This window comes from Sarcophilus harrisii, chromosome 3 (assembly GCF_902635505.1).
Source record: "Sarcophilus harrisii chromosome 3, mSarHar1.11, whole genome shotgun sequence".
NCBI lineage: Eukaryota > Metazoa > Chordata > Mammalia > Dasyuromorphia > Dasyuridae > Sarcophilus > Sarcophilus harrisii.
Window position 1 is genome coordinate 324,667,307 of NC_045428.1, and position 144,179 is coordinate 324,811,485.

Sequence of the window (144,179 nt, forward strand, 5' to 3'; positions counted from 1 at the left end):
TAATGTCACATCAGTTTTCAATAGACTCCAATCCCTATCTCCTTCAAAAACCTATGAAAATTTTTCTTGGGTATTTAAAATTTCTCATATCAAGCCTCCCCCTACTTTCCTATTTTTTATTTGTACACTTTGCATTTATCCTCAATAATCTGGCTGTCTGTCCTCAGTGTTCCTCACACATGATATGACATCTCATTGCCTTTATGAGAACAGGCTATTCAAGATATTTGAAATGTCCTTTCTTCCAATCTTCAAATTTTAGAATCCATGGTTCACTTTAAGACTAAGTTCAGGTGCCATCACCCACAGAAAGCATTTCTTGGTTGCCTTATTATCATCACTGCCAGTAACGGTTAATGCCATATCACAAAAGTTCTTTCCATCTGATGAAGACACATTATTTTTTCATAAGAATATGAGAACCTTAAAAACAAAAGATTTTTTTTGGGGGGGTGTTGTTGCTTTTGCTTTGTACATCCAGATCTTGGAACCATGTCTGTGGTACATTCAAATTTGCTAAATGTCTATGGAATAATTGAGTGAGTATATTGATTTTTTTTTCCATAATAGAAGTGCCAATTTTTACTTTGTGTCTGAATGGATTTGGAAGAGTGTAGGCTAAAGATATTTTGAGCTAAAGAGTCACAGTCTGGTATTGTGTGAGGCAAGTTTTTAGTGCTAAAACTAATTAAAAGTATTTGAGATTATAAACAAGACTAGGGTAGCTTTCTCATTTGTCAATTGTTCTTACTGAGAAAACAATTGTAAGAAAAATTAACCTTGATGATGAGATATATGAGCTTGTGTTAGTTCCTGAAAGTAATAATGTAAGATTGTGAAAAGTAGGTAACACACTAAAATTGGAAGCTACCTTTTGTGAAGTAAAGTAGTATGACAGAGGAAATTACTGTAATGAATTTTTCTTTCTTGGGGGTGGAGTGGGGAAGGTAGGGTTGGTAGTAGGAGATGAGATGAGGAGTAAAGAAGGTCAGCAGGTCTGCATTTAGCACAATCTAAAGCACAATCATTTATAAGGAATAAACCCAAATGGAATAGAAATATATCATGGTGTTGAGTCAGGACTAAGAATCATCCTAAATTCTAATCTTTTAAGATTTGGTGCCATCTGGAAATATGACCTATATTAATCATTTACTTGGTACTTCAGGTTGCTCACTGATAAGACTATGATTTTTACAATGATGATTTAACCTACTCCCTCACATTGTTACTGTGAGACTGAAATCAAAGAAGAGATGTAAAATAATTTTATTATTATAGAAATCACAATGGAAATACAAAGCATGATTATTACTATGATTTATAATTATATCATTTTGATGAGTTTGAGAAAATAGGAAGGGAAAGTATGTGATCTCTTAGAAAGAAAAGTGGGAAGCTGGTACCTTTATTCCAACATAGTAATCTACATATAAAAATTTTATTTAAAATAAAATCTCATTTTGCAAGTTTTTTATTCTAAACCTTTTAAAGACATTGCTTCCCTCCTTTGGGTTACACAATAACAGAATATCATAAAGAGAGGGTTCATTGCCTAGAGTCCATAAACTTACATTGTGGCAGTGCTGGTGGTTGTGAATCATAATATTGTGAAGTGTGCATTTTACTTTAATTTCCGTTCTTTGTAATCCGCTGTCTTTTATTTCATGAGTTTAATTCTGAGAAAGGATCCCTAGGATTCTTTTTTTTTTTTTAGTAGCCTTTTATTTACAGCTTATATGTATGGGTAACTTTACAGCATTGACATTTGCCAAACCTCTTGTTCCAATTTTTCCCCTCCTTCCCCTCACCCCCTCCCCCAGATGGCAGGATAACCAATAGATGTTAAATATATTAAAATATAAATTAGATACACAATAAGTATACATGACCAAACTGTTATTTTGCTGTACAAAAAGAATCAGACTCTGAAATATTGTACAATTAGCCTGTGAAGGAAATCAAAAATGCAGGTGGGCAAAAATATAGGGATTGGGAATTCAATGTAATGGTTTTTAGTCATCTCCCAGAGTTCTAGGATCCCTAGGATTCACTGGGCTGTCAAAGGAGTCAGCGAGAGAGGGGGAGACAGACAGACAGATAGAAACAGAGAGAGAAGAAGGAGGAGGAAGGAGGATGAGGAAGAGGAAGAAGAGGAAGAGGAGGAGGAGATGGGAGGAGGAGAGAAGAATTTAAAATCCTTTGAAACTTGAAATTCTGATAGATCATGTCTTTTTATGAAACAGCTAAAGGACACAGTATTGAGCATTGGGCCAACAGAAAAATCTGAAATCAAATCTTTCCTTAGACATTTATTAACTTGTTGACAATGCAAGTCATTTCACCACACTGCCAGTTTCCTCAGCTGTAAAATCTAAAAATAATAGCACCTAACTCTAGAGCTATTTTGAGAATTAATTGAGATAATATTTGTAAATCATTTTGCACAATGCCTGACATACAGTATTATTATTCAGTCATTTTTCAGTTATCTAACTTCATAATCTCTTTTAAGATTTTCTTGCCAAAGATATTGGAGAAAATCATTTTCTTCTACAACTCATTTTATGAAGAAATTGAGGCAAACACAGTTAGGTGACTTGTCCAGTGTCACACAGGTAGTAAGTGTCTAAGATCATGTTTGAACTCAGGTCTTCCTTACTCCAGACCTGGTGCCCTTCCACCATACACACTAGATCCCCATGTGGTACACAATAGATACTATATGAATGATTGTTCCTTTTTTCCTTAGAAGACATACTTTAAAGATTTAAATCTTTCTACTTACTTGGTTTTAAAATTCCTCTAAAAAATGTAATTTGGAGTTGATGATGTGTTAGGTCCTAGAGAAATTCTCTGATTTGAGAGTATTACTAGATAATTGTATTTCTGTAGATTCCTTTGTTATTAAGATTTATGAATTATATATATAGACAAAATAGTCTCATTACATCTTTCTGCTACTCCCATAGTAATAATGATAAAATAGGAAGAAGAACAGAATACTAAAAATTATACTTTTTAGACCATGTATAAATATTAACTTAGCTTCTGATAGAGTAAATCTAACATCTGATACACAAACCATATGTAATGATATGTTACTGAAGGAACTATGTCACACCAATATTCATATATATCAATATTCACACATCACCTACTTAGAAGGACAAATAAAGGAGTTGACAAAGGTGTTTTCAATTATTTCAAGGGATAGGTAAAGGCACTGACTTCGATGATCCTCATTTCTTGTCAAAGTTTAGAACTATAAGATATCTACAATTCAGAGTCCAAAAGATCTTTTAAACTTCAGAGGCACCAAATTTTTGATCATTTCAAAGAAGAAAATGTGGAATACAAGAGCAATACTAGTTTACACTGTAATGTCATTTGAAAAATACTAAGATGGTGATTGAATGAAAATTCTACTACTAAATTATAGAATCCTAATATTATTTAAAGATGAATTCAACAAACAAGATAGATGCAAAGTAGCATAAGTTTACTATTGTTTCTATAATTATACATTCTTATAACTTATGACAATAGCATTACTGGATTTAGTTCTAAGACCATAGTAACTGATATGTATTTTTGATTCAATCCATCAAGCATTTGTTGAGTATCTCTTTTGTGACAAATAGCAGGAATATGAAAACAAAATTAAAATTGTTCTTTCCCAAGAAATTTGCATTATACTGAAATGTAAATTGAAATACCACCTAAAAAGATGGAATTCAGAAGAATAGTTGAATATGAAAAAGCAAATAGAATCAAATCATATTAGAAGCAGAACAATTATAAAGATCCTCAGGCAATAATTTTCCAGATATCTCAAAAAAACTGAAAATGCCATAAAAAAGAATAATTGTTGGCTTTATTTTTCATTCATTGAGAAAACCTCAGCAACTATGTAAGCTTACTTTCTAATTATAAAATGTCTATAAGAATGACCTCTTAAAATAGTATGTATCTTTGGTTAAAATGTGAGATGCACACAGTAAATATTTTATAGTTGGTAGAGAAAAGTAGATATGCATGTTGTGCTTATCTATTTTTTGCACAATATAAAAAGAATTGTTAAAACAAAATATTCTTTTGAAGTTTTTTCTATTCAGTATCTCCTATGCATATGTTAAAATTACATAGGAGCCCTTAGTAGTCATTTCTCCAATTAGTCAATTATTATGATTATTAAGTAATATATTTTAAATAGAAATACCTATTCATCAGAACGGTTAACTACTATCATGGCAGATATGCCCTGAAGATTCCAAATAGAAAAAAAAATTCTATAAATGTGGAAGTTTTCTATGTGTTCCTCTTTGTAAATAACAGAATGTCTTACATTTTCCAAAAATTTTATAATTATTCAAGGAGATCCATGGTCATTCAAAGGAGATTTGCTAAACAAAATACAATGGAAATAATGCATATTTTATAAATCATGGCATGCAGTTTCTATGAACAACCCTTTGAGTATGTCCATGAGTCCACATTTCTTGAAAAGGAAATGCAAATAAGCAATCATCTGAATCCAGAATTCAACTGGAGAAAAATAACCAACTAGATTCCAATTGGAAAATTATATAGCATTTTCAACAACCCTAAAGTGCTAGATTTTCGTGACATCTACATAAATTTATTTCTTACTTTGCTACATTGTCTCTCAGAAACTCAAAATGGTATTAAATAAGATGAAACATATTTTACTAATGATTGTTTTAGGCAAGAATTAGAATAAATGGCATTTTTTACTTTCTTTTATTATTATTATTATTATAGTTTTTTTTATTTACAAGGTATATTCATAGGTAATTTTTTAGTATTGACAGTTGCAAATCCTTTTGTTCCAACTTTTTCCCTCTTTCCCCCCACCCCTTCCCCCAGATGGCAGGTTGACCAATAAATGTTAAATATTTTAAAGTATAAGTTAAATGCATTATATGTACACATGTCCAAACAGTTACTTTGCTGTATAAAAAGAGTCAGACTTTGAAATAGTGTACAATTAGCCTGTGAAGGAAATAAAAAATGCAGGGGGACAAAAATAGAGGGATTGGGAATTCTATGTAGTGGCTCATAGACATCTCTCAGAGTTATTTCCCTGGGTGTAATTGGTTCAGTTCATTACACTCTATTGAAACTGATTTGGTTCATCTCATTGTTGAAGAGGGTCATGTCCATCAGAACTGATCATCATATAGAATTTTTGTTGATGTATATAATGATCTTCTGGTATTGCTCATTTCACTCAGCATCAGTTCATATAAGTCTCTCCAGGCCTTTCTGAAATCATTCTGCTGGTGATTTTTTACTGAACAATAATATTCTATAATATTCATATACCACAATTTATTCAGCCATTCTCCAATTGATGGACATCCACTCAGTTTCCAATTTCTGGCCACTGCAAAGAGGGCTGCCACAAATATTCTTGCACATGCAGGTCCCTTTCCCTTCTTTAAAATCTCTTGGGATATAAATCCAGTAGTAATACTGCTGGGCCTTAATTGTGCTTTTGCCCAGTTTGATAGCTTTTTGAGCATAGTTCCAAATTGCTTTCCAGAAGGGCTGACGTATTCACAATTCCATCAACAATCTATCGGTATCCCAGTTTACTCACATTCTCTTCAGTATTCTGCATTATCTTTCCCTGTCATTCTAGCCAATCTGACAGGTATGTATTGGTATTTCAGAGTTGTCTTAATTTGCATTTCTCTGATTAATAATTGTAGAGGGCTGAAACTCTTGAGTTCATGCACTGAGGTCCGGACAACTGAGCACTTAAGGCTAATTACCGATTGGACCAGAAGGGGGTAGAGTAAGACTAGCCAGGGTCACTTTGGTGGTATATGAGGAAGAAGGAAAGTTGCAGAGATTCTGCTTCCATCCAATTCAATCCTATCTCTAAAGACTAAGAATAAAGACCAAGGACTTTTGCTTGCCTGACTCCAGCTGATTCTAACGTATCCAAGGTATTAATGCGGTCATCACAAATAATGATTTGGAACACTTTTTCATATGGCTAGAAATAGTTTCAATTTCTTCATCTGAGAATTGTCTGTTCATATCCTTTGACCATTTATCAACTGGAGAATGGCTTGTTTTCTTATAAATTAGAGTCAGTTCTCTATATATTTTGGAAATGAGGCCTTTATTAGAACCTTTAACTGTAAAAATGTTTTCCCAGTTTATTGCTTCCCTGCTAATCTTGTCTGTATTAATTTTGTTCATACAAAAATTTTTCAATTTGATATAATCAATTTTTTCCATTTTGTGATCAATAATGATCTCTACTTCTTCTTTGATCATAAATTCCTTCCTCTGCCACAGGTCTGAGAGGTAAACTATCCTACACTCTTCCAATTTATTTATAATCTTATTCTTTATGCCTAGGTCATGAACCTATTTTGACCTTATCTTGGTGTATGGTGTTAAGTGTGGGTCAGTGCCTAGTTTCTGCCATACTAGTTTCTAATTTTTCCAGAAATTTTTGTCAAACAGTGAGTTCTTATCCCAAAAGCTGGGGTCATTGTGTTTGTCAAACACTAGATTATTAAAGTTATTGGTTGTTTTGTCCTTTGAACCTAACCTATTCCACATATAAACTAGTCTATTTCTTAGCCAATACCAAATGGTTTTGTTGACTGCTGTTTTATAATATAATTTTAGATCTGGTACAGCTAGACCACCTTCATTTTTTTAATTCCCTTGAAATTCTTGACCTTTTGTTTTTCCATATGAATTAAGTTGCTATTTTTTCTACATCATTACAATAGTTTTTTTGGGAGTCTGATTAATATAGTGCTAAATAAATAGATTAGTTTAGGTAGTATTATCATCTTTATTATATTTGCTCACCTAATCCAAGAGCATTTAATATTTTTCCATTTGGTTAGATCTGACTTTAGTTGTGTGGAAAGTGTTTTGTAGTTTTGCTCATATTATTTCTGATTTTATACTGTCAGTAGTTACTTTAAATGGAATTTCTCTTTGTAACTCTAATTGTTGGATTTTCTTAGTGATATATAAGAATGCTGGTGGCTTATATGGGTTTATTTTGTATCCTGCAACTTGGTTAAAGGTGTGGATTATTTCTAATAACTTTTTAGTAGAATCTCTGGGGTTCTCTAAGTCATGCCATTAGCAAAGAGTGATAATTTGGTGTCCTCATTACCTACTCTAATTCCTTTAATCTCTTTCTCAAGTTTTATTGCCAAAGCTAGCATTTCTAATACAATATTAAATAGTAATGGTAATAGAGGGCAACCTTGTTTCATTCCTGACCTTATTGGGAATGGTTCCAGTTTATCCCCATTACATATGATGCTTACTGATTGTTTTAAATAGATGCTACTGATTATTTTAATGAAAAGTCCATTTATTCCTATACTCTCAGATGTTTTTATTAGGAATGGATGTTGGATTTTATCAAATGCTTTTTCTGCATCTATTGAGATGATCATTTTTTTTGGTTAATTTAGTTATTAATATGGCAAATTATTCTAATAATTTTCCTAATATTGAACCAGCCCTGCATTCCTGGTATAAATCCTACTTGATCATGGTGTATTATCCTGGGGATGATTTTCTGTAGTCTTTTTGCTAATATCTTGTTTAAGATTTTAGCATCAATATTCATTAGGGATGAATATATATATATATATATAATTTTCTATAATTATATTTTATATATTAAATTATATAATTATGTATATATAATTATTAAATTATATTATATATATTTTTAATTATAATTATATCTATAATTTTCTTTCTCTGCTTTCAACCAACCTGGTTTAAGTATCAGTACTATGTCTGTGTCATTAAAAATAATTTGGTAGGACTCCTTCATTCCCTATTTTTTCAAATAGTTTATATAGCATTGGGACTAATTGTTCTTTAAATATTTGGTAGAGTTCACATGTAAATCCGTCTGGTCCTGGGGATTTTTTTCTTAGGGAGTTTATTAATAGCTTGTTCTATTTCCTTTTCTGAGATGGGACTATTTAAGCCAATTTTCTTCCTCTTTTGTTAAACTGGGAAGTCTATGTTTTTGGAGGTAGTCATCCATTTCACTTAGCTGTCAAATTTATTGGCATAAAGTTGGGCAAAATAATTACTTATTATTCCTCTAATTTCCTCTTCATTGGTGGAAAGTTCCCCCTTTTCATTTTTAAGGCTAATAATTTGATTTTCCTCTTTCCTTTTTCTAATCAGATTTACCAAAGGTTTATCTACTTTATTGTGTTTTTAATAAAACCAACTCTTAGTTTTATTTATTAATTCAATTTTTTTTACTTTCAATATTATGAATTTCTTCTTTTAATTTTAGAATTTCAAGTTTAGTATTTGATTGGGGGGTTTTAATTTGGTCTTTTTGTAGCTTTTTAAGTTGCAAACCTAATTCATTTATTTTCTCTTTCTCTATTTTATTCACATAAGCCTCTAGAGATATAAAATTTCTCCTTATTACTGCTTTGGCTGCATCCCATAAATAATAAATGACATTTTTAAGGTAAGGTATGACTGAAAAAAATATATGAGCATATTATTTAATATGAACGAAGCATATTATATGAAGAAAGGGCAGATCTTGGCATTGGAACTGAAGGAATGTTAAAATATACATATAGTGAAAGGCTTTATAAGGAAAAAATGGAAATTCTTTGGAAGGCATATATATATATTATTATCTGTACAGATGAAGTAAGGGCATATATAAAATAAAAGAGAACAGGGAGCCAATGTAGTATGGATGAATAAAACAAGTTTCAGGAATCAATGCTGGAGACTTTTTTGACTATTGATGTATTAGGATTTAGATAAAGAATGAAATAATGATCATAACACTCTGAACAGAAAGAATGAATCCTGATTTCTCCCTTCCTTAGTCTTATCCTTGGGACTATTTTGTCACTATCCCTCCACATTTGCAAAATAAAAGGCAGAAAAATCTAGTGAGTTTCAGCATAACTCTTGCAAAAGTAAAAGGAATAGTTTATATGACTCATGAAGGTCTGTACGTCTTTGAATTTTGTGATCTCCTTTACTTTTTATTCTCTCTTAATTTGAGATTCAGTATTAATATAATGGAACACCATTCCTTTTGTTCATTTTAATAATTTTTGAAAAGTTCCAGATCTTTTATAATGATGATGATGGAGGTATCTCTAAATTAATTCACAATGAGAAAATGTGTATGTATGTATACAATACACATATCTATATGCTTATATATATGTATAATATACATGCATATATATGTGTGTGTATGTGTTTATATATATATATATGAATATATTTGTTATATGTATTTTAGGCATATATATATATAATTATACATACATTTATAATATATAAATATATATTTGATACACACAATCTATCATATATAATGTATATATATGTATGTTTGTGTATGTGTGTGTGTGTGTGTGTATGTATATTGGGTAGGTATATCTTAGTAATACCTAATTCTCTCTATATTTTTTCCAACAGTAGCATGTGAAGTCCATGAGGACAGAGAACAAGGTTTTTGCCTTTCTTTTTATCCTCAGTACCCAGCAAAATTTGTGGCATAAAGAAGGTGCTTAATATATATACATATATATATATATATATATATATATATATATATATATATATATATTAAATACTGCTTTTGGCCTAAAGATTATATAATAAAATTGATTTTAATTATTTATTTCTTTTTAAATTTTTCAAAGAACTTTTATATGTCTTATGAATCTGTGAATTGAGCAGGGCATTATCTCCATTTTGTAAATAAGGAAAAGAAGGCATAGATCAAATCATTGATGCCTCCATTGCTATAAAGAGGGTTAAAAGCAAGATCAAGACTCAGGATATGAAAAGCTTTCAATTCCTGAAGATTTTGTGATTTATTCTGTAGGACATACAGAAGCAGTAGAGATCATTGAACATTGATGAAACATGATGGTCAGACCCACATTTTAGAAAAAAATTACCTCTATAGTAGAGTAAGGAGAGATTGAAATGGAGAGAAACATGAAGAATGGAGACTTGTTAAAATGTTATTCTAAGAGTTCAGGTTAGAGAGGAAGAAGCCCCAAGCCCCAAGACAATATCTAATTATTACTTTATTTGTCTTCCATTCAGAATACACTCATTCATTCATAATTATTTCATTTCATTTACTTGGAGAAAATAAATTTTTTTCATGGATTTTCTTGACTGTTTTTGAATGTTTATGACATATTAACAAGTAAAAGAAAATATTCCAAAGTGTTAGATAATTTGGCATGCAAGAAGGTTATTCAGGCATTAAATTCTAGATGTGTACCTGGCAGTAATGTGTATCTCCCAAGAGAGTTTAGAGTATAGCTTGAAAGAAAGTGTATTTTTATATAAAATAATATGGCAGCTAAAATTAACCAAATTGCTTCCATTCTTGCTTATGCAATTGGAAAAAGAAAAACTTTTGTTTTTTTTGATCAATTTAACATATTCTTGTTATCAGAAAGAAATTTAGAAATCTTCAATATTTAACTCCAAATGGTATTTCTCAAGGAGTAAGACAGAAATTTTTTAAACTGTAACTTGAATGAATAATGGTAATTTTTACTGTGATTATATGTGCCTCTTCCTACCCATCCAAGGAAGTAAAGATGATATTGACATAACAAGATTTATGTCATTCTTAATTCTGTAATTATAGGAAACTTATTCACTATGATATTGCATTTGTCTACAGATAATTATCTACCTGCCTAAAAAATAAGCTATAATAATTTAACTAAATATGAATAATTTTGGATTACTTGTGCTCTTTGGTCAAAATTAATATAGTTACATTAGAAGATTCATTTTATGAAATTTCTGTGATAATGAAAAGACTGTGAGAGTAAGAACTGAATGATGCACAGTTAATTTCAGTCTATAATCTTTACCAAGTTTTTTTAACCTCTGTGGGGTTTGTTCCTTTTTGGTAAGATGAGGATACAGGGGTAGTTTAGCTTTAATGTTAAAACTGAGTTTCAATACTTAACTCTGAAACTTATTTGCTTTAAAGAAAGTTTTGAGTCAAGTAATGAGGTTGTTAGAGATTTTGGTGGAAGGAAATATTTTACAAAGCTTTAAATAATTTGTTTCATTCCTTATTGAATCATTCTCTTCCTCTCAATAGTTAAAGTCAATGAACAGCTTTCCCCAACTGGTCTCTTAAATAGATGTTCCCAGGCAAGGGACTTGAACAGACATGAATGAGTCACTATTGCTTTAAGGAATCAGGAGATTTAATGAAATCACAATGAGTATTTAGCCCTGGTACAATTCACAGTAGGTGAAGTCAGAATTAGCAGTGTTTACAGATCCAAAGATATCCAAAGTACAAGGCAAAAGCTAAACCAAAGAGGTCAAATCCAAGCAGGATGTGACAAAATTCAGGGCAATTCAGGGGGCTATTTTTTATTCTTTCAATAGTTGTCTGCCCAGTTAGCAGGTCCCTGTCTTAAAGACATAGATGCGGCATAAAAATCATTTTTCATCTAAGAAACCTTGTGCAAATGATCAAAAAGTAGTTGAAAAGAATCACAACTAGTTGAGGCTAGGCACATGCTAATAAAGAGGAAAGAACCATTGAGATGATTCAGTTTTGGTTGCAAATAGAAATAAAAACTTGAAATTTTTCTTTGGGGGGACAGTCCTCCTATACATTGGATTGAATTAATTATATTGCATGATATAGAAGAATTTGTAGCATGTATTTAAAATCTGAAAAAGATTTTATCCTAATTTTGAATATAGTGGTCAATATGTAAAATTTGCAGGGCAAGAGGGAAAAAAAAAATAACAACAAGCAACTAGAAAGAAATAATTCAAATACTGTGGAACCATAGTGAGTATTACACAAAAAAATTAGAAGCTATCAAAGCAAAGAAATAAGAAATTCTGGAAGATAAAGGAGCTAGAATTGCAACCAAGAATAAGCTACCTAGCAAAACATTTTTTAAATACTATGTACATGTTGCCTTCTTTATTAGAATGTAACTTTTTTTATAAGAATTGTTTCATTCTTTGTTCACATATTCTCAGCACTTAATACCATACTTGGCACTCAATAGGTGCTTTCTAAATGTTTGCTTTATTGATTGATTAAATGGGAAAGGGTTTCTGCATATGATAGGGTTTGACTTGAATTTTGAAGGAAGCCAAGCAAATGAAGTAGAAGAGATCATAGAAGTACATGCACTGGAGACAGGTATGGAGATAAGATATCAGTGTTCAGGGTTCAAAAAATTGCAGGTAAACCAGTATTGATTAGAGAGTAAGTACATTGGAGTGAAATATAAGAAAAAGAAAGTATAAAGAGCTCAGGATATGAAAAGCTTTCAATTCCTGAAGATTTTGTGATTTATTCTGTAGGACATACAGAAGCAGTAGAGATCATTGAACATTGATGAAACATGATGGTCAGACCCACATTTTAGAAAAAAATTACCTCTATAGTAGAGTAAGGAGAGATTGAAATGGAGAGAAACATGAAGAATGGAGACTTGTTAAAATGTTATTCTAAGAGTTCAGGTTAGAGAGGAAGAAGCCCCAAATCCACAATCATCCTTCTCCTTTAGTATTTTTACAAGTTAGTTTATATTCTAAGCTGATTTGGCCTTGGTTTTCATATCACTCCATTTGGCAAGTCAAGTGTTTGCTGACTGACATGCTTTATAGGCTTTATAATCTCTTTGTTATATTATTTGTTTTATACCAGTCAAACATTTAAATGAAATTATTATAGTCTGTCAATGACTTTGTGGGTCTATTCCAATTTTCATCAATTACTTGTTTAACTAAGTCAAAATGAATTTGTTTAATTATATTTCATATCTTTTTTTTTTTCTATTTTTGATCTCTAGCATGTTGATGGTGTAATTATTCACAGAAAATGTATTTAGGAATTATTCCTTAAATATAAAGAAGCCATTCCTAGCCATTTAAAGATAATTTATTTGACGTTTTATTATGTTATTCAGTGCTTACAAAGTCCAGAGCCATTTTTTTCTTAACAGAAATATATATATTTGAGTTTTATACACACACACACACACACACACACACACACAGAGGAGGTTTCTATATAGCATAATTACATTTGGCCTCTTTATTTCTCATCCTTCATCTTTTTATTTTCCCAAGTGAGTAAATTTTATCATCCTTATAGGATATATGTAATGGGCTGAGGCTTGAGTTGATGCACTGAGGTCCCAAGCACATGAGGCTAAATAGTAACTGGACAGCAGTGTTACTACTGGGATTATATCCCAAAGAGATTATAAAGAAGGGAAAGGGACCTGTATGTGCACGAATGTTTGTGGCAGCCCTTTTTGTAGTGGCTAGAAACTGGAAACTGAATGGATGTCCATCAGTTGGAGAATGGCTGAATAAATTGTGGTATATGAAAAATATGGAATATTACTGTTCTGTAAGAAATGACCAACAGGATGATTTCAGAAAGGCCTGGAGAGACTTACACGAACTGATGCTGAGTGAAATGAGCAGGACCAGGAGATCATTATATACTTCAACAACAATACTAGATGATGACCAGTTCTGATGGATCAGGCCATCCTCAGCAACGAGATCAACCAAATCATTTCTAATGGAGCAGTAATGAACTGAACTAGCTATGCCCAGAAAAAGAACTCTGGGAGATGACTAAAAACCATTACATTGAATTCCCAATCCCTATATTTATGCACACCTGCATTTTTGATTTCCTTCACAAGCTAATTGTACAATAATTCAGAGTCTGATTCTTTTTGTACAGCAAAATAATGTTTTGGTCATGTATACTTATTGTGTATCTAAGTTATATTTTAATATATTTAACATCTACTGGTCATCCTGCCATCTAGGGGAGGGGGTGGGGGGGGGTAAGAGGTGAAAAATTGGAACAAGAGGTTTGGCAATTGTTAATGCTGTAAAGTTACCCATGTATATATCCTGTAAATTAAAGGCTATTAAATAAAAAAAAATAAAATAAAAAAAAAAATAAATAGTAACTGGACTATACCCTATTAATATACATGATTGGATAAAGAATGGCCCCCACCCACTCTCTGTGCAAGTTCTGATATGTTGTATAGGAAATGACGATTTTGGTGGGTGGAGGCAGAGAGAGACAGGAAGAGAGGCGGGGAGAGATTGAGCCTGGGTTCCATACTCCTAGCTGCTGGTCATGTGACTGCTGGTCTAGCTAGCTTGACTCAGCTACACACATTGCTATTGCCCATTCTCTTCCACCTCCGATCTTTCTTCACTGAGAATAAAGACTGATGATTTTCCCCTAACCTGAATTCCTGACTCTGGCTGATTTTAAAATACGTGGTCTTCAGAATCCAATGATTCCTGAGGGATATATTTTTGCCTTTAAGTTATTTGAGTACTGAAATATGTGTTAGCTTACTTTGGACAGATTTTCTTTTTTAATTAAGTTCTTTCTCTTTTTTTAACCATTTAATCATCTGATATAAATAAATGTGGTTTCACAACTTCTCAGAAACTCCCCTTTTTAAAGAGGTCACCAAAGTTCAGTCAACTATACATTAGCTGAACTGCTTGATTTAAACTTGTGTTCTAATAATAACTTCCCTTTCCATCTTTCTTTTCTCCTCTCCCCTATTTTTCAGCTTCCTCTTGTATATTATATCCCCCTATTAAATAGTAAGCTCCTTAAGAGCAAGAACTATTTTTCTTTAGCTTCTTTTACTTATCTCTAGTACTGATTATAGTGATTGACACATAGGAGGTATTTAATAAATGTTCATTGTAATGTATAACTCTATTGTATGATTGGGTTTTTTTGTAAAATTTTATTATAAACATTGCAATATGTGATGAAAATATGTCCCAGGAAATCATGTCTCTAGTTACTTTTGTGCTCCTAGAAAACTTAATTGTCTTATTTAACTTCCCCCAAAAGCATCAGAGATCTATTCAGCTAAATCTTTTGTCTAATTTCATTTACAGCAGGTCTTTTAAGGTGGGGTCTTTGAATATATTTTAGGGAGATTCTGAGATTACTACAAGTTTCCACTATCTGCCAAAATGTTCACAATTCAAAAAAAGTCAAAAACACCTGAGTTTTAGTGAGAAAGCCAAGGTCTACCTCTTCCAGTGGTTTGTTTACTTAGACATTCAACAAAGATCTCACTCTTTTAGCACCAAGATTTTAATAAATATTTATAAATCACCTGAAAATTGATTAACTCTTTGTGGCTGCACTAATTTTTCATTATAGAATGGGATTATATAAGAGTTTTTCTTCATTTTCTATTTAATAGTTTAACAGTCAAATGGACACAATTATATTAAATACAAATCACTTAATGATGATATCTACTTAAAATGGAGTTCCCCATACTTTGCTGGCTTGGTCTTAAAAAAAGCAGACTTGTTTTCAGGACAATACTCACAGTCTACCCTGAATGGTGGAGTCTACAAAAGATTGTGCTTAACGAGTTTAACCTTAGAGGCACAATGAAGCAAATAAGCAGTTGTTATTGTGTTGTTTGTTTGTTTGTTTTTTTTGTGGTACCATTCTTGCACACATGCACACGCACACACACATAATGTGTATGTGTTTATAGGTGGAAACCAGCTATTTCTACAAAATAGGAGATTACAGAAAGAATAAATATAGCATTAAGTACTTGAAATAACAATTGACTAATCAGTTCCTAACCATTCATGTAAGTTTGGCCTAAGTTCATGTTTCTAACTCCCCTAAACAACCTCGGAATTTTAAGGAATATTATCCACATCACCACAAAAGATCACTGTTTTGTTTTGTTTTCTCCTAGATTGTTGAAATGCTTTTCAATTATCAAGTATTTATGTTTTTCTTTCTCTGAACTCTCTAGCACCCTTCAATAAGCCAACAAAACAACAATAACAAAAAATTTTAGCATAATATCATTAAGCAAAATAAGTTCCCATGTTCTTGTCCATCATGAGTCCTCTGGAAACATGAAAAGTTGTGATATTGATTGGTTCTTAAGTTTTCAAAATCGCTTGCTTTGAGAATTTTTGGCATTACAAATTATTCTTTTCTCACTAAACCTGCTAATTAATCTATATAAGTCCTCTGAAATTTCTCTGAAGACTTCTTTTTTAAAATTTCTTATAGCACAATAATATTCCCTTATTAATATGTCATGATTTGTTTAGCTGCATCCTAATTGATGGGTTCCTTATTTTCTGTTTATTTCTCAACACAAAATGAGGTGATAATGTACAAATACATACACATACACATAGGCACATATAAACATCATTATAAATATACTTTGCATATACTTGTCTCTCTGAGTGCACACGTATAAGGTGTTTTCCTCTTTGATTACCTTGGCATACAATCCTAGTTAGTAATTTTTGGTACTAGTTTCAAATTGCTTTACAGAATGGTTATTCTAAAGATATCTTTACTAATAATGCATTAATGGATCTATATTCATATAGGCCTTCCAACATGTCATTTTGTCAACTTTAATATATCTGAAAGATATGAGATGGAACTTCAGAGATGCTTTAATTTCCACTTTTCTAATTATTAGTGATTTGGAATATATTTTTCCTCCTTGAGAACTGCTTTCTTATATCTTTTGAAAATTTGTCAACTGGGGAATAATCTTTACTGAAAGCAATTTGAATCAATTCCTTATATCTCTTGAAAATGAGTCCTGTATCAGAGAAAATTACTACAAAAATTTTTGTCCCCAGTTACTTAATGCCATTATAATTTTAGCTGCATTGGATTTATTTATTTTAAAATGTTTTAAATTTTATGTAATTCAAATTATCCAGTTTATCTTCTGTGATCTTCTCTATTCCTTTTTTGGCCATGAGATAGATAGAAACACATATACACATAAATATTTATGTAACTGAATAAACATACATATATATGCATATATATGTACACATTATACAATCAATATCAGATATTTTCTATTTTTTCCATTAAATGACTTTTTATATCTGCTCATATATTTGTTATGAAATTATCTTGATATTTGATGTAAGGTGTGGTTCTAAACCTAACCACTTCCAGATTGTTTTTCAGTTTTCCAAAAAGATTGTATATCTTATCCATTCCATTAATTGATCTTCCTATCTTGTTTTTAGTGGAAACAAATTATGATTAGTCATTTATATTATAATCTGAGATCTAATACTGATAGACTCTTCTTCTGAGTCTTTAATTCCTCCAGATATATTTCAATTTTTTTTCTATCTATAGAAATGGACTTTGATGGTTTAATTTATATGGCATTGAATCAATACATTAATTTAGGCAACATTTTCATTGTATTGGTTGCCTATTCATGCTATATTAACATTTCATCATTAATTTCAGTTTCTCATTATATCTTTAAAATATATTATGTAGTTGAATTAAAATAGTTCCAGTCTGTCTTGGTAGGTAGACTCTCAACTATTTTATACATTCTCCAATTATTTTCAATGGAATTTCTCTTTCAGTCTATCCCTATTGAGTTGTGTTTTTTGTCTGTTTGTTTGTTTGTTTTGGTAATATAAAAAGTAGATTCTTTGGAATTATTTTATATCCTGTAAATTCACTGAAGTTATGAATTTTGCACGTTAATTTTAGTTGAAATTTTTGGATTTTCTAAATGTGCTATCATGTCAACTGAAAAAAGAAAATGGGATGATTATAATTGCCTCTATTTCCTAAATTTCTTTTTGTATCCCCAGCATTTAGCACAGTGCTTGACACATGGTAAATACTTAATGTTATTCCATTACACCTTATCTCATTTCAAGGATAAAGCATTTATAAACAGTAAGGCACTATGTAAATGGGAACTGCTCTGATTATCATCAGCACTAAAGAAACACTCAAAGAAAATAACATTTCGAACCTAAGTACAATCAGTGAAATAATGTCATATAAATCTTTGGCAAACTGGAAAGTGGTGTATGAAACATAAGGACACTTCTATTAGGAGCAACATTAATAGCCTGAACTAAGCTAGCCAGACCAAGCCTTCAGAGCTAAAGGGAGAAAGGAATTAAAAAAGAACTGATCTAAGGCTAAGTGAACTTGGCACTGGCTTATTCATTTATCTGTCTAGAAAGCTCCAATGCTCTTGACACCACAAATATTTTGAGTTCCAGGTGAACACATCATAGGGACTCCAGATAATAAGGTACTCCAGGACACAGACCACATTATCAGAGATGGCACAAAAATGTGCTCTTCTTTTCTATGGCATGACATGATATTTATTTCTTCCTTCCTTCCTTCCTTCCTTCCTTCCTTCCTTCCTTCCTTCCTTCCTTCCTTCCTTCCTTCCTTCCTTTCTTTCTTTCTTCCTTCCTTCCTTCCTTCCTTCCTTCCTTTCTTCCTTCCTTTCTTTTTGACAATTCGTAACTTGATCACGTGTCTGTAGTTTAAAATTAATACCTTTTGCTGGAAAAACGATGTGATAGTATTTTCCTAGTACATATTTTTTCCTTTTTTAAAAAGAGATCATTGCTGAAGGAATTTTAGAGATATCTGGTATGTCCTATTTCTTTCTATTCTGGCATCTTTTCAGCTGTTCTCATTGGATTTGGCACCAGAAGACCTGCACATATATGTAGTATTTGGTAACATGCTATCATGTTGACCTAGAACAAATCATTTCAATTCTCAGGGCCTACGTTTCCTCTTCTATAAAATGATATGGGTGGGGACTTCCAGCCAAGATGGTGGAGAGGAGGCACACATTTACTTAAGCTCCGCATTTTCTCTCAGAATTTATTTCATGACAATCCTGGGAATTAGTGCATGACTGAACAAAAACCCACAAATAATTGCCAAGAGAAGACATCCTTGAAATTCACCAGAAAAGGTCTGGTTTTGCTTGAGGGTAGGGAAGGTTTTAGATCAGGTACAGGCTGAGGGCAGGCAGAGGCAGCAAGAACACAGCAGGCAGTTCACAGCTGAGCAGACCAGAGTGGGGTGGGGTGTGAGCTCAGCCGTCTCCATGGGGAGAGCTTTACTAAGGTATTGGATACTTTGCCCTGGCAACAAGACAATAGACAAGCAGAGAAGCTAAAAACACAGGGGGTGAAGACTATAATCCTGAAAAGCTAGCCTCTCTTGGGACCTGGCCACCCACCCACAGTGTCTCAGCACACTCTTGGAGTCTCAGAGCACACAGATGCAGAGCAGCCATTGCTGTCCTGCTAGTGCCTCACTGCTTCCCCCTGCAGTCTGTAGAGGAAGATCAGTAAGACCATTCAGCTCCCTTCCTTCTCCCCCCCCCCCCAAAAAAAAAGATCAGATTACATTTGGGTTTTTATTTGCTTGTTTCTCTTCTTTGATTCTTCTCTGACAAAATGAGCAAAAAAATTAAATGGATCTTGACCATTGATAGCTTCTACAAGGATAGAGAGTAGACTTTAAACCCTGAGGAGACTAAAAAAACAGACTGTCTCCAGATGATTCCCCAAAGGAGGATATGATCTGGTCCTCAACACAAAAAACTCTCATAGAAGAAATTAAAAAGGCTCTCACAAGAGAGCTAGAAGAAAATGAGAAAAGGAAAGGGAAGCTTGGCAAGGGAGTCTGGATAAATCATCCCACTCATTTAAAGATAGAATGGATAAAGAAATCAAATCCTTGAAAAACAGAATTAGTGAACTGGCTCTCTAAAAATCAAAATTGGCAAAATGGGAAAAAATTTCAATAGAACAAAACAACTCAATTAAAAATTCAATTGGACAATTAGAAAAAGATATAAAAAAAGTGAGTGAAGAAAATACTTCATTGAAAATCAGAATCGAACAAATGGAATTGAATGACTCAAGGAGACAACAAGAATTAGTCAAGCAAAATCAAAAAAAAAAAAAATTAAACTGGAAAAAATTGTCAAATACCTTCTTGGGAAAACAACAGACCTGGAAAATAGATCTAGGAGAGACAATCTGAGAATTATTGGACTATCTGAAGAATATGATGAAAAAGATCCTCCACACTATTTTCCAGGAAATTATCTTTTTTTTTTTTTTTTAATAGCCTTTAATTTACAGGATATATATACATGGGTAACTTTACAGCATTAACAATTGCCAAACCTCTTGTTCCAATTTTTCACCTCTTACCGCCCCCCAACCCCTCCCCTAAATGGCAGGATGACCAGTAGATGTTAAATATATTAAAATATAACTTAGATACACAATAAGTATACATGACCACAACATTATTTTGCTGTACAAAAAGAATCAGACTCTGAATTATTGTACAATTAGCTTGTGAAGGAAATCAAAGATGCAGGTGTGCATAAATATAGGGACTGGGAATTCAATGTAATGGTTTTAGTCATCTCCCAGAGTTCTTTTTCTGGGTATAGCTAGTTCAGTTCATTACTGCTCCATTAGAAATGATTTGCTTGATCTCGTTGCTGAGGATGGCCTGATCCATCAGGACTGGTCATCATCTAGTATTGTTGTTGAAGTATATAATGATCTCCTGGTCCTGCCTCATTTCACTTAGCATCAGTTCGTGTAAGTCTCTCCAGGCCTTTCTGAAATCATCCTGTTGGTCATTTCTTACAGAACAGTAATATTCCATAATTTTCATATACCACAATTTATTCAGCCATTCTCCAACTGATGGACATCCATTCAGTTTCCAGTTTCTAGCCACTACAAAAGGGCTGCCACAAACATTCGTGCACATACAGGTCCCTTTCCTTCTTTATAATCTCTTTGGGATATAATCCAGTAGTAACACTGCTGGATCAAAGGGTATGCACAGTTTGATAACTTTTGAGCATAGTTCCAAACTACTTCTCCAAAATGGTTGGATTCGTTCACAACTCCACCAACAATGAATGAATGTCCCAGTTTTCCACATCCCTCCAACAATCATCATTATTTTTCCTGTCATCTTAGCCAATCTGACAGGTGTGTAGTGGTATCTTAGAGTTGTCTTAATTTGCATTTCTCTGATTAATAATGACTTGGAGCATCTTTTCATATGACTAGAAATAGTTTCAATTTCTTCATCTGAGAATTGTCTGTTCATATCCTTTGACCATTTTTCAATTGGAGAATGGCTTGATTTTTATAAATTAGAGTTAATTCTCTATATATTTTGGAAATGAGGCCTTTATCAGAACCTTTGACTGTAAAAATATTTTCCCAGTTTATTGCTTCCCTTCTAATCTTGTCTGCATTAGTTTTGTCTGTACAAAAACTTTTCAGTTTGGTATAATCGAAATTTTCTATTTTGTGATCAGTAATGATCTCTAGTTCTGCTTTGGTCATAAAACCTTCCCTTCCACAGGTCTGGAGGTAAACTATCCTATGTTCCTCTAATTTATTAATAATTTCATTCTTTATGCCTAGGTCATGAACCCATTTTGACTCTTATCTTGGTGTACGAGCGTTATGTATGGATCAATGCCTAGTTTCTGCCATATTAGTTTCCAATTTTCCCAGCAATTTTTATCAAACAGTAAGTTCTTATCCCAAAAGCTGGGATCTTTGGGTTTGTCAAAGGCTAGGTTGCTATATTTGTTGACTGTTTTATCCCTTGAACCTAATCTATTCCACTGATCAACTAATCTATTCCTTAGCTAATACCAAATAGTTTTGGTAATCTGCTGCTCTATAGTATAGTTTTAGATCTGGTACAGCTAAGCCACCATCATTTGATTTTTTTTCATTAATTCTTGAAATTCTTGACCTTTTGTTTTTCCATATGAACTTTGTTGTTATTTTTTCTAGGTCATTAAAATAGTTTTTTGGGAGTCTGATTGGTATAGCGCTAAATAAATAGATTAGTTTAGGTAATATTGTCATCTTTATTATATTTGCTCGCCTATCCAAGAGCATTTAATATTTTTCCAATTGGTTAGATCAGACTTAATTTGTGTTAAAAGTGGTCTGTAATTTTGCTCATAAAGTTTCTGATTTTCCTTGGCAGATAGATTCCTAAATATTTTATATTATCAGTAGTTACTTTAAATGGAATTTCTCTTTGTAACTCTGACTGTTGGATTTTGTTAGTGATATATAAGAATGCTGATGACTTATGTGGGTTTATTTTATAACCAGCAACTTTAGCAAAGTTGTGGATTATTTCTAATAACTTTTTAGCAGAATCTCTGGGGTTCTCTAAGTATACCATCATGTCATCGGCAAAGAGTGATAATTTGGCTTCCTCATTGCCTATTCTTATTCCTTTAATCTCTTTCTCAGCTCTTATTGCTATAGCTAGTGTTTCTAATACAATATTAAATAGTAACGGTGATAGTGGGCAACCTTGTTTCACTCCAGATCTTATTGGGAATGGTTGCAGTTTGTCTCCATTACATATGATGCTTACTGACGGTTTTAAATAGATGCTGCTGATTATTTTAAGGAAAAGTCCATTTATTCCTATAGTCTTAAGTGTTTTTAATAGGAATGGATGTTGGATTTTATCAAATGCTTTTTCTGCATCTATTGAGATGATCATATGGTTTTTGTTAATTTGGTTATTGACATGGCCAATTATATTGATAGTTTTCCTAATATTGAACCAGCCCTGCATTCCTGGTATAAATCCTACTTGATCATAATGTATTATCCTGGGGATGATTTTCTATAGTCTTTTTGCTAATATCTTATTTAAGATTTTAGCATCAATATTCATTAGGGAGATTGGTCTATAATTTTCTTTCTCTGTTTTCAGCCTACCTGGTTTAGGTATCAGTACCATGTCTGTGTCATAGAAGGAATTTGGTAGGACTCCTTCGTTCCCTATTTTATCAAATAATTTATATAGCATTGGGGCCAATGTTCTTTAAATGTTTGGTAAAATTCACATGTAAATCCATCTGGTCCTGGGGATTTTTTCTTAGGGAGTTGTTTAATTGCCTGTTCTATTTCTTTTTCTCAAATGGGACTATTCAAGCAATTTACTTCTTCCTCTGTTAGTCTGGGAAGTCTGTATTTTTGGAGGTAGTCATCCATTTCACTTAGGTTATCAAATTTATTGGCATAAAGTTGAGCAAAATAACTCCTTATTATTTCTCTAATTTCCTCTTCATTGGTGGAAAGTTCTCCCTTTTCATTTTTAAGACTACTAATTTCATTTTCCTCCCTCCTTTTTCTAATCAGATTTACCAAAGGCTTATCTATTTTATTGGCTTTTTCATAGAACTAACTCTTAGTTTTATTAATTAGTTCAATAGTTTTTTTACTTTCAATATTTTTAATTTCTCCTTTTAATTTTAGAATTTCCAATTTAGTATTTGATTGGGGGTTTTTAATTTGGTCTTTTTTTAGTTTTTTTAGTTGCAAGCCCAATTCATTAATCTTTTCTTTCTCTGTTTTATTCAAGTAAGCCTCTAAGGATATAAAATTCCCAGTTATTACCGCTTTGGCTGCATCCCACAAATTTTGTTATGATGTCTCATCATTGTCATTATCTTGAGTGAAATTATTAATTGTATCTATAATTTGCTGCTTCACCCAATCATTCTTTAAGATGAGATTGTTTAGTTTCCAATTACTTTTTGGTCTATTTCCCCCTAACTTTTTGTTGAATGTAGTTTTTATTGCATCATGATCTGAATTTCCAGGAAATTATCAAAGAGAACTGCCCAGAAGTTATAGAAACAGAGGGTAAAATAGAAATTGAAAGAATTCATTGATCACCTACTGAAAGGGACCCTAGAATCAAAACACTAAGAAATATAGTGACCAAAGTCCAGAACTATCAGATGAAGGAAAAAATACTGCAAGCTGCTAGAAAAAAATCAATTCAAATATAGAGGAGCCACCATAAGGATTACTCAAGACCTAGCAGCATCCACATTAAAGGATCGAAAGGCCTGGAATATGATATTCTGAAAGGCTAAGGAACTTGGTATGCAAGTTGAGAGGATAGGAATAAATGGACTTTTCCTTAAAATAGTCAGGAGCATATATTTAAAACCGTCAGGAAGCATCATATGAAATGTAGAAAAACTGGAACCTTTCTCAGTAATACCAGAAGTGAAACAAGGTTGCCCAATATTACCATTATTATTCAATATTATATTAGAAACACTACCCTTGGCAATAAAAATTGAGAAAGAGATTAAAGGAATTAAAGTAGGTAATGAGGAAACCAAACTATCATTGTTTGCAGATGATATGATGGTATACATAGAGAAACCCAGAGATTCTACTAAAAAGCTATTAGAAATAATTCATAATTTTAGCAAAGTTGCAGGATACAAAATAAATCTACATAAATCTCATCGTTTTTATACATCATCAACAAAATCCAACAGCAAGAGATACAACAAGAAATTCCATTCAAAATAACTGTCGACAGCATGAAATATTTGGGAATCTATCTACCAAAGGAAAGTCAGGAATTATATGAGCAAAATTACAAAACACTTTGCACAAAAATAAAGTCAGATTTAAATAATTGGAAAAATATTAAATGCTCTTGGATAGGCTGAGCAAATATAATAAAGATGACAATACTCCCTAAAGTAATTTATTTATTTAGTGCTATACTAATCAGACTCTCAAGAAACTATTTTAATGATCTATAAAAAAACAAAAACAAAATTCATATGGAAGAACAAAAGGGTGAGAATCTCAAGAGAATTAATGAAAAAAAAATCAAATGAAGGTGGCCTAGCTGTACCTGATCTAAAACTATATTATAAAGCAGCAGTCACCAAAACCATTTGGTATTGACTAAGAAATAGATTAGTTGATCGATGGAACAGGTTAGGTTCACAAGACAGAATAGTCAACTTTAGCAATCTAATGTTTGACAAACCTGAAGATCCCAACTTTTGGGATAAGAATTCATTATTTGACAAAAACTGCTGGGAAAACTGGAAATTAGTATGACAGAAATTAGGCATGGACCCGCACTTAACACTGTACACCAAGATAAGATCAAAATGGGTCCATGATTTAGGCATAAAGAACGAGATTATAAATAAATTAGAGGAACAAAGGATAGTTTACCTCTCAGACTTCTGGAGGAGAATGGAATTTGTGACTAAAGACAAACTAGAGATCATTATTGATCAGAAAATAGAAAATTTTGATTATATCAAATTAAAAAACCTTTGTACAAACAAAACTAATGCAAACAGGATTAGAAGGGAAGCAACAAAACTGGGAAAACATTTTCACAGTTAAAGGTTCTGATAAAAGCCTCATTTCCAAAATATATAGAGAATTGACTCTAATTTATAAGAAATCAAACCATTCTCCAGTTGATAAATGGTCAAAGGATATGAACAGCCAATTTTCAGATGATGAAACTGAAACTATTTCCACTCATATGAAAGAGTGTTCCAAATCACTATTGATCAGAGAAATGAAAATTAAGAAAATGCTGAGATAACACTACACACCTGTCAGATTGGCTAAGATGACAGGAAAAAATAATGATGAATATTGGAGGGCATGTGGGAAAACTGGGACACTGATGCATTATTGGTGGAGTTGTGAACAAATCCAACCATTCTGAAGAGCAATCAGGAATTATGCTCAAAAAGTTATCAAACTGTGCATATCCTTTGATCCAGCAGTGCTACTACTAGGCTTATATCCCAAAGAAATACTAAGGAAGGAAAAGGGACCTGTATGTGCCAAAATATTTGTAGCAGCCCTGTTTGTAGTGACTAAAAACTGGAAAATGAATGGATGCCCATCAATTGGAGAATGGTTAGGTAAATTGTGGTATGTGAATGTTATGGAAGATTATTGTTCTATAAGAAATGACCAGCAGCATGAATACAGAGAGGCTTGGAGACACTTACATGAACTGATGCTATGTGAAATGAGCAGAACCAGGAGATCTTTATATACTTCAACAATGATACTGTATGAGGATGTATTCTGATGGAAGTGGATTTCTTCGACAAAGAGAAGATCTAACTCAGTTTCAATTTTTCAATGATGGACAGAAGCAGCTACACCCAAAGAAAGAACACTGGGAAATGAATGTAAACTGTTTGCATTTTTGTTTTTCTTCCCAAGTTATTTTTACCTTCTGAATCCACTTCTTCCTGTGCAACAAGAGAACTGTTCAGTTCTGCACACATATATTGTAGCCAGGATATACTGTGACATATTTAACATGTATAGGATTGCTTGCCATTTGGGGGAGGGGGTGGAGGGAGGGAGAAAAAAAGTTGGAATAGAAGTGAGTGCAAGGGATAATGTTGTAAAAAATTACCCAGGAATGGGTTCTGTCAATAAAAAGTTATATCTATTAAAAAAAGAGTGAATATTGAAAATTATCCATGTATATATTTTGAAAATAAAAAAGAGTTAATTAAAAATAAATAAAAAATGATATAGGTGGCCTTGATTATATTCAATGCTGTTTCCTCTAATATTTAGCAAGCTGAACTTAAGCACATTTTGATATAGATGACATGAAACATTACATATTTATCCAAGTGTGGCTGTTTGATAGTATTATAAATTAAATGTTAAGATGAAAAAAAATTTATAAAATTATAATTTTTAAATAGTCCCATTTTTATATATTGTAAGATATATAATACTCAGACTGTGATTTGCTTTTTAATGACAACTAAAATAAATAGTTTCTTCAGCAGGTTGTTAAGTACAGGGTTTTTTCCCCTAATTATAGGTTCCTTTAAGATAACAACTGCACATGTTTAGAGCTGTCAATGAGTGATGGAAGGGAAGTGAGGAAAATATAATAGAGAGAGAAATTGAGAGAAAGGGAGATAGACACACACAACACATACACACACAGAAAGAGAAAAGGGGATGGGGAGGGAGAGAAAGAGAGAGAGAGAGAGAGAGAGAGGATTTATATAAATCAAATTAGAGACCATTTTTACCAAGAATAGTTGCTATGATTTTAAATGTTTAACATTTAGGTATCTGCCCAGGACCAGATGGATTTACATGTGAATTTTACCAAACATTTAAAGAACAATTGGCCCCAATGCTATATAAATTATTTGATAAAATAGGAAAAGGTCCACCAAATTCCTTCATGACACAGCATGGTACTGATACCCTAAACCAGGTAGGTTGAAAACAAAAAGAAAAGTAAACCAATCTCCTAATGAATATTGATGCTAAAACTTAAATAAGATATTGAAAAAAGACTGAAAATCATCTCCAGGATAATATACTATGATCAAGTAATTTATACCAGGGGAAAGAGGGTTCAATATTAGGAAAACTATCAATATAATTGGCATATTAACAACCAAATTAAAAAATCATAGTCATCTCAATGATGCAGAAAAGATTTGACAAAATCCAAATCCATTCTATTAAAAACACTTGAGGTATAGGAATAATGGACTTTTCCTTAAAATAATCAGCAATCTATTTAAAACCATCAGTGAATAATTAATGAGACAAACGCAACCATTCCCAATAAGATCTGAAGTGAAACAAGGTTGCCCACTATCACCGTTACTATTTAATATTTATTAGAAACACTAGCTTTGGCAAAGATGAGAAAGATTAAAGGAAAAGAATAGGCAATGAGGAAACCAAATTATCACCGCCGATGAATATGGTATAAGAGAACCCCAAATTCTACTAAAAAGTTATTAGAAATAATCCACAACTTTAGCAAAGTTGCTGGTTATAAAATAAACCCAATAAGTCATAATTTTATATATCATAAAAAAATCCAACAGTCAAGTTACAAAGAAATTCATTTAAAGTAACTACTGATAATATAAAAATATTTAGGAATCTATATAAGGAAAACGAAACTTTTGAGCAAAATTAAGACCATTTCACACAAATTAAGTCTGATCTAACCAACTGAAAATATTAAATGCCTTGGATAGGGTGAGCAAATATAATAAAGATGAAATTTATTTAAACTAATCTTTTATTTAGCCATACCAATCAGACCCCAAAAATAGACCTAGAAAAAAAACGAAATTATATGGAAAACAAAAGGTCAAAATTTCAAGGAATTAATGAAAAAAATCAAATGAAGGTTTAAAGCTGTACCAGATCTAAAAATTATATTATGGAGGAGTTACCAAAACCATTTGGTATTGGTAAGGAACAGATTAGTTGATCAGTGGAATAGGTTTTCAGGGATAAAATAGTCAACAAAATAGTAAACTGTCTTGACAAACCCAAAAATCCCCACGGGATAAGAACTTACTTTTGATTGTGGAAAATTGAAACTAATATGGGAAACTAGGATTGATCCAACTTAACCCGACACCAAGATAAACAAAATGGGTTCAGACCTAGGCATAAAGAATGAAATTATTAATAAAATTAGAGGAACACAGGATGTTTATTTCAGACCTGTGGAAGGGGAAAGACTTTATGACCAAAAGCAGAACTAGAGATCATTATACCAAAAATAGAAAATTTTGATTATACAAACTGAAAAGTTTTGTAAAAACAAAACTAAGAGACAAGATTAGAAGGGAAGAAAAATGGGAAAATATTTTTTACAGTCAAAGGTTCTGATAAAGGCCCATTAAAATATAGAGAATTAACTCTAATTTATAAAAAATCAAGCCTTCTCTAATTGAAAAATGGTCAAAGATATGAACAGAAATTTCGATGAAGATTAAACTATTTCTAGTCATATGAAAAGATGCTCCAAGTCATTATTAATCAGAGAAATGCAAATTAAACAACTTAAGATACCATACACACCGTCGATTGGTAAGATGACAGGAAAAATAATGTGATTTTGAGGGAAAACTGGGACATTGATGATTGTTGGTGGAGTTTGAACGAATCCAAATTGGGAGAGGTTTGAATTATGTCAAAAGTTTAAACGTATACCCTTTGATCCAAATGTTTCTACTGGCTTCTATCCCAAAAGAGATTATAAAGAGGAAAGGGACCTGTATGTGCACGAATTTTGTGGCAGCCCTTTTTGTAGTGGTAAACTGAAACGAATGGATGTCCACAGTTGAGAATGGCTGAATAAATTGTGGTATATGAATTTATGGAAATTTGTTCTGTAAGAAATGACCAACAGGATGATTTCAGAAAGGCCAAGAGACTTACACGAACTGATGCTGAGGAAATGGCAGGACCAGGAATCTTATATTCTTCAAAAATTTATATGATGACGTTCTGATGGACCTGGCCATCCTCAGCAATGAGATCAACAAATTATTTCCAATGGCGCAAATGAATGAACCAGCTACCCCAGAGAAAAGAACTCTGGGAGATGATTAAAAACCATTACATTGAATTCCCAACCCTTATTTTGCCCACCTGATTTTTGATTTTTCACAACTAATTGTACAACATTTCAAGTCGATTCTTTTATACAGCAAAATAATGTTTTGGTCATGTATACTTATTGGTTATCTAATTTATATTTTAATGTATTTAACATCTTCTGGTCATCCTGCTATCTAGGGAAGGGGGTGGGGGATAAGAGGTGAAAAATTGGAACAAGAGGTTTGGCAATTGTTAACACTGTAAAGTTACCCATGCATATAACCTGTAAATAAAAGTCTATTAAATAAAAAAAAAAACATTTAGGTATCTGAGCATGTCATAAATATCATATCCTTTGGAGTGAGATAAAATAGATGTGAAATGAGACCTTCAAATCAGATAACTTATTATAGGGAATAAAAGACTAGGAAAGACCTGCAAACTTAGGAGGAGGCTTGCCTCTCCCTCTCTTCCCCTCACAGATGAGGTTCTTTGAGATTGTAAAACTACATGTTCAAGTGGCTTTGCTTCTAGGGTATGTTATTGCAGAGGCAAATGAAGAAATTGAAGTTTTAGCCTTTAACTTACCCAACCCATATGATATAAATAAATTCTGTATTTGGGGTACAATTTATTTTTATATTCATTTCTATAACTTCAAATGTGCTATCAACTAAACCCTAGAAAATGTAGCATGGATAGTTCTGCTTAAAGGACACAGTCAGTGAAAGCTCTTTGGTCATCAATCCTACATGTTACCTTACAGCAATATTTACATTGCATTTAATTTAATTTAATTCAGTATTTGTTTTGTGTGTACATTGCTTTGCTACAAAATGAGATATATCTAAATCTTACCCTCATGAAACTTAGTCATTAAATAGTAGGTTAAGTGTGTTCTAGATAATACAAAAGCAAGTGCTACAATAAGTTCAAGTTGGGAAAAATAAGTTGCTACTAATAGGGGATTACTTTTTGTCCACGTGGCCTGTGTCTTCATGTGGCCTCTGGCTCTTTCTACCACTACAGAGACTCAGACTAAACTACTTGAGAGTGGACCATTACTTTTCTGGGCACAACAACTGTTTCTAACTCTGACCATGCCAATCTATCTCCAACTTTGAGCCATTTATTTTTCCCATGGGAGACATTGGGTATTCAATGGTGATGGCACTGCACACTGGCTGAAATAATATTGCAAAATTCTTCCCTGACCCAAATAAACTCCTTCTTCCCCCAGATCTCCCTTTCTTCACCCCCGCCATGGAATATGTCTCAGAACAAAAACCATAGTTATAGCTCTAAAAAAAGATTTCATGGAAGATGAAACTTTTTTGATTTAAATTGTGTATAAGAAGAACATTCTAGCCATAAGTCATTATCTTTTTTTAAAAAGGCATAAGGTCATAAATTCAGAATGTGCTCTGATAGAAAATAGCAAATCTAGTACAAAGGGGAATATACTGTAATGTAATACCAGGGAGGTAGGTGAGAACAGATTATGCCATTCTTAGAGTTTTAGACAAAGGAATTTAAAATTTATGAATTTTTATAAAACAAGATCTTAACCTAGCATCCATGAACTTTTTTCCATAGATTTTTATAGCTGTATTTTAATATAATTGTTTTCCTTTGAAATCATATGTATTTTGTTTTATGCATTTTAAAGCATTATTCTGAGAAGAGATCGATAGACCACAACAGATTACCAAAGGGGTCCAGGACACAAAACAGGTTAAGAACCTTTGATCTCCAGGCAATTAATAAACACTAAATATTTCTGAGCAGTTGCTTTAAATCACTATTGATTAAAGAAATGCAAATTAAGACAACTCTGAAGTACCATTTCATACTTCTCAGATTGCTTAAGATGACAGGAAAAGATAATAAATTTTGGAGGGGATGAGGGAAAACTGGAATATTAATTCATAGTTGGTGGATTTGTGAATTGATGCAACCATTCAGGTAAATAATTTGGAATAGCTCAAAAGGTACTGTGCATACCTTTTGATCTAGCAGTGTCTCTACTGGGCCTATATTCCAAAGAGATAATAAAAAAAGGGAAAAGGAACTACATGTGCAAAACTGTTTGTATAAATGGCAAGGAACTGGAAATTGAGTGGATGCCCTCAATGGGAGAATAGCTGAATAAGTAATGGTATATGAATGCAAATTATCATTCTATAAGAAATGAAACAGGATGATTTCAGAAAGGCCTGAAGAAACTTACATGAACTGATGCTAAGTGAAGTGAGTAGGACCAAGAGAACATTCTATACAGGAACAATAGATGATCAGTGTTGGACTTGACCTCTGTAACAATGAGATGATTCAAGGCAATTTCAATAGAGTTGTGACGGAAAGAGCTGTTGGCATCCACAGAGAGAACTATGGAGAATGAATGTGGATCAAAGAATAGTATTTTCACTTTGTTCTTGTTGGTTTTTTTGTTTTTTTTTCTTTCACCTTTTAATGTGATTTTTCTTGTGTGGCATGATAAATATGGAAATGTATTTAAAAGAACTGCACATGTTTAATCTATATTGGATTGCTTCCTGTCTATGGGGAGGGGGTGGGGTAAAGAAAGGAGGGAGGAGATTTTGGAGCACAAGGTTTGTAGAGGTGAATGATGAAAACTATCTTTGCATGTATTTGGAAATCAAAAACATATTTAAAAAGATTTCTGAGAAATTGAGCAACATGATCAGATCAAACTGTTTTTAATTATCTTGTAGTGCCAGGAATCCTCAAACTATGGCCTGCAGGCCAGATGCAGCAGCTGAGGACGTTTACCCCCTCACCCAGAGCTATGAAGTTTCTTTATTTAAAGGCCCATAAAACAAAGTTTTTGATTTTACTATAGTCCGGCCCTCCAACAGTCTGAGGGACAGTGAACTGGCTCCCTATTTAAAAAGTTTGAGGACCGCTGTAAGTCTCTTAGATGAAACTAATGAAACTCAACAGAAGTGTGGTATACAAGATCAATGAAACACTTTGAAAAGGAAAGAAAGAAACACCTTGAAAGAGTTACCCATAAAAAATGTTGAATTAATATTTTCTGGATGAATCAAATTAAATTTCAGGGTCCTTTGGTTAGGCTAAAGCAACATAGAGAATCAGGAGCATTTATCTTATGGTCACTCTAACTTTTGTGGCAGAGCTAGGACTAAATTCCGGGTTTCAACTATTCAATCATTAAAGATTTCTGAAATATAGCAAGTACTTATTATGTAACTACTCAATTGGATGCTGGGGAATATAAAGATAAAATGAATCTGTTCTTACTCTTAAGGAGTATGTATATTCTTTTGGGGATACAATACACACAAATATGAATATATACTTTTTGTCTCTCAGTTTCTTTCTGTCTTGCCTGCCTCCTCTGTGCTTGTCTGTTTCTCATTCTGTCCCCTTACAGACATATATAAGGTATAGATTAAATCTCTGCTAAAGCTTTGGGACACTTTCTATGAGTGAGTGTGTGTGTGTGTGTGTGTGAGTGTGCACAAATTGATATACAGAGAATGATACGTAGGTAGTTAATAGTATTAAATATTAACTTAGTAGTTAATAAAAATACACATGTGTGTATGTGTTGTGTTATATATATATACAGATACGATAATGTTTATAGTATATAGAAACTGCCCTGAAGAGATCAAATAGTCCATGTTGGAAAAAACCATTGGAAAGCTCCATTGGAAAGAGAGTTTATTATGAAGAGATTTGAATGTCAAGCTTATTTTAACCTTTGCATTTCCCATATGTAAGAGGGAGTTACTGAAGTTAATGGGATCATAAGGTCAGAAACTTACACCTTGTAGGATGGAAATCCTTTATTTTTTAAAATGAAAAATGTGAGGTTAATAGAATAAGTGATTTGTCCATTATTACATTCCTACTATGTGTCTGAGGCAGGATCTGGTTTCACATCTTTCTGATTCTATATCCAATAATTTATCCACTACAATAAGGCTTCTTAAAATATAGATAAAGATATAAAATATGGATACAAAATAGTTAACCAAATCAAACATTTACTTAAAATAAATTATAATTTTATGACCCTTCTCCCACATTCAGTTAAATGAGTTGCCTACATAAGCTTCCTAAACTTCCTCAAGATTCTCAATGGGAAAAACTAAAGACCTCTCAGCAAGTAGTTCCAGCTTAATACTATTAGGTATTCTTTAATACCATTAAGAAAGTCTATTCAACAATGAATGGAAGAGTGAAAAAGCCAAGACATAATGATAATTCACACTAATGTAGTGTTTTAAAGTTTTAAAAATGTTTTACTTACATTATTTCACCAACCTAATAACAACTCTGTGAAGTATGTATGCTGAAGTTATTGCTATGCTCATTTTGCAAATGAGAAAATGAAGACTTTGAGGAATTGGGTGATTTAGTAGAATCTAAATCCAAGCCAATCCAATTTCTCTGGAACATCGATGGGAGTCGGAGACAAGACACTCTGGAAGAAAGCCTACAAGCCCTATTTTCAAGGCAAGGGACATTCATTGCATCTTCTACCTTGGTGCTGGCTGGAGGCTGAAGAAAGCAGAGGCAGAAGCTAAGGACAAAGATGCAAGATCTCTTGGAGCCAGACAGAGAGATAGGCCTCAAGTACACGGGCTAATTTGGAAGGAGAAATAAACGTTTGCATTTTTACCAGCTGGCTGTGATTTTGGAGTAATTATTTCAACAGAGATTAAGGCTGCCTCCAGAAAGCCTTCACATTTTCCTAATTGGAATTTGACATTTGACCCTTATATTATAAAAGTAGACAGAGATAGCAAAAACAAACAAACCTTTAGAAATTACTTAATATGCAAATGACAAATATCTCCACAAAGCAACCTCTCAAATTTGAATTCCAATAGTTGGTGTTTTAATAGAAGACAAAATCTTTGCCATAAAAATGTTGACACTTTAGTACAAAGCACCTATTCACAGCCATATGTGTTGGATTTCCACAAGGTTCTCTTTATTTCTTTTGTTTATATTTAAATACTGCTCTTGTACCTTTAAGATTATTTACTATCAGCAACAAGTAATATGGTAGGAATACTTCCTATTTGTTGCTGTTATTGTCTGTCCTTCATTCTGGAAGATGACTATGACATCAGGTCAGTGATTCCATGACATCCACATGATTTGGATTTAAGGGAAAGGGGGCTGTGCAAGGTCACCTTTCACTTCTCCTTCCAGTGCCATCTGGGTCCAGTGGCAAGATGTAGATTAAGATGACTAGAGATGGCCCTGGATGAAATGGGAGACCTTGGGCTTTTGAAGTTAAGGTCTTCACTAGATTTCCAGGAAGACTACCTCGGATCTGGCTCCTCATTCCTGGTTTGAGCCAAATGTTCTTCTTTAACTTCATCTGTAGACCTAGACCTGACTCTCCATGCTTTGGAATCAGGATTAATCTTTTACAGTAAATATATATGGAATTCCTGACTCACAATACCTTTGGTGCCATAAGAAGAATATTTCATATTTTTCATATTAATTAGCTCACCTTGCTATATACCTTTTAAAGAGGTAACAAAGTTGTTGAGTTAATTTCTTTTTCTTTTCCTTTTTTCTTCTATCCCCCACCCATCATAGAGTTGGCCACACACTAGACATATTAAACACACACACACACACACACACACACACACATACATAATGATATATACATATATCACAATAGTCTATACATATGCCTATTTATCAGTTCTTTCTCTAGATGTAAATAGAATATTTATATGTGCTTTTTAATTAATTTGGGTATTTTTAGCAGTCAAAATAACTTACTTGCTCAAAATCGTCTTAAAACAATGTTGCTGTTACTATATACAGTGTTCTCTTGGTGCTGCTCATTTTGCTTTTCAATATTTCATGCAGAAGGCACTTAGACCTAAGACACCAGTTGCATGGTATAATAGATAAGTCATTTAACCTTTTTGCTTCAGTTTTCTCATCCTAAAATGAACTAGAGAAGAAAATGGCAAACCAGGATTTTTACCAAGAAAACCTCAAATTGGATCATGAAGAATTAGATACAACTAAAATGACTGAACAACACAAGAGATATTCTACAATCAGCATGAATAAACTAAAGGCATAAACAGCATGTGACTAGACCTAGAAACTTCAGTTGAATCAATCAAAAGCATAAATCAGTTCCTTAATCAATTCGTGAGGATGTTGTGAGCCATGAGATGAAATCAGATAAATAACACACAGGAAAAGCAGTGTGATTAGTTGGAAAATGAATGAATATAAAGAAAATTATAATGTTATATATATATATATATACAGATATACATATACCTCTGAGCTTGTGTATGTCAGAGAAAGAATTTAAGGAAGAAAAGAATAGAATAACAATTTTAGAAGATAATAATTTAGGGGGAAAAAAGTATGTTCTTTTGAGGAAACAAGCATTACCAGAAATCAATAAATGGAAAGCAAATAAGCCCAAAGGTAAAGCTGAACTCCCACACATATATATCCCAACCTTCTTATTTGATCTTGTCCTTGGAGAGACTGGACCAGTGGTATGTTGTGGGAACTAACAGCAGACTAATTACACATACTAGAGAATGTAGTTTCAAAGAACATAATGTCTTCAGAGAGAAGTATAACTAGAGATTTTATAAGGGCATTGATACTCAAAGCCTAATTACATTTCAGTGAAGATGACTCCATGAAGTAAATAAAAGATTTCCAATGATTCAAAGCTATGGCTTTATGCTTGTTCACATAAGTATTCTTACCTTGCAACATCTTCTTTATGTACTTGTGGGAGACTAGGCTACCCAAATATGTGTTGGAATAGGGGGATTTTTCATAACCATTCTCTTACTCCCCCAAAATAATAAAAATATTAATAATTATAGGAATATTGGTTAGTACTTAACCACTCTAAGGTTTTATTGATTTATTGGTTTATTGATTTATTGATTACCAGAAATCAATAAACTCTAAGGTTTGAAAAGCACTTAATATATGTTACCTCATTTGATCCTAATGACTGAATTAGGAGCTATTATTTTTCTTACTAGAGTAGTAGACTGAGGCTGTCGGTGATTAAATGACTTGCCAGGGTCACACAACTAGAAAATCCTTTACACAAGATTTGAACTTGTTCAAACAGAATGGGAAGTCCAGCTAGCTAAGCAACAGCATTTAAAAATTCCTCAACAACTCAAATTTACCTCGATAACCTTGAGAAGAATAGCATATGATTCTCTGGCCAACTCAATATACCAGTGCAAATTGGAACTGGTTGCTTTCATGTTTTTTTTCTTTTCATGTTTTTTCATGTTTTTTTTTTTCTTTTAATACACTAAAATGCATTACCTTATTTCTTTGTCTTACACCTGAAACTTGCTTGCTGTATTAAATTTATTATCGTTTGTATTTGTATGACTCCTGGCTAAGAATCCTTTTTTTAAAACATCTTTAAATAAAGTTTTATTGTATTTTAAAATGTAAAAAACATTATAATACAAAACGAGTTACTGGCCAGATTTGACTGTAGGTTGTAGACCCTTGCCAAAATGGAGTATTGGTCATAACCTAATAAAACTTGGGTTCAAGTCCTGGACATAACTTTTAAAAGTTATGTAATCCCAACAATTTAACTTCTCAGATTTCAATATTATCAATGAAGATAAAAGTGCTTGAACTACCAACTTCAAAGATATATTATGAAGGAAGTGGTAACCTGTCTTCTGCTTCTACCAATATACTTCTCTTTTAAGATAATGGTCAAATCTTGTTACTAAAAAGTGTTCAGTGAATACTCTGGAGATAGACTTTTACTCTATTTTCTCAAGTTCAAAGTCTGACTGAAGAAAGGAAAGATGGAAAGGAGAGAGAAAGAGAGGGAAAGAGGGAGGAAGAAAGAGGAAGGATGGGAGGGAGGGAAGAAGGGAAGAAGAAAGGAAAGAAGAAAGGGAGAGAAGGAGGGAAGAAAGGGAAAAGAAGGAAGATGCAGGAAAGGGAAGGGAAAAAAAGGAAAGAGGATGGGAGGGAAGGGGATGGAAGAAAGAAGGGAAGTTTTATTATGTACTTAATGTTCTAAGTACTATGCATGGCATTTTATAAATATTAAATCATTTGATCATGTAAGAACCTTGGATTAGCTAATGATCAACTGTGATGGACTTGACTCTTTTCAACAATGTGATGATTCAAGGCAATTCCAGTAGATGTGGGATGGAAACTGCTACACACATTCAGAGAGAGAATTATGGAGACTGAATGTAGATTGAAGCATAATGTTTTCAGCTTGTTGTGTGTTATTGTTTGATTGCATTTTTTCCCCTCACTTGATATGATTTTTCTTCCACAGCATGACAAATATGAAAATGTCTAAAAGAATTATATATATTTAACCTATATCAGATTACTTGCTGTGTTGGGAAGGGGGAAAGTAAGAAAAGAAGGGGAAAATTTTTTGAACACAAAATTTTATAAAAATGAATGTTGAAAACTATATATGTATTTGAAAAAATAAAATACTATTGTGGAAAAAAATAAATAATAAAACCTTGGGAGATAGGAACTGTGTGGAAAGATGACACACAATTTATATAACCTTAAATGACTTGTATAAATGTTAGTTATTACTTGAGAGATCTATTTGTCTCTGGTCTGACAAACTTAAGTAACTACCAGTTCCTTTCTAAACAGTCTCAGTATCTACTCCTGACTACTTCTGGCCTGTCCTGGCCTGTTACCACAAACAATTGTATCCTGACAAGATTCCTCATTAAACCAAAGCATGCTTGCTGCTTACTTTCTTGGTGAAAAGTGTTTGAGTGGAAAGAGTTTCTTTAAAAAAAAAAATCCAAACTTCTGTCTTAGGCATATGGTATGCACGGAAATGATGCTGGGTCTTAGCAGGGACACCTCAACTCAATTTCCCTGCATTTGAAACGCTTAAGGCTCTGGTTAGGCCTCACTGACATTTCAGTTTTCCTAGTGGGAAGCTCAGATGGCCTGAGTAGCAGAAGCTCTTACTTTTAATAAGCAAAATGTTTTTCCTTCCATGATGTGATGTGGTACTGGGGCATTTTTATAAAGGCAACAAGCTCATGAGCCCCCAAATAAATTAAGGGAAACTAAATAGAAGGCTAGTAATAATCTATGCAGATGGTGGAAATGCAAATAGAAACATCCCAAAAATTCTTACCACAAGTCCCTTTGTTGAGTAAATAAGGGAGGAAATCAATGTGTCGCTTTCAATAGCCTTGAAAGGGTAATATTTGTCTATGACTGATTTTGTCATTAGAGACTTTAGCAGTTCTAACATTACATACTTTTTTTCATCCTATACGTTTATCATTGGGAACCACTGAAAGGGAGGAGACAGTCGTTATGCATAAACTCAACCAAATTGGTAGGAAAAATCCACATTAAACATTTAAAACATACACATACACAACACTCAAGTTTCTGTACTTTGCAATGACTTGATTTCCATCAGTCAGTGCAGCTGTGTGATTCCCACTGAGCAAAGCCTCATGAAGGGTATATTAATTAAGTCATTATGCCCTGAGAGATAGGTATAATTATGAATCTTCTCACCATACTATTTTGAGTTTCTAAAATTCAGTAAGTTAGAGACTGAGCGTTTCTTTTTCTCTAAGATGATATCACAGAAGGAGAGACAAAGAAAGAAAAATGAGAAAATGGAAGGGAGAGGATTGTATTAAGTACTATATGTAAGCAGACTTTTCTAAGCAGTAATTCTGGAGGGAAGGGACAGTGATGTGACCTCTATAGGATAATTTAAGAGGTAGTCACATTTATAACCTTTACTATATTTTTTCTGTCAGCTTTTGTTTTTTGTTCTCCTATCATTTCCCATTTTCTCCTCCTTTTTGGTCCTCTTCTCTTCCTCTCTTTTTACTCTCCCTTTTCTACTATCCCTCTTCACTCTAAATTGCAAAAAATATAATATAATATAATATGATAAAGTTATTAAGAATTTATAAAGAAAGTCCCAAGTGAACTCTGGGGGGACAGCAGGAAAGTTCTGTTTAAAGTGTTGTATAAATATCCAATAGTGAAAGAGGGAAAGGAATAGTATTTCATGCACAGGAACCACTATGACTAATGATATGAATGTGGGAAATCTTAGTGTGGAAAAAAATATATGAAATTAGTCTCAAAAAGCAAGTGCCTGTTTTCTCGGTACTTACTATTCTCACCATTTCCTATAATAATATTATCATTAACTTTAAAAATAACACTATATGACTCGATATAAAGATAATTTTTATCATCTGATATCTTTTCCTATATATTTTCCCTAATTAATCTTGTATATTTTTATTAACTCTGTTCTAAATCCCTTTAAAGTTTGGCCTTTGTTAACAAAAGGTTGCATATTGAAGGGTTACATATTAAATGGCCTGACTATCAAGCAAAATGTTTTGAAGTTTATTAGGTAAAAAGAAACTTTTAGAAAAAGAAATTTTAGAAACTCTTTTTACTTAAAAAGAAACCAATGAAAGTTTTAAAGCAAGGGAGATTAATTATCAGATTCATATAAAAGGAGGATTCATTCAGTCTTAGAGAACTGGAATAAGGTCAGAGAGTAGGAATGAGAAGAAACACTCAAAGGCTATTGCAATAGTTGAGATGAGCTATGTTGAAACGTGCACAAATGATAACAATAGGAATATAGAAAAGGAGATGGGAGAGATATGAAGTGATTACTATATTACAAAGCTGTAATCATATGAAGACATAGTCTTAACTTCTAAGGAATTTGTAATTTTAAATGAAAGAAAATATGCATTAAAACAACTACAACATAAACTCTATCTATATGTCACAAAATGATGAATGAGCTAATAGGAGAAATAAAGCACTATGGGTAGTGGCAATAATTGAAGGTTTCATGTGATAGGTGGCATTTGAACAAGGTTTTGAAAAATGGATATGGATTCAATAGATAAAAGAAAAGGGGTGAGCATGTCAAGTGTTTTTGATTAGGTCTAACTTTCATCATATCTATATTCATGCAACTTATTGAACATGCATTCATTCTCTCATACATTCAGTAAATATTTATTGAGAAGTGTCTAATATATTTGGTACTCACCATTTTGTCCAGTTATATTATCTGTTGGTTGGCTAAATGATAAACTATTATAAAATATAAGGAGATTTTCATTGTCAAGTATTTTTCCTGTGTCCTTCTCCAGTGAACATTCTGCAGCTTTATGAATTCATTTCAAAACTGCTTCAGACTTTGCAGTTTCACTGAACAAATCAAAGAAACATACACTTTTATATACATAGTTATTATATGTGTGTGTGTATAAATGTATATCAAGTGCCTACTTTCTTCACCTCAGCTATCCTTCCCAACCATGTGATGTATTTTAACTTTTGCCGTTAAGTTTGCTTTGGACTGACTGAGCAGTCACAAAGCATTTGGACAAATGAGGCTCCATAGAGGATAAATTGTATTGCCTCCTCACATTCTTTTAAAGGCTAACATTTCCCAGGGCTAGTAAGCCAACTCATCAGCTGGATGAGACAGCTGGGCCATGGAGGAGGCCAAAGCAGAGATGTTTATAGAGAGGATTTATAAGCCCAGCTTGGCTTCAGCACCAGCAAGACAGGGCTGACTTAGGTTTCTGACACAAGCATTTTATCATTATTTGTTCTTGTTGCCCAGGGACCAAAAGAAAAAGATGGGCAACCAATCAGGGGATTTTTCTGACAACTAAGAAGACAGATGATAGTGAGAAGAGACTAGTAGGGATATTCTTCTCAAGATACTTAATATACTGTATATCCCCAGATAAGGATAGATGTAGAGTTTCTAATATGGGTTTGACTCTCCAAATAAGTCCTGTGAACAAATAATCTACTCCTTGGCCTGGTCTTTACCTTGTCTAACCTAAGCTCATATATAGGTGTTATGACTATAAAGTGTGCATGGAAGATCACTGACTGGACTCATTAATCAATTTTATTATAGCCAAATTATTCAAGGCTGTAAAATATAATGAAAGAACTGTCTTGTTAATACCAAAATGTCCAAGAGAGTACTTAGGGAAATTAAATAGACTGGAAAACATATGCTGAATGTCTCACAAATTAGAATTTGTAAATAAATGATTCTGGTTTAATCACATGGCAATTTACGGGGACATTTTGGTGAAAATGATCACATCGCCATCACTGACAAAAGCTTGATACAGATTGGGCTGTTTGCTTTGTTGCATGACTGGTTTTAGAGTTTTTATTTGTCATTAATCTTTTTAAACACTGGCTTTATTATTTTACTCAAGGATTCTGATTTTAAGTCAATTACATTGTACATTTCAGAAGTAAGGCTTAGCATCTAAAATGCAGCAATCCCTTTGTGGCCTCAAAGCACGTAGGCCTCCATTGTTCTGACGGTTTTATATCTATCCCTTGTTCTTCAGCAGCAAAGAAAACTCTTAATTTATGAGGAGTGATCACTTTGTGTGCTATAAAGCCTCATTCTATATCTGTACTTTTATGGAACTATTTATAGATGTTTTGTCTTTGGGGAATAATGTAGCATGGACTAGCTCTAGATTAGACATCACAAAAATAGAAAGAGAAACTTCCAAAGTGCAATTATAAATCAATCAATAACCAAACATTTCTTAAATATCTACTATTTTCCATATACTATGACAAACACAGGAGAAAAAGTCCAAAAGTGATATATCCCCTGCACTCATGGAGCTTAGGTCTTGTAGGATATTATAAGAAAATTTGAAGAACAGGTAATTAATTTTCACAGATAAGTAAATACAAGTATATATTTAAATACATGTATGTATCTATATAAATCCTTATATATATATGCACACATATATACATGCATGTATACATGGATATATATTAATATGCATCTACATTTACATATAATACCTTGTTTTTTATCCATGTTCTACTCTTTGTAACCCTATGGATTGTAACATACCACTATTGCTAATGGGTTTTCCTGACAAAGATATTGGGGTGATTTATATTTTCTTTCTCCAGAGGGTAAAGGCAAACAGAGGTTAATAAAACAGAACATATACCTAGGTTAAGTGAGTCACACAGCTTATAAGTGTCTAAGGCTCAGGTCTTCTGGACTCCAGGCCTAACACTCTAACCACTGAGCTACTTAGGTGCCTTCATATATATATATTAGATATCATTTATATAGTGCTTTAAATTTGGCAGTACCATTTACAAATACCATTTCATTTGTCCTCACAACAAACCTATAAAGTAGGAGTTATTGTCCTGATTTTACAAATGGAGAAGCTAAGTGTGAGAGTCCAAGTACTTCTGTTCAGGATTTCCTAGTTACTAACTAGTCAGAAACAGAATTTGAACTCAGAATGTCCTAAGTATGGAACCAACACTGTGTATGCTGTGCTACATAGCTGTACCATTTATGTATAGATTTGCAGTTGTATATATATATATATATATATATTATATATGTGTGTGTGTGTGTGTGTGTGTGTGTGTGTAGTAGATACCTCGGCCAAGAAGCTTTATTCTCAGAAAATCCAAGTGTATTCTGCTTGCCACCATCCCATAAAGGAGAGGTTTATGAATCAGCTTCCAAGAAAGCATGAGATCATGCCTTAGTTATCAATTTGGACAATTCATAAAAGTTGTATAATTAGTCCTTATCTTTTAAACATCTTCATAAAGGATGCTATTAATTAGCTTGTGAGCAAAAACTTGGATATAAAAATAAAAAAAACACTAAAAGATCAGTGTGTTGCTTCTTGTTTTCCTGTCATGCAAAAATGGTAAAACAAATATTGATGTTGGCCTATGCACAAAGGAGGAAGCTCTAATTCTCTCTTAGTGGAGTCAGCATGAAGACAAGAGCCTGTGGCCATACTCATCCCAAAAGAAGTAGGAGTAATTAGTTCCTACAGCTAGCTTATTTACCTATTTTCCTATATCACCTCCAGCATTTGTCATTTTCCTTTCCTATGATGTTAGCTAATCTGATATATGTGAGGTGCTTTAATTTGAACTTTTCTAATTATTAGTAATGCACAACATTTTAATATGATTATTGATTGCTTTGATGTCTTTCTCTGAAAACTTCATTTTCTTTTTTTTTTTTTTTATAGCTTTTTATTAACAGACCATATGCATGGGTACTTTTTACAACATTGTTCCTTGAACTCATTTCGGTTCCAACTTTTCCCTTCCCTCCCTCCACCCCCTCCCTTAGATGGCAGGCAGTCTTATAAATGATATTTTTGACCATTTATTCCTTCAGATTTTTTATTAGTTATATAAAGTTTAACTCTTTAGTACTTTGATTGGCATAACACTGAATAAGTAAATTAAGTGATTTTATCATATATATATTATATATAACTTTGGTTTGACTTACTTAGGAGAAATTATCTGTCTTTATTTGTGTGGAGTATTTTGTAAATGAATTCATATAGTCCTAAGTGTGTCTTGGCAGGTAGAATCCCAAATATTTTATATCATGTGTAGTATATAAATGGAATTTTTTCTTTCTCTTTCTTCTTCATTGGTTTTGTGGGCAACATACTGAAATGTGGATGATTTATATGAATTTATTTTACATAGTCTTCAACTTGGTTAAGGTTAACCATTTTGAACAGCTTTCAATTGATTTTCTAGAGTTTTTAACTACTGTAAACTATTTTATTTTCTACAAAAAAATGAAAGGTTTTATTTCCTTGTTGCTATTTTTATTCATACAAACAAATATATATATATATATGTAAATATATATGCATACACACATATATTTGACTTTATGATATGGCTAACATTTCTAGTGCAGTATTGAATAATAAACACTGTTTATCATTAATAGAAAAAGCCTACCATTCAAAGTAAAATTCCATTTATTCCTATGCTTTCTAGTGTTTATAATATTGATAATTTATTTTATAAAAATAAAATAAAAAACTGTACATTCATTTATCTACATATGTATATTTTACAGATATGCACATACAGATATACACAATTGAATTTGTCATCTTTGCTTATAGCTTTCTCTGTATTGAACCAGCCATTGATTATTATTATAAATCATGGTTATAATGTATGATCTATATGCCATATTGTTATAATCTCCTTGATAGTATTTTATTCAAAATTTTATGTCAATATGCGTTAGAGAATGTAGTCTATTGTTTTCTTTCTATCTTTTGGCTCTCTCTGGTTTACGTATCAAAGTGATATTTGTAACACAAAGAATTTAATAAAACTCAACTTTTTTTGAAACAGTTTAAGATTAAAATTAATGGTTCTTTAAACAGTTGGTAGGATTCACTTGTAATATGTTTGATTCTGAGTTTTTTTTATTCACCTTGGCTAGGTCAATTTAAGACTCATTCAATTTCTTTTTCTAAGATATGGATATTTAAGTTTTCTATTTCCTCATGTTAATCTGGACTATATATCTATATCTATATATTTGCATACATACATATATAGTCAATATATAAATATATATCATAGATAATCACCCATTTAATTTTGTATATATAGATATATCAAAAATAGTCACCCATTTCACTTAGATTTTCAGTTTTGTTGACATAAAATTGGACAATATAATTCCTATTTGCTTTAATTCCTTCTTCAATTGTGCATTTACCATTTTTTAATATTGGTAATTTGTTTTTCTTCTTCTTAACCTCAAATTAATCAATAATTTATCTATTTTACTATACTTTTTCTTCATAAAAGCTGCTGAGTTTTATTATCTCATGTTTATCTTTAAATTTATTAATCCCTCCTTGATTTTCTGGATTTTCAATTTTGTGTTTAATTGGGGATTTTTAATCTGTTCTTTTTTTTTTAGTTATATTCTAATTCTTTGATCTATTCTATTCTTTATTTTATTGAATAAATGTTTAGAGATATAAAATTTTTCTTAAGTACTATTTTGACTAAATTCTAATACCAAAAATAAATTTTGGCATGTATCTTATTGTTGTCATTATCTTTAATGATATTACAGTTTGATTCTATAATCATATAATATTATATGATCATATAATGTATGTAATCAAATATATATAAATACAATCATATATATAATCATATATATAAGATTATATGTAATCTATAATAATATAATATTCTATATTAATTCTTTAATGTTAGAATGTTTAGTTTTCCATTTATTTTTAATCTATTCTTCAAGGGCAGTTTCTATAATTTATTTTCGTTATTATCTGGAAAAGTTACAGTTTATATTTCTTTTTTTTTGCACGTGTTTGTAATATATCAGTCTTAGCTTAGTAGTAGAGCAAACCAGTCAGACAAACTTGAGTTCAAGTCCCAAAGGGAAATTCTGGGAAATCAGACTCTTTCCTGGAAAGAGGAGGTAAAGCTACATTTGCTGAGAGAAAATACCAGACACAAAGGGCCCCTGTGCTCAAAACTAAGGCTCAGAGCTGCATAGGAAGCTTGTGGTGGCACCCCTTTACCCCAAGAGTAGTTCTCGATCTTAAAATTCATAAAAGAAGAAGTACAAATAATAAAAGGAAAGAAAATGAACAAGAAACAGAAAAGAACCTTGAGCATAGAAAGCTATTATGATGACAGGAAGATCAAAATACCAACTCAGAGGAAGACAAATGGACTTAAGCATAAAGAGACTTCTTGGTAATGCTTATAAAAGATTTCAAAAGGCAAATAAAAGATGTAAAAAAGAGAGAAATAAGAAGTATGCAAGAGAAAAGTCAACAGCTTGGGGAAAAAAACAATTCCTTAAAAAATACAACTGGCCAAATGCAAAAAAATAAATCAACTGAAAAAATCAATTCCTTTAAAAACAAAACAGGCCAAATGGGGAAAAATATTCACTGAAGGAAACAACTCTTTGAAAAGTAGAATTAATCAAATGAAAAAAGCTAATTGAAGAAAATCACATTAAAAACTAGAATAAGGCAAAAATAAACCTAATGACTCTATGAGACATCAAGAATCAGTCAACCAAACTAAAGAGGATGAAAAAATGGAAGAGAATGTGAAATATCAATGGAAAAACAGCTGACTTGGAAAATAGATCTAGGAGAGACAATTTAAAAATTACTGGTCTATCTGAAGGCCATGACCAAACAAACAGCTTGGATATCTTTATTCAAAAGATCATTAAGGAAAACTGCCCCAATATTCCAGAAACAGAGGGTGGAGTACTCATTGAAAGAATCATTAATTTTTTGAGAAAAAGCACTAAGAGGAAAAACCCAAGGAACATTGTTGCAAAACAACCAGAGCTATAATCTCAACAAAAAACATGGCAAGCTGCCAGGCAAAAATATTCAAGTGTCAAGAAGCAATACTCAGGATTATCCAGAATCTATCAGCTCCTACAATAAAGCCTTTGAGCATCTAGAATGCCATATTCCAGAAAGCAAATTATGTGGGTTTACAAACAAGGATTAACTACCCAATGAAAGTGAGCATTGTCTTTTAGGGAAGGAGATGAATCTTTTATGAAGTAAGAGACTTTCAACTATTTCTTTTGAAAAAAAAACAGACCTAAACACAAAATTTGATCTTCAAACATAAGACTCAGCAGAGGCATAGTAAAGTAAATAGGGGAAAATATAAATAGTATTTAAAGTTTATATTGTTTACATCTCTATATAGGAAAATGATACCTAACTCTTGAGAACTGTATTTATTATTGGAGCAGTTAGAAGGGGCATACATGGACAGAGGATGTAGTGGCAAATGAAGTCTGATGTGATGATATCAAAGAAAAAGACATTAAGGGGTGGAAAAAGGATTGTCCTTGAAGAAGAGAAAAGGGGAGACATAACAGGACAAACTAGATAATATGGAGGCACAAAAGATCTATTGCAATAGAGGGAAAGAAGGGAGAGGAATGAACATTGTCTGAAACTTAATATCATCAGTTTTGGTTCAAAGAGGGAATAATTAATCACTCAGTTGGATACAGAGATTTTTCCTACCCTATAAAGTAAGAGAGAAGGGAAAGAAAAGGAAGGGACTGTATAGAAGGGAGAGCAGAAACATTAAGAGAAAGAAGATTAGAGAAAGGAGGAGGGATGATAGAAACTAGAGCAGATACAGAACAAAGGGGTTAGAAACAAAACACTACTAAGGAGGGAGAGTGGAAAGCAAGTAATATATAGGGGAGAAAATAAGATTGAGGGAAATATAGAACTGGTAATCATACCTGTGAATGTGAATGGGATAAACTCTTCCATAAAATGGAAACAAATATCAGAATGGATTTAAAAACAGAATCCTACAATATGTTGTTTACAAAAAAAATTTGAAACAGAATATATATATATATATATATATATATATATATATATATATATATATATGAGGGTAAAAGGTTTGAATAGAATTTATTATGCTTCAGCTGAAACAAACAAACAAAAAAGCAGGGGTAGCAATTCTGATCTTAGATAAAGCAAAAGTAAAAATAGATCTAATTAAAAGAGATAAGGGATGAAATTACATTTTGTTAAAGGGTACCATAAATAATGAAGTAGTAATATACCAAATACCTATGCACTAAGTGGTAGAACATCTATATTCTTAGAGAACATATTAAGCCAGTTACAGGAAGAAGTAGCAAAATTACATTAGTGGGGGACCTCAACATTTCCCTCTCAGAATTAGAGAACTCCAGCCACAAAATAAACAAGAAATATTTTCAAAATCCTTTTTAAGCTTTTTCATGGCCTGAGATTAATTTTATTTTTTTTTTCTTGGAGAATTTGGATACAGGAATTTTGGCTTTGTTTTCTTCCAAGAATGTCAATTCACCACCTTAAATTCTTTCTTGTTTAGTATGTAGCTACATTTATTTAGTTCTGAAAGAGGAATATTGAGATCCTCCACTATTATAGTTTTGTTGTCTATTTCTGCCTGTAACTCATTTAGCTTCTCCTTTAAGAATCTGGATGCTATATCATTTGATGTGTCTATGGTTAGTGTTGAAATTGTTTCATTGTCTATGTTACCTTTTAGCAATATGGAATTTCCTTCCTTATCTCTTTTAATTAGCTTAATTTTGCTTTTACTTTGAGACCAGATTTGCTATCCCTGCTTTTATTGTTTTTTAACTTCAACTGAAGCATAATATTCTCCTTTAGTCCCTTACATTCACTCTGTCTTGTCTCTCTGCTTCGTTTGTTTCTTGTAAACAACATGTGGTAAGTTTCTGGTTTTTGATTCATTCTGCTATCTGCTTCAACTTTATGGAAAAGCTCATCCCTTGCACATTGCCAGTTATGGTTTCTAACTGTATTTCTATCCATCTTACTTTTCTTTGTATTTGTCCTGTCTCTCCTTTGGCTCTTTTCCTCCTCAACATTGTTTTGCTTCTGTCTACTGCCTCCCCCATTCTCTCTTCTGTGGGGTAAAATAGATTTCCATATTCAACTGATTGTGAATATTATTCCCTCTTTGGGTCAATACTTGTAAGAGTAAAGTTTAAATCATGCCTATCACTCACCCTCCATTTCCCTCTTCCTATTTCCCATTTCATTGTATCAATGGATCACTTTTTGACATTAATCCTTGCAAAATATGTGTTCCAGTTCTCATCCCTTCCCTCACTCCCTCTCCTAGAAAGTGGCTCTTTCCTCTTCACAGGAAATAATTTATCTTATCCTACCTCATCCTTCCCTTTGCATCCAGTTTCTCACTTTTTCATATCTTAATTATTTTAGGTAAATCTCTTAAATTCATTTTATATCCATACCTCCTGTCTATGTATATTCCTTCCGGTTGTACTATAAGCAAAACAATTTTAAGAGTCACAAATATCATCTTTCCATATAGGAATGTAAACAGTTTAATACTATTGAGTGTCTTAGGTTATCTTTTCTCTTTTTAACTGTGTAAACTTCTTTTAAGTATTGATAATGGAGACCAAATTTTTGCTTTAATTCTATTCTTCTCCTTATGAAAGCATAAAATGTTTCTATTTCATTGAATAACCTTTTTTTTCCCACTTGAAATATTATGCTTACTTTTGTTAGCTAAGTGACTCTTGGTTGTAGTCCTAGCTCCTTTGGAAGCTCTGGAAATTCATGTCACATGGTCTCTAATCCTTTAATGTTGTCTTGTGTAATTCTAATTTTGACTCCTTGATATTTGAATTCTTTCTTTTTGGCCACTTGCAATATTTTTTCCTTGACCAGATAGTTCTGAATTTTGCTTTGGATTTTTTATTTTAGACTTTTTCTGAAGTCAATCAATTCATTCTTTTAAAGCCTATTTGGCCGTCTCTTTCCAGGGTATCAAAACAATTTTCCTTGATAATTTCTTGAATAATACTCTCTTGGTCCTTCTTTTGGTTATGACTTTCAGGTAGTCTCATGTTTCTGATACTGGATCTCCCAGATCTACTTTCCATATTTTTTCCCATGAGGTATTTTATATTTTCTTCTATTTTATTTTCATCCTTTTCAATTTACTTGAGTTATTAGCTTCCAGTTGCCCAATTCTCAGATTTAAGTTGTTTTCTTCAATTAGTTTTGTACTTTCTTTTCATTTTGGCCAATTCTACTACTTCAATAGTTGTTTTCTTTTTTTTAATTAAAACATTTTATTTCAAAACATATGCATAGATCACTTTTTGGGATTAATCCTTGCAAAACCATATGTTCCAGTTCTCATCCCTTCCCTCACTCCCTCTCCTAGATGGCAAATAATCTATTATATGTTAAACATGTATTCTTGGCATTTGAAATGGTTTTCTTCCTGGCTGCCTGCAATATTTTTTTCTTGGTTTGTTAATTCTGAAATTTAACTATGATATTCCTTGACATTTTCATTTTGGGGTCTCTTTTTGGAGCTGATCAATGAATTCTTTCAATGACTATTTTATCTTCTGATTTTAGGACATCAGAGCAGTTTTCCTTGATAATTTCCTGAAAGATAATGTTTAGCCTCTTCATCATGGTTTTCAGGAAATCCAATAATCCTTAGATCTCTTTTCTATATTAGTTCTTTTTCCAATGAGATATTTTATGTTTTCTTCTATTTTTCATTTTGTTTGGTTTTGTTTGACTGCTTCTGGACATTATTTTTAGTCACTTATTTCAATTTGTTCAGTTCTAATTTTTAGTGAATTATTTTCTTTTATTACCTTTTTTAGTTTTTTTATTTACCCAATTGAATTTTTTAAAAAATGAGTTGTTTTGTTCTATGAATTTTTCCCATTACACAAATTTTGTTTTTTAACAAGTTGTTTTCTTTTTTCATTTTACAAATTCTGTTTTTTCAGAGGGTTGTTTCTTTTTCCACTTTGTCAAATCTATTTTGTAAGGAGTTATATGATTTTTCTATTTCACTAAATATATTTTATAAGGAGTTTTCTTCATATAATTTCTGTGTTTCCTTTTCCAAATCCTCTTGCAAAGATCTCATTTCCTTTTCCCATTTTTCTTCTAACTCTCATTTAAGATCCTTTTTGAATTCTTACAAGAGAGACTTGTGAGATGGGGACCAATTATATTACCTTTTGGGGCTTCATCTGGAGATGATCTGCCTTTGATGTCCTCAGGATTTGAAATCTGTTCTTCTCTTTCTCCATTAAAACTATTTATGGTAAGTTCTTTTTGCTTTATTGCTTTTTTTAAGTTAAGGTCTGCTTTTAGGATAAAAGAGAGATTTTCAAAACTTCCTCTACAGGAGATAATGACTGTGCTGAGTCAGTGCTGACTTCTAATACTAGGTGGGAATGGCCAGGTCCCATGAAATTCTGGTGTTTTGGTGCTACTATTTCCCTTTTGTATTAGCATTGGATATCTCATAACTAGTTTGCTGATCTACTGGTTTGCAATCCCGACAGAGTAGCCAGCATTGCTGTAGATTCCTCCTGGTAGATTCTCAGGTAGGTGATGCCCACACTGCCTTGGGATTGTGTGTTGCTTGTCCTATCTCCCTTTATGCCCAATTGAAACTCTTCTTTTCTGGAGATCTTCGAAATTATGTTCTATGAGAAATTTGTTACTCCCAATATTCATGGTTTCTGTCACTCCAAAAGCAGTTCATAGGTTGGAACCTTTATTAGTTTGAGTGATGTGGGGAGAACTCAGAAAAAGATATGTCTCTCTCCACCATCTTGGCTCTGTTCCCCCAAATAATTGTTTTCTTAGATGGATTTTTTGTATCTTTCTTTCCAATTGCATGTTTCTACTTTTAAAGCAATTCTCTTTTTCCAAGCTGTTGACAAATTTTGTGTGTGTAATTTTCTTGCATCACTCTCATTTCTACTATCTCTCACAGATCTATTTTCAAGGTCATTTCTTTTTCCCATGAAATATTTTATATTTTCTTCTCTTTTATTTTCATTCTTTTTAGTTTACTTAATTGATTTTTGATATATCATTGAGTGATTAGCTTCTACTTCTCATTTTTAAGTTGTTTTCTTCAATTAGCTTTTGTATTTTCTTTTCTTTTTGGCCAATTATACTATTTAAATAGTTGTTTTCTTCAGTGAATTTTTGTATTGCTCTTTCCATTTGGACAACTCTACTTTTTAAGCACTTATGTTTTTTCCAAGCTGCTAATTTTTTTTTCTTGCAGCACTCACATTTCTTTTTATTTTTTAAATTTCTTTTATATGATATTTAATTTCTTTTTAAGTTATTCCATGAGTTCTTTTGAGGCTTGAGTCTACTTTCATTTTTTTAGGGAGGGGTTTGGGTTGCCTATAGGTTTTTTGACATTGTTGTCCTCTTTTGAGTTTCTATATCTTTACTGCCATAATAACTTTATATGGTCAGATCCCTTTTTTATTGTTTATTACTCATCTTCTTGGACTTCCTTCCTTCCCCTAAATTTAAGGTCTGCTCCCAGGGTAGAAAAAGTTCTGTCTCAGACTTCTTGTGTTAGAGAGTTCAGGCCCTGTCTGTTTACCAGGTGCTTACCCTGAGACCCATGAGGGACCCTTATTTCTGTTAATGTTGAAGGGATGGATTCAGGGTGGCTTACTGATGCTTTTGTGAGTTATGAATCTTTGGCAACTTACCTAATTTTGAGGTTAGGTTCTAACTCTAGGGTCTGTCATGTGCTGAGGTCAACATGAGGGAATGGGGTTGTTCTATATTTCCCCTATGGTTACACTGAAGCTTGTGGAAAAGTCTGATATTGGTGGCTGCCTGACTGTTTAGGTACGTGCAAGATTAACATCTATCTGTTTGCCTGAGGTGATATTGAAGCATGTATTGATCCTCAATACTGGAGTCTGACTATTTCCTTGAGTTTTCTAAGGCATGTAAGAGGTCCTGATGTGGTGATTGCCTGCTACACTGCTCTGGAGCTCAAACTACTGGTTTGCTGAGGAAGGATTTGCTGTTTGCCTGATGGTATGATTCTCCTCCTTGATTGTCCTTCCATTTTATGAGAGACAGAACTTCCAGATTTTTTGTTCACCCACCATTTCACTGATTTTCTTGTTTTGTTTTATTTTGGGGTGAGAATTTTATGGTTCTTTATGGTGAATATGGGAAAACGACAACAATTTACTGCTTACTTTGTCATTTGGCCATTTAAAACAAAATCATGCTTTTAATATAGTCCAATGATATTTAAATAATCTCTCCTTGATCTATTTTCCAGATCAGTCATTTTATTGATGAGTGTAAGTTACATTTTATTCTGTTTTATTTTTTCAGTGTTTAGATTTTGTTTTATTGTTTTGGGGTTTCTCAAGGAGTCATTACCTTCAACTTGACCAATTCTAATTTTTAAGGAGTTCTCCCCTCACTTTGTATCATTTAGTCAATTCTTTTATGAAGTTATTTTCTTCAGTATTTTTGTGCCTCTTTTACCAATACTATAACACCAAGTAATTATCAATCTTGCTAATTTTTTTTTACATAATTTTCTTGCATAGTTCTCATTTCTCCCTAGTTTTTTTTTTGAACATTGCATTTTCTTTTTAATCTTTTTTTTATTAAAAACAAAACAAAAAGACCCTTTCTTTAGCTCTTCTAGGGATTTTTGTTATCTAGTCTTCATTTTTCTTTGATGCTTTGCCAATAGATATTTTAAAATCATTGTCTTCTTCTGAGTTTGTCTTGAGCTTCCCCCTCATTATAGTAGCTTTTATGGTCAGGTTATTTTTTGTTTGTTATATTTTTCCATCTGACTTTTTTACTTTGGACTTTATATTTAATTTGAACTTTGTTCATAGCAGGGAAGGTTAATTGCATGTGTTTTATCTTTTATACCCTTTTGATTTCACAGCTTGAACTTGGGACCTGTGTGTTATTGGTTTTCTCAGTGTATTGTAATCTGGAAAGAGATCTGTCTATTCACCTGTGAGTCTGAACTCTTGTCCTTATATAGGTAGAGATCTTATTCCTTGTGACTATAACCTCTCCTTTCAACACTAGAACTGCTACCCAAAACAGAGTAATGAGTCCCAGAGCTACCAAATTGCATTAAATAATGTACCCAGGGCTAGTAAACTGTCCCTTGGAATGTTATTCTGACAAGTTGTTCAATCCTCTTATTGTTCCTGTGTGCTGCTGCTCCTATGGTTCTGCATTCCTAAACAGCCTCTATGTCAATGTCTTAAGAGTGCTCTCTCTCTCTCTCTCTCTCTCTCTCTCTCTCTCTCTCTCCCCTTGCCCAGGTTACTCTTTGGTTTGGAAAAAAAATGTAACTAATATTTTTTCACTTATCCACTCAGAATTCTATTTGGTGTCCTTTCATAATCATTTCTATGAAAAGGTATGAGGGAAGTTTAGCATTTGTGACCTTTCACTCTGCCATCTAGACTCAACACTGCCTCCTTGCCTACAGCAAATCCCAAGCTAAGATTTGCAGGAAGCCAAATGATAAGGATCAAAAGTCCCAGTATAACAATGCATTAGTGTCCCAGTTCTGACAGATTCTCTCCTACATTTATGATGATCATTTTCTGTCATTTTAGCCAATATGAGAGGTATGAGGTAGCATCTCAGAGTTGTTTTAAATTGCATTTGTCTAATCAATAGAGATTTGGAACATTTTTCATGTGATTATAGATGGGTTTAATTTTGTCATTTGAAAATTGTCTGTTCATAACCTTTGATCATTTATCATTTGGGGAGTGACTTGCATTCTTGTAAATTTGACATAGTTCTTTATATATTTTAGAAATAAGACCTTTATCAGAAATACTGGCTCTAAAGATTTTCCTTCAGCTTTTCACTTCCCTTTTAATCTTGTTTCTATCACTTTTATTTGCAAAACTTTTTTAAACTAATGCAATCAAAGTTGTCCATTTTGGCTTTCATAAATGTTCTCTAGTTCTTCTTTGTTCATAAATTTCCTCCTTCTCCAAATATCTGATAGGTAAATTGTAGTGTTCTTGTTGGTTTTCTGGAAGTCCCTGAGCAGTCTTCTTTTCAGTAGAGTAATCACCATGAGAATAGCCGGGTGTTAAAGTCCAAATTCTTTATTATCTCCTTCAAAGTCCTATCTCCTTCACTTGAGGCTTGGCTAGTTTCCCATCTTTAGATGGGACTTGGTCTCCGTGGAGGAAATGCAGGAGGCCAGGCCAGCCACTAAGAGGCTGATGAAGATGGAATTGAATCTCTCTGAGTCCCCCCTGGCTTATATGCTCTATTCTAAGTATAAATCAATCATTATATCACTAGGAAACCATTATTTGTAGTAAGATTAAATCAATCATACTGAACTTAGAGAACTATTAATCATCTTGCTAAACTAGATAGCCATTGTCTCATCAATTCCACTGACTTTATACCTTGTAAGAATCCGTGTTTCAGAGTTTTGGCCCATAACATCTCTTGCTTTCTTTTGTTTTAGAACATAAGGTAGTCATGCCCTCCCAGACTTGTCAAGGAGGTGAGAATCCCCAAACGGAGGTGATCGTGCCTCCCCTGATTCCTCAAAAAAGGAGAGAAAACACCAGAAAAAGGAGGTCATTTGCCCTCCCTGACATCTCAGGAAGGGAGATGAAAACCAAAGGAAAATACCTTCAAATCAAATCAAATCAAAACGGGTTTCTGAAGGGTCTCACTTGAAACAGGTATACATAAATCCATCCACATGGGAGGTATTACAAACAAACAGCATATATCAACATGGGAAATTATACATGTCCATAAATCCTAGAAATAATTCAAAACCAAGCTATTGTCCATTACTTCACATTTGTAGGGAATCCAATAATTCCTGCAGATTTTGAAGTCCTGTATCAGTCTTATTATATCTTAGGGAATCCAATGATTCCTGCTGGTTTTGAAGTTTGTTTTTATTATATTAGCTCAGCCTAGCCATGAGCAATTGATATTTTCCCACCTGTTTAGATCTGATTTAATTTGTTTGAGAAATGTTTTGCAATTGCGTTCATATAGTTCTTAGGTTTATCTTAGCAGGTAGACCCCCAAGTGTTTTATTTTGTCTACAGTAATTTTAAATGAATTTTTTTCTTTCTATCTCTTGCTGATAAACATTGTCAGTAATATATAGAAATGCTTATGATTTTTGTGGTTTATTTTATATCCTGCTACTTTGCTAAAGCTGTGAGTTGTTTCCAGTAGGTTTTGGGATGATTTTCCAGAATTCTCTAAGTATATCATCATATCATCTACAAAGAGTTATTGTTTTATTTCCTCAGTGCCTATTCTAATTTCTTTAATTTCTTTTTCTTTTCTTATTGCTAAAGCTAACATTTCTAGTACAATGCTGAATGATAGTGATGATTATGGGCATCCTTTTCTCACCTTTGATGTTATTGGGAATGCATCCAGCTTCTTCCCATTACAGATAATACTTGCTGTAGGCTGTAGATAGATTATTGCTTATTATTTTAAGGAAATCTTCCTTTCTCCCTATCCTCACTAGTTTTTAATAGGAATGGGTGCTCTATTTTGTCAAAATAATTTTCTGCTTCTATTGAGATTATCATGTGACTTCTATTGGTTTATCTTTGATATGGTTGATTATGGCAGTAGTTTTCCTGATATCAAACCAGCCCTGCATTCCTGGTACAAATCCCATTTGGTCAAAGTGTATTATTGTCTGATAAGTTGCTTAATCTCTTTGCTAATATTTTATTTAAAATTTTTGCATCAATATTCATTAGGGAGATTGGTCTATAATTTCTTTTTCTGTTTTGGCCTTTCTTGGTTTAGGTAGTAGTGCCATATTTGTGTCATAGAAGGAATTTGGCAGTATTCCTTCTTTAACTTTTTCCAAGTAGTTTACATAGTATCCGAATTGATTGTTTTTTAAATGTTTTGTAAAATTCACTTGAGAATGTATCTGGCCCTGGAGATTTTTTCTTAGGGACTTCATTAAAGACTTGTTCATTTTTTTTTCTAAAATGGTACTATTTAAGTATTTTATTTTCTCTTCTGTTAAGCGTGGTAATTTATATTTTTGTAAATATTCATACATTTAATTTAGATTGTCAGACTTGAGTTGAGCAAAATAGCTCCTAATTATTGCTTTAATTTATTTTTCAGTGGTGCTACCTTTACCTCTTTTATTTTTGATGCTGATAATTTGGTTGTTATCTTTCCTTTCTCTGATCAAATTAACCAAAGGTTTATGTATTTTGTTAGTTTTTTTCCATAAACCAACTCTTAGTTTCATTTATTAATGCAATAGTTTTCTTAGTCTTTATTTTATTAACCTCTGCTTTCAGTTTCAAAATTTCTAATTTGGTATTTAATTGAGGGCTTTTAATTTGTTCTTTTTGTAGCTTTTTTAGTAGCATCCCCAATTCATTGATCTTCTTCACTATTTTATTTATGTAGCTATTTAGAGATATAAAATTTTCTCTAAGAGGTGTTTTGGCATCCCATAGGCTTAGGTAGATTGTCTTATTATTATCATTTTCTTAAATGAAAATGTGGATTGTTTCTGTGATTTGTTATTTGACCTACTAATTCTCTAAAATTAGATTATTTATTTTCCAGTTGGTTTTTAGTCTATCTTCCCCAGTCATTTATTCAATATAATTTTTATTGCATTATGGTCTGAAAAAGAAGCATTTACTATTTCTTCTTTTTTTTACATTTTATCATGATGTTTTTATGTTTTAATATATATATTTTTTATGCATGTGCCATGTACTACTGAGGAATAGGTGTATTCCTTTCTGTCTCTATTCAGTTTTCTCCAGAGTTCTGTCATATGTTGGTTTTCAAGGATCCTATTATCCTTCCTGGTTCCTTTCTTGTTTATTTTGTGGGTAGATTTGTCTCATTCTGAGTGGGGAAGATGGAAGTCCCCCACTAAATTAGTTTTGCTATTTATTTCTTCCTATAATTGGCTTAAAAATCTTTTCTAGCAATTTGCCTGCTCTAGCACTTGGTGGATACATATTTAGTATCATTATTACTTCATTATTTATAGTATCCTTTATCAAGATGTAATTTTCCTCCTTGTTTTATCTCTTTTATTAAGATCTATTTTTACTCTGCTTTATCTGAGATCAGAATTGTCACCCCTGCTTTTTATACTTCATTTGAAGCATAATAAATTCTATTCCAGGCTTTTACCTTTTCTCTCTCTGTGTCTCTCTGTGTCAAATGTGTTTTTTGTAAACAACATATTTCAGGATTCTGTTTTTTAATCCATTCTGCCATTTGTTTCTGTTTTATGGGAGTGTTCCTCCTATTCACATTAACTGTTATGATTACCAGCTCTGCATTTCCCTGCATGCTATTTTCTCTTAGGTGTATACTTTTGTTGTCTCTTTCCATCCTTTCCTTAATCCTGTGTTTTTTTATTTATCCACTCCACTCACTACCTTATCTCATTACCCCTTCCCCTTCTCTTATTAATGTTTTTTAAAACCCATTCTACTCACTAATTTATCTCCTATCATCCCTTCTTCTTCTCTTAGTAGTGTTTTATTTTAAATGCACTGCACACCCTACCTTATCTTCTATCAAGCCTCACCCCCTTATTTCACCTTTCCCCCTAGTGTTTTTACCTTCCCTTCTATCCTGTTCCTCCTTTTGCTTTTCCTCTTTTTCCTCATAATTCTTTACAAAATTAGATACATTTTTATACCCAACTGAATGATTAAATTATTCCCTCTTAAAGCCTAAAGTAATGAGATCAACCTTATCCCTTATTTTTAACTTCCATTGTAATAAATCTTTTGAGCTTCTTGAGGTGAACTAATTATTCCATTATACTTCCCATTTCCTCTTTTTCCTGTACAGACATTTTCCCACCCCTTAATTTTTTTCTTTGATACCATCATTTCAGGGACCATTCACAACCACACCATCAAGTCCATATGTTGCCCCTCTCTGTTTGATCCAGTGACAGATACAGTTCGCAAGAGTTACAAGTATTGTTTTCCCATCTAGAAATGTAAATAAGTTAACCTTTAAAGATATACCTATGTTTCTCCTGTCTATGTTTTTATGGATTTTTTGAATTCGGTGTTTGTAGATCAAATTTTCTGTTTAGTTCTTTTTTTTAAATAGAAATAATTGAAAATCTCTTACTTCATTGAAGCTCCATCTCCTCCCCTAAAAGATGATGCTGATTCTCATTGGGTACTTAATTCTTGGTTGTTTTCCCAAGTCCTTTGCCTTCTGGAATATGGTATTGTAAGCCCCTATTCCTTTATAAGCTGCCAGATCCTGGGTAATCCTGACTGTTGCTCCTTAATATTTGAATTGTTTTTGTCTGGCAGCATACAGTATTTTTCCTTGAGATTATAGTTTTGAAGTTTTACAACAATGTTCCTTGGGGTTTTCCTTGTGGGATCTATTTCCAGAGGTGATGAATGGATTCTTTCAATCATTATTTCCCCCTCTGTTTCTAAAATATTGGGGCATTTTCCCTAAATGACCTCTTGTAGAATGCTTCCCAGGGTCTTTATTGGTCATGGCTTTCTGATAGTCCAATAATTTTAAAATATCTTTTCTGGGTCTATTTTTTAGGTCAGTTGTTTTGCCCCTGAGGCATTTCACATTTTTAGCTTTTTTCATTCTTTTTAGTTTATTTAACTGATTCTTGCTGTTTTACAAAGTCATTACCTTCCATTTGCCCTGTTTTCTTTTTTAATGTGTGATTTTCTTCAGTTATCATTTGTAAGTCTTCTTCTATTTGGTTTATTTTATTGTTTAAGATGTTTTCTTCAGACAATTTTTTTTCCCCTTTTTTTTCCAAGATGTTGACTCTCTTATGCATACCTCTCTTTTTTCCCTCATTTTACTTCTACCTCTCTTATTTGCCTTTTGAATTTGTTTGTGAGCATTTTCAATAAGGCTCTTTGGGATTGATATCAATTTATCTCACTCTTTGAGATTACTTTTGTGGACATTCTTTCCTCATCTGAGTTTGTGTTTTGGTCTGCCATCACCATAAGCTTTTTGTGGTTGATTCCTTTCATTTTTTACTCATTTTCTTTCCTTTTCATTTAGTATTTCCTTTTTTTTTTTTTTTTTTTTTTTTTAAGGTGAAGCTCTACTCCTAGGGTAAAGCTTGTGCTATCCCAAAATTTTTGTACGGTTCTGAGTTTTGGCTTTGAGCACAAACCCTTGTGTTTGTAGAGTAGCTTCCAAGAGTTTGCCTTCTGAGCTGAGCTTTCTGAGTTACCCCACTGATTTGCTCCTTTACTGAGCCAGGACTGAGGGTCTTAATTGCTGATTTGTTGTTTTTAAAACCTCTTACTGGCTTTCTCAGAGTTTATCTGACCTGGGCTGAACACCCTTTTCATCCCAGTGAGACTGATCTTTCTAGAAATTTTTTCACTATATATTGAGCTGGAGAGGGGTTTAATTCTGTCAGATTCCATTCATAGGCTTGGTTTCATGTAGTTTTTCTAGGGAATCTGGGAGAGCTTCAGCAGCTTCCTGACTACTCCACCATCTTGGCTCTACCTCTGAAGCTTTCTAGCTCACTATTGATTGTGGAAATGCAAAGTGAAAGAGTACTGAGATACTACCTCATATTATTCAAATTGGCTGATAGGTCACTTAAGGAAAATAACAAATGGTGCAAGGGATGTGGAAAAAATGTCCTATTGGTGTAGTTATGAACTAATTCAAGCATCATGTAAAGAAATGTGGAACTAGGCCCAAAAAGATATTAAACATAGCTTTTGATCTAGCAATACAACCACTAGGTCTGTATCCCAAAAGAGATAAAAAGCAAAGAGGAAAAGCACCTATATGAACAAGAACAATCATAGAAGCTCTTATCTGGTGGCAATGAATTGTAAATTGAGGGGATTCCCATCAATTCAATAATGGCCAAAAAACTATGGTATATGATTATGATGTAATGCTATTGTTTTTTAAATTATGAGCAGGATACTCTCAGAAAAACCTAGAAAGGCTTACATGAACTGATGAAAATGAAATGTACTATGTACAAAGTAAAAGCAATATTGTAAGATCAGCTCTGAATGACTTAGCTCAGCAATACAATAATCAAAGACAACTGTAAAGGATTTATAAATAAAAATGCTATCCATTCCTAGAGAAAGAAATGATAATGTCAGAATACAGAAAAAAGCATATTTTTTTTAATCTTTATTTTTGAAGGTTTACTTTTGGTCTCTGTTTTCTTTTACAGCATTCCTAATTCAAAAATATTTGTTTTACATGACTACACATATATTGCCCACAACAAATTGTTGAGAGAAAAGGGCTGGGGAGGGAAGAAGGGAGAGAAATTTTAAAAACTAATGTTAAAAATTGTTTTTACATGTAACTGGGGAAAAATAATACTAAATTAAAAAAAAAAAGAATAGTCATACATGGAAGAGTGAATTTCAGGAAAGCTAAATTGCTTAAAACAAAGCAGTAGGATGGCGGAGGAGGGACCAAAAAAGTACCAATCTAAAAATTACTTTAGTTATTTAAAGAATTGGTATTTGCTATACACACTAAAATTTGAAAGATTTTTCTGACTTGTTCATCATTCTTTATCTTTTGCTTAAAATCCCTTTCCTTTTCTAATTCAATAAGAACAAATAGTTCTTTAAATGCATTTATTTTGGCTGGCTTGTTATTCTATTTGCTTTTTAAATTGTCTGTGTTCTTTAAGCCATGAGGTTCTAAATAATTTTTTGGTAAGCTTTTGTAACTGCAAATTACTCTGTAAATTATTATTATTATTATTATTATTATTGTCCTAATTAGTTCACAAGAACATATATTACTGTGGATCCATAATAATGAATGTATGATTGCCAAGAAGGATTTTTTAAAATCAATTTGCTTTCAACATTATATAACAAAGGGTAAGGAAAGAATCTTGTAAAAGAGAGAAAATTATAAATGCTCTAGTAATTTCAACAAAGCTTTAGGTCACTAGAATTATCATTAAATGCAAGATATTAAAGAAGATACAGGCAGAGAAGCCCTGTTGTCTGAAAAGAGAAATTCGGTGGGCATATTCTTTATCCAAATGTCATAATTCCTCCCAACACCCCTACTCTTTTGTTTTCTCTTCCAAATATGTAGGCAGTGATGGTTATTATGAAAGATTAAATTTCTCTAACTTTTCTACTGTTCCATTGGATGCTGCCCCTTAGAGAGTCTTTTCTAGAGATTTCGTTTTACTTATTTCAAATGGTCAGAATCTGATCTAATTTATTCTAAGAATATCAGGCTTCTCCTCTGACATGATCTTAATGAGCTTAGTCAGAGGTATCATTCATCTTTCTCTTCTTACAACCCAAATGCCAATTGTCATTATCTGTTGCCATAATGCACTAAAGCTCCCAATATAAAATTTGATGTGAAGGGAAAACATATAAAAAATCCAAATAATTATCAATCTCTTCTATCCTATATCTCTACCTCATTTGAAAAGCTCTCATATATGTTAATGGCCTGAGTCAAATGCTTGTGCTTTGGAGGGTGAAGAACTAGGAATAATTCAGACTCAACATGAATATGTCCACAAGGGAATCTATAAAGAAATAAAGAAAGCACAACATAGACATGCTCCAAAGACATAACAGTGAGGAATGAAATTGGTAATATCAAATAAAGGAGATTAAAAAAAAAGTTCCAGGAGAATAAAAAAAGTTTAAAGGATAAATTGAAACCAAGCAAAATGTATGAATATGTATTTGTTTCTGTATGTATGTCTTTGTATAAATATGTCTCTTCAATATATGCATACACACATATATATTAAATGTATATATATATATATATCATATATTATATATAAAATCACATTTCTGTATATGTGTATGTATATGTACAAAAAATGTAAATATATATATATATACACATAGACAAATGTGTGTATATATGTATATATCCTATAAGTTATGATCTATAATTTCTACAATAATTCATGGCAATCTGAAACAGTTTGCTAATGTGGTACATAGCAAAGATGAAATGAAAGATGATTTTAAAATGATGTAGCCAATCGCCACCAATTAAATTAAACAGTAAAGTAGGAAATTTTCATTTAGTGCCTTTTTGACTCTTTTATAAATATTCCTTTTCTTTTTTGGCATCTCTTGAGTATTTCTCTATCCTCTATCCACCCTCAAAATTCCACCTCCTGTCCTTCTGAGGAGTAAGGCAGCCCAGGATAATAGTGGAAAATGTAGAGTAAGAATGAGGAAAACTGGGTCCTAGAAAGACTATTTATCGGAACTGAGTACTCCTTTCTTTCACCCAAATTTCCATTTGTTTTCTTCCAAGAATCATAAAGTCAATGAATTATAACTCTACATGAACATACCTGAAATTTCTGAGCATTGTCCCTTCTAAGTATGCATAAGCATCTCAAAAGCTGTATGTATAAATGAATATTTGGTGAAAGATTTGTCTCCTACTTAGAAATATGCTTGAGCAAAGTACATGATGTTCAACTACAAGCACACATATGCATGCTATGTATGTGGGCAACGTGGGCAATTTGGTTTTATCAGTCACAATGATATCTGCAAGAGTTCATAGTGTAGAGGATAGCATGGTGAATTGGAAAGCACATTTCATTTTACTTCAAAAGGTCTAGGTATAATTTGTAGCTTTGTCACATAGTCTCTAAGTAACATAGTGAAAATCAGGACAAGGTGGGCCTTTAGTTTTCTCATTTGAAAAAATGACAGGATTATATGCTTTCTAAGCCCTCCCAGACCTGGTATTTTACATTTCTGTGAATCAGGTATACAGTCTTGACAGACATACAGATTCCAAGTACAGTTTTTTCAATGCAGCCAAATCTTTCAGACTCATGAAATATAGCATGCTTATTCTTGACAATGTCTTGAATTACGTTTTTTTTTTTTTTTTTTTTTTTTTGTGTGTGTGTGTGTGTGTGTGTTATTACCCCTATGTATAAAGCACTCCTCAGTTCAGCCTGGTGCATAGTAAGTACTATATAAATGTTTGTGCCCTTTTCCATTTCCAGAGTAATTTTACCCTTTTCTCTAGGTAGCCAACCAAATCCTGCCTTTCTTCAAGGCTCAGGTTAACATTTCTTCTTATTAAAGAGATAGAATTATATAGGGGAAAGTACTGGACTAGAGGTTAATGATCTGATTTAAATCTTAGTTCCTCCACTAGAGGACTTGGAATATTTCTTTTTTTTTTTTTTTTTTTTATTTTATTTAATAGCCTTTTATTTAGAGGATATATACATGGGTAACTTTACAGCATTAACAATTGCCAAACCTCTTGTTCCAATTTTTCACCTCTTACCCCCCCACCCCCTCCCCTAAATGGCAGGATGACCAGTAGATGTTAAATATATTAAAATATAACTTAGATACACAATAAGTATACATGACCAAAACATTATTTTGCTGTACAAAAAGAATCAGACTCTGAATTATTGTACAATTAGCTTGTGAAGGAAATCAAAAATGCAGGTGTGCATAAATATAGGGATTGGAATTCAATGTAATGGTTTTTAGTCATCTCCCAGAGTTCTTTTTCTGGGTATAGCTAGTTCAGTTCATTACTGCTCCATTAGAAATGATTTGGTTGATCTCGTTGATGAGGATGGCCTGATCCATCAGAACTGGTCATCATCTAGTATTGTTGTTGAAGTATATAATGATCTCCTGGTCCTGCTCATTTCACTCAGCATCAGTTCGTGTAAGTCTCTCCAGGCCTTTCTGAAATCATCCTGTTGGTCATTTCTTACAGAACAGTAATATTCCTTAATTTTCATATACCACAATTTATTCAGCCATTCTCCAACTGATGGACATCCATTCAGTTTCCAGTTTCTAGACACTACAAAAAGGGCTGCCACAAACATTCGTGCACATACAGGTCCCTTTCCCTTCTTTATAATCTCTTTGGGATATAATCCCAGTAGTAACACTGCTGGATCAAAGGGTATGCACAGTTTGATAACTTTTTGAGCATAGTTCCAAACTACTCTCCAAAATGGTTGGATTCGTTCACAACTCCACCAACAATGAATCAATGTCCCAGTTTTCCCACATCCCTCCAACAATCATCATTATTTTTCCTGTCATCTTAGCCAATCTGACAGGTGTGTAGTGGTATCTTAGAGTTGTCTTAATTTGCATTTCTCTGATTAATAATGACTTGGAGCATCTTTTCATATGACTAGAAATAGTTTCAATTTCTTCATCTGAGAATTGTCTGTTCATATCCTTTGACCATTTTTCAATTGGAGAATGGCTTGATTTTTTATAAATTAGAGTTAATTCTCTATATATTTTGGAAATGAGGCCTTTATCAGAACCTTTGACTGTAAAAATATTTTCCCAGTTTATTCCTTCCCTTCTAATCTTGTCTGCATTAGTTTTGTTTGTACAAAAACTTTTCAGTTTGGTATAATCGAAATTTTCTATTTTGTGATCAGTAATGATCTCTAGTTCTGCTTTGGTCATAAAGACCTTCCCCTTCCACAGGTCTGAGAGGTAAACTATCCTATGTTCCTCCAATTTATTAATAATTTCATTCTTTATGCCTAGGTCATGAACCCATTTTGACCTTATCTTGGTGTACGGCGTTAAGTATGGATCAATGCCTAGTTTCTGCCATATTAGTTTCCAATTTTCCCAGCAATTTTTATCAAACAGTAAGTTCTTATCCCAAAAGCTGGGATCTTTGGGTTTGTCAAAGACTAGGTTGCTATATTTGTTGACTGTTTTATCCCTTGAACCCAATCTATTCCACTGATCAACTAATCTATTCCTTAGCCAATATCAAATAGTTTTGGTAACTGCTGCTCTATAATATAATTTTAGATCTGGTACAGCTAAGCCACCATCATTTGATTTTTTTTTCATTAATTCCCTTGAAATTCTTGACCTTTTGTTTTTCCATATGAACTTTGTTGTTATTTTTTCTAGGTCATTAAAATAGTTTTTTGGGAGTCTCATTGGTGTAGCGCTAAATAAATAGATTAGTTTAGGTAATATTGTCATCTTTATTATATTTGCTCGCCCTATCCAAGAGCATTTAATATTTTTCCAATTGGTTAGATCAGACTTAATTTGTGTGAAAAGTGGTCTGTAATTTTGCTCATAAAGTTTCTGATTTTCCCTTGGCAGATAGATTCCTAAATATTTTATATTATCAGTAGTTACTTTAAATGGAATTTCTCTTTGTAACTCTGACTGTTGGATTTTGTTAGTGATATATAAGAATGCTGATGACTTATGTGGGTTTATTTTATGACTTGGAATATTTCAAATAAAAATTGTGGATAAAAAAAACTTGGATTATTTGGTCTTTTTTGTGAGGTTTTATGTGAGAAAACATAGATAAAATGTTTTATAACAAGAAAGACTATGTTATTGTACAGGTATTATTATGCCAGCCCTCATTTTTAAAATTCATTTCTCTAAATACTGGTAGAACTTATATGTAGAAAATAGTTTAGCATATCATTGCATATTGTTTTTGTTGTTGTTCTGTTTTATCTGTGTAAGTTTGTATTCTTAGCAACATGATAAACTCAATTACATTTGTTTACACTCTTTAATTTTGAATAATGTCTAGCACAGAATTGGGGACAAACTAGACAATGAATAATAGAGAGATATGTAAAATATAACCCTTATTAAAGATTTGGTCCACAGAGATCATGTTCAATATTGAAAGTTCCTGTATAAAAATTCTTTAACTCATACCCCCTAACACAGTTTCCCTAGAGAACAATAGAATTTGGCTTTTTCTTAAAAGTTCTTAATTCTCATGAAAGCATTCATGCTAAGAGAATATTGAACATACACCTTGTTTTATTCAAGTTGACAGAAAACACAAATAAACGAATGTTAAAGATCATAAACAGTCTAGGAAATATCTCCCTCTCTCTTCCTCCCTCCTTCCTTCTTTCTCTCCATCTCTCTCTCTCTCTCTTTCTCTCTCTCTCTCTCTCTCTCTCTCTCTCTCTCTCATAGTAATATGGTGTTTTAGGCCTAGAATAATAAATATATCACACCATCAGCAATCATTTATCAAGTATCTAAGTATCCATTATGTGCCAGATGTTTATGTATATATAAAAAAAGAATAAGGTCATTAATGCAAGTTTAAGAGACAGAGCTAGCATTTTGGTAGATAAGGGAAGATTTTTTTTTCTATTAGGTTATACTTGAGTTGCATCTTGAAGAAAGAAAGAGACTTGAAGAGATGGAGATGAGGAGGTTGAACATTACAAAATGGGGATAATCGAGTTCAAAATCACCAAGATGAGAGAAGGAATGCTAAGGAAAACAGAACTTCAAAAAGGCTATTTTGCCTGAACCTTAGAATAGGAGGGGAGGATGTATAATGAAGTTGGACAGCTTGATTGAAGTCAGATAGTGAAATAACAGGAAGAATATAAATAATGTAACAGGAAGATGCTAGAGTTTATTGACTAGGGGTATGGCAATAATAATAATCTAAATTTAAGGAAAATAACATTTACAATGGAATAGAGTATAGATTGGAGGAGGAAAAGACAACTTGCTATAGGGAGGTAATTAGGGCATGAATTAAGGTACTGCTATCCTGTAACAGAAAGCATATATATATATATATATATATATATATATATATATAGAGAGAGAGAGAGAGAGAGAGAGAGAGAGAGAGAGAGAGAAAGAGTGAAGCTGATAATGCATTAAGTATCATCATTTCCCAGCAAACAAATCCCTCTCCTTCAAGGACTTCTACTTCTTAGAGATCTGGACAGTACTATATATATGGATAACTAGAAAGAAAGACAGGCAGATAGATACATATATACAGACATATATCCACATACACTCACTAACATTTACATGTATAAATATATATATGAAGTCATAGACACATAGAGAGATATGGAAGCATACTAAGTCTAGTAAAAAAATTGTAGATAATAGTTGTTTCCCATTAACACATTTATTAATTTGTATCTCTACCATCTTATTCTATTATTATAATGAAGACACAGTCATAGTTGAAAGAAATAGCTGAGAGAGCACAGAACATGATTTTGACCAATACAAGAGTTTTGAAGGGAAGCTCACAAGCCATTTTCTAGGGAAACTCACAAGCCATTTTCTATTTCTTCTGAGGTCAGAATAAGAAGCAAGATGCTAAAAATGCAGCAGAAAGTCTTTGGGTCCCTTCTTTTCTTTCTTCTTCTGATTAGAGAGTGAAGGATGGATGAACATCAGAGAGCTCCACCTTGATCTTTTATCTATGGAAGGGTCCTAGAGCAGAGTCAGTAAACATTTACAAACTGAAAGCACTGTGCTTAGAGCCAAGGATGCAATGTGGCATAAGACTGTTCTTTTCCTCAAGGAACTTATAGTCAGTGGGAAGGACAAAACAAGAAGCTGAAAATTTGGGAGAAGGGAGGGAAAAGGAAGTTCACTCTGTATGTGAGAATTGATGAAGTCATTTAGTTAGGGTGGAAAATGATCTGAGGAGATATGCTTTTCTGAGTTTTCTTATTTAATTACAACAACATTTATATAGGGCTTTCTATGTGCCAGATGATGTGCTAAGCGCTTTACAAATATCTCATTTGATATTCACAACCCTGGAAGTTAATTGCAATTATTAATCCCCATTTTATACATGAGGATAATGGGTTGCTGAAGAAGTCCGGGAAAATAGCATGTGAGAACTTATGAGGAGAATTTCCTAGGTGCCATCTTTAATCAGAAGAAATTACCTCATTATTGCCCATCTTCATCATAATCCTTGAAACATGGCTCTTCTTCCTGGAAGATCATTTCAACCCTTAGAATTCACCCTCTATAAGTACTCTTAGTACCTGTGACCTTTTGTCTTATTGCACAATTCTTCCTTTCCCTTCTTTACTTCCAGAGATTAGTCCAGTGCTTGGCACATAATAGGAGATTAATAAATGTAATAAATGTTTATTGATGAACAGCCTAGTTTATCTATAAGGAAGAAAGCTGAAGAGTTTTGATGAATGTGCTACTAAGAAAGACTGTATTCAATTCTAAGGCATGAATGTGTTTGATTCTACCTGAAGAAAAGAAAATAGTCAATAATCTTGGATCATTTTCAGTTTTTTACAATCATAGCAAAGCTTATGAAGTTGCAAAGGAATATGGGAGGAGCATGTGTGTGTGTGTGTGTGTGTGTGTGTGTGTGTATAACAAATAATTCAAACTGGCTGCAAATATTCTAATGTAGAGCACCTGATATTTATAATAACAGTAATTGGAACAATGCAATTCATCAGAGACATTCTGGAGAACTGCTGACTGTAGGCAAATGGAACAAGGTGATAAAGGACAAGAAAAAGAATTGGAAAGGACTCCTTAAGTGAATTAATGTGTCCCTAAAGGGTTTTTTGTGATACTTAATAATAAACAGGCTTTAAGGAGAAAAAAACTGAAAGTAAATGAATGAGAATGAAAGGGCAAAAGTTAATCATGACAACTCTACGAAAGGAGGAGAGAGCAGCATCTCATAAAGAGGGGAGAGCTAAAGAATTATAAAGGAAAGCTTCAAATATGCAGCTTTTTATGCCCTGAATTATACTCTTTGAGTTTATTCAAAGCACACCCATGTGTAAAAGTCTGGCACTTCCTTTATCAACAAATGAATACAGTTGAAAAAAGTAAAAGCATACTATGTTCCAAGTACTTCACTAATTATTTTCCATATAAGAAAAAAAAAGCAAGCACAGCACCTATCTTCAAGGAACTTACATTCTAATAGGGAAAAAAATGGTGATCTGACACTTATGTTGACTTGGAAAGTTTCTAGTTGCAAAGTTGAATTGATTAATAGATCCTTTCCTGGAATAAAGATAAAGTTAAATTAATTATGGACAAAAAACCATAAGAGATAGGTGAGAGAAGAATGTGTGTAACTGGAGTAGAGATTAACAAGAATATGACTGCAGAGTAAAGTAGCACAGTTGTATTCAGACTTAGATCAAGCCTTCTATGGACAATGTGAGAAAATGACCAATCTGGACTGCAAGAAATCAGAGATGAAGTTGGGAGAGAAGAGCTGAAAGATTTAAAGCATGAAACTTTCTTAGATCAATTTAGTCTACAATTATCTTTTGCTGCTTTGAACTGTTAAGTTACTGTATCTCATCCATGTAATGTCTGGACTAGCTCTCTGGTGGGCCTCGAGATCAGCTTGAGGCCTTGGGCTTAGTGGGGGAGTGAAGTGAAGGAGGCAGGAGAGCAGGCATATGGCTGGTCAAAGATGTAGTCTGGACTCTGGAATCTGGAGCCTGAAGTCTTCTCTGTGGCTGAGATCACTGAGAGTGTCCCTTGTCTCTGGCACTTTTTTAAATACCCCAGCACGACTACATTAGGACACCACACTGGGCATGCCCAGCTGTAGAACATCACATCACCACATTACCCTAAGTATACACCAACTAGATTGACCATTATATCACGTTTGTGCTTAGAGAACCACCCACTGAGTAGTTACTTAACTACAAGCACCCTGCTATCTTAGATTCAAGTATACCCTTTCAGAATTCTGGCCCTCTACACATCCATATGCTTCTTTATAATAGTTATCATGCTATTTTTTTATATTAATATTTCACTTTCTTGCAGTTATTTAAACATTTATTGGTTGATTATAAAGCATTTATTAGAAAGGTACTATGAGTCAGGTACTAAGCACAAGGAACACCAAAAAAAAAAAAAAAAAAATCTTTGCCCTTAAGCAGCTTACCTTTTAATTTAGGAAAACAATGCATAAAAGGAAACTAAAAGGGGGATGGAAGAGTTTCCTTCTGATAGAAGAGTCTTTTTTCTGAACTTGGCTTTAAGGAAGAGTTTGTTAATCTGGGCACTCTTGGGTATTTCTTTTTGCTGACTTGAAGACATCTAGATATTGCTCTATTTTTCTTTTTTCTTTTTTTCTTTAAACAATTGTCTATTAGTAATTGTTATTTTATTTTTTGCAAGGTCAAGCATCCTTCTTTTTGGCTCAGAAAACAGTAGACAAATGAGTCCTGTGTTTGTATTTTCCTTTCATTTTAATTTATTTTTGTTCCCTGTAGTAAATTAGGGTGTCATTCAGTTGTTGTTCAATTGTGTGTCTGCATTGGGGCTTTCTTGGCAGAAGTATAGGAGTGGTTTGGCATTTCCTTCTCTAGCTCATTTTCTAGATGGAATTGAATCAAATAGAATTAAGTGACTTTCCCTGAGGTCAAACAGCAAATAAATGTCTGAAGTCAGATCTGAATTAGAAAGATGAGTCTTCCTAACTCCAGGCTCAGGACTCAATTCATTATGCCACCTAATTCTCCTATTACTACCTGAAACAAACAGATAAAGAGCTTCCAAATGCTAAAAATAAGCAACAAAATGTAGATGAATGCAAAAGAATACAGCATATGGTAATTGTTATAAATTAAAACAAAAAAAGAACAAAAAATCTGACCAACATATGATATTGATACTCCTGACACCTACACCATCATTCTATATTCCTTATCAGAACAGTGTCAGGAATATAAGAGAATCTGATTTATATTAAATGTAAAAATTGCAATGCTTTGGACAGACTTTTGCCCTAATGTTAGGGTGTCTTTATAAAGCCTCATGAATAAATGAATGAAACATTTATAATCCTTTAATAATATGGAGAAAATATTGCTCTCAAATATACCCATATTCTAATGGGAGAAATGACATCTATTGGTGATTTTTTCTCTTAGCCTGTTCCCCTGGATCTATTGCCTTTAGAAATACTGCATTTGACCTAAGAAAGGTCAAGGTTTACTGTTTACCTTATTGGGGCTCTAAACTTGGAATTCATCATTAATATCAATGACCTCAATCTCAGTAGAGATTACTATATGACATCAATATTCAAATATATATTTTAAGGCATTCTTATTTAAACTGTTGTAAATCCAGTGGACTGAGAATTCACATTCTTACATCCTGGATGTCAACATAATCACTTGAATATAATTCTGTGGTGCTTAAAAGTTCTGATTTACTTAGGTTGAGTGTCTAAGTAGACCTCCAAATGACTATTTGCCCTGCACTTCAGTACTTGTGGGAATAGAAATGTGTGTGCTTTCATGGCTGTTCCCTATGTGCAAATCTCTTCCAAACAAACTATAATTCTCAAAAATGTTTCACCAAGACAAACAGAAAAATAATGTGTAAGATTATTACAAAACATAAAAGCAGAAAACAGAAATGCAGAAATTCTGCAAATAGAGAAGTGAAGTAAAATTGAAACAATAAAATATTCAAATTCCTAATGGATTATTCCTCAAATGACCATAGCTGCAAATGAGGAGACTCTACTATTAAACTTTATTGAAAAATAATAGAAAATAAAATAATATAGGCAAGTCAGTCCAACTTTATGAATTTTTGTTTCAATATCCATAAGATGAAGAAGTTGATTTCAATGGTTTTTAAAGTCTCTTTCAACTCTAATATCCTGTGCTTAAGTTTATTTTTAGGATGACAGCAAAGAAGGTCTGATTCTTCACATAAATACCTCAGGAAAGATCTAAGATTTTATCAGATGCAATAATAATAAGAAAGACCAAAGGAAACCAAGAAGAAGTTCCTTCACCCAGTACAGGAGATCATATGAAAATGGCCAGAATCCTATCATTGTCAAGAGGTGGAATGGTTATAAAGGAGTGGGAAATCAGCACAAATTCTGGGAAATCAACCCTGAAGATCTTAGCCCTCCTTATTTGAACTGTAGCAGGAGACAAAGAGAGATTTGTGTGTCACTATGAATGAAAACGGGGAAAGAGTGCCTGTATACCTTGGGTATTCTCAAGCATCAAAGCCTTCAGAACTTCTATTGAAAAGGCAGAACAATATAGGTTGAATGAAAACCTATATATCTACTATCACCCACTTAAGTGGCTTGAAATCAATGTTCCATTTGTAATCTTATCAAGAAACCGAAAAACTGCTCTATTTGACCTGCTCATGCTGTTCTGGGAGGCCTGGCTCACCATAATCTCAGACAATCTAATGAATTTTTTTAAGGCTACAGCAAAGGTTAGAGTCAACTCTGTTTTTATTCAAAAAGTTGAACAGATGGAAATGAGGCATGTTTATCCACTTGGAGACAGAAATGGGCATCAGTGATTATGATAAAGGATAAAGCCAGGTCTCAGTCACTTCATATTCAACACCAGAGTTAGTGACTACTATCTAAACTACAAAGGGAATAGGAGTAATCAAGCCTACCTGAGAATACAAGGAAGGTTTAAATCTTATCCCAATATAGAAAGTGAGGTTGGAAATATAAGTAATCCCCCCCCCCCACAAAAAAATTCCGTGTACAATGAAAAAAAATATGTTGAGAGAAATCTTAAAGGTACAACCATAGGAAAGAATGCAAAATGACAAAAAATATTCTCTGAGGAAAAAAAATGAGAATTGGTCACAAGAAATGCAAGAGTGAATAGAAAAAAATGAAGTGTTTTGTTTGTTTGTTTTGTTTTTGCTGAAGCAATTGGAGTTAATGACTTGCTCAGGGTCACACAGCTAGAAAGTGTTAAGTGTCTGAGACCAGATTTGAACTCAGGTCCTCCTGACTTCAGAGTTGATATTCTATCTATTGCACCACCTAGCTATCTTTGGAAGTTATTTTTTTAATTAATATTAAAATTAAAGACCTTGAAGAAAAAATAGAATTAAAATAAATAGTTTAGGATTGAAGACAAAAAAATTCAACTAAGTGGCAGAGACCCCCTATAAAGTACAGGCTAGCTTTTTGGAGGGTCTCAGGATCAGTCAGAGTCAGGATCAATCGAAGTCTTTGATCTTTAGGGCGAGAAGTGAAGGAGCAGGTAAGCTGACATGCGGCTTGCCAAAGATGTATCCTGGATTCTGGAGTCCGGAGTCTCTAGCCGCTCTTCTCTTCATCTTGCAGCCAAGTTACCTCAACCTCTCTCTCCCAGCCCTCCAATCCCTGCCTATAATTACCTCACCACCAAACATTCACCAAGCCAATCATGAGGAGAGCCATCACATTACCATATCATCTAAATATATGTTTATATAGCCATTATCTCACATGGAATAGATAATTAGCCTTAAGTGCTCTGCTGTCTGATTCCAACACACTTTTTCAGTTTCATCCCTCTAAAGCCCCCAAAAATGATATGGAGGAAATAAAATTCAATGATTCCATTCAATAACAAGAAATATTAGAACAAATATAAAGACTGAAAGACTGAAAAAATAGGAAAAGAAAGATACATTGTCTATTATCAAAAGCAGTTGTTTGGGGAGGGGGAGAGAAATTGACAAGAGCTAATTTAAGGGTCATCAGATTCTAAAAAAAGAAAAATCATAAAAAACTCTTCCCTATATCTATTAGAATGAGAGGTAGCAACAGAACATGTAATGCACTTATTATTTACTGAAAACAACCATAAACAGAAAATAACTATGAATGTCGCAGCCAAAATTTGGGCCTTTCCTGTTAAAGAAAAATTATTGTAAACACCCACCAAAAAAAAAAAAAAAATTCAGTACTCAGGAATCACATTGAGGATCACCTAAAATTAAAATGTAACTCCCTTAAATGAGAATAAATCTTGGAACACAATATTCTAAAAGGGAAAAGAACAAAAGCTTAAAAAACAAGAATAATTTTGCAAAACAGTTCAATCCTCTAGAGGAGAAAAAACACACCTTAAATAGAGTATTACTAATTGAAATCTCTTCATTTGCTTCCAGCTCTAATAAATCTAGAGAAGGAAAAGAGAATAGACTAGAAAAGAAATAAGGAAGAGGAGAAGAGAGGATTCACTATTTCTCATATTTGGGCATAGCAGAATAAGAGTATTTAAGAATAGAAAATATGGCATGAGGAATGGATATGTCATGAATATCAGTCACATAAAAAGAGGATTGCATATGCAAAAAGCTTAGAGATTCAGTAAGAAAATAAGTGGGGAAAGAGAAAGGAAAAAGTTAAAGAGGGAGGGTAGAATTGAAAAAAGAAGTAAAGCAAGCTTCAACTTTGGAAGGTGGATGCTGAAGAAGGGAATAAGTATATATTAAGTAATTGATATACATCTTCAGAAGTGCTTAACAAATATTATATCATTTGATCCTTACATAACCTTGGAAGATAGATAGTGTTATCCAAATCTTAGAATTGAGGGAACTGAGAAAAAACATAAGTTGAATACCTTGCCCAAAGTCAAATAGCTACCAAGTGTCTAAGGCCATATTTAAAGTGATGTTTTCGTGATTGCAAGTTCAGCACTCAGCACACAGATTCCTTGTAAAGGAGATGAACATAATCAAGAATCTTGAATAATTCAATAGAATAGGAAATAAGGAAAGAAGTAGAATGGTTTGGAAGACAGAATCTAAAATATACTGTTTACAAGAAATACATTTAAAACAGAAATTTTCGGACAAACAGGGCTCCAAAGAAGAGCTGTAAGAAGATATCCTCCCTACTTTGTATAGGTAGGTTTAGAGATATGGAACATTTCAAACATTTTCAGGTTTTTACAATATATTAGTGAGTTTTCTTGATTATTTTCTTCTCTTTTCTATCTCCCCTCCCCCGTTTTTCATAGAGATGACTCTCTGGGGTTTGCATGAGGAATAGAAATGGGAAATACACATGATCTAAGTAGACATGTAATTTAATTTTTAAAACAAATATATTCATAAAGAAAATATGGCACTTAAATGAAGACACAAAAGGTTGGCAAATAAAATTACAAAGCAATATCTCAAATTATTCTTAATTGAAAACATTGAATATACTTGTAAAGGTATAATATATATATATATATATATTACAAGTATATAATAATATACTTGTAAAGGGATAATAATATTAAATATTATTTAAGATGATAAAGTTTAATTTATACTTGAAATATAGTATGGTTCAGATGATGTGACCATGATTTACAAAGAAAAATTGAGGGCTAGAATTAAAAATAAACTGAATCAATGAATAACTTCAATACAATATTAGGGTATGAAATAAATACACAGAAACAAATCAGTCTTAATATGTTTATTATTTGTTCTTAGTTTCCATAGAAGATCAGTAGGTTATATTTTGTCTTTCTCTTGAATTAGATTTAAGTATGTCAATGTGACACAAAGTCATTAGTCTCTCTTTTCCAGTGTCATCAGAATCTAGGAGCAAGGCAAAATTTCAGAAGACTGGGAATGGATTAGGGTATACAGTGAATGACCTTAATGTCTTTGATATCTGACAAAGCTCTAACTTCTCTACAAGGCTTGCTTCAGTCACTTGTATAGCCATTGGAATGCATAGTTTTCATCTACCATTCCATCAAGGAAGTCTTCTCATCCTTAATTATAAGAGATATAGGTGGCATTTTAACCTACATTTTAATATTACTGGATAAATTCAGAACCACAACAGTAAAACTACTGTAGGGTTTCTTTTTGTAACAATAAAAAATAGCAAAATTCATTCTTCAGGGGGAAAAAAGTCAAGAAAATCAAGAGAAATATGAAAAAAAAGTGGAAAGTACAAGTTTTTGGTAGCAGGGCCAAGATGGCAGAGAGTAGACACATGTCTATCTGACCTTCATAAGCCTCTGAACTGGTTTTAGAGTGACCGCACCCACAAATATTTGGAGTACAACAGATTTCCAGAAGAAGATACTTTGGAAGAACTTTAGAAAATCTTTGTTTCAATCAGGCATAGGAAGAGGCTGCTGAGCCCAGAAAGCAGTTCAAGGAGTCCAGGGCAAGGAGGTGAGACAGGGAGCTATGGCACTGGGGTGGGGAATCTACTGAGAGTCTCTTAGGCTATTCTGTCCTAATTAAAAGCTAGTGGATCAGCAGATTAGCTGTAAAATACCCAAAACAAATACAAAAGGAAAATTGTGAGGTCCTGAACACTTGATTCCAGGACTTGGCAATACCTCTCAGCATAGAAGATCAGTTAGCAACACTGGCCCCAAGGCAAACTAAAGCCCATTTGCCTTAAGAGCAGACCTCAAACTTAAAAAAAAAATTAGCAAAAGAGCAAAAAGAACTCTGACCATAGACAGCTTTTGTGGAGAAAGAAAAGAACAGAACTTAACACTTTGAGGATCCTAAAGGCAAATAAACTCCAGAAGTCCCAAAGGGTGACATGAGCTGGGTCCCATTTCACAAGGTTCTCTTGGAAAAAGTCAAAAAGGATCTTAACAGAGAATTCAAAGAAAAATGGGGAAAAGAAATGAGATATTTTCAAGAGTGGATGGAAAAGGAGAAACAAATTATCTCAAGAAAACTCCTTAAAAATAGATTTGATGAAACAGAAAAGGCAAATAACTCCTTACAAAATAGATATGAAAAAGAAACCCATTCATTAAAAACAGAATTTGTGAAATGGAAAAATAACGCAATGAACAAAACACTTCAGTTGGCCAAATGTAAAAGGAGATTTAAAAAGCTAATTGAAGAAAATAATTCATTAAAAATTAGAACTGACCAAATGGAAGTGAATGTCTCAATGAGACTTAAAGAATCAATCAAACAATAAATCATAGACACAATCAAAAATGTTATCCAAGACAGTGACAACAATGAGACAACATACCAAAATTTGTAGGATGCAATAATTAGGGGAAATTCGATGTCTCTATATGCTTACTTGTATAAAATAGAGAAAAAGAAGACTAATTAATTGAGCTAGCAATTAAACAAGCTAGAAAAACAACAAAATAAAAACCCCAATTAATTAAATATCAAATTTGAAATTCTGAAAATAAAAGGGGAGATTAATAAAATTAAAAGTAAGAAAATTATTGAATTAATAAATAAACTAAGAATTGGTGTTATGAAAAACCAAAAAATGTAAACTTTTAGTTAATTTGATTATAAAAAGGAAATAAGAAAATCAAATTATTATTCTCAAAAATGAAAAAGGAAAACTTTCCACCAATGAAGAGGAAATTTAAGCAATAATTAGGAGTTATTTTGTCCTACTATATGTCAACAAATTTGATAATCTAAGTGAAATGGAAGAATACCTACAAAAATACAGATTACTCAGAATAATAGAAGAGGAAATAAATTACTGAAATAATCACATTTTAGAAAAAGAAATAGAACAAGCTATTACTCAACTACCTAAGAAAATATCTCATGAGTCAGATGGATTTACACGCGAATTCTACCAAACATTTTAATAACAATTAATTCCAATAATATGCAAATTATTTGAAAAAAATAGGGAAAGAAGGAATCCTAGCAAATTTCTTTTATGACACAGATATGGTGCTGTTACCTAAACAACGAATACAGAGAAAGAAAATTATAGACCAATTTCCCTAATGAATATTGATGCAAAAATCTTAAATAAAAAATTAGCAAAGAAATTACAGAAAGTCAGGCCCAGAATAATATTTTATAAACAAGTAGGATTTATACTAGGAAGGCAGGGCTAGTTCAACATTAGGATATTAGTATTGTACATTAATATAACAGACTATATTAGGATATTAGTGTTGTATATTAGTAAAATTGACTATATCAATAACCAAACTAATAAAAATCATATGATTCTCTCAACAGATGCAGCAAAAGCATTTGATAAAATCCAACACCCATTAAAAACACTAGAAAGTATAGGAATAAATGGACTTTTCCTTAAAATGATCAGTAAAAAAACCCCAGCTCTTTAAAACCATCAGCAAGCATTATATGTAATGGTGACAAACAACAACCATTCCCAATTGTATAAAGCAAGAACTCTGGAGAAGTATTCTTGATGGAGATGTTAAGTCAGTGGAATTGATGAGATGATGGTTCTCTAGTTCACATATATACTTAGTACTTAGGATGGTGATGTGATGGTTCTCTAGTTCATACATAATCAGCATGCTGTAATGATGTAATTACAATAAAGTATATAAGGGCTAAGAAGGACTGAAAAAGAAATATTCCATCTTTGACCAGTCTCTTGGTGGCTGTCCTGACTTTATCACTTCTCCCACTAGACCAAGGACTTGGACTTATCATGAGGTCCTCAAGAAAGCTAGCCTGAACATTCCAGTTTGGCACCCAAACATGGACATAAGGACCTACACTCAGCAGTTCGATTGACACTATTGTAAGTTCAGTGGAGAAGTCCTTGTGATCCAGAAATAGGGTGAATAAACTAGTCACTTTCGTTTTTCAACTAAAATGAGGCAAATACCAAGAAAAGAGCCTTTCCCTCCCCAAGGGAAGGGTGTAGCAAACATAGTTAGATTAATAAAGGAGCAAGGTTTGTTGGTAACTTGGGAGCAGATCATTGGACTGTTAGATACATTAGAATACACATCTACTTTGTTCTCTAAGGAAGAAAAATTAGAGCCAGATAAGTGGAAACTAGTGGGAGAGCAACTAATTGAATATTACAATGATAATGGTCCTGATTCAATTCCAGAAACCAAAAAAAACAAACAACTTAAAGGAATTATTTCTAAAAAGGGAGAAAAATGGGGATGGTATTGAAAAAGGGTAAAAACGAAAATTGCAAAAAAAGTTAAAGTTGAAAATAAGGGGTTTTTTAAAACCCCAATAGAGCTTTGTCCCCCTTTTTAACCATAAAATTTAAATAAAGTAAAAGTGAAGGCAAACACTTTTGAAATAAACACCCGGATTGAAATTTGCCCTTTTTAAAAGAAAAAAAAAATTTTTAATTTGAAATTACAAAGGAAAAATTTTAAATTTTTATGAGTCTACATTGTCTTATGTTAAGATGGTATTAGAGAATTTGGCTTTTGAAATTTTAACCCCTAACAATTGGAGATCAATAACAAGGACATGTTTAGAAGCTGGACAAAACTTGTTGTGGCTTTCTAAGTATAATGAACACTATAGTAAAGAAGCCCAATGAAATAGGCAACCTGAAGTTAATATACCAGTCACCTTTGATCAGCTAGCAGGTTGAGGTCTTTACACAGACACTTTAGCACAGATTAATTACCCTACAGCAGCATATGAGCAAATTGCTGCTGCTGCTGCTATCAAAGCATGGGAGGTCTGCAAACAGCTGTCATATAAACTACTGGTGAAAATGTAGCAACAGAAATTATGATAAAATAACTTTCTAAAGAAAATGTTAATGAGGTTTTTAGAATTATACCAGGACTACACAAGGATGCTCCTTTAGATGAGATCATAAGGTGCTGTGCCACAGTGGGCACAAATACCTTTTATACCCAGGCTATGATACAGACTTCTCAAGATCACCTATTTTTGGTGTTTTAACCTGCCTTTCTGAGAAGTCAGGGAGAGCTTAACCACCTGTGTTCTAAAACAAAAGAAAGTAGAAAATATAGAGGGCTGGAACTGTGGAGAAGTATGCTTGAAACAAGGTGTTAACTCAGTGAAATTGATGAGATGATGGTTCTTTAGTTCACATATATACTTAGTTCTTAGCATTGTGATGTTCTCTAGTTCACACATAATCAGTATGCTGTAATGATATAATTACAACAAGGTATATAAAGGCTAAGAAGGACTTCTTTCACTCCTCCACCATGACCAAAGACTTGAGCTAATCCCAAGGCCCTCCAGAAAGCTAGCCCAAACATTATACCCAATAACATCAGGTGTGAAGCTAGGTTACTCACTATCTCCACTATTGAATACATATTCAATATTGTATTAGAAATGTTAGTTTTGGCAAAAGAAGAGAAAGAGATTAAGGAGTTAGAGTAGGTAATGAGGAAACTAAATTATCACTCTTTTCAGATGATGTGATGGTATACTTAGAAAACACTAGAATATCAACTAAAAATACTAGAAATAATCCATAACTTTAGCATATTTGCAGGATACAAAATAAATCCACAGAAATCATCAGCATTTTTATATATTACAAACCAAGTCCAGCATCAAGAGATACAAAGAGAAATTCCATTTAAAATAACTGTTAATAATATAAAATATTTGGAAGTATAACTGCCAAGGCAAAGTCAGGAACTATATGAACACAATTAGAAAACTTTCCACACCAATAAAGTCAGATCAAATCAATTGGAAAAACATCAAGTGCTCATGGGTAGGCCAAGTGAATATAATAAAAAATGACTATACTAATTAAATTAATCTACTTATTAAGTGTCATACAAATCAAACGTCCAAGAAATTATTCCACAGACCTAGAAAAAATAATAACAAAGTTCATCTGGAAAAACAAAAGGTCACAAATTTCAAGGTAAGTAATGAAAAAATGCAAATGAAGATGACCTAGCTACACCAGATCTAAAACTATATTTTAAAGCAGTGGTCATCAATATCATTTAATAATGGCTAACAAATAGACTAGGTGATCAGTGGTCAGTTTCAAAAGACAAAATAGTCAATGACTATAGTAATGTAGTATTTGAAAAACCCAAAGACCCCAGCTTTTGGGAAAGCTCACTATTCAACAAAAACTGCTGCAAAAATGGAAATTAGTATGGCAGAAAACTAGGCATTATTGCATACCTAACATCATATACCAAGATAAGTTTGAAATAGGTTTATGACTTAGACTTAAAAAATGAAATTATAAACAAATGAAAAGAACAAAGGATTAGTTTATCTCTCAGATCTGTGCAGAAGGAAGGAATTTGTGTCAAAAGTAGAATTGGAGTTCATTATTGAACACAAAATAGACAATTCGATTATATTAAGTGAAAAAAAGTTTTTGTACAAATAATATGTTGGAGGGCATATGGGAAAATTGGGACAGTAATACATTATTGGTGGAGTTGTGAAGGGACCCAGCCATAAATTTGAAACCATGCTTAGGTGCTGTCAAAATGTGCATACCCTTTGATCAAGCAGTGTTTCCATTGGGATTCTATCCAAAAAGATCTTAAAGGAGGAAAAGGGCCCCACATGTACAAAAATGTTTATGACAGCCCTTTTTATAGTGGATAGAAACTGAAAACTGAATGAATGCCATCAGTTGGAGAATGGCTGAATACGTTATGGTATATGAATGTTATGGAATATTATTGTTCTATATGAAACAATCAGCATGATGATATCAGAGTGGTCTGGAGAGACTTACATGAATTAATGCCAAGTGAAATGAGTAGAACAAGATCATTGTATATGGCAACAACAATATTATACAATGATCAGTTATTATGGATGGGGTTCTTTTCAACAATGAGATGATTCAGACCAATTCCAATGATCTTATGATGAAGAGATCCATCCACACCCAGAGAAAGGACTGTGGGAAATGAGTGTGGTTCATAATATTGCATTTTCACTCTTCTTGTTTTTGTTTGCTTGCATTTTATTTTATTCTCATTTTTTCCTTTTTTGATTTGATTTTTCTTGTGCAGCAAGCTAATTATATAAATATGTATGCATATATTGGATTTAACAGATTTTTAATATGTTTAATATATATTGGATTATTTGCTATCTAGATAAGGAGTTGGGGGAAAGGGAGGAAAATTGGAATACAAGGTTTTACAAGAATTAAGATAGAAAAATTATCCATGCATATATTTTGAAAATAAAAAGCTTTAATTAAAAACAAATACTGTTCAAGATTTCAACTAATTGGTACCAATTAAAAAAATGGACAATTTGATCAGTGAAATAGGTTAAGTAAATAAGACCCAGGAAGAATAGCATATTATTTAGCAAAGGAATGAAATTTTGACTGATAACCAAGAAGATAAATTACTGCACGACCAACTCCATATTTAACCAAAACTATAAAGAAAATAATAAAATAGTCTGTCAAAAAATAGATTTATATGAATATACTACACATATGCCACAACAAACTTGTGATGTCTACATGGCCTTAATATAAAAATTTCTAAAATAAGCTAGAGTAGATATGAGCAATATATCTTTCACAATTATAATTAGAAGGGCAGGAATAAAAATGAACATAAAATGAAAAAAGAGAATTAAGATTTTGTACAAATAATATCTATATAATTCTAAGGGACATTTTAAACTGAGAATAACAACATTTTTGTCAAATATATACAGAGTTGATGAAAACTTATCAAAATACTTCAATAACTGCTCAAAGGAGTCAGGGTAAAACTACTTAAGAGGCAAGAACTGGATATTAAAAGGATTTGTACACTGACAAGGAAGGCTAGAAAGTATTTCATGTGGGTGTTAAATTCTAAGTACAGATTTAGAAATGGGGAAGCATAAGGAATAAGCAAATTATCAACATCTTAGAACTGAATGAATAGATGCAAAATGGAAAAAAAAAGCTAAGGTCAGGTCAGGATTGCACATTGATATCTGGGAGGAAATTTAGAAATTATGTATTTTATCCATTTTTTAAAGATAGGAGGAAATTATTGTCTAATAGTTAAACTGTTTCATTCAAGGTAATAGGTAATTAGTAGCATAGACAATACATAAACTTAAGGCATGTGACTCCAAATTCAGGGCTCTTTTCCTGTCACCATTATTGTTACTGGAGTCTGATTCTATAAAACTTTTAAAAATCTAAAACTATAGATTTTGGATTTTTCCCTAGAAGCAGAATAAGCCATTGTAGATTTTAAAACAGGAGAGCAAGAATATCAGAATGGTATTTGGGGGAAAATCAATCTAGTGACAATATGTAGAATTAATTGGAAGGGGACAGAAAATGACATCAAGGAGACCAGCCAGGAGTATACTGCAGTATTTTCTGCTCTAAAACATATTTTGGAATATGTTTGTAACCATGGGAACACAGTAGAAGGAACAAATATGAGAGCTATTAATAAGGAAGAATAAATAAGACTTGGTGAGTGCTTAGATATTAGGAGTGAAAGAGAAAATAAAATAAAAATAAGTCAAATGTTCAAATAAATTTCCTTAAAAATAATAATTGTGAATAGTTTGATAATAAAAAGTAGTAAGGAAGTTGAAAGGAAAAAAATAGGGAAGGGATAAAATCATGAATATTTAGATCTATTAAATGTGAGTTCATAGCCAGAGATCCAGAAGCAAATTCAACAGTCAAGTCTATCTCTCCCTCACACCTTTCTCCATTTCTATCATAAAGTAACCTTTAAGGAAAAGGATAGGCAGAATGAAACATTGATCTATCATAGAATATAATAACATATCTCAGTTGGAATTTTATTGACTTTTCTATATATCTATACTTTTTATATATCTATATCTATTCCTTTTTCTCTCATCAGCAGTCATATCAATATTTTATCTACTTTGGAGGCTAATATAGATTCTCAACATTTTCAGGAAAGAGTATCAAATACTTTATAAAACAACATTATTACTACCCTCCTTAACAAAAGAAGTAATATAAAGTGTAACAGTAATTGTTGCATTGTCCTCCTTTGTCAACTCCAAAATGTTTGTGAGTATAATCTTTATATATCAAAGGACAACTTAGACATAAATATGGGAAGATCCTAGGACTTAACCTGGGATATTCTGCAACTGACCATTTCCTTACAATCACAAAATTTATTAAATAATACAGAAAGCTGAAGATTCAATTGTATTTATTGTTTGTTGATTGAAATTACTCCCCCCCAAAAAATTCACTTGGAGCAAAATGCCACTTTAGCATCATCTAACAAAGAGTATCTATTGCATACATCAAAATCTTGCAGGATTCCTTGAAATATGATAACAGCCTCACAACTTTGATGATCTTATGACATAAAAATATCAAGTGAGATTCAAAAAAGTAAATGTTTGCTTACTAAAATCATTGACCATACCTATGCATGAGGATGTCTAGCATGCAATCCAACGAGAAGAGTAATTCCCTATAAATAATGAGATTCTACAGATATTCCTTTCTGAGAATGGCATTATTCTGATTATATCAAATTCAGATATTTATCCATCTAAAGAGTTGTACCAGATATAAGACTGTCTTTCATGATATTCTTTTGGATATTATGATATGATAATTGACTTAGTGAGATTCAAAACTTATTGGCTAGATAGGCCCAAACATTTTTGATTAATGAAGTGTCATCTTAGAGAAGACATCACAATAGTCCACTAGGGTTTTGTTATGTTCAAACTTGTTTTTAATCAATAACTTGGTTGGAGGTGTATTCAACAAGCCATTCAGATTTGTAAATGATATGAGATGAGAAAAATTGAGTAGATAACATCTGTAATCAAACAAGATCTTGAAAGATTGGAACAAAACTTTAAGTTGGTAAGAAAAAAATACTAGGCATAAATTAAAATATTGTGCCTGGGAGCATGAAGTAAAACAACAACAACAACACAGGAATGGAAGATTTTAAAGATGGGGGAAGGGTAAAGGGAAATGCTGATGAAAAACAATTCAAAGACTAGAACTTTCAAGGGACTAGAGTTACAATCACCTGAATTATATGATCTTTAAAAATGAAATCTCAGGTTATATTAATGAAGCAGACTTTCCGGAATTAGATTGTCATTTTTCTATATTTGTTACACAACTTTTGACCATCTAGTAACTCCATAAGATTTACTTCTATATAGATTTATTATTAATACTTTATAATTGTGGATTATCTAAAGAGTATTTGCCTTTAGTCATACTCCAAGTAATTTCTAGCAACTTCATGAGTTAGCATATTTCTAAGTTGAATCTCTTTCTGATTATTTTTTTTTTCTTATCCCCTGAATCCCTTCCTAAACTTTAGAACTTGCTGGCATATGCAACATCTCCTAATTTATTATCATAAGCAATTGTTAAATGGTCTATTTGCTTCCAGTGAAGATCATTAATAAAGATCTCAGTGATGACCAAATATCCCCCCCACCCTGCAGGACCCCATTAAACATTTCTAGGTATCAGTACTATTATCATTTATCATTTTCCCGGTTACAGACTTTAAAAAGGTTTGACTCCATGACACTTCCTTATCAAACTTTATATAAAATACTGCTGTGAAAACCTTGTTAAGAGAATTGACATCTTAATAAAGCATTTAGGGAATTAAACACTAAGTTGAATAGAAAGACACCCTTATATCAAATTATTAACATGAATTTTGCATAAAGAATGTTTTTCAGTTAGCTATTTCACTTTCAGTGGTATTGATTTTGCTCATCATGAACTTTTCAATTTTACTTAAATTTTTTCATTTTATCTTCTTTGATCATTTTTATTTCCTATTTCATTAATGCATCTTAGTTTATATATCCCTTAAAAGTCACTATTTCTCTTTCTTAATTTTAAATGAGATTTTTTTTGTATATTTGTCATATTATCATATGAATCATATCATAGTAAAAGGCATGAAATCTTAACTTACATTAAATTCTGCCAGAATGTATTCTAGTTTTCCTAATAGTATTTTTAGTAAAACAGGAACACCTTAAAACAACAACAAAATGAAAAAAAAATATTATAATAGATTGCATTTGTAACTTATTTATCTAAACTGTTTAATTGATTGATTTTTTTTTTCATTGTCACTTCTTCGTTCCTATTTTTGTAGATTATTTCCCTTGATATCCTTACATTTCTGTTTCTCTGGGCTAATTTTGGAATTATTTTATTTAGCTCTTTAGAGAAATTCCTTAATAGTTTGATTATTGAAATATATATTTTCAGTTGTGGTCAATGTGACAATTTGTTTTGTTTGACTTTATTTATTTTTTAGAAAGTAAGACCAGTTCATGCAATGAAAACTAGTACTTTTTAAAACTTCATTTTAATTGTTTCTAGTAGTATTTTTAGTTGATTCTCTAGGTTTCTCTAATTATACTATCATATCATCTGTAAAGAGCGATAATTCGGTGTCCTCATTACCTACTCTAATTCCTTTAATTTCTTTTTCTTCCCTTTTTGCTAAAGCTAAGGTTTCTAATACAATATCAAGTAGTAATGGTGATAGTGGGCAAGTTTGTTTCATGCCTGATCTTACTAGGAATGCCTCTTGTTTATCCACATTACATATGATTCTTCCTGAATAGATAGATACTACTGATCATTTAAAGGAAAATTCCATTTATTTCTATGTTCTGTAGTGTTTTTAATAGGAATGGTTGTGAAATTTTGTCATATTTTTTTTCTTCATCTATTGAGATAATTGTATGATTCCTGTTACTTATCTATTATTGATCTGGTAAATTATGATAATAGTTTTCCAGCCTTGTATTCCTGGTATGTTAAGTCCAAACTAGCTCCCTGGAGGTCTCAGGATCAGCCAGAGTCAGGATAAGTAAAAATCCTTGGTCTTTAGGGGAGAAGTGAAAGAAACAGGCAAACTGCCAGTTTTGTCAAAGATATCTTCTTGATTCTGGAGTCCAGAATCTTCACCTTTCTCCTCCTCATCCTGCTGCCAAGTGACTCTAGCCTATCTTACCCCACCTTCTAATCCTTGCCTATGATTATACCTCTAACAAAATACAGTTCTCAAAAATGAAATATATCATATTCCAATATTTTAATCTTTAAAATAGGATTTTTCTTCACTTATTACATTTATATGCAAGAGAAGAATTTGTTCTGTATTTGAAGATCAAAATTTCTCTTCAGTTCTGTTTTTTTCAGCAAAAATAATTGCAAATTCCCTATTTCATTGAATGTCCATTTTTCCCCCTAAAAGATAATACTTAGTTTTTCTGGGTAGTTTTTTTTCCTGCACTTCAAGCTCCTTTGCCCTCTGGAATATCATATTCCAAGCTCTTTGATCCTTCAAAGTCAAAGCTGCTGCATCCTGGGTAATCCTGATTGTGGCCCCTCTATATTTCAACATTTTCTTTCTGGCTGGTTGTACTATTTTCTCTTTGATCTGATAATTCTGGAATTTAGCTACAATATTCCTTGAAGTTTTTATTTTTGGATTTCTTTTAGGGGATGATCAGTGGATTCTTCCAATGGCTGTTTTATCCTCTGGTTCTAGGACACCAGAGCAGGTTTCCTTAATTGTTTCATTTTTCCTTTTTTTTAATTATTAAAAGTTTGTATTTTCAAAACATATGCATAGATAATTTTCAACATTCACCCTTGCAAAACCTTGTGTTCCAAGTTTTTTCCTCCCTCCCTTCCACCCTATCTCCCTTCCCTTATGCAGCAAGTAATACAATATATATTAAATGTGGGCAATTCTTCTATACATATTTCCACAATTGTCTTGCTGCATGAAAAAAATCAGATAAAAAAGGGAAAAAAATTTAGAAAGAAAACCACATTAAGTAAACAAAAATAAAAAGAGTGAAAATACTATGTTATGATCAACAGTCAATTCCCACAGTTCCCTCTCTAAGTGCAAATGGATCTCTTTGTCACAAAACCATTGGAACTGGAAAGATGTGGTCCAGACTCTTTTTCTACATTGTGTTTTTCAGGTAGTCCAATAATCCTTAGATCGTCTTTCCTGTGTCTATTTTCTAGGTTGGTTGTTTTTCTGATGAGATATTTTGCATTTTCTTCTATCTTTTCATTTTCTGGTTTTATTTGATTGATTCTTGATGCCTCATTCAGTCATTCACTTCCATTTTTTCCACACACATTTTCCATATGTATACACATAGATACACTGTGTGTGTGTTTATTATACATTCATGTGTTTGTGTGTATTGGTATGTGTATAGATATATGCAATATTAAACACATCCAAGGCATTTAAATACAAAATAAGAATCAAAGGTACAAACAGTTGGTAGTAAACAGGAAGAATTTTATTTAGAATGTAGTACATGAGCTACATCATGAAAAGTATCCTCAGCAACGAGATCAACCAAATCATTTCCAATGGAGCAGTAATGAACTGAACCAGCTATGCCCAGAAAAAGAACTCTGGGAGATGACTAAAAACTATTACATTGAATTCCCAATCCCTATTTATGCACACCTGCATTTTTGATTTCCTTCACAAGCTAATTGTACAATATTTCAGAGTCTGATTCTTTTTGTACAGCAAAATAACGTTTTGGTCATGTATACTTATTGTGTATCTAATTTATATTTTAATATATTTAACATCTACTGGTCATCCTGCCATCTAGGGGAGGGGGTGGGGGGGTAAGAGGTAAAAAATTGGAACAAGAGGTTTGGCAATTGTTAATGCTGTAAAGTTACCCACGCATATATCCTGTAAATAAAAGGCTATTAAAAAAAATTGAGATGTTTCTCTGATAAAGGCCTTATTTCTCAAACAAATATGGAACTGAGTCAAATTTATTTTTTTTAAAGCACCCTTCTCCAACTATCAAAAGCTATGAAAACTTTTCAGATGAAGTAATCAAAGATCTTCATAGCCATATAAATAAATGCCCTAATTCACTATTGATTGAAGAAATGCAAATCAAAACAATTCTGAGATACTACCTCATATCTATGAGATTGGCTATTAAGACAGAGAAAGAAAATGATAAATTTTGAATGGAATATGGGAGGAATGAGACCTTAATGTTCTATTGGTGCAGTGGTGAACTGATATAATCATTCTGAAGAACAATTTTAAACTATGTTTAAAGGGCTTTAAAACCATGTGTACTTTTGACTCAGCAATAGCACTATTAGGTCCTTTTCCCAAAGGGAATTTTAAAAAGTAACAAGACATTCATGAAAAAAAATATTTATAGCAGCTCTTTTCTGGGGGCAAAGAATTGAAAACTCAGGGGATGTCCATCAACTGGGAAATGGCTGAACAGATTATCATATATGATTGTGATAGAATACTATTGTGCTATAAAAAATGAAGAGCAGATTGCTATCAAAAAAACCTGGAAATACTTCCATGACCTGATACAGAGTGAAATGTACTATGTACAAAGTAACAGCAATGTTTTAAGATGATCTGATCATCTGATGAGAATCAGTTGGCTATACTTAGCAATGCAATGATCTAAGACAACTTTCAAGTATTTATAATGAAAAATCCTATCTATTCCCAAAGTAATAACTGATGGTGTCTGAATACAGATTGAAACCTACTTTTTTTTTTTTTACTTTATTTTCTTGAGGGTTTTTTTGGGGGGAGTGGTTTCTTTTTTTTGTTTTCATAGTATGACTTATGAAAATGTTTTTCAAGATTTTATATATATATATATATATATATATATATATATATATATATATATATATATTTCCCATATTTAATGGGAAACATGGGATGGTGAGGAGGGAAAAATGGAGAAAATATAGAATTCAAAGTTTTAAAAATATGTTAAATTGTTTTATACATATAACTAGGGGAAATTTAAAAAGTACTAAATAACTTTTTAAAAATAAATAACCATTTCTTTCAGTAGATAATTGGAAAAAATAAATGTTTCTCTGATAAAATTTCATTTCTCAAATAGAATTGAGTCAAATTTACAAAAATAAGAGCCATTCCACAATTGCTAAATAGTCAAAAGATGTGAATGGAAGAATAAATTAAAACCATCAATATTGATATAAAATATTATGTCACTAATACAGAAATGTAAATTAAAACAATTTAAATATTCTACTTCACATACATCAGATTAAGTAAAATATCAGAAAAAGGAAAATGACAAATATAAAAGTAATATATAAAATGATATTAAGACACTGTTGGCAAAGTTATTTTTGGAATACATTTTGGAACTATATCCAAAAAGCTTTAACACATTGCATTCCCTTTAACCTAGTAATACTACTATCATTCAGTCTATATCCTAAAGTATCAAAAGAATGGAAAAAGGACCAATATTTACAAGCATGTTTATAGTATCAGTTTTTTGTCATGGCAAACAAATTGGAAACTGATGGTATGCCCTTCAGATGTGAAATTACAGAACGAGTTGTACATGATTTTGATCAAAAATATGACAATATCTAAAATGAATAATTGTGTAAAATATTGAATAAAATATTAGCAGTTTATGGTAATATATTAAACTATTACTATTACTGAGTGATGACTAGGTTTATTTTTGTTTTGTGCTTTGTTTGTTTGGGGGGATGTTTGTGTGTGTATGTGCATGTGTGTGAAGCATAATGTTGGTTCAGATGATTTGAAAGAACTCAGAGGATTTGACAAAAATTTTACCTGAATTAATGATCAACATCAGTAAAATATCAGAATATAAAGCTTCTCTACAAAAATAAATCAGTCTTTTTGGAAATTATTAATAAAATGAATTAATGAGAAAGAAAAAAAAGAAAAGAAAGCCCATTTAATATAACTACAGAATATATTGTAAACTACAAATGAAGATATATCCAAAAATCTTACAAAGCATTTATAAAATAATTTTATAGAAATTAAATTAATGTGTTGCTTATGAATTATCATACTGTAATAGTAAATATCTTTACTATATATATTAATTTGAAGATTCAGATTCATACCAATCAAACTACCAAGAACTTTCTTTATATAATATAGCAAAGTAATAATGAAGTTCATATCATAGCAAAAAATTCAAAAGCATCAAAGGAAATAATGAGAGGAAAGTTGACAGGAAGGGAGTGTGATATCACTATAACATAAATTAAAATAGAAAGGAAGGCAATTGCTCATAGATAGGTCAAGCTAATTAATAAATTACGATTCTACATAAATTAGTCTATTCGTTCAGTGCCTTTTCAATCAAACTGTCAATACATTACTTTGTAAAGCTTAAAAAAAGAATAAAATTCATATTGAAACATAAAAGTTCAAGAATATTAAGTAAATTAATGGGGAAAATGCAAAGGAAGGTAGCCTACCTGTTCTAGACCTAAAAACATATTATGAAATGGTACTCATCAATACTCCATTCTGGTACTGGCTAATATAATGGTGGATCAATGGGATAAGTTAAGTACAGAAGTCACTATATTCAATGACTACATTAATCTACTGTTTGAAATTCCAAGACTTCTAACTTTGGGGATAAGAACACACTTTTTGGCAAAAACATTTTTGAAAAACTGGAAAATAGTACAGTAGAAACTAGGTTTAGACCAGCACCTTACACTGTATACCAAGATAAGGTTGAAATAGGTACATGATTTAGACATAAAGGATGATATAAGCAAATTAAGACAACAGAGGATATAGTTTACCTGTCAGATATTTGGAGAATGGAGGACTGTATGACCAATCAAGAAATAAAGATCATTATGAAATTCAAATTGGATAATTTTACTTATATTAAATTAAAAATATCTTATACAAACAAAACTAATGAAGCAAAGAAGGGAAGCAGAATGTTGGGAAACAATTTTTATAGTTGGTATTTCTGATAAAAGCCTCATTTCTCAAATATACAGAAAACTGAATCAAATTAAGAAGAATACATGTCATTACTCAATTGATAAATGATGAAAGAATAGGAAGTGGCAGTTTTTAGATCAAGAAATTTAAGCCCACTCTAGTCATATGAAAAAATGTCATTATCACTATTGATTAGAGAAATGCAAAGTAAGACAACTCTGAGGCATTACCTTATACCTGTCACATTGGCTAAGATAACAGAAAAAGATAATAGTAAATTTTGGAGAGGATGTGGGAAAACTGGGACATCAATGTCTTGTTGGTAGAATTGTGAAATGACCCACCAATCTGGAACTATGCACAAAGGGCTATAAAATGGTGAATACCCTTTGATCCAGCAGTGTCTCTACTGAATCTGTCTCCCAAAGAGATCAAAAAAAGGAGAAAGGACCCACATTGCAAAAATGTTTTTAACAGTTCTTTTTCTGGTGGCAAGAATTTGGAAGTTGAGTTGATGCCCATAAATTGGAGAATGGCTGAACAAATTATGTTATATGAATATTCATTGTTATATTGCTGAGTGAATGTTGTTATATATAATATATAACATACATTATATAATATATACATATATATATATATTTATTATTTTAAAATCCTTTTTTTTATGAGAAAGGATGAGCAGGCAGATTTCACAAAAACTTGGAATAAGTTATATGAACTGGTGCTGAGTGCAATGAACACAACCAGAACATAGCATACATGGTAATAGCAAGATTGTGGGATGATCAATTATGATAGACTTAGTTCTTCCCAGTAATACAGTAATCCAAGACAATTTCAATACGCTTGGGATGCTACTTTCATCCTTCCCCCAGAGTTCTTCAGGACTTACAAAGGTCTTGGGATGTCTAACAGTGACTCCAGTTTCCACTTCTGCTGTTCTGTCAATTGTATACAATACCCTTAATTCCACATGCATTGAAGTAACTAACAATTGGATTAACTTTACAAAGAAATATTTGCTTCAAATGTAGAACAAGAACAGACACACAAATATTCTCCCCCCCACAACAGGGAGCATATCCAGCACATTCCCTACCTTCACCTCACCTCACAAAGGATTAGGGGAGAGGAAGGGATTCAGTTCACAATCTAGCTATGTTTCTATACAGTACATTCACACCAAGAAAAAAATCATAAGTTTCCTTGAGTTCAAACCTCAGATACTCTGTCTTTTTATGTCTTCCCTAATGGACTGGCTGGCTGCACATGTACTCTATTTTTTTTTTTTTTTTGATAACTGGTTTTATTTTATTTTATTTTGTTTTTTTTTTAATTTAATAGCCTTTTATTTACAGATTATATGCATGGGTAACTTTACAGCATTAACAATTGCCAAACCTCTTGTTCCAATTTTTCACCTCTTACCACCCAGCCCCTCCCCCAGATGGCAGGATGACCAGTAGGTGTTAAATATATTAAAATATACATTAGATACACAATAAGTATACATAACCAAATCATTATTTTGCTATACAAAAAGAATCAGACTCTGAAATATTGTATAATTAGCTTGTGAAGGAAATCAAAAATGCAGGTGGGCATAAATATAGGGATTGGGAATTCAATGTAATGGTTTTTAGTCATCTCCCAGAGTTCTTTCTCTGGGCATAGCTGGTTCAGTTCATTACTGCTCCATTGGAAAGGATTTGGTTGATCTCCTTGCTGAGGATGGCTAGGTCCATCAGAATTGGTCATCATATAGTATTGTTGTTGAAGTATATAATGATCTCCTGGTCCTGCTCATTTCACTCAGCATCAGTTCATGTAAGTCTCTCCAGGCCTTTCTGAAATCATCCTGTTGGTCATTTCTTACAGAACAATAATATTCAATAATATTCATATACCACAATTTATTCAGCCATTCTCCAACTGATGGGCATCCATTCAGTTTCCAGTTTCTAGCCACTACAAAGAGGGCTGCCACAAACATTCGTGCACATACAGGTCCCTTTTGCTTATTTATAATCTCTTTGGGATATAATCCCAGTAGTAACACTGCTGGATCAAAGGGTATGCACAGTTTGATAACTTTTTGAGCATAGTTCCAAACTACTCTCCAGAATGGTTGGATTCGTTCACAACTCCACCAACAATGCATCAATGTCCAGTTTTCCCACATCCCCTCCAACAATCATCATTATTTTTTCCTGTCATCTTAGCCAATCTGACAGATGTAGTGGTATCTTAGAGTTGTCTCAATTTGCATTTCTCTGATTAATAATGACTTGGAGCATCTTTTCATATGACTAGAAATAGTTTCAATTTCTTCATCTGAGAGTTGTCTGTTCATATCTTTTGACCATTTTTCATTTGGACAATGGCTTGATTTTTTATAAATTAAGAGTTAATTCTCTCTATATTTTGGAAATGAGGCCTTTATCAGAACCTTTGATTGTAAAAATATTTTCCCAGTTTATTGCTTCCCTTCTAATCTTGTCTGCATTAGTTTTGATTGTACAAAAACTTTTCAGTTTGGTATAGTCGAAATTTTCTATTTTGTGATCAGTAATGATCTCTAGTTCTTCTTTGGTCATAAAGTCCTTCCTCTTCCACAGGTCTGAGAGGTAAATTATCCTATGTTCCTCTAATTTATTAATAATTTCATTCTTTATGCCTAGGTTATGAACCCACTTTGACCTTATCTTGGTGTATGGTGTTAAGTGTGGATCAATGCCTAGTTTCTGCCATATTAGTTTCCAATTTTCCCAGCAATTTTTGTCAGAGAGTAAGTTCTTATCCCAAAAGCTGGGGTCTTAGGGTTTGTCAAAGACTAGGTTGCTGTCGTTGTTGACTGTTTTGTCCCTTGAACCTAACCTATTCCACTGATCAACTAATCTATTCCTTAGCCAATAACAAATGGTTTTGGTAACTGTTGCTCTATAATATAGTTTTAGATCTGGTACAGCTAAGCCACCTTCATTTGATTTTTTTTTTTTCATTAATTCCCTTGAAATTCTTGACCTTTTGTTTTTCCATATGAACTTTGTTGTTATTTTTTCTAGGTCATTAAAATAGTTTTTTTGGGGTCTGATTGGTATAGCGCGAAATAAATAGATTAGTTTAGGTAATATGGTTATCTTTATTATATTTGCTCGCCGTATCCAAGAGCATTTAATATTTTTCCAATTGGTTAGATCAGACTTAATTTGTGTGAAAAGCGGTCTGTAATTTTGCTCATAAAGTTTCTGATTTTCCCTTGGCAGATAGATTCCTAAATATTTTATATTATCAGTAGTTACTTTAAATGGAATTTCTCTTTGTAACTCTGACTGTTGGATTTTGTTAGTGATATATAAGAATGCTGATGACTTATATGGGTTTATTTTATAACCAGCACCTTTGCTAAAGTTGTGGATTATTTCTAATAACTTTTTAGTAGAATCTCTGGGGTTCTCTAAGTATATCATCATGTTGTCAGCAAAGAGTGATAATTTGGTTTCCTCATTGCCTATTCTTATTCCTTTAATTTCTTTCTCAGCTCTTATTGCCAAACTAGTGTTTCTAATACAATATTAAATAGTAACGGTGATAGTGGGCAACCTTGTTTCACTCCAGATCTTATTGGGAATGGTTGCAGTTTGTCTCCATTACATATGATGCTTACTGATGGTTTTAAATAGATGCTGCTGATTATTTTAAGGAAAAGTCCATTTATTCCTATACTCTCAAGTGTTTTTAATAGGAATGGATGTTGGATTTTATCAAATGCTTTTTCTGCATCTATTGAGATGATCATATGGTTTTTGTTAATTTGGTTATTAACATGGCCAATTATATTGATAGTTTTCCTAATATTGAACCAGCCCTGCATTCCTGGTATAAATCCTACTTGATCATAGTGTATTATCTTGGAGATGATTTTCTGTAGTCTTTTTGCTAATATCTTATTTAAGATTTTAGCATCAATATTCATTAGGGAGATTGGTCTATAATTTTCTTTCTCTGTTTTCAACCTACCTGGTTTAGGTATCAGTACCATGTCTGTGTCATAGAAGGAATTTGGTAGGACTCCTTCATTCCCTATTTTATCAAATAATTTATATAGCATTGGGGCCAATTGTTCTTTAAATGTTTGGTAAAATTCACATGTAAATCCATCTGGTCCTGGGGATTTTTTCTTAGGGAGTTGTTTAATTGCCTGTTCTATTTCTTTTTCTGAAATGGGACTATTCAAGCAATTTACTTCCTCCTCTGTTAGTCTGGGAAGTCTATATTTTTGGAGGTAGTCATCCATTTCACTTAGGTTATCAAATTTATTGGCATAAAGTTGAGCAAAATAACTCCTTATTATTTCTCTAATTTCCTCTTCATTGGTGGAAAGTTCTCCCTTTTCATTTTTAAGACTACTAATTTTCATTTTCCTCCCTCCTTTTTCTAATCAGATTTACCAAAGGCTTATCTATTTTATTGGCTTTTTCATAGAACCAACTCTTAGTTTTATTAATTAGTTCAATAGTCTTTTTTTACTTTCAATATTTTTAATTTCTCCTTTTAATTTTAGAATTTCAAATTTGTTTGTGTGTGTGTGTGTGTGTGTGTGTGTGTGTATAGTATTTAACTTATACTTTAAGGTATTTAATATGTCTTGGTCAACCTGACATCTGGGGGAAGGGGTGGGGAGAAGGAGGGAAAAAGTTGGAACAAAAGGATTTGCAACTGTTGATGCTGAAAAATTGCCTATGCATGTATCTTGTAAATAAAAAGCTATAATAATAATAAAAAAGAGCATATTGCCACCACATGTATTAAGTATTCTCCACCTGAAAATAGAATTCCTCTATTTTAGGAAATGTGGACATATGTAGGAAAGTCCCCATTACTCTCATTTTTGGAGATTCTGCTACTTGTGTAGTCTTTTTAGTTCAAACTATTGATTCTCTTGATTTTTTTTCTTCTGTGGCTTTCATTTATTTTTTATTTTTTTCGTCTATCATTCTCATTTCATTATCATGGCATTTAAAGTTTTTTGTAGTATTAATTGAGGGACTTCTAATTGATTGGATAAACCCTGTTTTTCTTAAAGATTTTCATTGTAGGTGTTTTGGAGTTATTTTCTTCTATTGTCAAATAGTTGTTCCCTGTTTTGGGCATCCTATTTTTAATCATTTCTCTCTTACATACACATACTCTTTCTTTTCTTTCCTTCTTTAATTTCTTTCTTTCCTCCTTTCTTTTTTAAATTTCTTTTCTCATTTATTCATTATTTATTAATTTATTTGTTTATTCTTTTTTCCTTTTTTTCTGCCTTTTTTTCTTCCTTCATTTCATATATTTGAACCTACCTCCCTATCTATCTGTGTGTCTGTCTATCTTTGATTTAATTATTCTTCCAGCAATATGCTCTGAAAAATCTCATATTACCAGTTTTGTTGAAACCTATAGTTATGAGTCTGTATTCCCTGTCCCTCTGACACATTCCCTGTGCCTCCTTTTATAGCCATCTTGGGTAGTGGTCTCTGTCACCATTTTTTCAGGGTGAAAAAATATTTAAAGTACTTCAGAACTTAAATTTCCTATTGTTCAAAAAATAATATTTGCTTAAAACATCTTAACAGGCTGTTTACTGTATTATCAAATACAAGGATCCTCAAATTACTGGAGACATTTTAATAAATCTTTATGTGTCCTAAGATTGTCGAGCTAGTTTATGGACAGGATTAGAGGAAAAAACTGAAAGTGGTTCATTTGCCAAATGATTTGATTTTTTTTATTAGAATAAGTTTTATTTTTAATACATGTTTCTTTATGAAACATATTGGGAGAGAAAAATCAGAGCAAAAGGGAAAGACCATGAGAAAGATTAAAAAAGAAAAACAGAAAAAAGAAGTGAACATGGCAAGTGTTGATTTACATTCAATCTACTTAGCTCGTTTTTCTGGATGCAGATGGCATTTTCTTTCCAAAGTCTATTGAGATTACTTTGGATCACCAAACTGCTGAAAAGAATCAAGCCTTTCATAGTTGAACATTATACATTCTTGCTCTTATTGCATACAACATATTCCTGCTTCTGCTTTGTTTCCCTCAGTATAAGTTCATTTAAATCTTTCTAGGCCTTTCTAAAATCAGCTTGTTTATAATTTTTTAATAGAACAATAATATTCCATTATCTTTGTGTACCACAGCTTATTCAGCCATTCCCTAATTATTGGTCATTCACTCCTTTTCCAATTCTTTGCTTTCACAAAAAGAGCTACTACAAACATTTTATCACATGTGAGTCCTTTTCCCTCCTTTTTGATTTCCTTAGGATATAGATTTTGTAATGGTACTGCTGGATTAAAAAGTATGCATAGTTTTATAGCCCAAGGCACAGTTCCAGATTGCCCTCCAGAATGATGGGACTGTTTCATAACTTCATTAACAATGCATTAGTATCCCAGTTTTCTACAGCCCCTCCAATATTTATTATTATCTTTTCCTGTCATTTTAGCCAATCTAAGAGGTATAAGGTAGTACCTCAGAGCTGTTTTAATTTGAATTTCTCTAATCAATAGCCATTTAGAGCATCTTTTCATATGACTAAAAAATGGTTTTAATTTCTTCATTTGAAAATTGTCTGTTCATATCCTTTGACCATTTATCCATTGGGGAATAACTTGTATTCTTATAAATTTGACACAGTTCTTTACATATTTTAGAAATGAGATGTTTGTCAAAAATATTGACCATAAATATTTTTCCCAGCTTTGTACTCCCTTTTAATCTTGTTTCACTTGCTTTTGTTTGTGCAAAACATATTTAATTTAATGTAATCAAAGTGGTCTATTTTGCCTTTCATAACGTCCTCTAGTTCTTCTTTTGCCATAAATTCTTCCCTTCTCCAAAGATCTAATAGGTAAATTATCTCTTGCTGTGCTAATTTGTTTATGGTATCATCTTTTATTCTCAAATCATGTATCCATTTTGACCTTATTTTGGTATGGGGTGTGAGATGTTTTTTATGCTGAGTTTCTGACATATTATTTTCTAGTTTTTCCAGGAATTTTTGTCAAATAGTGAATTCTTATTCCAGAAGTTGGAGTCTGGCGATTTATCAAATACTATATTGCTATAGCTTTGTTTGTTTGTTTGATTGGTTGGTTTTTTAAGAAAGCTGATTTATAATATAATTTAGATTTGGTATTGCTAAGCCACCATCCTTTGCATTTTTTTTCATTGATTCTTCCAGATGAAATTTATTATTATTTTTTCTAGTTCAATAAAATAATGTTGTAGTAATTTGATTAGTATGGAATGAACAAATTGACCAATTTAGGCAGAATTGTCAATTTTATTATATTAGTTTGGCCCAGCCATGAACAATTGATATTTTTCTAACTGTTTAGATCTTATTTAATTTGTGTGAGAAGTATTTTGTAATTGTGTTCATATGGTTCTTAAGTTTGTCTTGGCAGGTAGCTCCCCAAGTATTTTATTTTTGTCTACAGTAATTTTAAATGGAATTTCTCTACCTATTGCTGATGGAATTTGTCAGTAATATATAGAAATGCTGATGACTTGTGTGAGTTTAGTTTATATTCTGCAACTGTGCTAAAGCTGTGAATTTTTTCCAGTAGGTTTTTGGATGATTTTCTAGGATTCTCTAAGCATATCATCATATCATCTGCAAAGAGTGATAGTTTTTTTTCCTCTTTGCTTATTATAATTCCTTTAATTTCTTTTTCTTTTCTTATTGCTAAAGCCAACATTTCTACTACAATGTTGAATAATAGTCGTGGTAATGGGTATCCTTATTTTACCCTTCATCTTATGGGAAATGGGTGTATCTTCTCTCCATTACAAATAATGTTGTATATTATAGATAGCTATTGCTTATTAATTTAAGGGAAATTCGCTTTATTTCTTATGCTCTCTAGTGTTTTTTAATAGGATTGGGTGGTATATTTTGTCAAAAGCTTTTTCTGCATTTCTAGAATTTATCATATGATTTCTGTTGCTTTTGTGATTAATATGGTCAATTATGATGTTTTTCTTGATTTTGAACCAGCCCTACATTCATGGCATAAATCACACTTGGTCATAGTGTATTATCCTGCTGATAAGTATCTATAATCTCTTTACTAATATTTTATTTAAAATTTTTGCATCAAAATCCATTGGAAAGATTGGTGTATAATTTTCTTTCTGTTTTGACCCTTCCTGATTTAGGTATTAGTGCCATATTTGTGTCATAGAAGAAATCTGGCAATACTCCTTCTTTACCTATTTTTCCAAATAGTTTATATAGTACTGGAATTCCTAAGGCAGCAAGTCTGACAATCTGACCAAATTAGATGAATATATGCAAAAATGTAAATTGTCCAGGTTAACAGAAGAGAATATAAAATACTTAAATAATCCCATTTTAGAAAAAAGAAATTGAATAAGTCATCATTGAACTTCCTAAGAAAAAGTCTTCAGTGCCAAACAGTTTTATAAGTGAATTCTACCAATGATTTAATGTTTTCTAAAATAATTAATAGTTCTTTAAACAATTTGAAACCTGTCACCAAGAAATTGACAGCCTCTTCATTTTCCATTAAACTAACCCCAGACATATCCTAACACAACCACCTCCCTTTATTTTTGCTGTCTGTGTGAATGTGTCCATAATAAAATTTTAAAAAAAAAGCTTATTTTTTCATTTCCTTTTGGAAACTATAAAAGACCTTGATATTTCATATATTTTTTTCCAAACAAAATTTTTCCTTGAAAGAAAAGCATCACATTTATTGTATAAAAATGGAGATACTGTTGTTTGACAATATATCTGGCCTTCAGACTTCTAATAAAAAATAATCTCCTTGATCATAAAGAAGGGAAAGGGACCTGTATGTGCACGAATGTTTGTGGCAGCCCTCTTTATAGTGGCCAGAAACTGGAAACTGAGTGGATGCCCAACAATTGGAGAATGGTTGGGTAAATTGTGGTATATGAATATTATGGAATATTATTTTTCTGTAAGAAATGACCAGCAGGATGATTTCAGAAGGCCTGGAGAGACTTACAGGAACTGATGCTGAGTGAAACGAGCAGAACCAAGAGATCATTATATACTTCAACAACAACACTATATGATGACCAATTCTGATGGACCTGGCCATTCTCAGCAATGAGATGAACCAAATGAGTTCCAATGGAGCAGTAATGAACTGAATCAGCTACGCCCAGCAAAAGAACTCTGGGAGATGGCTAAAAACCATTACATTGAATTCCCAATCCCTATATTTTTGCCCACCTGCATTTTTGATTTCCTTCACAGGCTAATTGTACAATATTTCAGAGTCTGATTCTTTTTGAACAGTAACGGTTTGGTCATGTATAAAAAAATAACCTCTTCTTGTGATGCCCTTTTATTTATGTGTCTATCTATTTTTTGATTTATTAATTTACTTTGATAACAGGCATGCACTTACAATGAAGACACATAACAAAATTAAAAAAAAATAAGTCATTAACTTTACGTGAAACAAGTTTCTAAATCATATTTTAAAAAAAGATATTGTCAAGAAATGGGAGTATATTATAAAATATTTCAGTTTTCTGGTTTTGAAGAGAACAAATCTTAAAGTGTTTGAACTAAGAGCAATATATATCCCTAAAAGACAAAGAAGATAAAATATTGGAACAGTCTGAAAGAAAGAATTTTATTCATTGATTGATTGTGGAAATTTATTTTTTTACATGTGAATGAGATAATCTTTCATTTGAGAGTTTTGAAATCACTATTATGCACACCAATGAAAAAATCACAAGCCTTCTTGGCTAGATTCTTTAATATAGAATAAAACAGCAGAGGTCTGATTCCTCACAAATTTTCAAATTCTACAATTATTTTATAGAGATGAAGTTAGGAAAAACTGTATCTCTCATTTTAATTGGAAAGGGAAATCAGTTAACACCAATAAACCCTTTAGAATTCTTTCAAAATTTACATCTATTTATGATGGGGCAAGATTTATATGATGAGATTTACAATAGTCTTCTTTTTAATATTAATTGCATCAAAGATGTTGATCTGGTCAAAAATGAACCCATTGAACTAAGGAAAAAAATATTACAACTAGAATGTACTTTGGATATACTGGTTAATAATGCTGTTCCTTGAGAAAAGGCTACTTTTATATCAGAAAGCAAGCTATGGAAACTTTTATTTCATTTGTGGTAGCATATCTTTGAGAATAAGGATTTTTGACACTTAGAACAATGAAAACCAAAAATTGAAAGCAAATTGAACAATATTGCATGTAGGTTGTCTTGTGAAAGACCATTCCATATTTTAATATTTAAGCTAAACAACTACAGCTCTCACACCATTTTTTAAAAATAAAATTTATCTTCATCTTGACCATTTTTTAAATGGTTCATCTTAACATTTAATGTGTTGAAAAGGAAGCACATTAGTATATGATAAATTTGTTTTTAATATGTGAAACTATATATTAAGTATGATCTATGACACACCAAATGGTCAAGAATGAGTTATTTGTGTTGCAATCATTTAAAACTCTATTCCAACTTTTTAATTCAGAGCTAGGCTTATGCAAGATTCTTCAGAGCTTTATTCTTGCAGAAAATATAAAGAAAAACAGATGATCATAAGTATTCATTAAATTTCTATCTAAAATAAATTATAATGATGTTCTTTATGGTCACCACTTCATGTTAGGAAAAAAGACATACTAGTGAACTCCACCCATACATATTAATATTAGTATCAAAGTTGAATTAAGTTTTTATTCTTTTTCAATAATATTGCATTCCATTGTTAAGGATACTAGGGAATTTTGGTCCTAATCATTATTCAATTAACAACCTTATTCAAGTTAATTTTCTCTTCTGTTGTTTTTTCAAACTTCCAAAGCAATTATATTTTAATTTATTTTTTTCCTTCGGGGTACTTCCTTTTCCAATAGGGGACTCACATTGTTTCCAAATTGATTTTTCTAATCTGTAGAATTAATCATCTTATAATTTTATTCAAAAAACATTTAATGATTCTTCATTACCTGGAAAATACATATCAAAATCCTCATCTTAATGGTCAAGGTTCTCTGTCATTTGGATTCAATTAAATTATCAAACATTTTCACATAGCTCATATTTTAGCCAAACTACTTACTGTTACCTTAAAAAAAGTGTTATTTCCTACCATTATATCTTTATCCATATACTTTTCTTTATCTGAAATACCATGAGAGCTCCCACTCCCTCCTTTTTTGGTTACCAGTTTTGTCAATTTTGCTTTAGATTTCTTAATGTCTCCTCTGATATGGTCACTCCTCTGCTGCAGATCCTTATATCTTCATCTCTGTACTATTGTAATAGCTTCTTCATTGGTCTAGATGTCATTTCTCTCACCACTTTATTCTATCTTTCACTTAGCTATCAAACTGATCTTTATAAATCACAAGTCTAATAATGTCACTCCCTCATCTTTTTCAGTAAACTCTAGTGGCTCTCTATTTCCTCTAGAATCAAATGTAAAAATCCTTTGTCTTTGCCAAATATAAAATTAAATACCTCTGACCTTCAAAGTTCTTTATAACATGACATCTTTTACCTTTCCAATCTTTTTATGCCATAATCAGCCCAATGTACTCTACAATCCTGTTCCTGTAACAATACACCAGCTTCTAGCTCCACAGATTTTGACATTTTCCTGCCTAATCTATTTGTCATTTTGCTTTTGTCTATGCCATACAGTTTTTTTTTATTTTTATTTTTTAATTTAATAGCCTTTTATTTACAGGTTATATGCATGGGTATCTTTACAGCATTAACAATTGCCAAACCTCTTGTTCCAATTTTTCACCTCTAACTCCCCCACCCCCACCCCCAGATGGCAGGATGACCAGTAGATGTTAAATATATTAAAATATAAATTAGATACACAATAAGTATACATGACCAAACCGTTATTTTGCTGTACAAAAAGAATCAGACTCTGAAATATTGTACAATTAGCTTGTGAAGGAAATCAAAAATGCAGGTGGGCATAAATATAGGGATTGGGAATTCAATGTAATGGTTTTTAGTCATCACCCAGAGTTCTTTCTCTGGGCATAGCTGGTTCAGTTCATTACTGCTCCATTGGAAATGATTTAGTTGATCTCGTTGCTGAGGATGTATGCCATACAGTTTTGACAACTACTATTTGACAACTACTTGAGATATATAATTATATACTTATGTCAAAAATTATGAAATTATTAAAAATACCATATTATAACCCCTTCATTTTATATAAATACAGAGTCTAAGACTCAGTGGAGTTTAGTGACTTGTCTGAAATAATCATTATTTGAATCCAGATCCTCTGATTGCAAATCCTGTATATATTTCCATTGAATCATCATTTTTTTTTCTCTCCAAAAGAAGATATCCTAGAGTCTATATTTTTTTTACAATCCCCTTTGAAAGTTTGAACTTTTTTCCATGTATGTTTTATAATATAAAATTGCATGACATATGCTTTGAATATTTTGATTGTTATGTCATCACGTTTATATATAAGCATATTTTCACCTATCCTTTCTGAATTTCATTCTTACTTTTTTTGCTCTTTTTTTAGGCTTAAAATGTCTAGAACCACATCAAATAATAATACTAACAACAAACAGCTTTACTGTCCTGTATTCATATGGGAGTTATTAAGTGTATTGATTACATATTATTCTGGCCCTTGGATCCAGATAAATGCTATTGATTGTTTTAAGTAAAAGGCTTCCAACTTACAAATTTTTATTCTCTTAACATGAACTTATATTGTATTTTCCATTGACTGTGTTGAAACTTATTGACATAATTACAAGGTCTAATTATGAACATAATTAATTATATTGATGATTTTCTTAATATTTTACTATCCTTCTTTTACTAGTTTTTTTTTAATTAATGTGATTTTTATTTTTATTCTCCCCTTTTATTTTTTTTTACCTCTTGGTAACATTGGCAATGTTCCGAACTGATGTTCCTCCACTCTGCATCTTCAGTGGAGAAGCAAAAGAGGAGAGCCTGCCACCACGATGGTGTGAGATGGGATGAATGAATCTGGCTGCGCCTCCAAGAGTGGGCTTCTTCTGAACTGACTGTGACTGATTCACTGAAGCTCTATTTATGCTCAGTGTAAAAAGTTGAATCCTCCTCCGAGAGTGGGATTATGGGATCTGAGAGTGGGATTATGGGTTTTTGACTTGTGAATCTCATACTGAATACTGACCTGTGAATCTCCCAAAAGTGTGAACTCCAATGAGTACTTAAATACATTAATGAGCTAGAGGATTTGCTAAGTACCATGCTAAATTAGATAATTATTGTCTCTATCAACTCTAATGAGTCAACATTTTGTAAGGATTCCAACAGAAAACAATTTGTTCCAATGGCCACAAAGGTAGCTGAAGCAGGCAGGGCTTGGAACTTGGAACTTGTTCAGACACTGAAGACATTAAGATCATCTGCTGTATTGCAACTCCATAGTCAGTAATCCTGACTTTTGTCTTGCCACTGGGTTTTGATGACTCTGGGAGAGAGAATGAGGCTGATGATTTTTGTGTAATTCTGAAATTTAAAATTTTAATCCATTTCACTCTCAAATCATTATCCTGTGATGCCATTGGTCCTCTTTGAAAATCAAGGAGGAAAAAAAAATCAATAATAAATGCCTTTTGTTGGTGCTGTTGCTACTGTTGTTTTTGTTACCAGGTTCCAAAGCTATAACAAGAAGTAAGAGAGGTATTAGAAAGGCTATGATTTATGAAACAAAGATTCTGGATTTCAGCTGTAGCCTCACAAATTCACTAGCTATGTAATTTTAGGTAAAATATTTGGCTTTCATGGACCTCAGTTCTCATCAAGTATAAAATAAAAAAGGTTGAATTATGCTTATACCCTTCAACATTTTCCAGCTTTTTTATATTTCCTTTTTCATTTTCCCTTCATCCTTTTCCCTCATTTTGTATATGTATCTCACTCTTAATCATTGGTAGCAGCGTTTCTCTTTTAATGATATAAATTACCTCCCTGAAATTCTTTATTACATCTCATTTTCTTTTGTTTTTAATCTTTTTTGGACAAGGCAATTGGGGTTAAAGGACTTGGTCAACATCACATTGTTAAATGTCTGATGCCAGATTTGAACTCAGGTTCTCCTGATTCTGGGGTCAGGGCTCTATCCATTGAACCATATAGCTGCTCCTTATTTTCAAATTTCATATATCCATTAATCAAAAAATGAAAATGATATGCTTCAATCCTCATTCAGTCTCCATAGTTCTCCTTTTGGATTTGAATGGCATTCTTCATCACAAGTCTTTGGAATTGCTTTGAATCATTGAATTTTTGGAAAAAGACAAGTACATCACAGTTGATCATCACATAATCTTGCTACTGTGTACAATGTTTGCTTGGTTTTGCTTGCTTCACTTAGCATCTGTTCATGTTAAGTCTTTCCAGGCTTTTCTGAAATCATCATGTTCATTATTTTTATAGAACACAGATATTCTATAATATTCATATATCATAATTTATTCAGCCATTCCCAAACTGATGGACTCAATCCATCCCAAATTGATCCACTCAATTTTTCAGTTCCTTACTATTACTAAAAGGGCTGCTATAAAAAATTTTGTATATGCAGGTCCTTTTTTTCCTTTTTTATGATCTCTTTGGGATACAGGGTTGGCAGAGACACTGCTGGATCAAAGAGTATGCACAGTTTTATACTCCTTGGCCATATTTCCAAATTTCCAGAATGGTTGGATCATTTCACAATTGAGTTGCCATATTTTTTTAGAAATGCTGATCGCAAAATATGCGAGAAGCCCTGATTGAATCAAGGACAAACCTCTCCTTAAACTGACATAGTTTTTCCTTTGTATCCCAAGATATACTACCTCTGTTTTCTTAGGAGTCAAGACATTCTGCACTACATTGGAAATCTGCTTGTGCAGTTAAGACCCTTGTAAATATGAAGACCATCCTATCTTCATACTCCAGCAATTTCCAAGAGAAAAGAATGATACTTTTGCAATTTTAATTATTTATGATTTCTTCTCCCCTACTATTCCCAATTTGATGGAAACTTCTATCTCTCTCCCCACATTTGTTATAATTTCATAAAGATACAAGCTTCTGTTTGAAGTAGTAACTGTGCACTTAGAGTTAAGCATGCACATTCATTCCTTTTATAAAGAATCTAGTTGTAATGCAATATCCCATGGAGAGGTGATATTATTTTGGTTAATACTTGACAATAGTAACATGACTAATAATTATCACGGGCAAGTTTTGAACATGGGCTTTCCTTGTATTGAGTCTAGCACTCTTTATGTCTCTGACTCTCCTAAAATAATCACAAGTAAAAAATAACTTTAGGACAAAGAAATTGCAAGACTGAGATAATTTGTGACATCAATTCAATTCCAAATTCTTGCTGAATATTAATTATAATAGCTGATATTTATAAATGACCTCTCTCCAGAGGTCTTCCATATTCTCGCAAGGTTTTGAAACTGGTAAGACAGAGGAAAGAATTCACAATTGTTACCAAGAAGAGTTGTAGATTTTCACTTTGTGACTATTTCTTGGAGTGAATATTTTCAAAAGGAGTTCTGGAGAAAACAGAAATTAGAAGGAAGAAGTTAGAGAGAAAAATATTCTATTGAGCTCAGGGATTTTCTTCATGCTGTGTTGTATGTCAAAGGAGTTTGAAAAAGTTAGGCATTGTCTGTCCTGTCAAAACTAAAACCTGGGATATAACTCAATAGCACTGTGACATTTTGTACCTTCTGAAAGTTCTTGAGTTGGGCTTTCATTTTTATCAAACCTTACCAGACCTTGAAGAGAATTTCTTCTTACACTAGAAGTAATGATGGCACATTCCTGAAGAGTCAACATCTGTGTATAGGTACATACAATAATGAATACAATACATGAATAATGAATACAATAATAAATAAAGAGATTGAAAAAGACCCTTAGAATTCATTTATAGACCATGAGACTGAGTAGGCAAAAAATTAAATGACTTTTCTAAGGTTACACAAAGAGTGTCAGTTAGGATTTGAACCTATTTTCTGTTATTCAGAATCTAAAACCACAACCAGACAAGGGAGTGCAACATTTTTTTCATGGGAAATCAAAGGGGCTAATTATTCATTTATCAATTCTTGTTCTATAAAATTAGGCTACTGAGGATATGGCATATTATTTTATCCTTAGGCAACTGGGAGACATCTAAAGAAATGTAGGCAAGAAATGTTTGCCTTTTATTATAATTGTCTTCCTATTGATCTTTCTTTTGTAAGCAAACTGTACTTTTCCCACAATTTTATTTGTGTATATATGCACATATTCATATATGCATAAATATATAAATGTATATATATTCTATGAATAATATCTCTTTATCATTATATGCACATATGTTAATGTATACACATATTTATACTATGATTAGTATCTGTTTATTATGAGAAATAGCTTACTTAATAAGGAAAAAATTAAAGGGAAATCTGAAAATTACCTTAATAATCCATGAACCTAAACTTGGGTATCTGGCATAACAGAAGATATCTATTTATTACAAATTTCTGTAAGTTTAATAGTTGCCAACAACTTAAAAATGACTGATTTCATAAAATTATTGTGACAAATGCAAAAAGATATTATAATCATTTTGTAGCTCATTTGGGATGTAAATTGATTTGCTCCTGGTCAAATCTAGTAAGCTTCAAGGATAAGCCTTCATTCCAGATGTCTAGTTCTCTAAGTTCTGGGCACTTTACATTGCATTACATTAGAGATCCATTAGGATTGCCCATTAGGATTCATTGTGGGTAGAGTATAATACTTAAAGTCAGGAAGACCTGAGTTCAAGCCCTATCTCAGACACATTCTATCTGTAAAGCTCTAGGAAAGTAATTTAATTTCTCTCAGTTTTAATTTCCTTATCTGCTAAATGAAGACAATAATGATTTCTATCTTACAGGGTTGCTATGTCAAATAACACACATAAAATTCTTTGTAAAAACAACTTTATAAATGCTAATCACTAGCATTACTGCCAATGCAAGGGTGAAGGAAAAATCACCTTTTGTTTTAATGTGAAAAGTAAAAAGAACAACAAAAAGTAAGATAAATACTTTGAATTTATAGCTGGACAGAGGGAAACACTTTGATTCTGATTTTCAGACACAGTTTACCTTTTGAAAGTTAACAGCATAGCATTTTCCTTTTGGCTTTCCTTTGGGGGAAAATTGTGGTTCTCTCTCTTTTTTGAGCCTTTCAAACCATAAGTCAGATTAGACAAGTAATTAGTAAGATCCTGTTAGCTACAAGTTCTAACATATTGAACACTAAGACCAGACTTGAAATGTAATCAGAACACTTGACTTGGCTTATCCTTAGGGTTCAGAGGATCAGGGGATTCAGAGCTGAAAATACTTGTTCTCTTTGTGTTTTTATAGTTCAAAGAAGATATAGAAGACCCCAGGAAGTTAAGTGATAGATAGATAGATGATTGATAGATATCTATAGACAGATAAATGTGTATATAAATATACACATATATAAACACATATGTTTATGTATCTTCATATAGGTTGATGTTATTGTTCAGTCATTTTCAGTTATGTCTGATTCTTTGTGACTCCATTGGGGATTTTCTTGCCAAAAAAACTGGAGTGTTTTTCCATTTTCTTTATCCTCTTATTTTATAGACGAGGAAACTGAGACAAACAGGGTTAAGTGACTTGCTCAGCATCACAGGTCAGATTTGAACTTAATCCTTCTGAATCCAGGCCCACCACTCTATGCACTGACATCTAACTGCATATGTGCATGTATATGTTCTACCTCACTTTCTCCTTCAGAGCCATTTGGGTCCAGAGGCCTTCTCTCACTTAATCCCAATTCATTTGCATGTCATAACATTACTTCCCGGAGCTCATGGATCTCTTTGAGAATGAAGAACAAACAACAATTAAGTTAGAGAGTGGAGATTACGGAGGTACTGCTTCATGTCCTACTTACTACAATAAATTAGGAAAGGAGATCTAGTTGAAGACATAGCAAAGAAGATGAAGAAGACATAAACAAATAGGTAGGAAGAAAGAAAGAATTGAGTAGTGTCACGTAAACCTGGTAGAAAAGAATATCAAGAAGAAGAATATCACAGGCTTCAAAGACATCAAGAAGGATGAGGATCAAAAAAAGACATTTGGTTTGTCAATTAAGAGATTATTGATAACTTTTGGATCATTGGTAATTTTTCCTTTTATTTTCATCTCATATTACTAATATGCCTTCTGCAAGTATCACCTCCACATCCCTAACTAACACAGAATTTGCTAAGACAAACCTTACAAGCACATGTAAGGGGCCCTTCCATCCTTTCTTTGGCAGCAGATTGCTCCCTCTCTAATATCCATTCTCTAATTAATCTCTTTCTATCACCTGCTTTCAAACTATCTAGAAATATAACCATCTCTCCCAAATCCTTAAATTTAAATAAAACCCTCACTTAATCTGTTCATCCCTATTACTTATTAGCAATCATCCCCTATCTCCCTCCCAATCCCTACTTTTTTAACTAAGTTCTTTGACAAGATCATATTCAGTGGAATTTTTATTGGTCTTATTCTCTTCTTAATTCTGTGATATCTGGCTTCCACCATATCTTTCCACTGCAATTGCTCTCTTCAAAGTATGATCAAGGAGTATTTGGAGAAGTTGTCTCTGTCAAGGAGATAAATAACCTCTTCATCAATATCTTTAATATCTCTCTTCTCTCTTTTAATATAACCACTATCTAACATAAGGTTCTCATTATCACTTTCTTGAATAATTACAATAGCCTCATAATTTCTCTCCCTGCATCCTATTTCTTTTTCCTATAATCTATCCTTCATATAACTACCATATATTTCTAAAGCTAGGTTTGACTACATCTTTCTCATATTCAAAAAGCTTACTGGCCCCATATTGCCTTGAGGAAAAAATGCAAACTACTTTGGTGTTTAGAGATTTTCAGAAACTGGTGAAATGTAGTTTCTAAGCTCAACATATAATGTTTACCTTCTCACATTGTTTTAGCTAAAGTGGCCTATTGCCATTCATGCTAAATAGTATTCCTTCTCCTATTTCTACCCCTTTAAACGGGCTGTCTTTTCTTTCTTGATTTCACTCTCTTCAATATGCCTTTCTGAGGGAATTAAGGGAATCACAGGTTCCTTTAATTCTGAGCTCAAATGCCATTTCCCTCATGAGGCCTCTATGATTCCTAACTTTATCTTATACATGTGTATGATACATACATACATTTTTCATTGACATCCATTAATGTTGTGTTTTCTACCAATAAACTGGAAGGTTTTATAAACCTTTGATTGCTTCTTTTTCATCTTAAAATACACAGTACATAAAATGATACCTTACCCACACCAGTCATAAAATAAATGCCAGTTGAATGGGGAAAAAATGAAGAGAGGAAATGCTCATTATGATGACATTACAGATCCATGCTATCATTGCCATGGAACTTTCAATTTCTATCTCCTCTCCTTTCAAAGGTTGTGGAAATTAAAGCCTATCTCTTATTCTACATAGTATTACATATAGCATTTCCTTATTAAATATATCAAATTAAATGCTGGAGCAATGTTTTATAAAATTTTACATTATAGAAAGTTAGAGCTGAAAATAACCTAAGGGACTATCTAATCCAAATTTCTCATTTTACAAATAAGAATACTGATTTACGGATGATATAGTGGAGTTTTTAGATGGTAATAAACCTAATTACAGTGTGAGGACCACCATGTTAAGTTCTGATCTCCTTGTCAAATATCCACCATTATATTTCAAGTGATCATTTACACATAAAGTGCTAATAAAAAGTGACTTGGTGAATGAAGTTTTCATCTTAATGTGTAATGTTGTTAAACCCCAGCTGACCTAAGTTGTCTTTTTGAGACCTTTCTTCATTTTATCAAAGTATATGTTGTGTATGACTCCATAGTCATTCAATCAGCAATAACAGCACTACTGTTTGGGTTCTGTCTCATTTCTTCACCATTGGCATTAAAGAATGGAATAATTAGTCAACCAATCATATTATTTTGATCATAGTTTTCCCTATACCCCCAGAATCAAAATGTGTTTATTTCTCTGCAGCTTATTTCCTCAAAATAAGGACCTTAGTAAGATGCCTTTAGCTCTTCTTTAAAATCTGTGTAATTATCTTTCAATATATTCAGAATATATTGTTTTTAATTGAATTAATGCCATTAAATTTGGTTGTCATGTTTTTTCTTATACTGAATTATTTCAAGAAGATTCTGTTTCAAAGAATATGACATTCTATCTAAATAATGTCTCTCTGTATGTCTCTGTGTCTCAACTGTCTGCCTCCCTTTCTATGAAAAGCATTAAGGCATGTCATCAAAGACTTGGAAAAATATTTTGAAATGTGTTTTCATCACTTAGTATGACATTTTTAAAAGTTGAAATAATATACATAATATTCTTCCATGATCATAAGATCAAGAACTACCAAGAAAACTGAATTAAAAGATATACTAAAGATAGTTTGTTGCAAAAAAAATACACAACAAAGAGACAAAATAAGTGGACCATTTACTTTATGTAGTAGAATCCACAGGATTATAAAGAGTCATTAAAGAGGCAAAAAATAAGCAAAATTGTTTAGTGGCTTTTTTAGATGGTAATAAACTTGGTGACAGGAATTATCAACACTTGTATTTTGTGTATCTGTAATCTCATTTTAATAAATCAACATGAATGAATAAAGGAATCCATCCATTATCAAGACCATGAAGAAAGAATAAGAAAGCCCTTACTAGGACAACAAAGTTGCAACCTGTTAGGATATGGAAAATATTTGGGTATTCATGAACACATGGATCTATAGTACTTTTGTTATTCCATTCAACACACACATGAGAACATATGAACTGAGGGCATAAATCTCTCTGATTTGACCTATGACCCTGTGAGATTGACCAATTGATTTTTGATTTGGATATTTTGGATTTGGGGACAATGTTTTTGAAATTGGTGGTGAATACTCTCCCTTTCTTTATATACACATACATACAAACATACACACACACACACACACACACACACACAAAACCAATTGATTTAGGATTTTTTTTCTTTTCTTTTCAAGCAATTCTAGGGATATGGAGCACATATTTTTGAAGCTAGAAAAGGGCTTTGAAGGATAATATATTGTTTTACATGAAGTAGTGAGATTTTCCTTTTCTCTCCCAAAAAAAGCAACAACAACAACAACAAAAACAAATAAAAAATAAAACACAGAAGCAGCTATACCCTGAAGCATTAGACTGTAGAAATGTTATCTATGCTTCCTTTATCTTCTCCAGTATTAGAATTCCAAAAGTATGAAAGAAATAAGGGAGCAACTTTAAAACATCTATTCCCACACAAAAATCACCATGATTATCCCAAAAGGTGTTTGACAGTTAGGATGCCATTATATCCTAATATAATATATATAATATAAAGCTATTTATAAGCTAAAGTAAATCATTACTAACATTCTCTCCTTTCCAAAAAGGACAAACTCAAGCTCCAAAGATTCAGCAACTCTCTCTTAGGGATTATAGTTAAATAGAGCAGTTCAAGTTTATACATAGAATGCAGAAGAGAGGACAATTTATATTCCTCCTATAAAGACCTTTTAAACCATAGAACATTAGAATATTATTGGCGTTTTTAGATTATCCAGGATGATCCTTTTAATAGGTGAGAAAACAGAGGTCTAGGGTGCTTGGATATGACTCATGCATAATCAAATATAAGGTTAAAACACCTAAGACTCAGATCTCTTGATTCTTTAAACATTAAAAATGGACTTTTCTTTTTTTCTTCCTCCATTTTATTCCACATTGAGCAAGGAAAAAAAATGAAAAGAAAAAAGGAAAGACTATAATAATTGAAGTTTCTTGAGTATATTTCTGCTAGTGACAGCTCAAGCTTCATTTTTTTTTAACTTTTTAGACACAACAATGGAAAGTTTTCCTTTCTCTACTTTACAAAAAAATACAACATTCAGAGAGGCTGAGGTACTCGCAAAAAAAAAAAAACAAAAAAAAAAAAAAACAAACAAAAAAACACAGTGAATCAATCACAGAGACAGGACTTACTTTGTCCCCTCCAGCAGATGACATTGCATTTCTTATTCATTTTGGTTATGCTTGGAGAAGTTCAACCTATCAGATTCAATCATTCCTGATGCTATCACAGAATGAATATTGCCAATATATTTTCAAGCATAATTGTTTTCCTTTTTTTCTGTTATAAAATATGAGTATAGCATAATACTTTTTGAGAATTTTTCCATTTATTTCTACCTTGGGCTAGAGCCATATGCAACATGTCATGGGTATTTTCCTCTAAAATTGCATAGGTTCTTGGCTTTATCTCATTCTTTGTAAAAAGTGAAACCTCTGGGGCTCTCTTTTGATGGTATATCTTATCCTTTGAAAAACAACTATAGAGACTATGATGATTGAAGAAAAGTTGTTGTTGTTTTTTTTAAGTTCTGTTTTTATTTGTTCCTCTCATTTGTCACTTGTATTGTTAAAGCATGTTTCTATGCTTGGAGCTTAGAAATAAATGATTTTGAATGAATAATAAATAATATGTTGGCCTTCTAGAGCAAATGTAGTCATGCAGATAATATACATTTGAGTCCTCACATTTCTGTTCTTCATACATTTTTGTGAGTCAAGCCTTTGTAAACCTTAAGGTTCAATATTTTTAAAAACCTCTTTTTATGCATAAATTGTCTCTTCAACTAAATTTGGTTTCATTGGAAACCAGGACAAAGGAGCACAGTTCAATGAAAATCAGACAGGTTTTGGCCTCAATGGACCAAATTCCAAATCTTTGCTCTGTCATTTAACATCTATGGGACTTTGAATCACTCACTTATTTTAATTTCTTTGTACTCAGGTGTTTTTTTTTAAGTGAAGAGGAGAGATTAGATGGCATTTAAGGTCACTTCCATCTCTAAATCTGAATTTATGAATATATCATTGGCTTTTTTTTTTATATCCGGAGAATCACACTTTCTATTCAGATTGGGAGGGCAGCTAAGTGACACAGCGAATAAAGTGCTAGCCCTGGAGCTAGGGAAACTCATCTTTCTGAGTTCAAATCTAGCCAGACAATTACTAGTTATGTGACTCTGGGCAAGTCATTTAACCTTATTTGCCTCCGTTTCCTGATCTATAAAATGAAAGTATGAAGGAAATGGCAAACAACTCCATTATCTTTGCTAAGAAAATTTCAAACAGAATCACAAAGAGTCAGACATGACTGAACAACAACAAACACATTTACAACACAATTTATATTGGCTCATTTGTTGATATAAATTATCCACCAATTCTTTTTAAAACAAATTTTGGAAATGCACTTTTCTTTCCCTTAAGGGAACTAAAGGAAATATTGTTTAAAGGAAAATACTTTGGGTTAGATTTAAGGGGATTGGCTCTGAATCCTGTCTCAGATACTTGCTATTCATATGGCTTGTCAAGTCACTTAAATTCAGTGGGTCTCAGTTTCTTTTCCTGTTAAATGAAAGGAGTTGAGCTATAAAATTTTTAAGATCTCTTGCTATAAAACCTGAAAATCTTTAAGTTGATGTTATTCTAGATAATAATGTTTTAGAAACTACAGTTCATCAGAATATCAGGAGGAAGGAATGAATATCCTAAACCCCTGTTGTAAGTACAGAGATAGGTGGGTAGTAAGGTGACTAGGGTGTGAGAAGTAGAGTCAGAAATCATGCATTCAAATCTGACCTCAGACACTAACTATGGGGCCCTGGATAAATTATTTAATTTCTGTTTGCCTTATTTTCCTAATTTGAGGAAGGGAGCAATTCTAAGAACCTTATCTCTCAGAAATGTTATGAAGGCTGAATGAGATACTACTTGTAAAGTGTTTTGCAAATTTTAAGGTAACATATATATATTATTATAAATGAATATCATTATTATTCTTGCCAGGCATTGAGAATTAGAAGACAAAATCAAGACAGTGTCTGCCCTCTAGAATCTTACATTTCAGTGAGTGAAGAAAACATATAATGGGGTTCTAGAAGAAGAATACAGCTCCAGACATATGGAAATATGGTTTGGCAATATACAGCAAGTGATAGAGAGACATAGTTTTGAAGAAAAGTAGTGTCCATTGATCAAATCTAGTAGGATAATTCATCCTCTTCAGGAATCAGGAGAAGGAGAAGGAGTGAGGAGGGAGGAGGGAGAGGAGAGGGAAAAGAAGGGAGTTACACCAGAATAGTTGGAGAGTAGGCATCATGCTTTACAAAATGACTGGAAAGGTAAATATTGTTGTTTTCCCTAAATTGTTCTCTTATCGTCATCATTTTTAAATTCTAATTATATTTGATTGTGAACTTGAAAATATTAGTTATAATATACCTACTTGCTTCTCATAAAAATTATTACTCTTACCTATAATCTACTTATTTGTTCATATTCCTAATGCAACTGGAATTTGTTAAGTGTGATTTTCTCCATATACAACTCCAATTACATCATGAATTCAGAGAAAGGATAGAATTTCATATATAAAATTTCAAGTATCCTGTAATTTCTTTTTTTCAAGTTGAAAGAGTAAAAATGGTAAAGATTTGAATTTAGATGAAAATGAGACTTTATAGGATGCTAAATCTTACTAGTGATTTAGGGAGAACAAAGGTTATAAGTTAGGGAACCTGGGTAGTGATCATGGTTTTGGTACCATGTGACCTTAGACAACTAATTCAAGCTTTCATTAATTGCTATTTCACTTGTGAAATGGAGATAATATCACAAGTTTTTGCATAGGATAAATGAGATAATAGTTGAAATATAAAAGCATCAGCACACAGTAGAAGAAGCACCATAAAGAACAAGAAGATAGGATTCAAGGGATATATATATATATATATATATATATATATATATATATATTTATAAAACTAGTCCTAGCTTTTCCATTTATTATTGATGTGACAATTTTATAATTGCCTGATTTCCATAGGTCTCAATTTTTTTGTCTGTAAAATTATAGAATTGCACACAATGACATAGAATTCATTTTCTGTCTTTGGGCATCTTCTAATTCTCAATCCTGGCTCCAGGACTCTTCAGGCATTTGCCCCTAGAAAATCTTTTTCTTTTTCTATTTTCTCTGGGTCTCACTTTCCTGTTCAAGAAAAAAGTGACCGTTGAACATATGACCTCAAAATTCTTTTTTAAGTCCTAAAATCAGATGATTATTCATGATGTGAGAATCTTTTTTCTAGATGAAATTCTAGATGTGAAAATGCTTTCAAGCATTGAATGGGGAGGAGTTATAAGGAAACCTGGTAATGGGGTGGTGGGGGAGATCATGGGAATAAAGTGAAAAGAAAATTGACTTCTTTTTTTTTTCCTTTATGAAGATTTTAAGAAGAGCAGCAAGAGGGAATGTCTCTCTTTTGCTACCTTCCCAGAAACTCTTCTTGGTCTTTTCACTATATTTTTTATACTTCCAGGGTACCCAGTTATCAAGTTCTGCTCTTTGAAAATTTGCATTGGAACAAGGACATGAAATGGGCTTTGTCTATACCAAGGTCCTACTTTGATTGATTCTATCCTAACTCTCTGCTAGGGGATTTCTACTTCTATAGAGCAAGTTTTGTAGAAACTGCACACATTTCCACAGACCAGATTATAAAAATGCATCAGATGTTGTTTTTGGCAGCTCTTTGACTTCTATTAGGTGCATAGGGCCTTCCTGTGTGCTCTGGGAGATGTTTACACAGCTAACTGAAGCCCAACTGTTTTCATTTGCATCAGCTTGTAAAGGTTCTAGTGGTACCCAAGTGGTAGCTGAAAGATACTTAAGGAATCATATTAAGAAAAAAGAAATTACTCTTGTGCAGCCTCCTGCCACTCTGTTTTCTGTTGATAGGGCCCTGAAGCTTTGGCTTGCACTGCAAAGGGAGAAATAGTCCTGGGAAGAGGCCTGAGGGGGCAGTAATGTGAAGGAAGGAAAAGTGAAAATTGCAGGGATGGCTAAAGAACAGAACTCCTGCTCCCTTCTCTAAACCAGGACTCAGCAAACTGGATAGCCCTGAGTGTCTCTCATGGGTAATAAACAACAGACTGGGGTGAATAGAAAGAAGGAAGAAAAGTTATGGAGTGAGAGAAAATGAATGAGAAAATAAGTATGGAAGAAAGACTTAAAAAGAGAGAGAGAATATACTAGTGGAACGAGCCCTGGTCTATGTGGCTTTGGGGAACTGGAACCATTTGGACATTAGTTATGCATATATAAAATAGGAACCATAAAACTTGTCCTATATACCTCACAAAGTTGTTTTGTGAATTAAATAAAATATGTTTTGAAAAGTTAATAGCTTTATTCTGATATAATGAATAATACTTATTTTATGGAGACAAATAGAGTGTCACTGTTAATTTTTAAAGATGGGTAAACATAGAGAGGTCAATCCTTAAATTTCATAGAATATGAACAAATAATGTGTTGTTCTCTCTAGTTTTCTAACCTTTACTTGCTAGTCTTTTGCTTTTCATCTTGAACTCTGTATTGGATCTTTTACTACACAGAAGCAGATACCTTTGGTGAGTATGTCTCTCGATGTCTAATTTCTTACCTAATATTTATGAGCATAGGGTCACTCAATTAAGTTCTATCTGTTATTATATCTTTCAACAAATCTTGAAGCATTTTAATATATAAATAGATACAACTTTAAAGATGATCCTATGAGATATTTTACAATGTTGAATAAAAATATTTCATAATCAAAAACTTCTCTATTTCTTCCTTCCCTTTTTCCTTACTTTTCTCCTTTCCTTCTTCCTTTCTTCCTTCCCTTTCCTTCTTTCCTCCCTTCTTCCCTTCTTTTCTTTCTTGCTTTCTCTCTCTCTGTCACACACACATAATAATATGCACATATACACACACAAATAAAAATATACATATACATATAAATGTGTGTATATATATAAAATATATATATATATATATATATATATATATATATATATATATATATATATATACCACACATACATTCACACACACACCCTGGGAAACAAATATCCCAGATTCAGAATATTCTGTGTATTCTTTTGAGTCCAAATGCTCAAAATTATAACCTATAAATTACCACCAATTACTTTATTTTTAAATCAATGGACATATTAGATCAAAGCAAAAATTTGATATACTGAAATGGCATAGTAATATATTTAACCACAAATCATTTCCATTAGAAATTTGGAGTATATTCTCTTGCAACTATATAAGTATTAGTTTGAAGAATGGACAAGTAAATAGAAGTCACAAATGCAGAACAATGCACATAAGGAGACACATATGGTCCAGGTAATTTATGCTCCCTCTGCCTCAAGGCCTGACCCAATGTTTTCTAGGACATTACTATTCACAGGGTAGGACAGCTTTGCTAGGGAAATTCCTCTGCCAGACTTTCCAAACCTACCTCCATTGTGTTCTATTCTTTTGTGATTGTGGCTCTCTAGTCAGCCATCTCCTAAGAAGATTCCTGGTTCTCAGTGTTATACTGACAATGTCTCTTCTTGCTTGTTTCTTTCCTTGCTTGACTCAACTTTGCAGCTACAATTTCAGGGCCTGCCTTCTTTTAGCTATAGTTTCTATTATTAGATGATTTGTTGCAGTGCAAGATCTCATTTGCAAAGGAAGGGTAGAAAAATCCACACACCCCACTGAGAAAGAATAAAAATAAAAAGTTAGAAGCCTGAGTCTCATTCAAGAGTTAGTTTCTTCCTCCACAGCTGACTCTTAACAGATGGAGCTTGTCTTTTCAGAGGTTGGTGGCTTCTTTGCTTTTGTATGTTTTCATTTTATTTTGTTTTATTTCTACCCAGATGGTTAAATCCCTTTTAGTCACAGGCTGCTTTCTGCTTAGTCTCACCTGGCTTGTATAACCATCTCATATTGATTAAGGAACTTGTTTATATCTCCTTAAAGATGAAATGAAAAGCAATGAAATATTGCTTTGTTACCACATTTCCTCACATCCTATAAAGACATCCACTAAAAATCTTAAAATGGTAATACTGTGTCCCTCTTTTTTGCTTTTACCGTATCTTTACATCCTTTAACTTTAGCACAGGTTTGCAGGGAACTGATCAGAAATCTCATCTGCTTCCTGCTTTGCAGCATATTCTCTTTATCTTTCAATCACTTATGAAATGGTAAAAAAAAATTGCTCATTATTGAGAATCACTTGTTCCCTACCAAATATTTGTTCCCTACCAAATATTTGTTCCCTACCAAAATTAATCAAGGGCATCTTCAGTTTGTATATAGATAGCTCTCATAATGATTTTGTTTAAATGGGAAAGCAAACAGTAGCTGTTGCTATTCTCATGGTCAACTGAGATTGTTTTCCACAGCTTTGGTATCTGTCCTTTCTTCATATAACTACATTGAAGCTTCAATGCCTTCATAGCAGTGCTACTTCTAGTAAAGGGCTTCTTTGTGTACATTTAGATCAGTATGGCTGCCTTAATTGTTTTTGTTTTTCTTAGGGGAATGCATGCCACTGTTAAAAGCACATTCAGAACTGAGCTGTTAGGCTCTAAATATGGTTGTTAAAGTATCCTTGATGAAACAATTGGATTATTGAAATATTTTTTTCAAATCGTTTCCACAGATTTTTTTCTCTTGTGCCATTTTATCCCTAAATTCTTTTAAGATAATTTCATTTAGTTAAATTCTTTGTTAAATTTTCTTTAATATATTTTTGTCCTCTGCTGTTTGTCTCTGCTTTATGAGAGAATAATCTCATAACTGTTCAGCATTCTTCTTCATAAAATTTTACAAGCTACTTTATATTTAAACCTAATGTTGTTTTTAACAGTCTATCTTTCAGTTTTTCAAACAAGTCAGATGTTTGCTAATCAGTGTACTTTGTGAATTCTTTTGTTCTCTTTTTGTGAAAAGGAATGTGTTAGAATTTGTCATACACATGTATAAATATATTGTATTTAACTTATACTCTAACATATTTAACATGTATTGGTCAACCTGCCATCTGGGTGAAGGGGTGGGGGGGAAGGAGGGGAAAAGTTGGAACAAAAGGTCTTGGAATTGTCAATGCTGAAAAATTACCCATGCATATATCTTTAAATTAAAAGCTATAATAAAAAAATAAAAAATAATTTGTCATACAATTATTATTACTGGTAAAGTAATTTTTGCTATTAATTTACCCCTTTTGATTGCAAATTCTTTTAAAATAGTTCAAGATTGAATTGTCTAAAATATATAACCTGCTATGTGTCCTTTATTTTTCATGAAGATAACCCTTGGTTCTCAAAGGCTTAAACAATGGAGTATGAGCTCAACCAAGTTCTCATTATTTAAAGGCTTTATATTTCACCCCAGCAACAGATTTTTTTTTTCATTACATGAAGACCAATAAAGACATGCAGGAATAAATTTTTTGGAATGTTTTGTTTATGGAAATCTACTAAAAAAAAAAAGGAAAAATTAAAAGTGTCTTTAAAACCTGGATACACCTCTTCTACTTTTGTAGTTATAATGTTAGAGCAACAGCAAAGAAGCAGAGGACACTAAGAATCACAATTTTTAAAATAATTTCAATAAAATGTATTATTCATACTCTAAATATTGGTACCCAAAGTAGGAGTTCCATGCCTAATAAACAATAAATTAGAATTGTTTCTGGAAAATTTGAATCGTTTTTATTGACATTTTGCAATGAATGAGACCAGAAGAAAGTCAATAAATAATCAATTTATAAACATTATTAAGCATCTAATATGTCAGTCTACTGTGCTAAATATTGAGGATACTAAAAGAGACCAAATATAGTCTCTACTCTCAAAAACCTTATCTAATAAAAGAGGCAACATAAATAAAAATATATACATATTTGCAATAATTTATAAGCAAAATTATTAGCAATAAATTATATGCAAAATAAATTGGAAACAAAAGGCAAAAAGTTCTAGAATTAAAAGAGGTTGTGGAACAGCTAGATAGTACAGTGAATAGAACACCAGCCCTGAAATAAGGAGGATCTGAGTTCAAATCCAACCTCAGATACTTAACACTTATTAGTTATGTGACCCTGAGCAAGTCACAATCTCAATTGCTTCACCAACACAAAAAGGATTTAGAAAGATTACCTATAAAACATATTTTTCCTTTATTATTTTTATTAAATATTTTTATTTTCACTAGTTGCATGTAAAACACATTTTCTATTTGTTTCTAAAAATTTGAATTCCAGATTCTTCCTCCTTCTTTCCTACCCCACACCAATGAGAAGACCCATGTGAAACAGTGAAAAAAATTTCTATAAAAGTAATATTGCAAAAGAAAACATCAATCCCCCCTCCAAAATACTCAAGGATAAAAAGTGCATTTCAGTCTGTATTTAGATATAATCAGTTCTTTCTCTGGTTATGGATAGCATTTTTCATCATAAGTCCCCCAAAAGAGTCTTGGATAATTGTATTGCTGAGAATAACAAAGTCATTCACAAACTGATCATCTCACAACTGGTCTATTACCATGGATTATATATATGTCACCTTTCTTGAGCTCATAAAGGATTTTCTAGATTTTTCTGATAGCATCCCTGCTTATCACTTCATATAGAATAATAATATTCCTTCATAATCCTATTGCACAATATATTTAGTCATTCTCAATTGATGGATATTCTCTGTTTCCAATTCTTTGCCATGAGAAAAAAACTGCTACAAATAAAAAATACGATATTTTAGTAGTTACTTAAAGAAACCAGAATAATCAGTAGATAGACATGAGGAGGTAGATCATGGGAAACAACCACAGAATTCCTAGTTCTAAACAATGGAATATCTTGTTCATATAAGAACCAAGAAGTGTGTGTCACTGGACTTATCACCACTGCAGTGATGTATAAAGTACAAAAAGAATGGGAAGGCACTAAAGTCCTGATTATCGAAGGCTTTGAAGATCAAAGAGAGCATTTTGCATTTGACTTTAGAAGCAGTAAGGATACAGGGAAGTTAATTGATAGGGAAGTGACATAACTGGACCTGTACTTTTGTAAAATTACTTTGATAGCTAAAGGAAGAGTTAATTGAAGGTAGGAGAGATTTGGGACAGGTAGACATCATCAGATTATTGCAACAATACAGATATGCGGTATTGAGAGCATGAACTAAATTGGTGAAATTAGAAGAGAGATGAGAAAGTACTGGAGAGATATTACAGAGGTTAAATCACCAAGTTTTGTTAATAGTTTGGATATGGGGAGTGAGAGATCATCAGAAATCAAGGATAAAACTTAAATTGCAAGTCTGAGAGACTGAAAGGATGATGTTGCCCTCTATTGCTTGCCCTTTGTTCTTGAAGAGGACCATGACATCAGAATGATGATGCTGATTTGCAAGGCAACTGGATTTAAGTGAGGGAGGATTATGTAGTCACCAGCCTCATTCTTTCCTCCCATAGTTATCTGGGTCCACTGTCAAGATATAGATCTAGGATATGGGATTTCAAAAGATGGACCTCTTTTGATAGTCTGTAGTAATAAGGGAAGTGGGAAGGGCGATAATTTAAAGGGAAATATAATACATTTTATTTCAGACTTGTTAAGGTGAAAGAAAAAGGAATAGAAATAAAGATTTATATAATGCTTACTATGTGCCAGGCACTTTACAAATCTTATCTCATTTGATCCTCACAATCCTGACGGGTAGTTATTTTTATTATCTTCATTTTACAGTTGAGAAAATTGAGGCAAACAAGTTAAATGACTTCTTCAAGGTTTCATTTAGTAGTCTGAAGCTTAATTTGAATTCAGGTCTTCCTGATTGCAGCACTAGCTCTCTATCCTTTGTGCAATCTAGTTGTGTCTTTACTTTAAGATGTCTACTAGATATCCAGTTTGACATCTGAAAGGCAGTTGGAGATTCATGACTGCATGTCGGCAGAGAGACTAGGCTAGTCAATTTGGGAATCATCATTCCATGAGAGTCTGTGAGGCCATGCAGTCAGTCTAGAGAATGAAGAGAAGACAAGAATCCTGAAGGATGCCTATTGTCAGGGGGCATGATTTGGATGAAGATCCAGAAAAGGAAATTGAGAAACAAAAGTGGAAGTAGGAGTAGAGTTAGGAGAGAGTGGCATTTTACAATGTTGGAATGAAGAGATTATCAAGGAGGAGAGGGTGAGCATCATTGTCAAAAAGCTGCAGAGAGGTTAAGAAGAAGGAGGATTGAAAAATAAAAAAAGCCATAAGTAGAAGAGTAACTGAAATTTACAACTTGGAAAGGCAAAGAAAGAAGTCACTGGGAAAAATTTTATTAAATGTTCAATGGCTATGAGAAACATTTTTCATGCAATATTTGTTCAGTACATTTTGTACTAATGACAAAAATTTATAAAAAAGACATTATGATAGAAATGTCAGCTTATAAACCAATTTTGCTTACAGAGGATGAAAAGACAGAGAAGTTTTATGAAGAATCAAATAAGACCTTCCAAATTAAATAAACATACACTTCAGCCATTTGTGACTTAAGTGTCAGAGTGGAAAATGGTAATGATGATAAGATATTTATGGGAAAATATGGTTCAAGAGGAAGGAATGAAGATTGCTTCAAAGACTTGCAGATTTTTCAGAAGTCTCACTTCTTTACATCATAAATACAAGAAAAGGCTCTAGGTAAGGAAAGCATCAAGTAGTATCACAGAAGATAAAACAAATTATCATTTATCAAATAGGGGAAAAAGCTTGTTATTGATTTGGATTATTCCTGAATTAGCTATTTGACTACAGGCACATCAAGTTGTTACAACTGCTATCAATATTAGTTTTATGTTTATTTATTTTTGTTTTTTAATTAAAGAAGGATAACAAGAAAAATATGACATATAATGAATAAATTATTCTGAAACTGAAAATATCAGATATTGTCAATATGGCCTCAAATATGCTAGTTATCTGTTTTATATAGGGCTGACCCGAGACCAAATTATGAAATTTGTCTATACTCTTCACCTACCTCCTTTCCAGGCTCCCTTACAACTACCTCCCAAGTTTCAAACACATAGTTATTAAAAATATCAATTCACAAGATTATGATAGTATGATTAGTAGACAGGGTAATGGACTTACAATCCAAAGATCTGTGTTCAAATGTCAACTATATGATTTGCTCTGTGATCATTTCTCTGAAATCTAAAATAAGGAAAACAAGACTAGAAAATGTATTGTGAGGAAGCACTTCGTAAATCTGTAAATCCTATGAAAATGAGAATAATAAAAAATGTTATTAATAATAATGTAAAAATTGAAGTTTTACAATGATGATGATGATAATGATGATTAAAGCTTTTTAAAATATTATCTACAGTCATTTCTTTTGCCCATCTTCTTGGCCAGGCTACCTCAGTTTCTAGCTTTCCCTGAAACTACTTGCTTTGGTCTTAGCAGATCAGTAGCATAATTCATTAAAAGCTAATAGAAAATGCTTCAGATAAATGGAAGAAGAAGTACTATCACAGTGAGGATTAACTCATGAGAAATAATATCTGTTAAATTTCACATGTAGAACTCTATGCATTTGAAAATTAGCAGACTTACTAGCTAATGATGCCCCAAATTGGAGAACTATTTAAAGCTAATCAAAATTATTAGCTCTAACATAAGAGAAGTAGAATAAGGGAGTTCTTAACTTAAGAGTAAATTAATTCCAAATAATGAATATAAAGTATCCAAAGGTCTAATTATTTAACAAATATCTCCCAAAAAAACTTGTTCTTTCATTTGATCTACTTAAAAAATTGAGCTAATAATCCTAATGCTTTCAAAAAATATCCAAAAATCTTCTACACATTTTGTCAAGACTTAATCTTTGCCTCCAAGTCATGTTTTTTACACATGGCCATAATTCTACATCTAAGCCATATTATTATGACATATTATTATCATTATTATTATGAATTATTCCAGATGTTTTAATTCCTAAAATGACATTGCACTATGAGAACATGATGTCCCAGGAGAAGAATAGACTGCCACTGGATCATTTTCACTCTTAGCATCTAAGAAGGTTAATCTGTGATTTTTGATTAAATTTGTCACTTTCACATTGCCTAAGACTGAAGTCATTGAAAATTTGATAGAACTAGAATCATGAAATAAATAATGTAGCTATACAGGCAATCCAAAGAGCAATGGAAAAATATATACCAGGTATTAATAGGCATCAAAGCTTATTTACTTTTTTACAAGTAGTATAAATGAAGTAATGGTAGGAGTTGGAGTAGATTTGCAAATTAATGTACAAATATCTCACTTTATCTTGAAAACAGATCAAGTCCTTTAATTATTTCTACTTTATAGATAAGAAAACAGAGGCAGAAAGAATTTGAGTGACTTGACCAAGATCAAAAAGTAAATTTTTGACGATAGATTTCAAGTGAAATTTTCCTCACCCTAGGTTCAGTGTTCTCTATATTGTGTCATATATATACATTCCAGATGACCATGTACCAAAGTACCAAGGACTAAAAACAGACAATGAGATTTGCTTTGCTAATTACCAAGCATTAAAAAGCAAACAACCAAATAAGCAAAACCCTAATAGAAAACTTCCAATGCATTGAGTAGAACATTCATGAATCTATAGAAAGGCATGAACAGAGAAAATTTAGATTTGTTATAATTTTCCCCTGTGAAGGAAGTATTCACGTGAATAGTTTATAGATTGTGTGTAGTATCAGAAAATGGAAGAACTAAAAGGAACATTATCAAATAATTAACTAATCTAACCTCTCCATTTTATAGATAAAGAAGCTGAGACCTGAGTTTTGGAGCACCTGTTAAAATTCCATAAAGAGTTACTATGTCTAGAATATGTAGATGAAACTAGACTTTGTATTCCTGATTTGCATTCATCTTATTCTACACGCTACTGTATCATACTTCCAAATGTTTATTTATGTCTGTGTATACCTACACATATGCACATGTAGATGAACATATGATTGCACATGTGTATTTCTGTACAGTATACATAAAAGGAATACCACATGCACATCCACAGACATGAAAGCATATGTATATACATATTGATACATTTATGTTTATTTCCAGAGAGCATTTGCACTAGCTGAATTTTTTTTAAATGGCTACTGTGAGGTTTTTAAACATATGGAAAAATCTCAAAAGTCTCAAAAGCTTTTTCAAAATGATATTTTGGTGATTTCTTTGTAAATGATCCCAAACTACTTAGCTAAATTATTTCCTTAAATTACCTGTGATTCAAAAAAGTTAACTGAAAACATTTCTGCAAAATGTTCCTTGAAGTTTCAATAGCTCTTAAGTGTTTGTAATTCATTTGGAGTTAGCAAATACATAAGAGTTCACTTTGATTCCATTAAACTGGTACTTGATATCAGAATTTCAACCAAATCTTTCATTTCAAGGGCTTAAAATTCCTTGAAGTATAAATTAACTATTGTTGCCTATATCCCTTTTTATAATAGTACCTGTCAGTGAAAAGGAGAATTAAAACATTAAGATCATGTGATATTGTCCTTCTTCCCGGGTTATTTATACCTTCTAAATCCTATTCTCCCTGAGCAACAAGAGAACTGTTCGGTTCTGCACACATATATTGTATCCAAGATCTACTGTAACCTATTTAACATGTATAGGACTGCTTGCCATCTGGGGGAGAGGGTGGAGGGAGGGAGGGGAAAAATCGGAACAGAAGTGAGTGCAAGGGATAATGTTGTAAAAAATTACCCTGGCATGGATTCTGTCAATAAAAAGTTATTTAAAAAAAAAAGAAAATATTTACATCCAAGAGTTCTGATAAAGGCCTCATTTCTAAAATATATAGAGAACTGACTAAAATTCATAAGATTCAAGCCATTCTCCAATTGATAAATGGTCAAAGGATATGAACAGATGATTTTCAGATGAAGAAATTAAAACCATTTATTATAATTTGAAAATATGCTCTGAATAGATCTTAAAGAAGGGAAAGGGACCTGTATGTTCAAGAATGTTTGTGGCAGCCCTCTTTGTAGTGGCCAGAAACTAGAAACTGAGTGGATGTCCATCAATTGGAGAATGGCTGAATAAATTGTGGCATATTAATTTTATGGAATATTATTGTTCGGTAAGAAATGACCAACAAGATGATTTCAGAAAGGCCTGGAGAGATTTATACAAACTCATGCTGAGTGAAATGAGCAGGACCAGGAGATCATTATATACTTCAACAACAATACTATATGATGATCAATTCTGATGGACCTGGCCATCTTCAGCAATGAGATGAACCAAATCAGTTCCAATGGAGAAGTAATGAACTGAACCAGCTACACTTAGTGAAAGAACTCTGGGAGATGACTAAGAACGATTACATAGAATTCCCAATCCCTATATTTTTGCCTGCCTGTATTTTTTTTATTTCCTTCACAGGCTAATTATACAATATTTCAGAGTCTGATTATTTTTGTACAGCAAAATAATGGTTTGGACATTTAAACTTATTTTGTATTTAATTTATACTTTAATATATTTAACATGTACTGATCATCCTGCCACCTAGAAGAGGGGTGGAGGGAAGAAGGGGAAAAATTGGAACAAAAGGTTTGGCAATTGTCAATGCTTTAAAATTACCCAAATAAATGTAAATAAAAAGCTATAATAAAAAAAAAGAAAATATGCTCTAAATCACTAATGACCAGAGAAATGCAAATTAAAACAAGTCTGAGTTACCACTACACCTCTCAGATTGGCTAAGATGACAGGAAAAGATAATGATCAATTTTGTAGGGGATGTGGGAACACTTGGACACTAATATACAATGTTGATGGAATTGTCAACTGATCCAATCATTCTGGAGAGCAATTAGAAACTATGCCCAAAAGGTTGTCAAATTGCACATGCCCTTTGATCCAGCAATGTCTCCACAGGGCCTGTATCCCAAAGAGATCATAAAAAGGGAAAAGGACCGATGTGTACAAAAGTGTTTGTAGCAGGGCTTTTTGTAGTAGCAAGAAACTGGAAATTGAGTGGATGCCCATCAGTTGGAGAATAGCTAAATAAGTTATGGTATATGAATGTTATGTAATATTATTATTCTATAAGAAACAGTCAGCAGGATGATTTCAAAGAGGCCTGGAGAGATTTATATGAACTGATGTTAAGGGAAATGAGTAGAACCAGGAGAAAATTATTCAAGGCAACAGCAAGATTATAAAATGATCAATTCTGATGGACATGACTTCAACAGTGAGATGACTCAGGCCAGTTCCAATAGTCTTGTTATGAAAAGAGCCATCTGAGAGTACTGTGGAGACTTAGTATAAATCACAATATAGTATTTTCATGCTTTTATTGATGTTTTCTTGCTTTTTGTTTTCTTTATCTTTTGTTTTCTTTTTGATCTGATTTTTCTTGTGTAGAATGATAATTATGGAACTATGTATAGAAGAATTGTACATGTTTAACCTATTCGATTACTTGCCATATAGGGGAGGGAATAGAGGAAAAAAGGGAAAATAATTTGGAAACAATATTTTGCAAAGGTACATGTTGAAAATTATCTATGCATATATTTTTAAAATAAAAAGTTTGATCAAAAATAAATTTATAGTTCTTTCAATTCTATCTTTAAAACTCCAGGTAAAATAATTATTATAAGCCTTTATTAGGAGTCTTTCATTACAAATCCATTATTCCTTCTCCTATATCATACTCTTGTCATAGGGTAAAATTATTTTTTCACCTCAATGAAAATTACATTATAAATATACTTCCCAAGTAGTCTGAATGATAACATTATTAATAAGACAGTCACTGACTTTCTGATGATGAACTTTGCTACTTGGACAAAAGATAATCTCCCAGTGGAGCTGTACTTAAAGCTTGTTGGGTTAGGCAAAAGTTTTGATAGATTGCACTCCCATGTATTGTCATTGTGGACCCAGGGTCATCTTAATGCTTTTAATGAATAATTAGAATTTGACCTTTGTGGAGGTGTCTACCTAATCTAAACAATAACAACAAAAACAAATACACAAAACAAAAAACAACAATTAAAAAATCTATGGACACAGGGAGGTTAAAAAATGAATGGGAAAAAAATGTCGACAAAGATCACAAGTTCTTGTAGAACTTTAAATGACATAAAGTCATTATCACAACAACCAAGCCAAAAAAGTGCAGAAAGTGCCTTAGCCAGCAAACATTTGGTTCTTGATTGACTGAAGTTATGTAGCAGACAAGAGCAAAATTAGTTTAAAATAAAAATTTCTTTTGAAAATATTAGAGTTGCTAGTGAAAGATTTCAAGCAGCAATGCCTAATAAAATAAGTAAGAACAGTGAATTAAGTAGGCAGACAACTTTATAACATCTTACATCCCAATATGCTGTATAAGGAAATAGAAAAGACGAAGATTTAGATTTCAGCTAGATTAGACTAAGAACATGCAAAAAAAAATTTGCTACAGAAAATATAAAGTAGGAGATTCTCTTAATATTTCTAGTATTATCTTGTGTTTTCAAATTCCTTGTAGGATAGATAAAATTTGAGGGCTGTTCAATAAACTGTCACCTTCCCATCAGACCTGTTCTATAAGAAGTATGCTACGAAGAGATCTTGTCTCAAGAGTCTAGAAAGTAGCATCTGAATTCTCAAATTTAAGAACTCTCAAATGTGGGGTTACTGACAAGGCAAACCCCAAAACTAGTGCTACCTGAGAAATCTCCTTTCTCTGGCAAGAAGTCTAGATGCCAAGATCATGCAGTTCTACCCTCCTCTATCCTCCACACAGAAGGCTGTGGTTCAACTAAATTATTTATGAAATACTCTTTCTAGCCATGTGTGGGTATGGGTACCACTGCTACAAATTGCTATCAAATGTTCTTGGGGAAGGAAAATATGCCTTTGTATATTTCTTGACTTTTGTACATTGGCACTTAAGAACACAGCTTTTTTTTTTTTCTCCATTAAAAACTATTATCTAATCTGGAGAGAAATAAAGAATCAGAGAAAACCTAAGCAATCAAACTACACAGTTGACTCACTTTTAGAGATAATAGATGAGGTGACTGCCCCAAAAGATATTTGTCCCTTTAAGTCTTAGTCTGTCAGTAATCTTGAAGTTCCCTGTGCACTAACAGTAAGGTGCCAGAGGGAAGGAGGAGGGTGTGGGCTCACACTTATATGGTGGTGATGGATGTTTCTAATCAAGAACTCACACTCTATAATCTCATGACACTCATTGGGGAAAATTTTCCAAAAAACTTTCCTGATGAACTTCCTTTACATAAATTTCTGGAGATTAAGTAAAAATGTCATTACACCTACATGAGCAGTGGGGTTGTCTTAATGAACACCCTAAATTAGTTTTTTTTAACTTCATCTAGATGATTTCCTGTTCAGTAAGAGAATTGATTCAATTCAGTCAATTGTTATTTTGTTCACTCAGTCAATTATCTCTTGTTTAAATGCTACACTATGCTGTGTGATTATCTCATGGCTACAAATTACTTAAAAGCCAAAGACTATCCTCACTTAGTTTTCATAGTTCTTTCTCTGGATGCAGATGGCATTTTCCCATCCCAAGTCTACTGGAATTGTGTTGGATCTCTGTATTATTGAAAAGAGCTCTATCTATCATAATTGATCACATCATGAAAACTTTGAGGAATGAAAATATTTAGAGAAATTACTGTGAAAAGTGGGATAGTATAGTAGGATTAGGGAAGTATAGTAGGATTGCTTAGCAGCAGTTGAGGCTACTAGAGTTGAGGCCATGTAGCAGATTTTTAGTAGACTCAGTAAAATAACTGTGTGATTTTCTCCACCTTAGTTCAGCAGCACATATGTAAGTGCCAAGGCAAGAAATAATGGGCGTGATCCAAAAATGAAGCTAGGCTAGGCTTTATTGATGATAAAATTTAGGAGCCTTGAATTGTGAAGAGAAAGATAGTATAGAGTTGAATTGGTTTACCAAGATATTAAGATATGGAGAAGAAAGTGAATTAATAAAGTAGGGCAGATAACCTGGGAGACAATTCAAAAGCCCAGGAATTGGAAATAGTGAATGGGATTATGTAAAAGAAGGTAAAATAAAAATAGAAATGTAAATAGATTTTTGTAGATAATGGGATTTCTGAATTATTGAACATTGAAGTTACTTTGAATGGATTATAGAATGTATGACCATCTTTGTGTTTGGCTAAGGTGAGATGACAGAATAGCTCTTGAGAGCTAAGAAGTTTGAGGAACTGAAAAATTATAGTGTTTGAAGGAGAATCAATATAATCTCAAGGAATTTATATTCAAATGGTGGAAAGTATAGATGAAACTAAAATGAAAATGATGAAAAGGAGGTAGAGATATAAGAATCAATTGGATAGGAAATATGATAATGAAATCCAGAGAGTCACAAGCAGAGCTGAAGAGGAATGAAGGATAGATGTTATGAATATTTTCCCTAACTAGAGATGCTTGGAGAAACTCACAAACAGGAGAATGAAGTTGGATGGGTAGAGGGATGTTCTAAGGTGAGGCCACATTGCCTTTATCTTCATTTTTTTTATATTCTAAATAACAGTGCTTTAATAAACCTATTGTCAATTTGATTGTTACTCACAGAAATAACTTTTACGAGCTACCCAAAGGTACAACTTTGAAAGAATTTATGACAGATAAGGCAAAAGTTCTAGTGTAATGCACATTGGTGTAATATCATCATACTTTGCTAACACAATTATGCAATGTTACTTTTGGGGAAATTCACCATTGATTCAATGAATTTTCAGAAGGACATATATAGTAGTATGAACTAAATACTTCAGTTCTTTGTTGTTGTTGTTTGTTTATTTTTTTAAGTGTTGTGCTTCATTTTTATTTTTTTTTAAATTAAAACTCTTTATTTCCAAAACATATGCAGAGATAACTTTCTTTCTTTCTTTTTTTTTTCTGAGGCAATTGGGGTTAAGTACCTTGCTAGGAAATGTTAAGTGTCTAAGACCATGAACTCAGGTCCTCCTGACTTCAGGGGTGGTGCTCTATCCACTGTGCCACTTAGCTACCCCTCTGATAATTTTCAACAGTCAGTTTTGTAAAACCTTATGTCCCAATTATTTTTCTTTCCCTCCCTAAACCCCACCCCCCCATGGATTCCAAGAAATCCAATATGTTAAACATGTGCAATTCTTTTATATGTATATTCCATAATTATCATGGTACACAAGAAAAATCAGATAAAAAAGGAAAAAATGAGAAAGAAAACAAAATGCAAGCAAGCAACAATAAAAAGATGAAAATACCATGTTCTGATCTACATGCATTCCCCAATGTCCTCTCTCTGGGTGCAGATATCTTTCTTCATCACAAGATCATTGGAACTGGCCTGAATCATCTAACTGTTGAAAAAAAAACTCTTCAATAAGAATAGTTCATTGTATAATCTTGCTGCTGCTGTGTACAGTTTTCTCCTGGTTCTACTCACTTCACTTAGCATCATTTCATGTGAGTCTCCCTTTTTGAAATCATCCTGCTGATCCTTTCTTACAGAAGACTAATATTCTATAACATTCATATTGGAAATTTTTTTTCAGATAATTTCTGTGTTTCCTTTTCCAAACTCTTCCGCAAATTTTTCATTTCATTTCCTCTTTTTCTTCTAACACTCTTTTAAGATCCTTTTTGAATTCTTCCAAGAGAGTCTTGTGAGATAAAGACCAACTCATTTCATCCTTTGGGGCTTTATCTGGAGATGATTTGCCTTTAGTATCCTCTGATTTTGAAATCTGTTCTTCTCTATCTCTAAAAAAGGTATCTATAAGTCAGAGTTCTTTTGGGGTTTTTTGCTCATTTTCAGCAGATTGACGACTGCTCTTAAGGCAAGAGGAAGATTGTTATAAGCTTCATCTATAGGGAAAGCAGCTTTATACTGCCCTGTATTCAGTGCTGCTGACTTCCTACCTGTGCTGGGTGGGCATGGTCAAGTCCCTGTTATTCTGGCGTTCAAGAGTTCATTATTTGCTTTTTTAGTTGTATTGGATGTTTCACAACTAATCTGCTGGTTCACTGGCTTTTAAACCAAGACAAATTAGCCAATGCTGCTGTATTTTGGCTAAGAGACTCCTGGTACATTCCCTCAATATGCTGTGTCTGTGCTCAGTCACCTACCCCGTATCTGATTGAAACAGACTTTTTCTGAAGTTTTTTCCAAAATATCTTCTGCTTGAAATTTATTACATTGTAAATAATTTTCTGTTAAATCATTCCAAAATTAGGTCAGATCCTTGATCTGGTGTTTATCTGAGTGAAGCTAGGAAGAGAATGCAGCAGTGAAAACTGGAGAGTCAGAAGAAAAGCTACAATGGATTTGAAATTGGAATTCCTGTCTTTTTATTAATTTTAATTAATCCAGATTAATTACTAATTACTAGCAAGACAACGTCAGGCCAGTAACTACTACTGTGTAAGATTTAAGTTTCTTTCTGTAAAATGCGGTTATTGAAATAGATTTTTTTTTGGTTTGGTTTGATTTTGTTTTGTTTTTTTGCTAAGGCAATTGGGGTTAAATGACTTGCCCAGGATCACATAGTTAGGAAGTGTTAAGTGCCTGAGATCAGATTTGAACTCAGGTTCTCCTGACTTCAGGGCTGGTGCTCTAACCACTGCACACCTAGTTGTCCAAAATAGATAATTTTTTTAAAGGTTACTTACATTATTTAATCAATAACATATTAATATGAAAGATCATTTATCTACCATGCCAAATATTTGGGATTTTAAATATAACAAATTAATTCTATGTTTTTTATCAATTTCAGAAGTTAAAATTAAATATCAGGGGAGGATAAATTTCCACTGAGAATTGGATTCCTAAAGAATATTCACCCTCTTTATATAATATCTTTACCTCAATCAATAAGGTTCATTTTCTCTAGAACTTTAAGAGGAATCTTTAGTTCTCTTAAGGCTGAAGAGGAGAAATTAGTAAAAATGGCTTATTTTTCTGTCAGTGTATTCATGTTTTTATACATTTGTCTATATATGTAATCCAATGAATAGCTGATGACTTATGATTCATCATTTAAATTGGGAAATACATTGAACAAAGAAAACATCATTAATCTGAGGAGGCTTTATCCAGATTACTAAATTTATAACCTTCAATAGGAAAGAGATGTCATTCGTTATCATCATCATTATCATTATTATCATCGTCATTTTAGCTGTTGTCAGAACTAAGTTTATGTAATACCATGGGATTTCTCACTCCATATTATAACATTAATATGATGGTACTTAGATTTCATATCTTTCTCAAGTAAAAATTACTTCAGATCTCAATTGCATTAGCTGTAGAAGCTTTCCTTTGTGATAAGTTTTTTGAAGGAGGCAAATTCTTTGTTTTTTCTTGGTGTGTGTGAGTGTGTGTAGTGTGTGTGTGTGTGTGTGTATGTGCGCACATGCATTTAAGATATAATCAAAAGCATTTCTTACAACCTACCAAATTCTAATCAACTGAAGACATCAGAGTTAATTTTTTATTGCTCACCACATTAGCGTATTTTCATAATAGAAACATTTTAGTTTATGTGAGAACAGATGTATTTGTGACTATTTGCACTAAAATAGCAGACATTACAGTAAACCAACAATTTACAGTTAGCAGACTGAGATTTCTCTTTAGAACACAATTAGTGAACAATGAAGAACTCGTTACCTCTTATTTCAATATAGTCAAGGAAATAAACAAAGTTAGTGATGTGAATACACATGTAATTTTTTTATCCTTCCCCCCCCAAAAAAAAAAAAAAACCCAGAAAAATCTTGGTCATCCCATAATGAAAACTATGACTTAGAGAATTTACTGAGATTTTATACTTTCTTGATTCCTTTTCCATTTTCATGATATAAGAACCCCTGAATTTAGGAAAGTACAACAGCGCGGAACTGTAAGAGATAGCCAACTTCTTATAAATTCTGGTGTGTGTGTGTGTGTGTGTGAGAGAGAGAGAGAGAGAGAGAGAGAGAGCAATAGAGGGAAAGAGAAAGAGAGAGACAGAAACAGAGACAGAGAGACACAAAAACAGAGACAGAGACAGAGAGTCAGGGAGACAGAGAGACACTGAGAAAGAGTAGACATTAAAGAGATAGATCAGAAGAGCAAATATTTATTAAGTACTTTTCTTGTACTAGTGATTGGGTTAAGTACCAGAGTTACAATAAAAACATGGTGTTTTCCCTCAAGGGTATTAAATTATTCATAATGAGGGGAAAGGGCAACATAAAATGGTTAGTTTTTATGGATTTGGGACATAACGCATGAAGTGGTATGACTGGATATCTCCAGGAAATTCTATGGAAGGCTGAAACTGAGCAAGATTTATTCAAGGAAGCTTTTCAAATTCACCTTATTTTCATGTTAGAGATGAAGAAACAGAAACTTCATATAAATTGTGAAATGACTTATCCATGGTTAAGTAAGTGATGTTTCAGATGTACAATTTTAATTTAGAATTCTTCACTCTCAGTCTAGGACTTTCTTCAGATAAATATTTAGTACCAGGGAATATATCCTTGAAAACATATATTGGGACAAAGTCCAAAATAAATTGGATAAAAAATTTGCAGCATGCAGGGTCTGAAGCTGTGTAATCATGTCAGTATGATAAAAAAGTATAGCAGTGTTTTCTCCTACTCCTGAATTCATTTATGATTTCTATGACTTCTGTGATAGTTCCTGAGTACTTCATCTATTCTTTACCAAATGGAACAGATATGATACTATTGTATTGGAAAAGTCAAGAAAGAGTAAGTAGATGAGCTCTTTCAGCCTCAAGTTTTCTTCCTTCTAATTAGTCCTATATACTTCTGCCAACGTGATCTGCCCTAACAAATTGGACTATGTTACTTCCACATTGAATAAACCCTAGGGGTTCCCTGTTTTTCCTAGGATTCTACCAGGTTACTCAGTATGGACAACTTTGTTGAATTTTTAAAGCCCTTCCCAAACTTAGTCCTTCTTCCCTTTGTAGTCTTATTTTATAGTTACTATAGACTTACTCCCTTTGTAGTCCTCTTCCTGAACTCTGCATGCAGAGTTGTCTCCTCTCTGCTATGTATACATGGAGCTCCATCTCTTGCCTCTAAAGTTATTATCTTCAAGGTTTGGAATGCATTCCTCCCCTTCTTGGTCTTGTTAAATATCTTGGTTTCCTTCAAACTTCAATTCAAATGTCCAATTTCTCCACAAAGACTTTTCTAATCTCCACAACTGCTAGTTTCACCCTATATTACTTGTGTTAAACCACTTTGTATTTATTCTGTATATATTCTGTACATTTATTTGAATACATACATATATGCATGTGGACTGTGTTACACAACAGATTGTGAGCTTTTTGAGAAAAGAGTTTGGTTTTTTTTCCCCTCTTTTGATTATTGGCATCTAGCACAATTCTTCACTAATATTTATTGATTGATAAATAGCAACTTTTTATATGCAAATTCTGATGTTTACCACTTTTTTTTTTTATTTAATAGCCTTTTATTTACAGGATATATACATGGGTAACTTTACAGCATTAACAATTGCCAAACCTCTTGTTCCAATTTTTCCCCTTAACCCCCCCCCCTAAATGGTAGGATGACCATGATTTAAATATATTAAAATATAACTTAGATACATAAAAATATACAACCCAAAACTTATTTTTTACAAAAAGAATCGATTAATTATTGTACAATTAAACTTGGAAGGAAATCAAAATGCATGTTTATAAATTAAAGGGATTGGGTTCAATGTAATGGTTTTAGTCATCTCCCAGAGTTCTTTTCTGGGTATAGCTACTTCAATTTTCCCCATTAGAAATGGTTTTTATCTGTTGATAGGGATCCTGATCCACGAACTGGCTCACTAGTATTTTGTTAGTATATAATGATCTCCTGGTCCCCTTTCCCAGCATGTTCGTTAAGTCTCAGGCCTTTCGAAATCATCCTGTTGGTTTTCTTTGGGAACAGTAATATTCCTAATTTTCATATACCACAATTTATTAGCCATTCTCCAACTGTGGATATCCATTCAGTTTCCAGTTTCCCACTACAAAAAGGGCTGCCAAAACATTCTGCATTTAGGTCCCTTTCCCTTCTTTATAATCTCTTTGGGATATGCCATGTCACTTTGGGATCAAAGGGATGCACAGTTTGATAACTTTTTGAGTAGTTCCAAACTACTCTCCAAAATGGTTGGATTTTCCTCCACCAACAATGAATCAATGTCCCAGTTTTCCCAATCCCCTCCCAACAATCATATTTTTCCTGTCATCTTAGCCAATCGCAGGTGTGGTTAATCTTGATTGTCTTAATTTGCATTTCTCTGATTAATAATGACTTGGAGCATCTTTTCATATGACTAGAAATAGTTTAATTTCTTCTCTGAGAATTGTCTGTTCTATCCTTTGACCATTTTTCAATTGGAGAAAACTTTTTTTTATAAATTAGGTTAATTTCTATATATTTTTGGAAATGGGCTTTATCAGAACCTTTGACTGTAAAATTTTTCCCAGTTTTTGCTTCCTTCTAATCTTGTCTGCATTAGTTTTTTTTGTACAAAGCTTTTCAGTTTGGTATAATCAAATTTTCTATTTTGTGATCATTGATCTCTAGTTCTGCTTTGGTCATAAAGACCTTCCCCCACAGGTTGAGGAAAAACTATCCTTGTTCCTCAATTTATTAATTTTTTTCTTTATGCCTAGGTCATAACCTTTTGACCTTATCTTGGTGTAGCTTAAGTATGGATCTCCTAGTTTCTGCCATATTGTTTCCAATTTTCCCAGCAATTTTTATCAAACAGTAAGTTCTTATCCCAAAAGCTGGGATCTTTGGGTTTTAAAGACTAGGTTGCTATTTTGTTGACTGTTTTTCCTTGAACCCAATCTATTCCACTGATCAATAATTATTCCTTGCCAATAACAAATGTTTTGGTAACTGCTGCTCATAATATAATTTTAGATCTGGTACAGCTTTAAACCATCATTTGATTTTTTTTTCATTTTCCCAAATTCTTGACCTTTTGTTTTCCATATGAACTTTTTTTTTATTTTTCTAGGATTAAAATAGTTTTTTAATCTGATTTATCTAAATAAATAATTGTTTGGTAATTTGTCATCTTTTATTATATTTCTCACCCTTCAAGAGCATTTAAATTTTTCCAATTGTTAGATAGACTTTTTGTGTGAAAAGTGGTCTTAATTTTTATAAAGTTTTGATTTTCCCTTAATAGATTCCTAAATATTTTATATTATCAGTTTACTTTAAATGGAATTTCTCTTTGTAACTCTGACTGTTGGATTTTTTGGTGATATATAAGAATGCTGATGACTTTGTGGGTTTATTTTTAACAACTTTAAAAGTTGTGTATTTTTCTAATAACTTTTTTAAGAATTCGGATTCTCTAAAGTAATATGTCATCCAAAAAGAGTGATAATTTGGCTTCCTCATTGCCTATTCTTATTCCTTTAATCTCTTTCTCAGCTCATTCTATGCTGGTTTCTAATACAATATTAAATAGTAACGGGGATGTGGGCAACCTTTTTCCTCAGATCTTATTGGGAATGGTTGCAGTTTGTCTCCATTACATATGATGTACGTGGTTTTTAAATAGATGCTTGATTATTTTAGGAAAATCCATTTATTCCATACTCCAAGTGTTTTTTAATAGGAATGGATGTTGGATTTTATCAAATCTTTTCTGCATCTATTGAGAATCATATGGTTTTTTTTTATTAAAGGCCAATTATTTGATAGTTTCTAATATTAACCAAACCCCATTCCTGGTATAAATCCTACTTGATCATAGTATTATCTTGGAGATGATTTTTGTAGTCTTTTTCAATATCTTATTTAAGATTTTGCATCAATATTCTTGGAGTTGGTTTAAATTTTCTTTCTTGTTTTCCAGCCTACCTGGTTTAGGTATCAGTACCATGTTGTGTCATAGAAGAATTTGGTAGGACTCCTTCATTCCCTATTTTATCAAATAATTTATATAGATTTAAAATTGTTCTTTAAATGTTTGGTAAAATTCACATTTCCATCGGTCCGGGGTTTTTTTTAGGAGTTGTTTAATTGCCTGTTCTATTTCTTTTCAAATGGGACTATTAAACAATTTACTTTTCCTCTTTTCTGGAAGTCTGTTTTTGGGATATCCATTTCCTTAGGTTATCAAATTTAGGCATAAAGTTGAGCAAAATAACCCTTATTATTTCTCTAATTTCCTCTTCATTGGGGAAAGTTCTCCCTTTTTCATTTTTAAGACTATAATTTATTTTCCTCCCTCCTTTTAAAGATTTACCAAAGGCATCCTTTTTATTGGCTTTTCATAGAACCAACTCTTAGTTTTATTAATTATTCAATAGTTTTTTTTACTTTCAATATTTTAATTTCTCCTTTTAATTTTAAATTTAATTTAGTATTTGATTGGGGGGTTTTTAATTTGGTCTTTTTGTTTTTAGTTCAAATTCATTAATCTTTTCTTTCTCTTTTTATTCAAGTGCCTAAATTAAAATTCCTCATTACCGCTTTTGCATCCACAAATTTTGGTATGACGTCTCATCAGCATTATTTGGTAAAATTAATTGTTCTAAATTTGTGTTTAAATCATTTTTTAAGATGTTTTTAGTTTCCAATTACTTTTTTCTATTTCCCTTTTTTGTTAAATGTTTTTATTGCATCTGATCTGAAAAGAAAACATTTACTATTTCTGCTTTCGTTTAATTTTGGGTCTTTATGTCCTAATTTGGTCAATTTTTGAATAGGTTCCATGAACCTGAAAGAAAATATATTCCTTCTATCCCATTAATTTTCTCCAAAGATCCAACATACCTAATTTTTTATTCTATTTACTTCTTTAATTTCTTTCTTATTTGTTTTGTGGTTTGTTTGTCTAATTCGGAGGTGAAGGTTGGATTCCTACTATTACAGTTTTGTTGTTTTTTTTTTGCAACTCTTTCTTCTCCTTTTAGGAAGTTGGTCCATACCATTGGTGCATATATTTTAATTTATATTGCTTTGTTGTTTATGAATTTAGCAGGATGGTTACCTTCCTTATCTTTTTAATTAGATCAATTTTTTTTTGGGTCGGATAAGGATTACCCCTTTTTGCTTCACCTGAAGCATAAAGATTTTGCTCCAGCCTTTTACTTTTACTCTATGCATCCCCCCTTTAAATGTGTTTCTTGTAAACAACATATTGTAGGGTTCTGACTTTTGATCCAGTCTGTATCTGCCTCCTCTTTTGGGGATTCATCCATTACATTTCGAGTTATAAATCTTATTTCCTGCCTCTTAATAACCCCAGATTGTGCTTTCATTCTTGCCTCCCCAACCCCTTTTCCCCCCTTTTAAACTTATTCCCTCTTGTATCATGATTTATCCTCTTTAATCCCTCCCCTTCCCCCCTTTGGTCCCCCCCTTCCCTTATTCCTTTTTTCTTTTTCCTTTTCCCTCCCCGTTTTAATGGGGCGAGAGAGATTTTTCAAAACAAATGTAATTATTTTTCGGAAACTCGTGGGTAAGATTCCACATGTTCCTCCCCTCTCTAAACCCTCAGATTGATAAGTTTCCTTAGCCTCTTTTGGGATGTGGTTTCCCTTTTCCCTCCTTTCCACCTTGTTCTGCCATTCCTTTTCCTATTCTTCCCTTTTTTTTATTTTATCGTTTAATAAATTATACATGTTTTTTTGTATATCCACACGAAATACAATTTCAAGAGTTATTTTACCTTTTCATTCTTGGTTCTATTCGGGATCAAATTTTTTTTTAGTTCTGGTTTTTTTTAGAAACAAATGGAATTCATTTTTTTTAAATTCCATCTTCTTCCTGGAAGAAAATGCTCCAAGCTGGGGTTTATTCTTGGCTGCATCTCAAGTTCTTGTGCCTTTCGGAATATCATTTCCAGGCCCTTCTTTCCTTTAATTCAGATCTTGGGGTCCTTTTGTGGCACCTCTTTTAAATGGTTTTGGCTGCTTGTAAAATTTTTTCCTTAATCATGGTTCTGTTTGGCCAAATTTCCTTGGGGTTTTTATTTTAGGGTTTCTTTCAGAAGGTTTCGTAATTCTTTCAATTTCCTTTTCCTTCGTTCTGTTTCTGGGCAGTTCTCTTTTGATTTCTTGTAAATTTTATCTTTTTTTTCATCATGTTTTAGAAGTCCCAAAATCCTCCATTATTCTCCTAGATCTATTTTAAGTCTGTCTTTGTGCAAGTAGAAACTTTTTTTCCAGTTTGTCATTTTTGTTTTGCTTGATATTCTTGCTGTCTCAATGAATATTAGTTTCAATTTGTTCAGTTCTAATTTTAAAAATTATTTTTCTTCAATAGCCTTTTTTACTTTTCTTTCTGTATACCAATTGGTTTTTGAATGTATTGTTTGGTCTTAATTTTTTCCATTTCATAATTTTTTTTAGTAATTATTTTTTTTCAATTCACAGTCTCTTTCTTGCGTGTTCTTTGTCTTTTCCAATTCCGGGATCCACTTTCTTTTGAGTTCTTTGTTTTTCCAATTCCAAAATCCTACTTTCTAGTGAATTTTTTTTTTTCCAATTCCCTTTTCTTTCCTAAATTTTTTTTTTTTCCAAACCCAATTTTGTTTCCCTACTTCCTGGATTTTTTAACTTTTCAATTCAGGGAATTGTTGCTCTCTTTGGCTTCTCTTTCCTTTTTCCCCATTTATCTTTTAACCTCTTTTGGGACTTTTATTGGCTCTTCTGGGGACATTATGTAAAGGGAGGACAGTCTGATGCATTTTTTGTGTTTGAGGGGTCTCTTGGGTTTGCTGACCTGCTCTTTTTTCTGCATAGGTTCGATTGTTCTTTTCATCTTTTTATCCATGTTTTAAAGCCTTTGGGTGGGTCTCCCTAGCAAAGGGGGTTAAGCTTCCTCTGCAGAATGGGAGATGTAAAGTTTCCCCTAGGGTAGGGTGTTGGGAGGGGTTTTCCCTTCCCCCAACAGGAGGGGTTCAGCATGGCCGAGCTATCAAAACTGGTAGGGCTGGTGGATTTCGTTGCCCTTGGCTGGATAGGTGAAAGTGTCTTTGGGGGCCTCTTTGGGACTGTGGTTGGCTGACCCGTTGCGACCCAAACAAACTCTCCCGGTTCTGCCATGCAAATCGGCCCAAACCAGGCTGGCCGGCCCCACCGCAGTTGGGCTAACCGGGCTGTCCCTCCTGGTTTGCAGGATCAAACCCCAAGGAAAACCGCTGCGGGTTGGGGCTGTGCATGGGGATCTGTGCCTTCACCCTCGGTTTGAAACTCTCCTCGGACCTTTTCTCCCATCTGCCGTCTCCCCGGTACACCAAATTTTTGCCGAGGACTGCGATTTTCCCTTTGAAGTTTTCTTCTTATCTTTACAATTGAGTGTAGGGGCGATATAATTGATAAAGGGAAGAAGGTTTTGAAGTCGTGTTTCTCCCCATCTTGTCCGCCCTCCTGATGTTTACCACTTTCTCCATTATTGAATGACCCTAGATTTTTATGCTGTGGTTTTTGTCTATGTTTGATTTTTTCCTTCTGGCCTCCTATTAGCAGATACAAGGCTAGTCTTACAATCAGAAAAAAACCTTGGACTGGAATCCTACATCTAATAGCAACCAGCTCTGTGACATATGCAAATTATGGTGCTCAGGTCAACTTTCTGGAAAGGAGGCAGGGTTATAAAGTGGAAGAAATCATATCCTTGGGGTCTTTGAACCTGAGTTCAAATCCTAATTTCAGGGTTTTTACCATATGTATAAACTTAGACAAGTCCCTTAACAGCTCTTTGCTTTACATTCTTTATCTATAAAAATAAGGAGGGTTGGATTTTGATGATTAATCAGGTTGGAAGAAGACTCGGTTTTCACAGTGGAAATTCTTCTCACTTTAGAAATTGTAGGTCCCAGCTTAGAAAATGTTAATATCTATATGGGTTACTAAGCACAGAGGAGTGTATAGACTTTTTGGTGACTATTTTTGTCAGGATATTGTATTTGTAGAATAAGAAGAATATGGTGGAACTTGCTGGAGTTAATAGATGCAAGTTTGAACATATGCTCTGACATTTACTATTGAGTGATATTAGGATATCTCCTGAGTTTTAGACTTTGTGTCTACAAAATGAAGGTGTTTTTGGTGTTCAGTTGCTTCAGTTGTGCTCAACTCTTCAGGATCCCATTTGAGATTTTCTTGACAAAGATCATGGG